Below are 144179 nucleotides of genomic sequence, written 5' to 3' on the forward strand. Positions count from 1 at the left end.
TTTTAGCTTTGGTTTGAGCTCTTAGACATTCAATTAATCTCTTATGTCACTAAAATATATATGATGATAAGAGTGTCAGGATATAATCTGTTAAAATGGATATACTGGGCTACAGCATCTCCTATTAAAAGTGCTCAGATTTGAAAATTGGGCCCACTATCTCTGTGCCAATACAAAGAAATTAGCAAACTTGATGAATGAATTGGCATTGGTTTAAAAAGAAAAAAAATAGCATAAATGTTAGTAATATCCTTAAAAGCTTTTAGTAAGGACAGTTTTAATATTATCTGAGAGTAAAATCCAACATTTTTATAAGAACTTGAAGTAGGAAAAAATTAAGAAATACTGATAATATTTCCCAGTGTGTTAGGGCAAGAATCTGATTCCCATTGAAATCAAAGAAAACACTTTTGAGTAGTTTTGCAGATATTTGATAATGTTTGCAATGAAGGTGGATTAAAGTTACCTGTATGTCACTGTCAGTCCAGTGATGCCTGAAAGAAACTTGAATAATTGTGAGGAACACGTTCCTGAGCAAAGCTAGCCACAGTGAGACAATGTGAACAATCCATTCCAGATAGCTAGTGCTGCTACATACACATAAATCCAAGTTTTGGATCATAATTTACTCTATGTACCCAAACTAGAATTGAGTTTCCTAACGATGAATTGGGGAAATATTGCTCAAGATCATTCCTTTTGGAATCCACAAAGAGTATACCGCTCATACAAAAGCACTTTCAGGCTAGGAAGAACCCAAACTCAGATCCTTTTAATGGTACCAAAATTAATGGCCTTGTTCTGGTAAATAGGTTGGCTAATAAGACTGGAAGAAATCCCCTGCCTTGCTGAAATCAACAGGAATTGTATGTGAGTAAGGACTGAAGAATTGTATCTGAAATGGTTAACCTTAAATTACATTTTCATTCTCGAAAACTCTGCATGCAGTAATAAAAATGGGTTAACTTCTATTGTGCCTTGTCACTATTATCCTGCTTTTCCACTTTTAATACAATGTAATCACCATTTAATAGCTACTCCATAGGAAATGGATGAGTGTTTGCAATTCTTTTTAAAGTAATATCATTAAATACCAATATTCATCTACTGCCAAACCAAGAGAGAATCTAGTCTTTATTGTTTAATGTACTAGTACAGTAACTAATTAGTATTTTTATGGAGGGAAAAATCCTTTGAAATGTACCCGCCAATTAGCTGAATTAGTTTTGGAAAGTCACATATCACTAGGTTCTGTCCTCTGTCATTCAGTCAGTTAGATTTCAGCTCTCTTATATGAACAGTGCTTTATTTTCCAACCTTTCTAGTGCATTGACTTCATGCTGCTCACATCAGCTGACATTGCACCAGTGCAATACATTGTTACCTTCTGTCACATCTGCTTAAATGTGACATGACATGTATGTACTGAGACACAACCTGATGAAACACAGAGCATCAGAAATTTAAAGCCAAGCCCTTTCTTAGCACTAGGGACAAGAGTATAAGCTCCAACTCTGCTAACACAAAAAGTACTGTAGGCAGCAATAAATACATTTGTTTACTAGCTACCTGAGTTAAACTGGAACATCTCCATCTTTTAATGTAAAAATATTTGCAGTGTCTAAATTCAGAAATAAATCATTGACATTTCATGATTTCAACACATATTTTCCTGCCACTGCTGATCCTGCATTCATCTCTGTGCAGAGGGCCAGCAGAACAGAGAAGCACTATTAGATACCAATTAAGTACTCCAAATAGTTCGTAAGTGGTGCCTGGGTCTTGTGCTGGTCCTGTGCACCAGGGGCATTTTACATTGTAAGAACTGCAAAAAGATCCTCTGTGGAGAATTAGATGGTGAAGTAAATCAATGACAGATTGACCAATTGACTCATCCAATGTCAAATAAAAACTAAAATGCTTGCACTTGAGAAATTCTCTGTGCCAGATCCTTGCTGTAAATCTCCACTGAAATTAATGCTGATTTACACCAGCTGAGGAAGCAGTCTTTTTACTCCAATTTGGGACCAAATCTAGAGTCCTTACTCAGTCAGAACTCCAAGGACTCAGCTCTTTGGGATTTAACGTGAGATCTGAAGGATCATGGCTTACCAGAATATGCCATTAGGGGAATATGCTTTCTTTTTCTAATCAATGTATTGCTGGTGAAAGGTGCCAGACTGGTAGTTTTAATGAATTAAATCACTTACCTGAATACCAGTTACAACAGAGCGATACTGACTCCTTCTCTGCAGCTCTCTTTCCAGCAGTGTGAATGCTGCATGTTTATTTATAAGTTAATATTTAATTATGCTAATATATATGATACTTTCAAAAGTGCACACACCAAACCCCGGCATATATCTGTGTGTGCATGTGCAAGCCAGGGGCTGCACAAAGAGAGATTGGGGATCTGAAAGTGTGCATGTGTGTCTTGAAAAATGAGGCAGATAATGCCAGTGATTGCTTAGCCAGTTGGTTAGCACATTTGAGGCAAGTCAAGCTCAGAAAGAACTCAGCCAGGAAGGTGAGAACAAAGATATTGAACTTTTACATAGGTTTGGTTCCTCAAGTCTTAGGTTGGAGAAGACAAAAGAAAGAGGATAACTTGGGTTGAGCCACAAACCACCTTACTGAGATTTCAGGGTTTTTCTTCCTTTCTGCCGGAGTACTGTTGGATCTTTTCTTGACTATGGCAGTCATTAAGTGAAGAACAAAATCAGCAGTTTATCACTTTTAGTTCCGGATGCTTGGTAGTTTTTTTTCCTGTGTTGAAGAAATTACAGGTCTCAGGTGAAAAGACAAAAGAAAAATCAATACTTATGTTGAAAAGGAAGCTTGAATATTTAACTTAACAAAAAAAGTTCTTGCTTAAGCTCCAAGAACAGAAACAGTAATAGAAAAGATATGAATGCCTAGACTTAATTACCGGAGTACACACAAAAGCAATATTGCCTTGCCAAGTGCTGGAAGACAGAGCAAAAAATATGGTTTTCATTTATTTCAGAAGAAAATATTTCTAAGGAAAATAAAAATGGACTGATAATATTTTTACATTAGCATTTCAACTATTTTTGTACCTTTTCCAAGAAGAAAAATAGTTACCTTTCATTTAACACTGATATCTGTCTACAGTGATTTGTTGATCCAGTGGAAAATTAAAAAAGAAAAATGAATTCCCCATAGTTAAAATGTAAAGGGGGAAAAAAAGGTATGATTGTCTGTCACTTGTTGGCAAGAATGATTGCATCAACTGTGTAATCTTTTTGTTTCTGTTCTCTGAATATTTCAATGTGTTCAGCTGGACATTCTAAGGATGAAGAAACTTAAGATAATTTATGATCCTATCAGGAAAAAAAGTGATAAATTTGAAATCCTGCGGTTTATATTTTTTTCTTGAATGTTGGAAACAAGCTCTATAAGAGATGTCAAAGAAAGCATTTTCTCTGGCTGCTACCCAAATAAGATACTGATGAAAAAAAAAAAAAGTGGAACTCCTAAGCTGTCTTCTGAGTCATACTAGATTGGCCGGCCCTAGTAAAATAATTAAGTGCAGGATTCTCTACAATATTAATATACATATCATTGCATTTCCTACTGAATTGCTTCCTAATTTCATATTAATTATAAGAACTTGTCACACATTAACTCATCCAACAGAGTGAGAGGCTAAAATTATCTATAGATTTATTCTGTTAACAACCAGAGCATGTCATTTACCTAATAAAACCCATCTATTAAGACTAGAATTAGTAATGTATATTGCTAAGCTTCTCTGGGATTCCTGTTCTATTGGTACTTGTACATTGGTAAGTTGCCTGTCAAGACAAAGATGCCCAGCAAAATTAGATTTTCATATAAAAATGGGGGAGGGGAAGAAGACACTACCAGCAAAAGGGAAAGCAACTGAACCATATTATGAAATGTATATCTGTAGGGCTGGGGAATGACAATAGTTGACAGTTGTTAATTGTTGCTCCTTTAATTGCTTGCCCTTTATCTAACTCTGGGTAATCCCTGTAAACATCTATGGATTTTGGGGGCTTAAACAAGACAATAACTTAATATTAGGGAGTCCTTTGAGGTCTGGATTAGCTATCAATAAAGGCCATCGAATCATAGAAATGTAGCACTGGAAGAGACCTCAATAGGCTATCTATTCCAGTCCCCTGACTCAAGATAGGATGATATAATAACTAGACCATGCCATTACCTGTTCTTAAAAACCCCTAATGACTGAGATTGCACAACCTTCCTAGGAAATTTGTTCCAGTACTTAACTACCATGGTAGTTGGGAAGTTTTTCCTAATGTCCAAAATAAATCTCTCTTGCTGCAACTTAAGACCATTGCTTTTTGTCCTATTCTCAGAGGTTAAAGAGAACAAATTTTCCTCCTCCTCCTTGTATGTACTTGAAAATTGTTATTATGTCCCCTATCATTCTTCCCTCCAGAATAAACAAACCCATTTTTTTCAAACTTCCCTCGTAGGTCATGTTCTCTAGACCTTTAATTCTTTTTGTTGCTTTTCTCTGGACTTTCTCCAATTTGTTCACATTTTTCCTGAAATGTGGAGCCCAGAACTGGGCATAATATTCCAGCTGAAGACTTATCAGCATGAAGTAGAGCAGAAGAATTACTTCTCTTGTCTTGCTTACAACACTCCCGCTAATACATTCCAGAATGATGTTTGCTTTGTTTGCAACAGTGTTACACTGTTGTCTCATATTTAGTTTGTGATCCACTATGACCCCCAGACCCTATTTTGCAGTACTCCTCCCTAGGCAGTCATTTCCCATTTTGTTTGTGTGCAGTTGATTTTTCCTTCCTAAATGGAGTACTTTGCATTGGTCCTTATTGAATTTCATCCTATTTACTTCAGACCATTTCTCTAGCTTGTCTAGATCATTTTGAAGTTTAATCCTATCCCCCAAAGCATTTGCAACCCCTCCCAACTTGTTATTATCTACAAACTTTAGAAGTATAATATCTATGCCAGTGTTTCCCAAACTTGGGATGCCACTTGTGTAGGGAAAGCCCCTGGTGGGCCGGGCCAGTTTGTATACCTGCTGCGTCTGCAGATCTGGCCAATTGCGGCTCCCACTGGCCGTGGTTTGCTGATCCAGGCCAATGGGAGCTGCTGGAAGCGGCACAGGCTGAGGGACGTGCTGGCCGCCGCTTCCAGCAGCTCCCATTGGCCTGGATCAGCAAACCGCGGCCAGTGGGAGATGCGATCGGCCGGACCTGCAGATGTGGAAGGTAAACAAACCGGCCCGGCCCACCAGGGGCTTTCCCTACACAAGCAGCTTCCCAAGTTTGGGAGACACTGATCTATGCCATTATCTAAATCATTGATGAAGATATGCAATAGAACCAGACCCGGGACCAATCCTTTCCAGCTTGACTGTGCACCACTGATAACTACTCTCTAGGAATGGTTTTCCAGGCTCTTATGCACCCACATTACCATAGTTCTAGATTGTATTTCCCTAGTTTGTTTATGAGAAGGTCATGCGAGACAGTATCAAAAACCTTCCTAAAGTCAAGATCTATGCTTCCATTTTCTTTTTGTTTGTCTTTCCTGACAGTCTCTTTCCCCCATCTGACAAATATATATATATATATATATATTTTTTTTTAAAGAATTTATTTATGGTAGGGTAGGAGTATGGAGGGAATCAAAAGCTAACATAGCTATATTTGTTCTGAACATTTTCACAAGGAAGTACTGATGACAGGAACTAATCAGAGCAGAGTGATTTATACTAGCCAATCAATGTAGGAAGATTTGCATCACCTGTGTAGTCAAACAGATAATTCTAAAGCCATCTGCAAATCCATGTACTCTTATTGGTCAATAGCAGCCTTGAGCTCAGAGACTGTTTATTCAATAAGTGTAGATTTCCCAGGTTTGACCTTTAAAAGCAGTGGGCACTAGTGGAGTGTTTGTTCTTTTAGTCTCAGAGACACACTAAGATCTTAGATTTGTCATCACAAAAGAGTGCAAAACCAAGTCTCTGCTTTACAACGTTGTCAAGGTGACCAGACAGCAAGTGTGAAAAATCGGGACGGGGGTGGGGGGTAATAGGATCCTATATAAGAAAAAGACCCAAAAATCAGGACTGTCCCTATAAAATTGGGACATCTGGTCATCCTAAACGTTGTTAATCTGTAAGAATACGTTAAATCATTTCAGGCATCTGCAAACATAAGGGACACCCACTGGTGACAACTAGCTCGAAAGGGAGTACAGCAGGAGTGATTTGATGGTAGGTTAAAACTAACAAAGAAAACCAAACCTCTTAGTGAAGGTTAGAACTTTACAAGTCTTACATTCAAAATGATTACCCCTGAGTACTCTTATCCTGCTACTTTCCTACTCTTTGAAATATATTCTTTACCAGAGATTTTAAGTGTACTTACCCACTTAGACATAATTGGTCTAAATTTTCAAAAAGGTGTGAGCAAAAGATGGTGCAACTTCAGGTTGTGCTCAGCTGGGATACAATCTCACTGTGGTGTTCTGCAGAGTACATCAAGAAATTATGTAGCTGGGTCAGTGCACAGACACGGATGGTCATATGAAAATTTGGTCCAAAATAACTGAACATGTTAAATGACCAACTGTAACTAGGAATTCATCTATTATTGATGCCTGCCAAATTACACACACAGACACACACATAAATACAGCTGATGAAGGCCTTTCGGGCACTGTTAAATGAGTATTTTTCTAATACACAATACCGAATTAGTGTGTTTAATCTGTTCTACTAGGCAACCAGTGCAACTCCTAACAAATGAATACATTAATTTGCATTTAAAAGTAAATGCAGGAAAGTCCTGGTGGCTGGTTTTATATGAATAGAAGAACCATTTGGGTATTAGAGAGAGGAGTCTCAATCCAAATTAGTACATAACTAAACTACCACTCTTGCAATTCTCATTCATCCCTTACTTAAACAACTCACGTAGGAGTCGTGGTTCTTGAGAAAGGACTAGGGATGGTCAGATTTGTCATCAACATAGATGTATCTCACAGTTCAGATTCAGTTGGGTAATCATTAAAAAGCACAGGTGTTTATCCAGACTTTTTGGTTCTGTAAAACTTGGTTCTGTTTCTTTATCTTTATTCTAGATTTTGAAAAAGAAACATGCTTCAAATTGGTCTCCAATTATATTTCCTGTGTATCTTTGATGCTCTAATGTTGCCCACACTTGAGAGGTGAAAAGAATCATTTAGCAAGATCTGATGGTGTTTCTAAGTCCAGAAATAATTTCTGATTCAATTTAAAAAAGGTGCATAATTCTGGGCCAGTCACCACTTCTATTTTTCTTTCATCTGTTCAAATAGCCTATATGATTCTATGTTGTTCTTTCTAAAATAAACTCTTCAATACTGTGATTATTTTAAAAAGGAAAATAAAATCATTGACATCTCAGCACTGATGAGTAGCTCTCAACAACAGAACAGAGAAGAGCAAGGAATAGACGATCGTTAATTAAACTAGTTTCAGTTGCAAGCTGATAAAAGGATTATTAGAAACAACTGAGTTTAAAAAAAAAATCAAAACCCCCTCCCAAAAAAACCCCAACAACCTTGACAGAGGCACCCTTAGGTATGTGAAACAAAGTATTTTTTGTCCCAGTAATGCAAGTAAGGATCACATCTAAAAGATGATGGCTAAAGGAACTTCACCCTGGGGTGGACAGGGCTAGCAAAATGCAGGCTCCAGAAATGTGATGTCTGCTTTTTTTGGAGCTATCACCATGTCAACATTTTGTCAGGATTTTTCATAATGGTCTTTGCATAACTACCCATTGACATCTTATCACATTTGCTAAGATCTTGTGTAGTTAGCATACTGTGTACCATGCAGTATTCTTAGTATGCAAAATACCAGCAAAAAGTTTGACATAATGATTCATTACAATTTAAATCTTATTATACAAAGCCTCATTCAAGTCAAGATCCATAATACAGAACTGCAGGGGTACATTTTTTGCCTGGTGGGAGGAATGAGTCATGCGATTCTCATTATGGTTAATGGAAGGAATACATCTAATGACTCTGGAAGTGTACCTCACAATTCATATTCAAATCATATTGGAAAGTGGCTACTCCACATCTGCATTTCAAACTTAAAAACATGTCTGTTTCCAATTAGTGGGGGACAGTATTGCATCTGGAAGACAGCACTCTTGCCCCATGTCATTAATCCTCTTAGCCACAAGAACAAGTAAGTCCTTCTACAGACTGAGGTGAGGAACAGTAGCTGAGTTAACATGGCTCTCATTGCTACCATGCTCTGCCTACTTCTGCCATCAGCCCGACATCCTTCCCCTCCTATCCACCTCTGTTGGGAATAAATAGGGTGACCAGATAAAATGAAAAAACGGGACGAGGGTAGCGGGTTATAGGCTCCTATATAAGAAAAAATCCCCCAAAACGGGCCTGTCCCTTTCAAAATGGGACATCTGGTCACCCTAGGGATAAAGCTCAATATCGATGCAAACATGGTTATTAATACATTATAATTTAGGCCATTAGAAATCTTCTCTTGCCTTAACTGAATTATAGAAAGTATATAGTTATTTTCATATACATGATAGTTGGAGAATAGCAGCTTATGTTTTATTTGCTTGTTTTATTAAATAAGGGTTTTCAGACTAAAGAAATTTCTAGAAAGTCTCGGTTTTCTTCCACTAAGTGAGAGGGAGGAAAATCTTCAAGGAGCATACCTCCTCCATGCCCATAAATCTGTGCTTATCACCTGTATGTCCAGTTGCAGACTCAGAAAGTTATAAAACTGCTTTCCAATTTTGTTGTAATAGTCTATAGAGTTTATTTTAGATAATGTTAAAAGGAGATATTGGAATATTACTGTGATTTCTGCTTTTGTAGAGTGTGTTTGGTAGAATCCCAGCTATACATAAAAAATTATGGGGTCTAAATTAGCTGTTACCACTCAAGAAAGAGATCTTGGAGTCCTCGTGGATAGTTCTCTGCAAACATCCAGTCAATGTCCAGCGGCAGTCAAAAAAGCAATCAGAATGCTGGGAATAATTAAGAAAGGGATAGATAATAGGACAGAAAATATCATGTTGCCTCTATATAAATCCATGGTATGCTCACATCTTGAATACTGTGTGCAGATATGGTCGCCCCATTTCAAAAAAGATATTGGAATTGGAAAATTTTCAGAAAAGGGCAACAAAAATTATTAGGGGTATGGAACATGAGGAGAGATTAATAAGACTGGGACTTTTCAGCTTGGAAAAGAGACGGCTAAAAATCATGACTAGTGTAGAGAAAGTAGATAAGGAAGTGTTGTTTACTGCTTCTCATAACACAAGAACTAGTGGTCACCAAATGAACTTAATAGGCAGCAGGGTTAAAACAAATAAAAGGAAGTATTTCTTCACACAATACAAAGTCAACTTGTGTAACTCCTTGCCAGAGGATGTTGTGAAGGCCAAGACCATAACAGGGTTCAAAAAAGAACTAGATAAATTCATAGAGGATAGGTCCATCAATGGCTATTAGCCAGGATGGGCAGGAATGGTGTCCCTAGCCTCTGTTTGCCAGAATCTGGTAATGAGTGACAAGGGATTGATCACTTGATGATTACCTGTTCTGTACATTCCCTCTGGGGCACCTGGTACTGGCCACTGTCAGAAGACAGGATAGTGGGCTAGATGGATCCTTGGTCTGCCCCAGTAGGGCCATTCTTATTTTCTTATGAAGTTTTAATTGTGAATTGTGTATGAAGCTGTCATAACTATAAAGGGAAGGGTAACAGCTCTCCTGTGTACAGTACTATAAAATCCCTCCTGGCCAGAGACTCCAAAATCATTTTATCTGTAAAGGGTTAAGAAGCTCAGGTAACCTGGCTGACATCTGACCCAAAGGACCAATAAGGGGACAAGATACTTTCAAATTTTGGGGGGGGGAAGGTTTTTGTTTGTGCTCTTTGTTTGGGAGTTTGTTCGCTCTTGGGACTGAGAGGGACCAGACATCAATCCAGGTTCTCCACATCTTTCTAAACAAGTCTCTCCTATTTCAAACTTGTAAGTAAATAGCCAGGCAAGGCGTCTTAGTTTTAATTTGTTTTCTCAAGTTGTAAATGTACCTTTTACTAAAGTGTTTATCTTTGTTTGCTATGCTTTGAACCTGAGGCTAGAGGGAGATCCTCCGAGTTCTTTAAGTTTGATTACCCTGTAAAGTTATTTTCCATATTGATTTTACAGAGATGATTTTTACCTTTTTCTTTAATTAAAAACCTTCTTTTTAAGAACCTAATTGATTTGTCCTTGTTTTTAGATCCAAGGGGGTTGGATCTGTATTCACCAGGAGTTGGTGGGAGGAAGGAGGGGAATGGTTAATTTCTCCTTGTTTTAAGATCCAAGGGGTTTGGATCTGTATTCACCAGATCCAAATTGGTGAATACCCAGGGAAGGAAATTAGTTTTTGAGAATGGTGGCAGCGGACCAGAACTAAGCTGGTAGTTAAGCTTAGAAGTCTTCATGCAGGCCCCCACATTTGTACCCTAAAGTTCAAAGTGGGGAAGCAGTCTTGACAGAAGCTATTGAAAATTGTAATCTTGGAACCTGTTTGGTTAAAAGATGGACAACCAATGGGAGCACCTTCTCAAACAATAAGACACCTCCCTTCTTCCTACAGGATATAAAGATATTCTTCATCTAGGATTACAAAGAAAGGTGGTGTGTAGGCAGCACCTGGTTTATCAAAACTAGGCCAAGAACCTCTTATTTCTCCTTCCCTCCCCCTCCTTTCTTCAATAGAGGAAAATACTTAGTTTAAACCCACACAAAAACATTCTAGAAATATTCTTATTGATGTGATTTATATTAACAGAACTCTAAAGTCTTCATTCATTTAATTCTAAGGAAAACATAGCTAGTTGGGAAGAGTTTTGGTTATTTCTGCCACGTTTTCACTTAAAGATGAAAATCTTTGCATATTTACTGAACGCTTAAGATGGTACAAATGTCTTTTGTGATGTTTATTGAAAACCTTTTGTATCTCAGTGTAAGTGATTAATGCAATAGCTTCTTGATGCCACTGCTGTGTGAATAGTGAGAAGGTTTATGGACCGATATGGAATCAAATGATCTTGCTATAGCTGGTTATTGGTATAAGAAGCTATTTGAGTACCAAATGTTTATATTAATTGGGCAATTAATTAGGGATCTGGCAATGCTTAGACAACTTTCTTGATAAACTCATTAAAGACCAAAAACCACCTCTTCAAGAATTGTTAAGAACAGAACATGCCTTTTTTGATAATTATTTAAGTGAAAGACTCTCTATAAGAATCACATAAGTTTTGAAAGACTATTTTAAAGCTGAAAGTCTTTTATATAGAAAGTAGACGTGTTTGGAATCATTTGAAACAAACAGAAATTCATACTGATGGGTCGAAAGGGATGTTTCCAAAAATTGAACTGAATAAATGAGAGTTAAAACTGTCTACATTAATGACACTCTGAGAATTTCCAACCACAAGGAAAGAGGCAGTTATCACCCTGCTGTGTATGTGTTATCACATTCCTTACTCATTAGCAGAAAATGCTACCAAGACCATCCCATAAAGGTGTTGAGTCAGTGAAAGGGTGAGAGCAGCTGATATTTAGATATTCAGCCAAGCCCCTGAAAAAGGTGCATCTTCTACCTTCAGTAAGACTGGGAAAATAAATGTGTAAAATCTCTCTGATTTGAAATACTGACTTGTTTGCTTGCTGGAAAGAGATGAGATGAACAACAGAAGCCACAATACAGCATCAAGAAGGAGTAATCTTCCATTTCAGCACTGCTTCTGCAACATGATGACACCATCTTGTATGCCTGAGTAACAACCAAGATTGCTGCTTCCCCAATTATTACATAGATCATATAAGCAACATAGATTCCAAAGCCTTTGAAGGCTTGGTGTAGTGGGTGTGAGCCTGTCAACTTAAAGGCTGACCAGTTTCCCATAATATGACGATGCTCCTTACATAAGGACAAGGAACCTGAGGACTGGAGGCTGATGGCGGGGGCAGGAGGGGAGGGAAATTAGGACTGGCTGATCAAGTGGATTGGGAGACATGGGCAGAGACTGGGACTGGCTGGGGAAGGAGATTAGGGTAAAGAAGTTGGGAGGGGAAAACTGGGATTGGGAGGGATTCTGGAGAAGTAGGATTAGGACTTGTTGAAAAAGGAGCCTGGGATGAGTAGTCAGGGTGGGGAAGAGACAGGACTGGGAGAGGAATATGGGCAAGTTAGAAGGGACAGGGCAGAATGCTGTGCTCACCAGAGCTGACTCCTCCCCTCCAGAGCCTGAAATGGACCCCAAGATTCCTGACTCCTACCATTCATCTTCTGTCAGAAAATATCATTAAAAACTGAGTGGAAAATAGAGCTAGTGCTGGTCCGCAGAGGATGACAAATTACTACTGTTATCAGTTACTCCATTGGCTCTAGTGACAGAGGTCCACGTGGGACATCTAAAGGTTTCATAGATGATCCATGTGGGTGCCAATATCATACCACATCATGGAATTCGTTTTTTTCATTTGGCTATTTAGAAACCTAGGAAATTATACACAAACCTATACGAGAAGAGCATTACGGTTGCTAAGTCAAGCACTCAAAATTAGGAAATGCCAGATTCAAGGTTGCTTATACAATCTTAATTCAGACCCCTTCTGTGTATACATTATGTGGGTATTGTAATTAAAGAATATATCACAGTACGTATGCACACGTGGGCCGAATTAAAGTTGCATAGAGATCGTTCCACATTCTTCTTGTGTGTCATATGCTATATATTGAGTGGGCAATAGGAATCAAAGTTCATTTAATGATTAACTGATTGATCAATTTATGATTAATTTATCCCAAAGTGAAAATTACTTGTACAAAGGCCCAATTTCTGCCCTGACAAGGCAAAAATCACTCCGGTTGGAGCTGAGGGAAATAATTGAGCCCCAGTAGGGTAAAATATTTATCCTTTCCAACCATCTAGGGTTGTCACTGTCCCTGTTAAAATCCTTATGTCCTATTCTGCTGGGATACACTGGCTCTGTTGAGTTTTATTGCATATTATACATTTCTGATCTTCACTTCAGAAACCACAAGACTACCTACTGCGATCAAAGAAAAATCATCGTCATACCAAGTTCACCTTCAAATTACGCTGTATTGCTTTTTTGCTTTCCTTCTGTTTGTAAATCATAGCATTTTGATTTCCCCTTCACGTTGCACTGGAGGGGCTGAATTCCCCTTAATAGTCCATAATAATCATTATTTTCCTGTCTCCAAATCATATCAAGTGGATTTTTCCTTTACTGGAATTGTGCTCTGTTATTTACAATAGGTCATTGCCCAGTACTGTTGCAGGGTGTCAGTTCAGGTTAATATTGTTAAAAATTTATAATAGGTAAAAAAAAAAAGTCATCTGCTATTGTGTCCAACTATTCATTCCATTGTTGTAAGCACTTTTCAATTATATGCTCTTCAACTTATATTCTACTTCCCAATAAGATGAACAGTGCAGTGTACTCATCTGAAAATTGCTGAGATGATTATATCACACAATGTTTTATCTCTTTCACATCATTCAGCATTGGCTTCTAATCCCTACTGCACATTGTGCTGTGCTGATTCATCCCTCGACTTTTGTAGTACTGGCTGTTGCCCCGAATTACACAACACATTATATTCACTCCCCAGTTATCTAGGTGCTGTAAAGGAGCACCCAGCCCTACATGGCACAGCCTCCCCATCAAAAGTTCTTTTTCCTCAATAATCTTTGTGTCCTCAGCTCGCTCAGTGGAGGTTCAAGTTGTCGATCCAGGATCTGGAACCATACTTCTATCTATATTTCACACAACTGATAAGAGATCAAGGTAGGCCTTATTTCTTAGAATCGGTATGTCACCCACATCCCCTCCAACTCATGCCGCCTCCTTGGGTTGTTCGGCTTTCTCTCCTTGAGTGCATCAGCTGTAGACCTTTGCCATACTCCTCCTTGTGATGGAACACCTTTGTCCAGGCTCTTTTTATTGAGGCAATGAAAGGGCAGTTTAAGTTTCTGCCATCTTCCCTCCTCTCCCACAATCCTCTTATCTACCTTTCCTTAGAGATGGCAAGACTTCACTTTCTTTCAACAAATGCAACACCCACACAACTGTCACTTCCTTAAAAACAAGATGCATTAGAAACAGAGAATAAGATTAAACTAAGAAACTACTTAGCCTCTCTCTGCCTCAGTGATGCAGATAAAAGGAAAAACTGAAGTCTCTAGAAAGCAATTCCCTGTGGATCTCCACACTGCTGTGACCAGAGAGACACTCCTCCCCCTAACCCAATCTGCTTATCAAGTCTTCAGTGTTAAAATTCATTATCATAAAAGGTGAGATCACCTCCACAGTCCAAAAAAAGTGTTTGATCAGATGGCTGGAGGAAAAGTCACAGTGTATGTCCCTTATACCAGGATTAATGTCTCTTAATCACTTCTGTAGCTTCCCCGGGTTTCATTTCTCCATGTCCAGCAATTCTAAATCCCTCTTGATCTCCACTTCTTTAGACACTCCACATTGATCAGGGTGAGTGTTTTTGATTTGCATATCCATGAGTCTTCCCTAGAAGAATTAGTTTTCACCCTATTGCAGAAGAAACCCTGTTTCTCTCTATTTTGACCCAGATGTCATCACCTTAAGTCTTCTTACTCTTTGTATAAATATATATTGCTAATGTCGCTTTAGCAATAGCTAGCATCTACAAGGGGAGAGAAGATGGCAGTGTGATTAAGACTCGGGATTGAGTGGCTCTCAGAAGACAATTTTTCTAGCTGCATGGAGTGAAGGAAAGAAGGCCTTGGAGAGGTGTTAGTGTTGGGAAGAGATACAATAGGTAACCAGAGCATAGACAAGATGTTCACCACTGAAGAGAGAGGAAGGTCAGATCTTTCTCAAAGTATGTCAAACGTTGAACAAATTCTGGAGACCTTTTATTATCCTTTATTTACTTAAAATGGTGCAACTTGTAATTAATCACCATGGTTTTTAATATATATTGCCTGCCCTCTGTAGTGTGTTATCTTTCTTTAACACTATGATGCAACTGAAATTGTACTTAAGACTCATTACTTTGGGTGATGTCTCATTATCTGTTTAAAATGAAACATTGTGAAATGATTAACACACTTCTATAAAATCTGCCCCAATGAAGGGAAGAATAATTAACTATCACATGAGTGGGAAGTAATTGCTACATTAGCGTGGCTGAACAGAAGAGCCCATTGTTCCTACCTGTAAGGTAGGAATTAAAAAAAACAACAACAAGAACCTAATTTCTGTCATTTGATCAAAGAATATACTAAGAGATACTACCAGCTCCATTCCTTCCAATCCCATACATCAAATCCCAAGAAGATATATGGGTGCCCATTCTGAGCAATAGTTGAAAAAGCAGTAATCTTAGCAAATCACATTATTATTACTTTCAATCAGTATAACCAGTCATTTGGTGAGAGGGGGACAAGAAGGAGTAGACAATTGACAAAACGCTACTGTCCCCATCTGGAATGCCCAAGTAAACATACATTGCAGAGAGAGCAGAATAGCTTGAGGCTGAGTTGCTGATCTGCTACCACTGCTGCAGCTCATCAGTTGGTTTAGTACGAATGGCTGCTGCACATGCCCTGGAGTAGGCACATTTCCACATAGTGGTCGATGCCCTAGTAGTTCTCTGCTGATCTCCTGAGCAGTCTCTTCATGCTGCTACAGGACAGCAGAGCTACATACTAGTGCCAGTGATGCAGAATCTACCAAAGCTGTCTGTCTGTGACCTGCCCACACTACACAGCAAAGAGACAGAGCTGTTTAGAGTCTGCCTCCCCCCTCTTCCACCCATCTAGAAGGATGAGTCATCAAGGAAAGCTGTGAGTGTAGTCAACAGGTGTACATGCTGTACCTATTAGTTGGCAGCTGTTTCATACTAATCCCAAACACTCACTCGCATATCCATTTGCTAATTGAGATAAATTCAATTAGCCCTATCCACAGCAGCTTCTGTGGGGTGGGAAAGATGTAATTAAAGGTGACAGGAGGAGAGCGCAGTTGCATTTTTATATAGCAGGCTGCTGAACATTGGCTGAATAGAGCTTTCAGGCTTTTTAATCTGTTCTGTGATCATCTCTGGACTAGATCAAGGAGAAGCCATTCCTGTCTGACAAAAATGTACTCAGTGCCCTTTCTGCACTAACTGTAGCATTTCATTCTATAGAAGTACTGGATATGGGGCTCAGGTGTGTCAGCCACCTGTTTCCAGTCATCTTGCTTAATTTTTAGACATCATGTTGTAACAAAGGTCTGATTGTAGGAATCATTGAGACTGCTCTGGAGCTCAGTTCCTCATAGCATTAGGTCTTAAGGCTGCAGTTGTTTAATACCAGGAATAATGGGCTTTGGACACCTCAGATGTGAAGGGAATGATACAATGTTGTTATGCTTCTGTTGTGATTCCAGTGGAAAAAGCAGATGGGATCATTTTGTACCAGAAAGGCAGTGTTGTGAATCCCACATCTCATTGTATTAAGATCCTCATGCCTATTAAGTATATAATACAACTCTGAGTGTGATAAATGCTTTGCCACCAGCCTAAAGAAAAGATATCTACTGCCATTTTTTAGTCTAAATAGACAATGTAGAGATGGAGGTGATGTGATGTAATGAAATGTGTGGGATGTTTGATTGAAGGGTGATGCTTGGAGCATGTGGTGTTGGTTAACTGACTAATGTGGAAATTTCATTAGTCTAGTCTATTCTTGGAGAGAAGTAGCAGCTTCCAGAGCACAAGAAAGGAAAAAGTTTGCAGAAGCAAGAAGCATATTATAGCCTAAAGGCTTAAGTTACACTGAATGAGTCAGGCAAAGGCATTCCATACATTGTTTTAAATCTCTCTTCTTCCACACACAGTCATAGATTTGTTGTTAGACTGTTATGAATAAAGGATTTAGGGTTATGAAAAGAATAGGAGATAGTGTGTAGGGAGAAACATTACCATAGCAATCTTCCCACCATTTTACATCAAATAATGGATCAGTCCTGGAGGTCCCTCAATCACTCTACTCTCCTAACCCTAAATCATTGTGAATAGTCACACTGATTCTCAGTATAAAACAACCCTGTGCAACCTGTGGAGGCCCTCCAGTTCTGTATCTGAGCAGCTTTTCTTACACACCGCTGACTTTGTGACACTAAACTTGAAACTAGAAATCTCTTGTCATTTACCAAGTTAACCATAGTAATGCTGGAATACTACATACATCTGTATTTTGACATGTTGAAGACAGTGTTATCATTTCTGTTATTTTATTAAATTGTAGCAGACTTACATTGCATATAGTACAACCTGTTGATAAATGCTTGCTTCGGCTAGAATCTCCTATTTATTTTCACACTGTCAGACCTAATCTATAACTGCTGTTCAGCAGCAGATGAGGGAGCAGCTCCACTCTACTGCTAGCTGACTAGTAGGAGCCAAAAAGGTACTATATTTCATCATTTTAGATTGAAACCTGGCTTAATTTAGTTTAAGTTTCAATTCAGTTGTTTAAGACAAAACTGTTTTATAATCACATTATTTAATTTGTTTTTATTTTGTGTCAATTTTCTTAATAAGCTTACAGGCAAAAAAGTCAATGATTTTTTGATAAAGAGCTTTGTATGTTTTAAGTTAGTAAAGAAAATAGTCTCGACATTATCAGAATTAGTATAAATACAAAATTAGAGCCATATTCTTGGGTCCAACTGAGCTGCTACTTAGTACAGAACCTGAGAATCTAGTGGGGCAAATGGGCAAAGCTATCTTTGCATTCTTCCTCGTTTAGGGGCCAATCTAATGTCCAGTACAAGTTAGAGCAGCCTCAGAGTCTATGGCCTAGCAGCCATGATATAGGTGAAGATTGCCAGAGCTCTGCACGTTTCCATCTGTGCCACAGTAGGGAGAGGTGCAGCCAGCATGTGTCAAGTCCCCTGTGCCACAGTAGGGAGAGGTGCAGCCAGCATGTGTCAATTCCCCTATCCAAGAAGAATCCACAGCTGTTCTAAGTACAGCATCTTTTCATTATACACTTTCCAAAGGGGCTGGGATGGAGGTCAAAGATTTGGCCCTGCATGTGTATTAAAAAAATAGAAAAGTTGTAGGTTTTACATAATCAAAATGAGCCGCTTTCAAAATGAGGGGTCAAAAGAGCATTTTTATTGCCTGACATGTGAGACGGTACAAGTAGCACTGGGGATTGTATTTTTTAATATCCCTCTCAGCAACCAAGAAGGGGTACACACACTCACCAGCAGCTGAGTGCTGGGGGGAGTGGGTCAGGTGGACCAACCTCCCCCCTATATTTTTATTTTTACTGTACCTCGGGGGGGGGGGGCAGAAGAGGGATTTTACATCAACTGGAATAGCAAAGAGAAACAAAATCATGGCAATGTTCTTGTTGCTTTGCAATTTTATGTTCATATCTGGTGCTATTTCACAATAAGGCAGTGCTCAGATGCATTAGGGTGCAGGAATATCAGAACATCACAATACTGTTATTCCGTGACTACCTGCAGCTGCTTTCCATTGCAAACTGGCATTCTAGCTCAGAGTATAACTGATCTAGTGGTCCTGTTAGTGCCGCAATAGTTCATTTTATATTAATACTTCCATTTCAAACCTCTGCATCAGGACTTTATAACTAGGTAATAAAATCTGACTCCAGGATGATACTTGGCAAGTAAACTCAATGCCTAAGAGAAGATTTTTTTTAAAACTGAATTTATATTTTCATGAAGTTTGCACTTGCAGCTGTCATCCAAGCTTCATTTTGTTTGGCTACCTGACAGCATTTATAGTCCTAGTGGTTCTAAAGTTTTTTTTTTCTCCAGAGGTTGGGAGAAAGAGCTGATAAGGTTGTTTTTCACAGTTTTACACTGAGCCCTGCATGGGCTGGGATAGCTCGGCAGTTCGTCAGCTTTGACACCTGTATTCACTCCTTTTAGGTAACAGAAGATCAATGGCACCATAAAAGCAATTTATCTTATTCTTACTTTTAGCTTGTCTAGGAGCAAAAACGTTCTGTGGGGGGAAAACGATGTCACTGTAGTTGTATCATAATTTTCCAGCTACTGTACTGCAGTGGTAGGAAGGCACTTTGTGGCATACAGTATATTTCACTTTCTCCAGCTGTATTTATTCAAAGAGCATATTTATTATAAAGACACATTAAAAGTGAAAATAAAACAAAATAAGTGTTCCTGGATGTTCCCATTCATCATTAGCAGCTATCTGAATTGCAGCGATGCCATTGTATCATGCAGCCGCTTTTCTCTATCCCCACGGCTTTCAAGCCAATCTTGTTACTGCATATGAATTGTTCCCTTGATTTGGGCTAAAATGAACTGTTCAATTTTTCAATTCCTTTGCAATTTAAATTAATCAACTGAACTGAAATGTGCATGCTTCCCCCTCCAAATGGCTTTTCCCCCAGCAAATCACTAAAAAGGTGTCCCATAATAGGCTATTATGCAAATATTATTGTTTAACCACTTCTAATACAATGAGAGTGTTGTGTTGCTGGCCTATTTCCACAAGTTACCAAAGAGTGAAGAATAATGCACATTAACTGTCATAAGTCTCTGGTAGACTGATACCACGTGCATTTCACTGCTACTGCTTGACTGATGGCCATCACCTGCAAAGCAAAGGCCCCAACTCACTTTAAGGCCAATTAAAACAGATACACTCCACTATGTTCATGCCAGAATTATGTTGGCTCTCTTTGGAGTAACCCCAAGCACTGGGCCACCAGGGACAAAGTGTAATAGGGGTATGTGTAGTATTGCTGCACATCTCTGCTGGCAGCCAATGCAAATGGAGGCACTGTCAGGCCAGATGGGTATAGCTATGGCAGCCAGTGGCTACGCTAACCACACATTTCTGATCAGAATGCACTAGCACATCTCCTATACACTGCTTAAGATGTCCTTATTTGATTGGTCACCCCATGAGTTGGTCATCCCATTAGGCCAGGCTGCTACCAGAACTTTGCGTTAATAAGAGTGACTCTGGTTGGCTTACATTGTTACATTTCAAAGTGATTAATAGCTATTAATAGCTATAGTTAAGTATCTGATCACCCTTTTCTGAGGAAAAAAAATGTTAGGGGAGAGAACAAAAAGAAACAAACAAATAAATGTTTCCAGTGCAGAATTTCTGCTAAATTCTTGTGTGTGCATTGGTGAGTGACCTCTGAATGCACTTCCCAATCAGAAAAAACAAAGTATCTGGTCACCTCTATGGATACATGTGGTGACGACGCAGGAAAGGAAACAGAACGCCAGGTCTGTGGTAGCTAGAGAGCTTTACAAGCCTCTTGCAAAAAGCCTCCCAGGAAAACTTTTCCTGGGGTTTTTATTTCTCTCCTTACTTTGTTTACAACTCTTCTTAGTGGTTACATTCTTGCGCATAGAAGAGCCAGGCAGTATACATGCACATAAGATAACGAACCCATCTCTTGAGCGCGTGAACACCAGCTGCGAGGGTACAATCAAATCAGCCAAATAAGTTTCCCAAACACAAACGCTGGATTGAAGGTCACTCCTGCCTCGTAGCCATGGGAGCAGTTTGCCGCGCCTGTGGACTGGCGATTCGGGAGCTATGCATCTCTACATCTCCCCCTGTTTTATTTTATAAATGCGGTGTTTAAACAAAACACTCTCGCAGGGTAGCATACACAATGCCACTAGATTGGGTATACATTAAACAAAGCAGCAAAGTAAAACGTCAAACATCAAAACTAGGACCCCATACTATAAAAGGGTCTTCATCCACTCTAAGGGTGGCTATAACTAAATATAATCCTACCAAGGAAGAAAAACGTCTTGGCGGATGACTTAAGCATAGCATTTCAGCATATCAATTTGCTATTGCATACAAAACTATTATCAGCAAGCTTAAAACAGCACATTTCTTTCACTGTCTCACACCCCAGATGTTGCTGGGTGGTTTACAGACAGGAACAAGGCAGGTACTTAACAGACCTTGCATTTCCGGGGCAACGGCCAGGCAGAAATCAGATTGATTTAATACTTCTGCCAGGTGGACCCAGGTGTTAAACTGCAGCCGCTGCTCCATCTGGGGTTCGCCTTGGCAGCTAGGGGCCAACAGGAAACTCCCCAATACACACAAAATAAGGAGTGAATTAGCATTAAGGCAAGCTAACAATGTCACAAGGTAATTTTCTGCGGTAGGTTCTAGCTGCTGCTGCACTCGCAGCTGCTCGGCCTGCAATGAAAGGGCTTTAACCTGTCCCCAGGTTATGCGCTGCGGGGGCCCCCGCGGGGGGCGCTGGCGAGGACGCTCGGGATCCTGCAGATGTAGGTTGAACTGTGGAATGGGGTTCGATAGTCCCTGGTGCCAGGCCATCGCCGTGCCACGGGCGGACGTTACGCGCCGGGACCCACAACGGACCTGTAGGAAGAGAAACGGCAGCATGCCCTCGTCCCCACGTTATAAGGGGCACTGGGCCATGCCACTGAGGGTCTGGGGCCTTGCGATATTTAACAAAGGGGCGGGGCAAGGCCTGGTAGCTGCGAAAATGACATTCTGCTGCAGAGTAGTTGTCAGTCAAATTCAAATGATTCAGGGTAAAAAGCACTGCAGCCAGCCATTCCTGGCGGGGAGGAAGGCCTACGGGAATCCCCCCTTTCTGTTTTTGGCGGACCAGGGCTTGTTTGAGCGCACGATTGGCTCGTTCCACAATGGCCTGGCCTGTGGGGTTATACGGGATACCAAACGTGTGGACAATGTCCCACGTGGTACAGAAGGAGGCAAAGGCCGAGCTACAGTAGGCGGGGCCGTTGTCGGTCTTAAGATGGGATGGGTGACCCATGATTGCCATAGCGCGAATCATGTGATTAATAACATGACGAGAGGCCTCACCCTTCTGGGGGGTGACCCACACATAATGGGAAAAGGTATCTACACACACGTGAAGATACTGCCAGGGGGCAAAGGGAGGGAAATGTGTAACATCCGTTTGCCAGAGCTGGTTGGCCGAGGTTCCACGAGGGTTAACCCCTACCTCCGGGCTATTGGAGAGAGAAGCGCAAAGGTCACACTGGCGAACAATGGCCTGCGCCTGATACAATGGGAGAGTGAACTGCTTGGCAAGGGCCTTGGCGGATTGATGAAAAAAGGCGTGGCTTTCGATTGGGGAGGAAAAAATTGAGGCCACCGATTTGACCGCCTGGTCGGCCACCGTGTTGCCTTCTGTTAATAGGCCCGGTAGTGTGGTGTGACTGCGAATGTGTGCCACAAACAGTGGGCTAGAGCGGGAGGAAAGGAGCTGTTGCAGGGTAAGAAAAAGGGCCAACAAATTGTCATCACAGGAGGGCGACACATAGGAACCTGGAAGAGACTTAAGAACATTAGTAACATAAAGACTGTCAGTAATCAAATTAAAAGGGTCATCCTGGAAGCATCGGCAGGCCAGGATGACAGCAGCCAACTCTGCGCGCTGTGGGGAGCGCTGAGGCAGGGTAAAGCGGACTTGCCAAGTGCCTTGCACCTGCCAGCTGACCGCACCTCGTGTTGGGCCGCCGTCCGTAAAAAGGGTAAGTGCATCCTTAATGGGGACGGTTGACAAGGACGGCCGGAGGTGAGGCAACGTTGTTGTAGGAATGAAAGACGGGGGTCAGGGGGAATGTGATATTTAACTTCCCCAACATAGTCAGCAAGAGACAATTGGAGGGTGGCACTGCAAGAGACAGTGCGTTCCCAGTCTTTAGCCGGGATGAGGACAATAATGGCAACGGGGTCCCAACCCAAGAGGGTACGGGACCGTTCTCGCACTTTAAAAATCAGCTCTGCGGCCTGTTGAGGGAGTGTCTGAATAGTATGCGGAGGGGAGTGGGTCAAATAAATCCATTCAATTAAACGAAGACGCGCTGCCGCCCCCTCCTGGGCGAGGACAGCTGTCGGTTGTGAGAGTGTGGGAAGCAAAATGGCAAAAAGGGGCTGTTCCCTTTCTCGGCGGTCGACCCACACCTGGGCCAGGGTCTGGTTAATGAGGGTGACCGCTTGGCGCTGTTCCTGGGAAACGGGAATGATATCTCCGGGGAGACGGCCCTGCCGAAGGCCAGAAAAAAGAGGGGACAGCATGGAGGTAGTCAGAGGGCAAAAAGGACGAATCCAATTAAGGGACCCCAATAACTGTTGAAGCTGTACAAACGTAAGAGGGTTGGGCAATACCAACTCGGGACAAACTGGATGGGCATATGACTGGAGCATGCGGTGACCAAGATACAAAAAGGGTGGCTGACGCTGGATCTTGTCCGGTGCCACAACCAGGCCACACGCCGCAAGCTGGTGGCGCAGTTCGTCCAGCCAGTCATCAGGGAGGACGGGGTGAGCCACCAGGATGTCATCCATGTAGTGGTAAATTAAGGCATCTGGGTGTGCTGCGCGGAAGGGCCGTAGGGCCTGCGCAACAAAATGCTGACACAAGGTGGGGCTATTCAACATGCCTTGAGGGAGCACATTCCACTGATAGCGTGGAGTGGGCTGGGAGTGATTCAAAACCGGAACAGTGAAGGCAAAGTGCACCCGGTCCTCAGGGTGCAAGGGGATGGTAAAAAAACAATCCTTTAAATCTATTACAAATAACCGGTAATCACAGGGAATAAGGTTGGGATTAGGGGTACCACACTGCAGGGGACCCATAGGCTGTATAATTTTGTTAATGGCGCGAAGGTCCTGCAGGAGGCGCCACTTGCCAGATTTCTTTTTAATCACAAACACGGGGGTATTAAAGGGGCTAGTGGACTCCTCCAAACGTCCTGCCTTCAGCTGGTCATTAACCAAGTGCTGGAGGGCCTCCAGCTTTTCTAAAGGAAGCGGCCACTGCGCAACCCATACGGGTTCGTCAGTGAGCCAACGGAGGGGGAGGGCCGTATGCCTAATCATTGATATGGATGGTGGCAGTGAACTGTGTCAATAAATCACGGCCCCACAGGTTGAGGTGGACGGGGAGAATGATAGGCCGGATACGGGCGCGGCGGATGCCTTGGGGCGCCCTAACCTCCAACCATCGGGCACTTCGTTGTGAGTCCTGTGCCCCGCCCACACCCCAAACTGCCGGAGCCTGCTCTGTGGGCCAATGGGCGGGCCACTGCGCAGCGGCAATGACGGTAATGTCTGCCCCAGAGTCGATAACACCCTCGAACGGCTGATCGTTGAGGCAGTAAATGCGTTTGGGTTGGGGTGCTCCAATGTCTTTAACAACTGCTGCCACTTGTGGGTGAATAGTGCGCTGGTCGGTGGACCCGAAGCCTCCGGTTCGGGGAACGTTTCTTCCCCCTGCCGGAAGGGAGTAGGGCACAAGTATGAGTTGCGCCCAGGCATCTCCCTGAAACAGCCGTTTCGGGAGATGACTCCACAGTTGAACATGGATAATTCCACCATAGTCCGAATCCACCACCCCAGGCACCACAAACAGGCCCTGCTTGCTGGCGGATGAGCGGGGTAGGACAAGGCCCACCATGCCCTCCGGCAGCGGGCCCTGAATCTGGGACGGCATGAGGAGGACCTCCCCGGGGAGAGTGATATCCATATTTTCCTGATTAACAAGGTCAATCCCCGCACTGCCCCTTGTGGCGGCGGGGGCGTCGTGCACGGAGAGGGGCGCGGCCTTGGGTCTCGGGCTGGTCGCAGGCCCGCCTACTAGTTTCCCGGGGGGTTGTCTCGGTTAGCAGCCAAGACCCGGCTGTCACCCCCGGCCAAGCGACACTGCGCAGCCCAATGGTAGCCCTTTTTGCATTTCGGACACAGCGTGCGGGGCCTCTGGTCTGTCCGGGGCTTGGGTTTGTTTTTACACATGCCCCCCGCAGGGGCCCGACACTCCCGCCAAAAATGTCCGGGCTTCTGGCAGTTAAAGCAGTTCCCCTGAGGCTTCTGCCCCTTGTGCAGGGCAGCTGCCAGCAGGGCCATCTGATGGGTCTGAGTGCCTACGTCAGCACACGCCTGCAGCAATTCTGCCAGGGTATACCCGGGGCGCCCGACCACTGCCTGCATGGCACGGCGGCAGTCTGCATTGGCATTTTCGTAAGCCAATTTTATCATTAGTTCAGTCTGGGCTTGCAGGTTATCAATCTGCCTCTGGACTGCCTCTTGGAGGCGGTCAATAAACTGGTGGAATGGTTCGGTGGCACCCTGCCGAGTAACCGCAAAGGACTTAGAGGACTCGCCTGCAGCGGGGACCCTGCGGAACGCGCGACGGACACACTGGCCAATGATGGGAAAAGCTACCCGGGGCGTGCCCGCCGCCTGCTCGGGGATGCTCGAAAACTGCCCTGTGCCATATAACTGCTCAGCAAGATAAGCCCCCCCACCTTGCGCTGCTGCTGCAAGCGCCTCTCGCTGGTACTCGCTATCCCACACAACGTATTGCGCGGGAGACAGCACCATGCGACACATGTCTTTCCAATCTTGGGGGAGCAAGAAGTAACCGTTTGACACACCTTCCAAGATCCCCAGGGTGAAAGTGGACCGCACCCCGGTCTCACGAACTGCCTTGCGGAGCTCGCGCAGAACTGAGTAGGGGAGAGCCTCCCAGTCCACTATCTGCCCCCCATTTCCATTATCCCGCCAAGAGACGGGAAACGCCTCGAACCCACACTTGGATTCCTCATCGGTCAAGAGACCGGCCTCACGCGCTTGCCGCACCGCCGCGGCGACAGCGCCCCCCTGCCCGACCGGTAGGCAGGGGGGCGCCGCCACGGGCGGCGGCGCAGGGAGGGTCAGCTGTGGGCAGGAGGGGGGTGGCCCATCACCTGGGGGCAAAAGGGGGACCGGCTTGGGGCTGTTGGGGCCGATCCCCTCCAGTGCCTCCTTACAACGCTGCCAGAGCAGCAGGCACTGAACTGGGGCACGGGGTTTACTATACAAGGTGATCCCAATCTGTATCCAATCAAAAAGCTGCAATGACCCGCAGTCTGGATACCAGGGGCACTGGCGATCTATTTCCCTTAGGAGGTCCTCAATATGAGCGACCGGGACAGCGACACATGATCGCTGTCGTATAATCTCTTGTAACTCTCTTGCGTGCTCCTTCTGGGCACTGGAAAGTTTCCCCCCCATACTCACGAATAAGGGGCGGCAAACAGCCGCGGGCGCGCTCGGCGTATCCAGCCGGTGAGTAGAGGGGTATCACGTCGGGGTCACCAGCTGTGGTGACGACGCAGGAAAGGAAACAGAACGCCAGGTCTGTGGTAGCTAGAGAGCTTTACAAGCCTCTTGCAAAAAGCCTCCCAGGAAAACTTTTCCTGGGGTTTTTATTTCTCTCCTTACTTTGTTTACAACTCTTCTTAGTGGTTACATTCTTGCGCATAGAAGAGCCAGGCAGTATACATGCACATAAGATAACGAACCCATCTCTTGAGCGCGTGAACACCAGCTGCGAGGGTACAATCAAATCAGCCAAATAAGTTTCCCAAACACAAACGCTGGATTGAAGGTCACTCCTGCCTCGTAGCCATGGGAGCAGTTTGCCGCGCCTGTGGACTGGCGATTCGGGAGCTATGCATCTCTACAGATACACAAAAGTGAGGCAGAACTTGACCCTGGAGCCCCATTTAAAAAAGTGTGGAAGTTGTGGATAGGGATAGACATAGTAAAGGGGATACAGCACCAAACTCTGCTAGCTTTTCTTTGGATTCCCCACAGCACTAGGGTGGGGTATGGGACAATTTGTATACCAGTGAACCCCACACTTGCTGACTCAGCCATACAGCACAGAAAATGTCATGACACTTTCCTGCAACATCACACTTGGTGAACCCAGTGAACTACCTCCTCATTCATGGATATTTAGACCACAAATGGACTTTCAATGGGACCCAGAGGTGGAGTTCCAGAGGTAGCTGCCAACATCCTGGAGATGAACGCATGGCTGCACAATTGGTGTTGATGGGCAAGCTTTGGCTTCTTCAACCATGGGATGCTGCCCCAGGAAGGAGGACTGCTAGGAAGACATGGGGTCCACCTCACCAAGAAGAGTAAGAATATCTTTGTGAACTGACTTACCAACTAGGAGGGCGTTAAGCTAGGTTTAAAGGGGGCAGGTGACAAGAGCCCATGGGTAAGCATAAAAAACGTGACCGTAACTAGATTTGTGTGTGTGGGAGGGAGGGGGGGTGGACATGGAAAGTTGCAATAGGGTCACAGGAGCAAAAGAGGGAAATCAGTGAGGGAATCCGCTCAACATATTAAATGTCTCTAATAAATAAGAACATAAGAATGGCCATACTGGGTCAGACCAAAGGTCCATCTAGCCCAGTGTCCTGTCTTCCAACAGTGGCCAGTGCCAGGTGCCCCAGAGGAAATGAACAGAAGAGGTAATCATCAAGTGATCCATCCCTGTCACTCATTCCCAGATTCTGGCAAACAGAGGCTAGGGACACCACTCCTTCCCACTCTGGCTAATAACCATTGATGGACCTATCCTCCATGAATTTATCTAGTTCTTTTTTGAACCCTGTTATGGTCTTGGCCTTCACAGCATCCTCTGGCAAGGAGTTCCACAGGTTGACTGTGTGTTGTGTGAAGAAATACTTCCTTTTGTTTGTTTTAAACTTAAACCTACTTCCTATTTATTTCATATGGTGGCCCCTAGTTCTTGTGTTATGAGAAGGAGTAAATAACACTTCCTTATTTACTTTCTCCACACCAGTCATGATTTTATAGACCTCTATTATATCCCTCCTTAGTCATCTCTTTTCTAAGCTGAAAAGTCCCAGTCTTATTAATCTCTCCTCAAAGAGCAGCCGTTCCATACCCCTAATCATTTCTGTTGCCCTTTACTGAATCGTTTCCAATTCCAAATGCAAAGTCTTCCTAATTATACTGGAAACATTAGTACATAAGATAGATTATGACTCTGGCATCACAGAGACTTGGTGACACAAATCTTAAAACAAGAATATTGATATAGAAATTGATAAGTTGTTCAGGAAGGACAGGCAGGGAAACAGGGAGCAGGTGCTGCATTATACATTAAGAACAAATACACTTGTTCTGAGGTCCAGAAGGAAGTGAGAGGCAAGCCAGTTGAAAGTCTCAGGGTAAAGATAAAAAAGAAAAAAATGGGATGATGTCATAGTAGGGGGTCAATTATAGAACAGCATATAAGGAAGATGATGTAGATAAGGCATTACTAGAGCAAACAACAGAAATATCCAAAACACAACACATGGTAGTAATGAGGGACTTTAACTACCCAAACATCTGTTGGATATTTTGTGTTTTGCCATATTACTTTTCCAATAAGTTCTTGGAATGTACAGGGGACAACTTTTTTTTCAGAAAATAGAATCAAAGTCACCAGGAGGACAGCTATGTAAGATGTGATTCTGGACAACAGGGAAGAATTGTTTGCAATTCTAAGGGTGAAGGCAATTTGAGTGAAAATGATCATGAAATATGTCAGTTCATGACTGTAAGGAAAAGAATGAGTGAGAGCAGCAGAATAAGGACAATGAACTTAAAAAAAAGCAAACTAAGAAACTCAGAGAAATGAAAGGTAAGGTCCCATGAAGAAAATCTAAGGGAGAAAAAAAGGAGTTCTGGAGAACTGGCAGTTTCTTAAGGTCAAAATATTCAAGGCATAACTGCTAGCTGTCCCAATGTGAAGGAAAAATAGGAAGAACAACAAGAGGCCAATATGACTCCATTGAGAGCTATTTAATGACCTGATAATTCTACAGTGGGAACATGGATGAATTGCTAAGGAGGAGAACAAAAGCAGAGCACAAGCATTTAGGGATAAAATCAGAAAGGCTAAGGCACAAAGGATCTGATCACCTTCTTCCCCACCACAACTGTAGGAAATGCACCAACTGGAGGAGGAGTTAAAAGGCAGGGGAGCAGCTTATTTGATTGCAGCCTAGCGAAGAGTTCAGACCTGTGCAGCCCCAGGAGAGAAGACCTGAGGAAAAGGTATAATCTCTCCCTAAGTCAACTGTCAAAGGGTCTGTCCTAGAGGGACGGGAGGGCCTGCTACAGAGACAACCTGAGAGGGAAACATCCCCCTCTCCCTCTCATACAAACTCTGGATTGGTTTAATCCCTTTATTTTTGTTTGGATTACCCCAGCGGGGGAAAGCCCTAGGACTGATGTGGCCCAGGACGCTGGGCCATACTGCAGGAGGAGGCAGTTGCTGCCCAAGAGAGTGACCCTGCTACATGCAGCCACCAGGAATTTCCTTGAGGTGAGCAGCTAGCCCTCCTGCTACCTTAATTGAGATGGCAACCTTGCGACAATCACAGGGACGGGGACTAGAAGTGGGAGTTAAGTAGACCTGGTTATCAGACCACAGATAGACCTCAAAGGGCCCCAGGTCAGAACCTGGGCTCCCGTATGAACAACCACCTGCACATCATGGGCTTAAGCCTTAACCACTGGGTGACACTCCCCTACCAACCACCCTGAATGAGGACTGTCATATGACCTATGAGGCACAGTTAAAAAGAATGGGTCTATTTAGACTTGAGAAAAGACGACTGTGTGTGTGAGGGGTGGAGGGGGGCTGATAACAGACTTCAAATATGTTAAGGCCTGTTATAAAGAGGACTGAGATCAATTGTTCTCCATGTTCACTGAAGGAAGGACAAGCAGCAATGAAGAAAGGTAGATTGAGGGTATGGCTATACTTGTGAGTCAGAACACATTAAAGCAGCCCGTGCGCTCTAACTCACAATGTGTCCACACTGGCAAGGCACGTAGTGCACCCGGACTCCACGGCTAGAGTGCTTCTGGTACTCCACCTCGGCGAGTGGAATAACATTTGATGTGCCCCCGCTGGAGCGCCGCATCGCCAGTGTGGACGCCCGGATCTGTTAATACTCTCTGATCGGCCTCCAGAAGTGGCCCACAATACCTATTCTAGCCACTCTGGTCATCACTTTGAAATCTACTGCCCTGCCCTCAGGTGACCAACTGTCAGACCTGCCTTTTAAATTCTCTGGGAATTTTGAAAATCCCCTTCCTGTTTGCTCAGCCAGGCGTGGAGTGCTCTCAGCGAATCTTTCCAGGTGACCATGCCGCCACGTGCCAGGCGAGCCCCAGTATGCAGCAATGGCGAGGTGCTGGACCTCATCAGTGTTGGGGGGGGAGGAAGCTGTCCAGTCCCAGCTGCGCTCCAGCCGTAGGAATTACGAAACCTTTGGGCAGATATCAAGGGACATGATGGAAAGGAGCCAGGACTGGGACGTACTGCAGTGCGGGGTTAAAGTGAAGGAGCTGCGGAATGCCTAACACAAAGCTCGTGAGGCAAACCACCGCTCCAGTGGTGCCCCTGCGACCTGCCACTTCTACAAAGAGCTGGACGTGATGCTTGGGGGCGACCCCATATCCACTCTGAGGACCACCATGGACACTTCAGAGCCCAGTTCAATGAGGCAGGAGGAGGAGGAGGAAAGTGGGAGCGAGGGTGCTGAGGAGAAGGAAGACAGCCCAGAATCCCTAGATGCATGCAGCCAGGAGCTGTTCTCAAGCCAGGAGGAAGGTAGCCAGTCACGGCGGCAGGTGCTTGGGGAAGGACAAACACCAGAGGAGGTTCCTGACTTTTATTTTGGGAAGGAAGTTATTCGGTGCGTGTTCTTGGTGCGTGGAGGATTAGGGCTGCATGCATGCCTAGTTGCAGAATAGGGCATTGATGTGCTCTCTCACATCGCGGTAATGGGCCTCAGTGATCTCTTCAAAGGTCTCATGCAGGAGTTGGGCAATGCGCTTGTGTAGGTTTATTCGGAGAGCCACTTTGGTCTTTGTCCCAGTCAGGCTAACATGTCCGCACCACTGTGCCGCAAGGGGCGGGGGGACCATTGCTGCACACAGACAAGCTGCATATGGGCGAGGGTGGAGGCTTCTTTGCAGGAGAAGACCCTCCCTTGCTTCTCAGGTCACCCTCAGCAGCGAGATATCTTCCAGGATGAACTTCTGTGGAAAATGTGGGAGCCCCCTGAAGCCGTTGGCTCTCCCCAAGGCACAGAAACCTAGAGGACAGTACAGCCATGAAACAACCAGTCCCGCTTGACCCTGAGCTTACTCACCATTTTGGGGCTCCCATTGCTTATGTGCGCTCACTTTGGGATGGACAAATTATGCTATTGTGTAGACTGTGATTGCCCTTAACTACGGGGGAATCATTGCTCTGTCTGGTGTGAACAATGCTGCCTCTGTTAAGTGTTGCATTTTGCCTTTACAGATGCAATCTTGAGATCAGCCGTCCGTGTTATCACCATCCGAAAGACTCCAAAGAATTAGGAAGAGGCCACGTAGAAGCAAAGAAGACAAGCTGCCTGAAGTAATGCAGCAGTCCCTTAATGAGAATATAAAAGTGCAGAAGTGGAGGGAAAGTGAAAGGAGGATACACCAGCAGAATGAGGACCACCAGCTTTTGTGCCGGTGGTCCTCATTCTTCTGGTGGATCCTCCTTGCATCAGCTTGTCTGTGTGCAGCAATGGTCCCCCCGCCCCTTGTGGCACAGTGGCGTGGACATGTTAGCCTGACTGGGACAAGGACCACAGTGGCTCTCCCAATAAACCTACGCAAGCGCATTGCCCAGCTCCTGGATGAGACCTGGCAGCAAAGCACGGATCGGCTGATAAGCATCATGGAGCGCCAAGTGGTCTCGATCCAGGTGCTCGTAGCCATGCAGGCGGAGCAATACCGCCCCCAACCCGCCTTGCAGCCCTTGTCCCAAAACTCTTTCCCTTGTGCCCCCATGTCACCTTCAACCCACTTTCCCCAACATCTGGGTTCTTATCGCCACCAGCTGCCTCTAATACCTGTAACTTCACCACCCAGCCCTGAAAACTACAACCTTTACCCACTGCACTCAACCCCCATCACCATGCAGTATAGCCATCCTGAAGTGCAGCACTCATTGCACAGCACTCCAGACAGGAAGGCTTAGTATGATGACAGGACATACGCAAATCTGTGATTGTCCAGTTTCCCACCCCACCCCCTTGCCTTTTCTGTTTCCCAAGCTGTTGTGTTTCTTTTGAATAAAGGAATTTTTTTTTCAATAAATGGATTTTTTGGATTTGAAAACATTCTTTATTATTGCATAAAGTAAAAGATACCTTAGCCCAGGAAAGCAACAGGCACTGCGAGTCAGCGTAGCAAACACAGATTCCTACTAACGTTGGAACCACCGCACTTCACTCCAATGCAGGGCTCCAGACGTTACTGGTGGCTTTCAGCCTCAAATTGCTCCATCAAGGCATCCGTAATCCTTGCCACGCTGAGCTCCTCTAATAGTCCTGTTCTCTGGCTGTTCAAATTCAGTCTCCAGGTGTTGAACGTCCGAGTTCCATGCCTGAGTGAATCTTTCACCCTTCCCTTCACAAATGTTATGGAGGGTACAGCACGCAGATATAACTGTGGGGTTGTTGTCATAGGCCAGGTCCAGCTTCCCATGCAGAGAGTGCCAGCGGCCCTTTAAACAGCCAAAAGCACACTCCACAGTCATTCTGCACTGGCTCAGCCTGTTGTTGAACCGCTCCTTGCTGCTGTCAAGGCTCCCTGTTTAGGGTTTCATGAGCCACGGTGTTAAAGGTTAAGCAGGGTCTCCAAGGATCACAATGGGCATTTAAACTTCCAATACGGTGATCTTCTTGTCTGGGAAAAAAGTCCCGGCTTGCAGCTTCCTGAACAGGCCAGTGTTTTGAAAGATGCGTTTGTCGTGCACCTTTCCGGGCCAGCCTGCGTTAATGTCAATGAAATGCCCATGGTGATCCACAAGATTCTGGAGAACCATAGAGAAATACCCCTTCTGATTAACATACTCGGAGGCTAGGTGGGCTGGTGCCAGAATTGAAATATGCATCCCATCTATTGCCCCTCTGCAGTTATGGAAACCCATTTGTGCAAAGCCAGCCACAACATCATGCACATTACCTAGAGTCACGGTTCTTCTGAGCAGGATGCAATTAATGGCCCTGCAAACTTGCATCAACACGATTCCAATGGTCGACTTTCCCACTCCAAACTGGTTAGCAACAGATTGGTAGCTGTCTGGAGTTGCCAACTTCCAGATTGCAATAGTCACCCGCTTCTCCATCATCAGGGCAGCTTTCAATCTTGTGTCCTTGCGCCGCAGGATGGGGGTGAGCTCTTCACACAATCTCATGAAAGTGGCTTTTCTCATCCAAAAGTTCTGCAGCCACTAATCGTCATCCCAGACTTGCAGGACGATGTAGCAGTTGAGGTGTGAACACCAAGGGAGGAGAAACTGTTTCTGTAGTTGGATAGCCATTCACAGTCTTTGTTTAATCCTGATCTGATGGTATCAAATTTGCAAATGAACTGAAACTCAGTAGTTTCTCTTTGGAGTCTGGTCCTGAAGTTTTTTTGCTGTAAGATGGCTACCTTTACATCTGCTATTGTGTGACCAGGGAGGTTAAGTGTTCTCCTACAGGTTTTTGTATATTGCCATTCCTGATATCTGACTTGTGTCCATTTATTCTTTTACGTAGTGACTGTGCAGTTTGGCCAATGTACATAACAGAGGGGCATTGCTGGCACATGATGGCATATATAACATTGGTGGACATGCAGGTGAATGAACCGGTGATGTTGTAGCTGATCTGGTCCTGTGATGGTGTTACTGGTGTAGATATGTGCAGTGGCAGATTAATAATTTTGCCACCCCTAGGCCGGGAAATAATTGCCGCCCTGGCCCCACCCCGACTCCGTCCTTTTCCCACCCCCATTCCAACCCCCTCCTCAAAGTCCTCACCCCAACTCCGCCCCCTCCTTCCCCTATTGGATCCCTTCCCCAAATCCCCGCCCCTGGCTCCGCCTCCTCCCCCAGCGCGTGGTGTTTCCCCTCCTCCCCCCTCCCTCCCTGCCCCGCGAAACACCTGTTTCGCAGTGCAAGCGCTGGGAGAGGAGAGAAACAGGATGCGGCAGCGTGCTTGCAGAGGAGGCAGAGGTGAGCTGGAGCAGGGGGGGCAGGGCGCGGAGGGGAGCTTCTGCCCCTGCAAGTTTGCCGCCCTAGGCCTAGGCCTTGTCGGCCTAGGCAATAATACGGCTCTGGATATGTGGGCAGAGTTGGCATTGAGGTTTGTTGCATGGATTGGTTCCTGAGTTAGAGTTGTTATGGTGTGGTGTGTGGTTGCTGGCGAGAATATGCTTAAGGTTGGCGGGTTGTCTGTGGGTGAGGACTGGCCTGCTTCCCAAGGTCTGTGAAAGCAAGGGATCATTGTCCAGGATGGGTTGCAGATCACTGATAATGCGTTGGAGAGGTTTAAGCTGAGGACTGTAGGTGATGGCCAGTGGAGTTCTGTTGGTTTCTTTCTTGGGCTTGTCTTGTAGCAGAAGGCTTCTGGGTACACGTCTGGCTCTGTTGATTTGTTTCGTTATTTCCTTGTGCGGATATGGTAGTTTTGAGAATGCTTGGTGAAGATCTTGTAGGTGTTGGTCTCTGTCTGAGGGGTTGGAGCAGATGTGGTTGTACCTCAGCGCTTGGCTGTAGACGATGGATCATGTGGTGTGTCCGGGGTGGAAGCTGGAGGCATGAAGATAGGCATAGCGATCGGTGGGTTTTCGGTATAGGGTGGTGTTAAAGTGACCATCACTTATTTGCACTGTGGTGTCTAGGAAGTGGACTTCCCATGTAGATTGGTCCAGGCTGAGGTTGATGGTGGGGTGGAAGCTGTTGAAATCGTGGTGAAATCGTTCACATCTCAACTGCTAGTAAAGGACCTCACCCTCCCTGATTGAACTAACCTCGTTATCTCCAGACTGATTCTTGAGTGCATATTTATACCTGCCTCTGGAAATTTCCATTATATGCGTCTGACGAAGTGAGTATTCAGCCACAAAAGCTTATGCTCCAATACTTCTGTTAGTCTTAAAGGTGCCACAGGACTCTTTGTTGCTTGGCAAAATATGTGTATCAACATTGTATGTAAAGTTATCAGATTTTACTGTTTAACATTGCTGTAACATGTTCCAAGTTTAAGAAAAGCACACCCAAACCTGTTTTTCAGAGACAAAGACACCCCGGCACTCCAGCCAGGTTTCAGCATAATCATATGAACTATTATAGACTATCACCTAGTTAAAAAGCCATTGTTTGGCAGACAGACCAAGGGAGGAGAAACTGCTTTTGTAGTTGGCTAGCCATTCACAGTCTTTGTTTAATCCTGATCTGATGGTATCAAATTTGCAAATGAACTGAAACTCAGTAGTTTCTCTTTGGAGTCTGGTCCTGAAGTTTTTTTGCTGTAAGATGGCTACCTTTACATCTGCTATTGTGTGACCAGGGAGGTTAAGTGTTCTCCTACAGGTTTTGTATATTGCCATTCCTGATATCTGACTTGTGTCCATTTATCCTTTTACGTAGTGACTATGCAGTTTGGCCAATGGACATAGCAGAGGGGCATTGCTGGCATATGATGGCATATATAACATTGGTGGATGTGCAGGTGAATGAGCCGGTGATGTTGTAGCTGATCTGGTTAGGTCCTGTGATGGTGTTGCTGGTGTAGATATGTGGGCAGAGTTGGCATCGAGGTTTGTTGCATGGTGTGTTCTCACACAGCAAAGCAATGTAAAAGACACCCTGGGTTGGAGGTTTAAGGGGACACAGCTGTTCAGCAGTCTGGATTGTACCCTGGAGAATGTCAAATATGGTTGATTATTTCAGGTTTTAAAACTGAAGAACATGAAAATCTCAGAATTTGCTGTCAGACCAATTCAATCATGGAATAGAATTCTTGATAAAAGGATAACTCTGCACTGAGAAAGAGAGGAAATAAAAAAAGAACCCAACCCCAAACAAACAAAAACCCCTAGAATGTCTTGTGAAAATCAAATATTGATAGGGTTTGATAATGTATATTTTACCATGAGAGCACAATGGTTTCAATTATCCATTCATGGGTATGCCACTAGTGAATCTTCACACCTTCTTCCTTCAGTTGGAAGAGAAAAATCTCACTCAGAACAACATATACCCTTGCTCCTTCACTTTGAGCCTTCCCAAACACAAGTATTATCAAAGCAAGCACATCAAGTATCTATAGAAGGATCAGTTGTGCAGGAAGGGAACATCTACACTTGAAGTAACAATCATGAATGAACAGGGGAACTAACATGATTGAAAAGTCTAGCACAGACAAGGGCATAATTATGTTAATTAGCACATACTACAAATGTAACACCGACAGACCCCAGTCATCTGCAGGTCGGATTGAACCTAGGGCCTCTGGAGCTTAGTGTATGAGCCTCTATAGCAGCAGCTAAAAGCCAACTGGCTGTTAGCTAAGGCTGTAGAGCTAGAGTGACCAGATGTCCTGATTTTATAGGGACAGTCCTGATTTCTGGGTCTTTTTCTTATATAGGCTTCTATTACCCCCCACCCCCATCCCAATTTTTCACACTTGATGTCTGGTCATCTATGTAGAGCAGACTCATTAATCTCTCTCTCTAAGTAGTCTCGGTGCCATTAAATGGGACAGAACACCACACCCAGAAACTGTGTGGGTTACAAAAACACTATTTATATACGTATAATCAAGCCCAAGCTGGGACGGAAGTGTTTTGTACAATACATTGTCCCTGCATTACAGCCAGGCTGTTGTATAATGTCAGCAGGGGAGACTCCAGGCACCAACGCAGCAAGCGCGTGCCTGGGGTGGCAACCTGGGTGGGGCAGCCTGCCGGTCGCTGTGAGGGTGGCAGTCAGGCAGCCTTCGGCGGCATGCCTGCAGGAGGTCCACCGGTCCTGCGGCTTCGGCGGCAGGCACGGGACCGGCAGATCACCCGCAGAAACGCTGCCGAATCCACGTGACCATGCTTGGGGCGGCAAAAAACATAGAGCCGGCCCTGACTGTCAGACTGGTTCAGCATCTCTCTTTTATCCAGAGGACATACCATTTTGTGTATCCTTACATTGTAGTATCAAAGTTGTTCTCAAGTTCAATTTCCATTTTGGGATCACCGACTCCATTTGTTATTAGGAATGTACGTGTGGGTGTGGTTTTGGTGTTGTTTTGTTTTTTTCCTTTGGCAGCGGTAAGGTTATTTTCTGTGAAAAGATAGCAAATCATCTTCTGTTTGTTTCTGGCAAGGAGAGAACAGGTATAATAATGGGGCAGCGAAGGGGAACATCTGATGATATGGTTTCCAAACACTATGTTGAGAGAAATCGTAGAATAGCATGGATATTGTACCAAAGACAGAAATTCATTAATAGCTGATCATATTTTGAGGAGAAACCACTAAAAAAAATTCATTTTTGCAAAAATGCACTTGACTAATATACTTGGCTTTTTGCCAATACCACCTGCCGCCCCGCCCCAAATTTAACCAGATGAAAACCCCAAAAAATATTCACAGGAAATATTGACAAAATGGAAAAAAGTTTAAATATTTGTTTAGGAAAAGAGATTTCCCAACTAGCGCTAGTCATTGATGCACATAGAATGGTATCATAGCTGTGGGAAACGTCTTGGAAATGACTCCTCCAAATAATGGATTTATGCTATTGCAATTTGGCATGGACTGTACACTGCAGAGGGAGACAGAAAAACTTGTTCATGGAGTAGGATTTTCTTTTTTTATAAAACATTTTTTTGTATGAAATGTGAAAAAAAGAAGAAAAGGGGTATGGCTGTTGGTAAGTGAATTACTTAATTTAAGCCTCTTGGTTTAAAATTAATCTAACTGTAAGGTCACTGCTGGTAACACTAATTTACAAGCCCAGTGGTAATCAAAATTTCAGGAAGAATCTTGTGTAACATGCATTTGGGTAAAGCAGTCATTCAGTGATGCTGCCTATCCCGCTCCCTAAAATCAGGCATCAAAGTCTAGAGAAAATAAAACTTGTGTAAGTTTGAAGGAGAGAACAATATCAAATGCCCCTTTTATTAGGCTGTGGCCATCTATTCTGCTCTAGTCATAAGGGCAATCTATAATGCGTAGGCCTTCATTCTGATCTCTGTCACCACTGCAAATCAGGAGCAACTCCCTTGAGGTCCAAAGAATTACAGTCAGCATAAATGACACCTGACTCAGGCCCATAGACTTCTGCATTGTTGGCTGCTAAAATGAGTGCAGCATTGCCAATACTCAAAATTATACAGTGTATTTTAAAGGTCAATAGATAAAAATATTTGGAACCTTTACTCATGAATATATTTAATTTGCTATTGCAAATTATTTCGATTATATTTCACATAATACATAGCTGCTTCTCTTTTTGCAATTAAAGATTCCTAATAATATAGTCAAACCTTCTTAATCATGTTCATTCTAGCATAAAGTAAATCTTGCTGTGTTTGAAGAGAATGAAGTCAATTCAACAGCATCCATTTTTTTCTGTTCCTTTTTATTTCATAAGATTAGAATAGTTAATAGACTTCACCATATTTGGCTGGCAGTGGATGTGTGAAGCAGAATAAAATTTGCTCAGTGGATTATATGTGTGGGACAAAACTCGGTAGTGTAATTATGTTTGGTTCTCTTGCTTAGGTTCACATGAAAAGGCAAAATTAACAATTCCTTTACTGAAGGTTCCCCTGGAGAACAGTATACAATAAAACATGGTTAGAACCAGGATGATTATCTGAATGATTGCCCAAATCACTGATTTCCCTTATTGAAGGCACTTTAGGAGGTAGGAGAATTCAGTGAACAACAGTTATCTTTCAGATGACAAATGATAAAGGCACTGAAGTCCTGGCTAAAATGCGTAAATAAATACAAATCCATGAGTACATGGCTTAAACCAAATCATTCACTACCTTCATTTTCTTGCAAGCCATAAGGTGACTATAAAAATAAGCGAGATCTATTATTTCTGACAAAGGTGACACCAAGGTCAAATTAAAATAAAACAGCTTAAGGAAACAAAACTTTGAAAACATAACATTTATGGCAACACAATATACATTATATTTATAGCATTCACAAAAAAGAAGTTAGGATGACAGGTACAATATCAGCTTGTGTATCTTTGTCTATTGGGGGGGATATAGAGGGGATTAAAAAGGATAATATTCTGGATAGTTCCCATCTCCAAGCAAAGATACCATATAAAGGATGCAAACTTTCAAAGCATTAATAGCAGGAGCTGGGACTCAGTAACCTGATCTAGAAAGCAAGTGCAAAAGACAAGATAACAATCTGCAAAAGGAAGAGATTGACAAATAACATGGCAGTACAGGGACTCTCTCAACCCTCAATAACTGAGATGAAAAGTGTGTATAAAACAAGCTCCATTTTCATAAAACTAATTCTGGAATATGTGGTTATTTGGTGTAGAAATAGGTAAATACAAATTGGTTATAATATTTTGCTCTGCTGTAGTGTTCTTCAGATTTTCTCCAATTGCTTGTACATGGATTAATTAATCTTCCCATAGATAGGAAGCAAGTAGCCTCACTTTTCAGATAGGAAACTGAGACAGAGAGACATAGGCCAAAAATTAAGAGCTTCTCCTAAGTTGGGGTGTCTGACAGAGAACTAGGGACTGAGCTCTAGAAGTGCTGAGCAGCTGCAGTTGTTGCTGACTTCAGGGAACACAAAATAATTGAAGTCAATGGGAAATGGGAGTGCTTGGAATTCTCAAAGTCTGAACCTAGATCTGAAGTCAGGACTTGATTCTGCACTGAGCAACGTGTGGGTGAGAATGGACATACGTAGAAGCCCCTTGACTTCAATCTCCTGACTCTCATTACAGATCAGGAATTTAATGACTGCTTTAGAAAATCCTGGCCCAGTGTTTAGCCCAAGATCCACACAAGTAGTGGCAGAGCCAAGACTAGGACTTCTCACTTGCAATCTCTTGTGAAAAATTAAATCATACTTGCTGTCTTCAAAAGAGCAAGCATGCCAATTTGTACAAGAGACCACAACACTTACTAGAATTACCTGTTTATATTTTAAACTTTAGTTTTGATATTAGGCACTTTCATAAAATAAAAGAATGATTCAGCTGCATTACGGATTTATGACTCCTCCATTGAAGAGACATTCTCAAGTCAAATTTGATCAGAAGTTTATGTTTTAAAAAACCTTTTACAAAGCCCCAACGAAACATTTCCACGACATTCAAAAATCCCTATGGAAAAATGTTGGTACAAATATTCCTCTGCAAAGTCTGCAACCCAAATAGTCTGGAAAAGATGCTAGTGAACAGGCAGTTAAAAGACTACAATGATTAGAAACTCAATACTCTGTAAATAGGAAAACTGACTAGTCATTTTCCCAGCTGAGAAAACTGCAACAAGAAAAGAGTAGTACAGAAATTTAACTTAAATTCACTTTTGATAATCTAAGGGGTAACTTGTAACAGTTACAGTGCTGTTAAAATTATTAACAATATCTATCCATACACTAATTGAACGGAGCAGATGTTATGTACATCTTTCCCTCACCCATTGGCATATAATGGTCAATTTAGCTCCAGTTCTAAGCCTGACTCAGATGATCTCTCAGAAAGTCAGTGCTAATGATGCAAGTTTAAACCTGGGGCTGCTACCTGTTATTTATGTTCTTCTGATCTCCTTGGAAATAATATTAAACATTAAAAGCTGTGATGGCACCACTGCTACAGGTCTGGTTGTTATGTTTTTAAAACGCTGCCTCAAAGTTCTTCCACCAGGAATACAACTCTGGTGGAAAAATACCTCCAGCCTCTGTTTTAATGAGACAATGCAAGATGTCTTATAACTTGTTTGACCATTGTTGCAATCAGAGAGCCCTCCATTCAAAATGGGTAAGCCTTCTGGTGCCATGCAGTTACAGGGTGAGCTCAGTTAAGACAATAAAGGAATAGAAAGGGTGATCAGATAAGGGCTGAGGATGGGTAAACAGATTACAAAAATCATTAAAATCAGATTAAAAAATTACATTAGGTACTTTAAAAAAATAAACCTATTTAAAATTAAATTTGAAATTATGACAACCTTACGAGAATCTATTAAAATAATTTAAATTAAAGAAATCATATTCAAGCAGTACATGTTTGCTACCAAAGTTTTAAACAACTTCAGGCACTGAACTGCTGGAAGACACCGGCTGAGCACCTGGAACCAGAATTTGTTCAAGTGCTAAACTAGGTTTTGACAGCAGTAGTCGCTTCTGCAGGTACAGAGAGAATATTTTCTTCCTACAACTTATTCAGTTAGTTCAGTTCAATTACTAGTTCATTCGAAGTTGAGAACCTGATTAGGAGTGGAAAAAGCAGGAAAGGTAGTTTCCTCTTCCAAACTATGAATACAAATAAAGTGTGAGAGGCTATTTACTAGTTCTAAAATCCACCACTGTCAACAAGCCTTTAAGCACTTCCCTTCCAGACCAGGGACAATAATTGATCATTAAGGACTATCAGCACCTAGATAGGTCTTACCAGGTGAGAACAAAGTAGTAACTGCAGCCTAATGGAAACCAGTTCTCTCAAACTTCTCAAAAGAGACTGGCATTTGGAGATTTGTAAATTTCCAAAAGCAGGACAAATGCACCAAGGTGCTGATGCTAGCTTTTAAAAAAACACAGGTTTATGGAAGACTCATAGGCCTGGTCTACACTACGGGTTTAGGTCGACTTTAGCAGCGTTAATTTGAATTAAGCCTGGACACGTCCACACGACGAAGCCCTTTCTTTCGACTTAAAGGGTCCTTTAAACCGGTTTCTTTACACCACCTCCGACGAGGGGATTAGCGATAACACCGGCCTTTGCGGGTCGGAATTGGGGTAGTGTGGACGGAATTCGACATTATTGGCCTCCGGGAGCTATCCCACAGTGCTTCATTGTGACCGCTCTGGACAGCACTCTCAACTCAGATGCACTGACCAGGTAGACAGGAAAAGACCCGCGAAGGTTTGAATTTCATTTCCTGTTTGCTCAGCGTGGAGAGCACAGGTGACCACTCAGAGCTCATCAGCACAGGTAACCGTGATGGAGTCCCAGGATCACAAAAGAGCTCCAGCATGGACCGAACGGGAGGTACGGGATCTGCTCGCCATATGGGGAGATGAAGCAGTGATAGCTGAACTCCGTAGCAGTAAAAGAAATGGAAAAGTATTAGAAAAGATCTCCAAGGCCATGAAGGACCGAGGCCATAACAGGGACACACAGCAGTGCCGCGTGAAAATTAAGGAGCTACGGCAAGCTTACCACAAAACCAGAGAAGCAAACGGAAGGTCCGGGGCAAAGCCGCAAACTTGCCGCTACTACGCGGAGCTGCATGCGATCCTAGGGGGTGCAGCCACCACTACCCCAACCGTGTGCTATGACTCTCTCACTGGAGAAACACACAGGGAAGACGGTTCGGGGAACGAGGAAGATGACGATGGAGGTACTGTAGGTAGCTCACAGCAGCAAGGAAGCGGAGAAACCGGTTTCCCCAGCAGCCAGGATATGTTTGTGACCCTGGACCTGGAACCAGTAACCCCCGAACTCACCCAAGACCCTCAGGGCACACAGGAGACCTCTGGTGAGTGTACCTTTGTAAATATTTGTAAACATTACACAAAAAAAAGCAAGCGTGTTTAATGATTAATTTGCCCTGGCAATCGCGGCCAGTACATCTACTGGAAAAGTCTGTTAACGTGTATGGGGATGGAGCGGAAATCCTCCAGGGACATCTCCAGAAAGCTCTCCTTCATGTACTCCCAAAGCGTTTGCAAAAGGTTTCTGGGGAGGGCTGCCTTATCCCGTCCGCCATCGTAGGACACTTTACCACGCCAGGCCAGTAGCACGTAGTCTGGAATCATTGCATAACAAAGCATGGCAGCGTATGGTCCCGGTGTCTGCTGGCATGCAGACAATATCCATTCCTTATCTCTCTTTGTTATCCTCAGGAGAGTGATATCATTCACGGTCACCTGGTTGAAATGGGGTGATTTTATTAAGGGGACATTGAGAGGCGCCCGTTCCTGCTCTTCTGAACAGAAATGTTCCCCGCTGTTAACCACGCGGTGGAGGGGAGGGGTGAAGTGATCATCCCAGAGAATCGTGTGTGTGTGTGGGGGGGGTGGTTTACTTGTGTTTGTGCCGCATGTTAACCGGGAAACCGCAGCCCCTCCTTTTACATTGAAAACCCATTTTAAATGGACAACCCAATTCATCTTTGATATGGGAAATGCGCTGCTGTTTGCAACCTTTCCCGCATGTTAAGAAGGTTAAAAAAGCCAAAACACTGTGGCCTACCATGGCTGCCTGCAAGCCGAAATATGCGACCTTATAATGAAAGAGTGTACCCATTGTTCTCTAAAATGTGTCTTTTTTAACCACCTCTCCCTTCTCCTCCACCAGCTGCAAATGTTTCTCCTTCGCAGAGGCTAGTGAACATTAGACAGAGAAAACGTAGGACGAGAGACGATATGTTCACGGAGCTGCAGATGTCCTCCCACGCTGATAGAGCACAGCAGAATGCGTGGAGGCAGTCAATGTCGGAGATGAGAAAAGCACAATATGAACGAGAGGAGAGGTGGCGTGCTGAATCACGGGATGAACAGAGCAAGTGGCGGGCTGAAGACGATAGGTGGTGTCAGCTTGCACACAGAAGGCAAGAGGCAATGCTCCGTCTGCTGGAGCATCAAACTGATATGCTCGAGCGTATGGTTGAGCTGCAGGAAAGGCAGCAGGAGCAGAGACCGCCGCTACAGCCCCTGTGTAACCAACAGCCCTCGTCCCCAAGTTCCATAGCCTCCTCACCCAGACGCCCAAGAACACGGTGGGGGGCCTCCGTCCACCCAGTCACTCCACCCCAGATGATCGCCCAAGCATCAAAAGGCTGGCCTTCAATAAGAGTTAAAGTTTTAAAATGCAGTGTGTCCTTTTCCATCCCTCCTCCCCCACCCATCCCAGGCTACCTTGGCAATTATCCCCCTACTTCTGTGAGGAACTAATAAAGAATGCATGAATGTGAAAAAACAATGACTTTATTGCCTCTGCAAGCGGTGCTCGAATTGGGGAGGGGAGGGTGGGGTGGGGTGGTTGGTTTACAGGGAAGTAGAATGAACCGGGTCGGGGGGGGGGGAGTTGGAGGGTTCATCAAGGAGAAACAAACAGAAGTTTCACACAGTAGCCTGGCTAGTCACAAAACTCGTTTTCAAAGCTTCTCTGATGCACACCGCGCCCTGCTGTGCTCCTCTAACCGCCCTGGTGCCTGGCTGTGCGTAATCAGCGGCCAGGCGAGTTGCCTCAACCTCCCACCCCGCCATAAATGTCTCCCCCTTACTCTCACAGATATTGTGGAGCACAGAGCAAGCAGCAATAACAATGGGGATATTCTTTTCGCTGAGGTCTGAGTGAGTCAGTAAGCTGCGCCAGCGTGCTTTTAAACGTCCAAATGCACATTCCACCACCATTCGGCACTTGCTCAGCCTGTAGTTGAACAGGTCCTGACTCCTGTCCAGGCTGCCTGTGTACGGCTTCATGAGCCATGGCATTAAGGGGTAGGCTGGGTCCCCAAGGATCACGATAGGCATTTCAACATCCCCAACGGTTACTTTCTGGTCCGGGAAGAAAGTCCCTTCCTCCAGCTTTCGAAACAGAGCAGAGTTCCTGAAGACACGAGCATCATGTACCTTTCCCGGCCATCCCACGTTGATGTTGGTGAAACGTCCCTTGTGATCCACCAGGACTTGCAGCAGCATTGAAAAGTACCCCTGCGGTTTACGTAGTCGGTGGCTTGGTGCTCCGGTGACAAGATAGGGATATGGGTTCCGTCTACGGCCCCGCCACAGTTTGGGAATCCCATTTCAGCAAAACCATCCACTATTGACTGCACGTTGCCCAGAGTCACTACCCTTGATATCACCAGGTCTTTCATTGCCCTGGCAACTTGGATCACAGCAGCCCCCACTGTAGATTTGCCCACTCCAAATTGATTCCCGACTGACCGGTAGCTGTCTGGCGTTGCAAGCTTCCACAGGGCTATCGCCACTCGCTTCTCAACTGTGAGGGCTGCTCTCATCTTGGTATCCTGGCGTTTCAGGGCAGGGGAAAGCAAGTCACAAAGTTCCATGAAAGTGCCCTTATGCATGCGAAAGTTTCGCAGCCACTGGGAATCGTCCCATACCTGCAGCACGATGCGGTCCCACCAGTCTGTGCTTGTTTCCCGGGCCCAGAATCGGCGTTCCACGGCATGAACCTGCCCCAGTGACACCATGATTTCCACATTGCTGGGGCCTGTGCCTTGTGAGAGGTCTATGTCCATGTCAATTTCCTCATCACTCTCTTCGCCGCGCTGCAATCGCCTCCTCGGGTGGTCCAGGTTTCGCCTTGGCATGTCCTGGCTCTGCATATACTCCAGGACAATGCGCGTGGTGTTCATAGTGCTCATAATTGCCGCGGTGATCTGAGCGGGCTCCATGATCCCAGTGCTAGCTATGGCGCCTGGTCAGAAAAAAGGCGCGAAACTAGTATCTGATGGACCAGGAGAAGGAGGGAGGGAGGGAGGGAGGGAGGGCCGAGTGACGACATGGCGTACAGGTACAGGAACAGGGAATTAAAATCAAGAAAGGTGGCTGTGCATCAGGGAGAAACACAAACAACTGTCACACAGAATGGTCCCCCCAAAGATTAAACTGAAAACCCTGGGCTTAGCAGGCCGTTGATTTCACGGAGGAAGGGGAAGCAAATGAATACAGAACAAGTCTATTTTTTACATCTTAAGCTGGCAGCCGACGGTGCAGCATGAGTGATAGCCTCTCCAGTATGATGACGATGGTTACCAGTCATAATATACCATCGTCTGCCAAAAGGCAAGGGGCTGCTGCTGTGTAGGAATGCAGCCCCACGTCTGCCAGCCCCACGTCCGCCAGCACCCAGCATCGCCCTCGGCCTCTTCTGGGTGCTTAGCAGACAATACTGGGCAATTGGCAGAAAATAGTGTATTACGACTGGTAGCCATCATCATCGAAACAGTAGCATGTCTGCCCAGGTGGCCATGATTGACAGCCACTCCAGTATGACGATGATGGATACCAGTCATAATATACCATCTCCTGGCAAGGGGCTGGTGCAATGCAGCCCTACGGCTGCCAGCCCCATGGCTATTACTCATGCTACACCGTCTACCGCCAAAAGGCAGTTAGCAGCTGCTGCTGTGTAGCAATGCAGTCCCACGTCTGCCGGCACCCAGAGGACATATGGTGACGGTGAGCTCAGCTGAGCTGAGCGGGCTCCATGTTTGCCGTGGTATGTTGTCTGCACAGGTAACCCAGGTAAAAAGGCGCGAATCTATTGTCTGCCATTGCTGTGACGAGGGGGGAGGGGCCTGACGACGTGTACCCAGAACCGCCCGCGACACTGTTTTGCATCATCCGGGCATTGGGATCTCAACCCAGAATTCAAAGAAAAGGCGCGAAAGTAGTATCTGACGGACTAGGGGAAGTAGGGAGGGCGGGCTGAGTGACGACATGGCGTACAGGTACAGGGAATTAAAATCAAGAACGGTGGCTGTGCATCAGGGAGAAACACAAACAACTGTCACACAGAATGGTCCCCCCAAAGATTAAACTAAAAACCCTGGGTTTAGCAGGCCGTTGATTTGACAGAGGGAGGGGGGAGCAAATGAATACAGAACAAATCTATTTTTTACATCTTAAGACGACGGTGCAGCGTGACTGATAGCCCTCGGCATCTTTCTGGGTCTTGGCAGCAAATACTGGGTGCTTGGCAGTTAGTGTATGATGATGGTCTTCAGGCCTATTGCACGATCTGCTGCTCGGGGAAGACTCTGCTAATGTGCGATGACCCAACTTGTAACAGGACGGTTAACAGTCGTAATACACCATCTGCTGCCAAAAGGCAAGGGGCTGGTGCAATGCAGCCCCACGGCTGCCAGCACCCAGATCGCCGATGAAGGCTACCAGTCTACTGCACCGTCTACCGCCAAAAGGCAGTTAGCAGCTGCTGCTGTGTAGCAATGCAGTCCCACGTCTGCCGGCACCCAGAGGACATATGGTGATGGTGAGCTGAGCGGGCTCCATGCTTGCCGTGGTATGTTGTCTGCACAGGTAACCCAGGTAAAAAGGCGCGAATCTATTGTCTGCCGTTGCTGTGACGGGGGGGGAGGGGCCTGACGACATGTACCCAGAACCTCCCGCGACACTGTTTTGCATTACCCGGGCATTGGGATCTCAACCCAGAATTCCAAGGGGCGGCGGAGACTGCGGGAACTGTGGGATAGCTGTGGGATAGCTACCCATAGTGCAATGCTCCGGAAGTCGACGCTAGCCTCGTACTGTGGACGCGGTCCGCCGACTAGAGCACCTAGAGCATTTTATGTGGACACACACACACAATCGGCTGTATACAACCGGTTTCAATAAAACCGGCTTCTATAAATTCGAACTAATTTCGTAGTGTAGACATACCCATAGACTCACATAGGAAGCTTTGGCCAGGAGAGGTGAAGGGATGAACCAGCCAAAGTCAGAAAAGGCCAGATGAAGGGGGAAGGCTCTGAATTTCAGAAGACAAGCCACATGCTGCACCAGAAGGATGCCCCAAGATTACTCTGACCCCAGCCCAAAGTATACTTGAGTGGTGAAAAAAAACAAGGCAGGGAAATGCATGTACAGCTTATCATTTTGTGTAGATTTGTGTATTTCTTATGTGACTGAGTAAAGAAAAATGGTGTTAGAATTCTGTGGAAAGTGTCTGAGCATTTTATCTGTTACACCTACCACATGCCCCTGCGGGCCCAGAACACTTACAAAGCTGGAGTTCTAGAAGAATGATGTGTTTAAAGATACAGGCAGAGTCTGAGGGCTCCGCATGGCTTATAGGGGCTGGATGGTGGACTGTGTGATTGCAGCTCTCAGCAGGGGGTGCTAGTTAGAGTATCTGCACCCCGAGAGCATGCCTATATGTCCCAAGAAAGGCACAATGCCTAGGCATGTTCAGACTCTGGAGGCTTAAACACATGGGATCCAGCATCTGGATCCCCTCACAGCAGTCTGGTGAGTGGTCAAGAGGAGACCAGAGCTGTGACACACAGTGACACAAAGTCAGTTTGACTCACTAACTACAGATATTTCCTTTGTTTAATAAATCAGTTTTGAATGTAAAACATGTTTTGATAAATTTACTTTTCATCCTAATGAACTGAGCATGATTGAAGAGTTTCATTTAACTAATAAACACCATTAGAAAATGTGGATTTTGTGTATTTTTAATTGAATGGCAATTTCTATCCCAACACAGCTTGACACAAGCAATGACTAAAAAAATAAATCATCTAGTAAATAAGGACTTATTTCTAACATAATTAATGTAAAAATTAAGAATCTGAATACATGTATGCTGAGCTATATAACTTTTTAAACAAACTTACAGAGACATAGTGTATCCTCCTGATTAGCGAAAAGCACTACGGAATTACACTAACCTTTCTCTAGGAAAGAATTAAAAAGAACAAGTGCAAACAAACAAAACAGATTATTTTAAATCAAGATTTTCCTGCATGATGATTCAAAGTAGGATTAAAATCTGTTTACCCTGCAAGGACTTAAATACAAAGATATTGAGAGGGTGCCTTACTGTGAGAGAATAGACTGCAAAGTCACAATGGGCCAGACTGGGAGGGAGGGAAGGAGGGAGCTGAAGGGACTGGGCCTTTTTAAACTATATACAGGGAATGTTCCATCCAAGTGCCTTGGATGGAATTCCAAGGCCATGTCCTTTCCCTCATTTCACACTGCTCAATATATCTGGCTAGCCATGGGGAGGGAAACAAGTCACAAGCCTGGTATATTATGGCCACATTCCCGTCCCAGATTTCTGCTGATCAGGGTAGGGAAACTTCATAATTTTGCAGGTAGGTGTTAAAAGTAGAAAAAGAGACACAGAGAGGGCGAGGAGCTTTCCCCAAACTGTTTGGTGTTTTAAGTAAAAGAGGGTGGAATAGAGTAATGGCTCATCCAGCTGGGAACAGAGTAATGGCTCATCCAGACAGTACCTTGTCTTCCAGAGTGCCCAATGCTGGTTTTATTTGTTTTGACTTAAATTATTCATGGAGCCCAACTGCTTTGGAGGAAGCCCCATCTTTGCCCCTGGTAAATCTACTGGAGATTGATCCATCTAGGAGAAGGAGGATCTAGCATTCATGGAATCATAGGAGGCCAGATCGAGTTCAAATGTATGGTAAGAACAACAGAATTTTTTGCGCTCGAGAGAATCTTGGCAGGGGAAGAAAAAGAAATCTTGCCCTCTTGATTAGATTTTCCAGGCATGCCACATATTTCAGTTACTGACATGCTTTAAGAGCTGTGAAATGTTTTCTGCATAACAATACATTGGAAATATGTGTCTCCTGCTCCAAGATCACAGGAATGATGTCCTAAATACAGTACAACTGACAATTTCGCTCTTACTCCTTCCACTATTTTCTTTCAATAGGCAAAGAACCTTAAATGAGATGCTCCACAATCTTCTCTGAATGCAAAAATGGAGGAATAGCATCCACTACAGAGACACTCACTGCAGCAACCTTAAATCTTTATGGTCAGGTTGGCACTATTCCTCTTTTTGGTATGCTTTTGATACAAGCTTAGCACCAAGCTGGAGCTGTCAAGGCTTCTATGACACTAAAAGTGTATTTGATGAAAATCATTCAGTTCAGAGAAGGACCCTTTAAAGTATTGAGCAGTATAACACGGGGAGTTGGATTTGACAAACTGGCTGTTTTTCCCCCTAGATTAGTTTCCTAGCATGTACTAAGCAGCTAAGCAAGACATTTTGCACTGCAAACAGCAATGTCCAATCCTAGAAGGTGCAAAGTTTATCCTGACCAGCTGCTGAATGTCTCATTTCCCAGCAGAATTAGGGTCTCTTGCCAAACCTCTTCTTTCCAAACCAATAGAGAGGGACTCAGGTCCGGGTGGGAGGAATACACTTTTCTTTATGGTCAACCTAGAGCAATATTAACAGTGGCTGGATGGAATGGTTTTTAGCTTTCATACGTGGGAGGGATGCCATGATACAGGGCCAGAAAAATAAAAGGAAGGAATTGCAGCTTTGGACAATAGCTCCGAGTTCTGCCATTCCATTGCATAACTTATCTGGAGAACTTTTCACATTTGCTATTTGGAGGGAGAGATTATAAAAGACTGGACATTTTATGTACACTCTACATAATCTATCTATAGGAATTACTTTAAAATGAATTTATAAAACTTATGAGGACTTTCCATCTCCCCCTGAAATATGTAACAAATATCCTGCTTGCTGATACTCTGTGAAATTAATTGTACTTCTCCAAGTGATGACACTGCCCTGTGAGCGAATCACAAATGTTTGCAAATGGTACCTGTACCTGGAACATGTGTGCTAGCTTCCTCAATCAACCCCTTACCAGAGAATAGCATCCAGAGGCTTAACACAAAGAAAGCTATAGTCTTTTTTCTACCAAGTTATTTTATTGGTATGAAAAGTGGCTTAATTTTTAAAGCTGTCAACACAACCGGGAACAGATTAGGGGGAAAAAACAAACAAACAAACAAACAAACAAACAAACAAACAAACCAAAAGTCTCTTTATCTTCAAGCAGCAAGAGGAAATAATTTAAGATGATATGACAAAATATTTTAATATTTAATATCTATTCATTATAGTTGCTTTCCAAAACCTTAATTCGGGTGATGCAAGCAGTCGGTGCAAGAGAGCGGTGAATATCATACCTTATGTTCCACTGACTCAAAAAAGTGGATAATCACTATATTGAAGACTGAACTAGTTTTTGAGCAGCTATATGGTTGGTTACCTCAAAAATAATTTGTACATTTTTATTTTAGAAGAACTGTAGATAAGTAAATGTTAATCGTTTGTTCAGGTTCAGTCAGCTTATTACCTGCACCTGAATGTTTTCTGATCTGATATATATTGAAGAAATACATGACTTAAAACTGTCTTTGCCCCTTGCTGTAGCTGTAACTGGTGCTGCTCCAACCTAGAGCCATCCCACAGAATTTGATGAGAAAGATAGATGAAAGTGTAACCCACTGTTGTTGTGTATTACTTGTCCACCTCTCTGCCCAATCCAGAGGATGAGTCTACTACAGCTCCCAACTGAGGGACTTTGTCCTTTAACTCAAGTTGCAAAGACTCATGATTTCAACTGGGTTTAATCCTTGCCAACAACCAAGGTAACTCATTGTGACACTATAACTGCTGTCAGTGTTGCCAGTGGAGTCTATCCTCAAAGATCTTAGTGTGCATGTGGCTGGCAGTTGGGATTGGCCAACACATGTCTTGAAAGGAAACACAATCTACCTAGAAAAATTAGAGGCTCTTACAGAGCCAGGATCAGACCCTACCCTGGTATCCATGTTAACCCAAAGCTGAGGTTGAGTGTCTGGACCACTACACTTTCATTACACCACAACTATATCACTTCTGTTTGGAGGTGAATCCATCCAAATCCATCTCTCCACATGACAATAATCTCACAAGGCTTTTCTAATGATTGCTGTTGATTTCCTATTTTATCCCCCCACTGATAGAATTTTAAGAAGGTGCTTTTATTGTATGCCATTGATGCAGAGATTCGTGTGCAGTGTGATGGTGGGAAGCTACTTTATAAAGAAATGAATATAAAATGTAATTTCCTATAGATCTTCTATACAAGAACAATCCCAAATTAATGCTCACACTGAAGTGCTGATTGCAACCCTATTTTTCACAAGTATTGTAAGACTTAATGCTAGATTGCACAACCCTTACTCACGTTAGTGAGCTCTTGTACACATGAGCAGAAGTAAGGGTTGCACTGTCTGGATCTATATCAGCAAACTGCCCCCTGCCCCTTGCTCTTGCATGATTACATTATCGGCTTTTCCCCCAATTAATGATTACACCTTGTTGAAAGAAATGCAGCTTGCTGCGTGTAAGTGAATGTAAATATAATTCTTGGAGCTTAACCTGCTCTCACTGAGTCAATATTGCTTGTAACTTCAAGGCAGGTGGTGGTGGGGGCTATTGTAATAATAACTGGTGATTTCTGTCAGGAGTATCATTTTTAAAAAATTGTTAGGGGAAAGAAAAAAACAGTTGACAAGATTTCTAAAAGGTCAATTTAAAGTTACTCAGGAATTAAGGTTTTTTTTTCAACATCTTTTTTATTGACATAGTCCTGAAAGTTTCTCCCAAACACTTTACCAGACAAATGGATAGGACATTTGTTCTAGCTATAGATGGCCAGATTAGACTGGTGTTCAAGAAATTTAATTGATGCTTGAGGATATGATTGTGCTGCAGTTTTATCAAAACCCTGCTATTGATTCTGGAAATAATTCATTTCTTTGAGGATATCTTTGAATAATTCTTTTATTGTTTTTGTACTCTGAAAAGCTTAGACATAATCTTCTTGATAAAGATGTAAAGGAGAAAAGCCACTGTAGCCTCATCTCCTGCAGAGCAGATCCAGTGACTCAGGTTTGCCTCATGTAGCTTGGCTCTTTATTATTATCTTCTCCAATAAATATTATCTCTCATAATTCTGGATTCTAACATAGATTAATCCTGATATCATGAAGACTTTTACATCTCTCTCCTTGATAAAGGTTCATGTCTTTGCCGTTAGTTAAGGTATTGGTTTTTTAGACAGTGCTGTCCCGAAGGTTTCATGGGAGTCTGTATTAATGAAAGGCTTACTGAAATCCAATGCTTTTACATTTTCATTTCATCTGTGCATTGTCATCTTAAGTGTTATCAAGACAATTTTCAGCTGTTTAGATCTTTCAGTGTTGAATTGTCTTTGTTACCCTAAATCAGAGGTTATATTTTTAATTATCTTCCTTTTTAATTTAAAATATTAATCTCTGCAATTTCATGATTAGCACTAACACCCCTATTTTATGAGCTGCATTATGTAAAATAAAATTGCACTTTCATGGATTCATTTAACTGCAGTTATTAAAACAATCAGAATGTTTTGAGGTTATTTATCTCCAGCTGCAGATGTTATTGGCTTCAACCACTGTTGCATATTTTTGTTTAGCTTGCAAAGTTTTATTAATATGATTAGCGTGGTTTTTTTGCACGCTTAAGACAAGGATAAACAGATAGATAAAGTTAATATCCTCTTGCCAAGTGCTTCAGTTCACCCTGGCAGTTAAATGATATTCTACTAAAAGACCTGTAGGGATATTATTATGAACAAAACAGCATGCTCCCAGCCTGTAGTAGTGTACGTAAAGTGTAGGCCAATTCAACCTAACAGAGGGTTGGTGGAATAGGGGGGCTTACAGAAAGCTTGAAGTTTAGATGAAGCCTTTTCTTTCCCATCACACTGACAAGAGACCAATTGCTGGTTTTCATGAATGTGCAAGCAAATTAATACATATAGTTGTATTTTTTTCAGTAAATTGAATGCCTCAGTTTCCTGGTAAGCTGGCAGTACAATTAGGATTCTCCGTTTCAGTATCTAAATTTGTTCCTATTGAAGTCAATATCAAAACACCCATTGACATCAATGCGAATAAGATTGCTGAAAAAGCACTAATGATCATTTTCTACACTGGCTATGGAAGTCTCAAATTTGTTAGCCTATATGCAATGTGTGTTTGTTTTACCCTGTAATAAGGATTTAGTGTTCTTTCAGAAAGTGCAGTATGGGCACATTTGAAATTGTCACTAAGTAGTCATGGCAGAGATCTGTATAGTCTCCTCAGTCTATGTGAGCATTTCATAGACATTAGAGAGTTGTGCATAAAAGTCAAGGGCAGTAGGTGGCCCCAAGAGTGTCCCCTCTCCCCACCAAAACTTTGCACAGAATTGGCAACAATGATCGTGCTGGCAGGGCTGATAGCAAAGAGTCACACATCCCGTGCCGAATTTCATGCCCATGCTCCAAAGCACAGGGACCTGGAGCATTTCAAAGAAAAGTTCTCAAGATATGTTAAATGTGGACCCAACAATATTCTTCAGTCTCATTTTTGGAAATGACTGGACCATTTTGGTAGAAATCCACCTAGAAAACTGCAGCCCCAAAAATTAAGATCTGGCAAAGTTATAAGCAGATGAAAATAGAATCTTATAATGGGACATGCACCCATCATACTGTCATTTCCTAATTTTAATTGCTTGACTTTTGTAACGTCAACACTGTTCTTTTAACAGAGTCTAATGTGTGCAATTGTGCACAGAAGGGCCACAAGGCTGCACAGTGCTGAATATCCTAATCTTCCAATGAAGTCAACGGAAGCTGGGGATGCTTTGTACCTTACACGAGACACTCAGCACTTGATTGGATCAACTCCCCAGGACCAGAAAACCATTCTTCTGTGCAAAAACTTGGGGGTGATGATCTAGCACAGAGAATGGATACATGAAGAACTATTGCTGAACAAGATCATGAATACTATTCAGTTTGCACTATGTTCACATTTTTCTGATGGCAAAGAATCAGTGAATATGCGTTTGTTGCAAATTATTCCCTTTACTCTGTTAATTAGCAACCTTCTAAATTTAAGTAAAAATAATTTGGGACTGTTTCTTTCTTTGTTCTTTTTTTTTTTTAAAGAAAGATTCCTACACTAGCTGAACACAAGAACAGTTTGTGCATTAGTGGAAACAGGATTGTTCTTATTAAGATTTGGAGGAATGGATGTTTGAACTAATACTCATTTGCTTGTGAAAAAGATTTGTGTGAACAAAAGAACATTCATTATTCACTAGTGATTGTATTTCATTTGAATTGTTTGTAGTGAGAATCACATTATATTTTTGGTTTCCAGTTGGACAACCAATAGTGAAAAGCTGAAGTAAACTGTTTTATCTGCTAAAGTCCACCATTTTCAGGAGTTCATGTGGACCTTCTAATTTCCACAGAAGTCAAAGGAGAGATTGTTTTATCTGCCAGACTCGCATACAATTTTCAGTGCTGCCATTTATCATGGACAGTCAATCATTCATTCTGTCATGTAGAAAACTTTCCCCAGCAGTCAGTAATGATGGAGATCATTGGTATATTTTGACTGATGAAAACAGCTTAACTGTCAACCGGATGCTGTATTTCATGCCAACTCACCAAAATGCAGCATCCACAGCTAATTTGTTCACTTCTTTCTATTTCTTCTGACTCAACCCTCCCGCCCTTCCCAAAGCACCATCTAGGGTTTATTGACTCCAGTGCTGTTACATCAGCATTATGTAATGAATCTATTGGTCACAACAAAAGGAATAACAACTACCAAACTCATTGCATTCTAGCCACTACCACTGCATTTGGAAACCTGGTTGTTCAATTACAAAAAAACACAGGCCTCTGGTTTGAGTGAAGAGAAAGATTCTATAAGGCATGTCCCCATGTATTGGCAACAGAATCAGAGCCATACACATTATATTTGCTCTCCTTACAGCTTTACCCAGTTGCAAGTGTTCAAATACCAGACTTGGGTGCTATTTTGCAACGAAGCCATTGCTATGAGTGACCAGACAATTACTAAATCAATAGCCTAGATTATAACCTTAATCCTTCTGCTTAAGTGAAAATATAATCTTCATTAATTAGGAATAGTTCAAGAAATTTACGTTCTGTTGAACCTGCAAGTAGAAGACAAGAAGCACATATGTACATGTCCCTCACCCACACCAACCACTATAATTAGATGCATAACTTTGCTATTACTACTTATGGTCTTAAAATATAGCCTACATATTGGTTTTCAAATAAATTAAGTATATGGACAACAAAGAAACAATGCATTTTTTGAACTAAAAGACACAAAGAAATCTCAGACAGTAATACAAACATCATATCACATTAATTTTTTAAAAGAACAGGAGTACTTGTGGCACCTTAGAGACTTGTGGCATATGCATCCGAAGAAGTGGGCTGTAGTCCACGAAAGCTTATGCTCTAATAAATTTGTTAGTCTCTAAGGTGCCACAAGTACTCCTGTTCTTTTTGCAGATACAGACTAACACGGCTGCTACTCTGAAACCTGTCATTAATTTTTTAGCAACCTGTAACTCTAAAGCAGTTTGACCAGTGTTTCTGACATTAAATTTGGTAAATTTCAGTCTACACTTTTTCTCCTAAACAAAGTTGTAGGAAAGCTATAAACAGCACTTGTAATAGAACCTGGTAACATAGCTTCCAATGTTAAGTAACTCCAAGGAGACAAACAAAATTTAGGAAAACACTTCACATCCATTGGAAAACTAGTCAAGGAAGAACATTCAGAGTTTTATTTCTTCCAGTGAGACGAGGGTGGAAAACTGGCCTTATGAAGTTATTCTTAAAATCCAGTTCTGTACTGCATTTTGGGGATGTCCCAGTTTGCCCATTCTGGATCCTAAATGTTAGTGTTTATTAATTTACTTATTTCTATGATCTGCAACAACAGAAGAAGCACCATGTTTTTGATGATCCTTTACGGGTTAGGCTAACATAGGCAGTGCCGATAGTGCCACGTATAGTTAAGGCTTTGTAACACTTTCCATTTTAAGATGGCTTTCAATTGCTGATAACTTTGCCAAGCCTTAACCTTTTAGCTGAACTTTTTCCATGTCAGATATCTGCCCTAGGGTAAATCTTTTTTGAAAAGTTTTAGCAAAAACAGTTCAGCTATTTCCTAATACAGAGTTAAAAAAACTCCTGCAACTGTTTATTGACAAGCCCTAGCCCTCTCCATGTTTTGGAGGAAGGACTTGAAATTTGACCGGGGCTTGCCAGGCTGTCAGGGATGAACTTTTTGCCATTTTGATGAAAATCTGCCCAAATATAGCCAAGGAACATATCTCTCGGGTGCCACAAGGGGGCAGGGAGAAAACCTCACACATTCTCAGAGGCTTGTTAGGGGTGGCAGCATTACTATTTGAAGATTGTCTGAACTGAGCATGCTTCATTTATATACTGACCAGACTTTGCACATGCCATCTCCATAGTGCAACTGAGCATGCTCCATCTCAAACCTGCAAGGGCTGGGCAGGACTTTTCCAGCATTACTCCTCTCAACTACTGGGGCAGTAAAGACTGGAACTGAGAACAGGGAGACAATCCTTGCGTTCTCAATACCAGGCAGCACAGAGAATGAGTTGACAGTCTGACTTGCAAAGGAGTGAGGAGCAGGGGTTGGGAGCAAGAGGAGTAGGCTGGTAGCAATAGGAACAGAGGGAGACAGAAGCAGGTGCAGATTGTTCTACAGCCACTAAAGTATACTTCCCACCTCCTGAACCCAGAACTGAATCAAGGATAACATTTCTGTGCTGTTTAGCAAGTAGCTGTGAATCCCTCAGGCAAAATGAGTCTCTTATCACTCTAGCAGTTGGTTCCCAGAATAACAACCCACTATTGCAACCAGTTATTCCATTAGGTCCAGTGTTAGGTTTGTGCTGTGGCTGTAAATCCACTGATGACCCATGTGGAGGTCTATATGATTCTACATGGGATTTGTTTTTGTTTGCTTTTTGAAAATATAGAAAATTATATGAAACTGCATTAATATGTTAAGATTGTAAAGTGAAGCACTCAATAGGGAATACATAATAATGCATGGCTTCCCATGCAGCCACAAAATGGCCCCTTTTGTTATGTATTATGATATACATTAATTACATAATGACTTACTATTTTTTCCTATGCATCCTCTGCCTCATTCACTGCACAGAATGGAATACAGGAATTGCTACACTGGGCTCATTGGGCTTCAAACCGTCACCTTTATTAGTTAAGTTCTCGGAGCTAAATCCTGCAGCTGTTACTCAGGCTAAATTCTCACTAAGTTTTCAAAGTACTGAAAAAATTGTTCCTGGGACTCAGGGAAAGCAGAATTAAAACAGCACAAGCTATAATATATTTTTTTTCTGGCAAAGAATCTGTATTCATCCCTTGGTATTATTCCTCCTCCCAAGTGTTAGGTTTGGTAAGTCCTATAGAGGTTCTAAACAAAGCTAACCTTCAGAAAGACAATCCAGAGGTGACCAGAATTTTTAGCTGACAAGGACAAACTCTTATAGTAAAAGTATGTTATTGATTTGTATGCAGCTACAGTGCAGAGATCAGGAGGAGTTCAAGGCTATAAGTTGTTGTTAAATTCCTTTCAGATTAAAAAAAAACCTAATTACTATACTTCCATTGAGGTACACAAAAAGCAAGTCTATTCTAGTATTTAATTTTAAAATGGATCCAGTCTTTTGAACTGGTTATAGTTTTTGATGTATAATGCAAAGAACAATTACGTTATAGAATAAACTAAGCAAACATATTGTAAATAAATAGAACTGAGCCACCAATGCTTTGATTGCTCTTTTATTGTGGGTGTTTTAAAATAACAGTAGAGACCATGGCTTAAGATGATGCATTTTACTTTAACTGCAGTAAGAGTTATTTAAGTAATCATATTTTTTTAAAAACATCTGATCCAAAAAGAGATTCATCCCTCAGGCCAATCATTTCTGATTCTCCTCTTAGCTATTCTCAGGATGATTCCAAGGTCTTTTTGAAGCTCCATGAAGGGTTTGATGCTTCATTTTGCTATTTTCATTGGCATTAGTATTTTATCCATCACTGCCATTATCAATGATTAAAAGATAACCAACCAACCAACCAAATATGCAGAGAATGAATGAATTGCACATAATTTTCAGTCTTACGCCTATTTAAAATAATTGCATCTGCTGGATACAAATAGGATGTGTATTTTTGATTTTAGGGTCTTTTTTTGCTAGCCTGATTTGTCTTTTTCCTCATTGTTGTGGCAGACATTTCAAAAGGTGTTTGATCAGACATTCTCTCTGGTTGATATTCTGTGCTGGTGACTGACAACAGTCCACTGTGAGCAGGCATTTAAGGAATGATGTACTGATGTGTTTGGAAACTGCTGTGTCAAGGAGAGAAATGAACAATAAATCAGAATAAAATGGAAACACGCTTGAAACTTGGCTTGAGGATTTTTGCATTTGTGAGGACAAAGGACGTTTGACAATATGAGTCATCTTTGCAGCTTTGCCTGTAGCTACTGTCAAATTAGTTCTTAATACTATGGGGGAAAAGAGTCAGCCTCAGCAAAGCTTAAAAGTTAAGACGCTCATCAGAAAATCACTGGAAACATTAGCAATTATGAATTCCATATTTATACAACAAAAGCACTCAAAATATTATGTTTGCACAAAAAACAAGACACGGACAAAATTCTGCTATCATAAACATTCACCCAACTCCAGAGGAAACTACATGCATATACCTGTGGTCCTAAGAGTGGAAAATCAAAAATGAATATGGCATGTGCTTTATCCCTGACACCTAGGCTCTATGGAGTACATCAAGGCCTGCCTGGACTTTATACCAGTGCATAAGGGAGGTGGGAAAGATGCCTTTTCCCATCCTTTTATAACCCCATACACAGGAGCCAGGCATAATTATAATCCTGTGCTCTCTCTAGCACAGATATTTTTCTGTGCTAGCTGCCTTGTTCTACTAGCTCCATCTTCCAACACCAACTTTGGGTCTTATGACACAGCCCCTCACCGCAACAGCATGTAAGGCTGGTCATCCATGGACGGGGGTGATTGCTGCTCCCTCCTGATACATGGCGCAGATTGTGCACGTCCCTGCATGTCTCCTGGCGCTATTCAATAGGTGCTCTGCATCAACCCCAATGTGGCTTTGTAGTATAAATGCACAATGCAGCCCATCCTTCTATGTGCCTCATCTTTAGCATCAAAATGAACATAAGAATATCAGAATGGCCATGTGAGGTTAGACCAAAGGGCCATCTATCCAGTATCCTGTCTTCTGACAATGGCCACTGGCAGGTGCCCCAGAGGGAATGAAAAGAACAGGTAATCATCAAGTGATCCTTGTCGCCTATTCCCAGCTTCTGGCAAACAGAGGCTAGGGCAGGGGTCGGCAACGTTCGGCATGCGGCTCACCACGGTAAGCACCCTAGCGGGCCGGGCCAGTTTATTTACCTGCTGACGTGACAGGTTCAGCCAATCGTGGCCCCCACTCACCACGGTTCGCCGTCCCGGGCCAATGGGGCGGGAAGCCATGGCCAGCACATCCCTCAGCCTGCGCCGCTTCCCGCCGCCCCCATTGGCCTGGGACGGCAAACCGCGGCGAGTGTGGGCTGTGATTGGCTGAACCTGCTGCATCAGCAGGTAAATAAACTGGCCCGGCCCGCGAGGGTGCTTACCCTGGCGAGCCGCGCGCCGAACATTGCCGACCCCTGGGCTAGGGGCATTATTGCTGTCCACTCTGGCTAATAGCCATTGATGGACCTATCCTCCATGAATTTATCTGGTTCTTTTTTGAACCCTGTTGTAGTCTTGGCCTTCACAACATCCTCTGGCAAAGAGTTTCACAGGTTGACTGTGTGTTGTGTGAAGAAATACTAGGTGACCCCTAGTTCTTGTGTTAAGGAAGTGTTGTTTACTCCTTCTCATATTTACTTTCTCCACACCAGTAATGATTTTATAGACCTCTATAATATCCCCCCTTAGTCCTCCCTCTTCCAAGCTAAAAAGTCCCAGTCTTATTAATCTCTCCTCATACAGCAGCTGTTCCATACCCCTAATCATTTTTGTTGCCCTTTTCTGAACCTTTTCCTATTCCAATATATTTTTTTTGAGATGGGGTGACCACATCTGCACGCAGTATTCAAGATGTAGGTGTATCATGGATTTATATAGAGGGAATATGATATTTTCTGTCTTATTATCTATCCCTTTCTTAATGATTCCCATCAATCTGTTCACTTTTCTGAGTGCTACTGCCCATTGAGTGGATGTTTTCAGAGAACTAACTACAATGACTCCAAGATCTCTTTCTTGAGTGGTAACAGCTAATTTACACCTACTCATTTTATATGTATAGTTGGGATTATGTTTTCCAATGTGCATTACTTTGCCTTTATCAACATTGAATTTCATCTGCCATTTTGTTGCCCAGTTATCCAGTTTTGAGAGATCCTTTTGTAGTTCTTCGCAGTCTGCCTGGGACTTAACTATCCTGAGTAGTTTTGTATCATCTGCAAATTTTGCCACCTCACTGTTTATTCCTTTTTTCAGATAAGTTATGAATATGTTGAATAGGACAGGGCCCAATACAGACCTCTGGGGGGCACCACTATTTACCTCTCTCCATTATGATAACTGATCATTTATTCCTACCCTTTGTTTTCTATCTTTTAACCAGTTACCAATCCATGAGAAGCCCTTCCCTCTTATCCCATGACAGCTAACTTTGCTTGAGAGCCTTTGGTGAGGGACCTTGTCAAAGGCTCTCTGGAAATCTAAATACACCATATCCACTGGATCCCCTTTGTCCACATGTTTGTTGACCCCCTCAAAGAATTCTAGTAAATTGGTGAGGCATGATTTCCCTTTACAAAAAGCATGTTGACTCTTCCCCAACGAATTATGTTCATCTATGTGTCCAACAATTTTGTTCTTTACTATAGTTTCAACTGAAGTCAGGCTGGGATTGTTGGGGTCACCTCTGGAGCCCTTTCTAAAAATTGGCATCACATTAGCCAATGAAACATTGAACAAATGAAACGTGCCTTCAAAAGTTGGTTGCAGAACATTGGGACAGACATTTTGGGCTGTTTTGGAAGAATGCATTTTCTACAGGGACTTCAGTCAGTGTGTAACTCAGCAGAAGAACGGTTCACTAAAAAAAAAAAAAAAGTTAATTCTATCTCTTCGTTGTTAAAGCATGGTGTGTACTTTAGACCAGGACATACTGGCCATCATGGAAGTATCATAAATGAAAGAAACTGAGCTCATGAACTGAAGACTCAGTGACACTGTAGGTTACCTTACTCCTTCTTCACACCTTGGGAATGAGCCTCTCAAGCACTTACATGCTGTAATAAAGTCCCCTATCATCCTTTCTTTGTCAGAGCTGAGTATATTCTCCTCATCTAGAATACAGGGCTGGCTCCAGCCACCAGCCGACCAAGCACGTGCTTGGGGCGGCCAATCTTGGGGTGGCGGGGGGCGCTCGGGGTTTTTTGTTTGTTTGTTTGTTTTTGTTTCAGCGGCGTCGCACGGGGGGGCGGGGGCAGGCACGGTGCTCGGGGGGGCGGGGGATTCGGCGGTGCGGCACGGCGTGGGGGGGTGGAGGGTGGCGCAGCGCTCGGCGGGGGGCGGGGGGTTGGACGGCGCAGCGCTCAGCGGGGGCGGGGGTTTGGACGGCGCAGCGCTCGGGGGGGAGTGGGGGTTTGGACGGCGCGGCCTGGCCCGGCGCTCGGGGGCAGGGATTTGAGCGGCCTGGCCCGGCCCAGCCTGGTGTGGTGCGGTGTGGCACTCAGCAGGGGTTTGGATGGCCCGGCCCGGCCCGGCCCGGCGCTCAGTGGGAGCGGGGGTTTGGGCGGCCTGGTGCCGCGCTGGGGGGAGGGCGGGGGTTTCAGTGGCGCGGCGCTGGGAGGGGGGTGTTACGGCGGGGTGGCGCTCTTTTTTTTTTGCCTGGGGTGGCAAAGAAGTTAGAGCCGGCCCTGCTAGAATACCTCATAAAACAGACCAGAGAGATAATATAATAAAATATAATAATATATGGAGATATACCTATCTCATAGAACTGGAAGGGACCCCAAAAGGTCATTGAGTCCAGCCCCCTGCCTTCACTAGCAGGACCAAGTGTAGATCAACGTTCTATCTACACAATAAATCTTGGGATGGGATTGCTTGGTTACAATTTATTAAAAAAAAAGAAACTTCAGACAGTAAATGCACAGCTCCTCTAATGAGAGAATAAGAGATATGTAGGTCTGGGAAGAACCCGAAGAGGTTATCTAGTCCATCCCCACACACTGAGGATTAAATGCACCTAGACCATTCATGCCAGGTGTTTGTCTAACCATTTATTTAAAACCTCTAATGACTTGGGTTTGTCTACACAGGGACTTAATCCAAATTACCAAAAAGGTGTGAATTTAAAATGGATTAACTAAACCCCATTAAACCTCAGTGTAGCCACTCTAATTCAGAATTAAAGTGGCTTTAATTTAATTTATCTTAATTCACTTCCAAAGTGAATTAAACTAAACCTAATTAAGACCAAATTAAGGTCACTGTAATACTGAATAAGAGTATCCACATGGAGATTAATGTGGTTTAAACTAATCCAGTTTAAAAAATAATTCAGATTAATTTTCCTGTCTCCATGTAGACAAGCCCTGGACAACCTCTTTAGGTAATTTGTTCCATTGCTTAGCTATCTTTATAGTTAGAATTTTTTTCCTAATGTCCACCCTAAATCTTTAATGCAAACTAGATGCTTACTTCCTGTTCTCCCATTAGTAGACATGGACATGGACATCCAATTGATCACCATCCTCTTTATAACATTTTAGGTATTTGAAAGCAGTTATGTCCATTCCCTCACCCTTCTCTTCTGCAGACTAAACCAACCCAATTTTTTCAGCCTTTCCTCATAGATCATATTTTCCAAGCTTCCTATCTTTGTTACTCTCCTCTGGACTCTAAGCAAAATGTGGATAAATTGTAAAGTGTGGTGCCCCTTCAGAGAACACTGGGAGACATCCAATTTAGAGCTGGGTAAAATTTTTCATTAAACTTTTTTCAGCCCAAAAATACAGATTCAGGTCAACCAAAACATTTAGCGCATTTCTGTCAATTGTGGCCAAATTTTTTGGTAAAAAAATAAATAAAAATAAAATAAAAATCTGAAATTGAAATGTTTTGACATTTTCAAAAGGAAATGGTTTGATTCAAAGCTACTTTTCATTTAAAAATTTCCTTCAATTTCATTTTAAAAAGTATTAGAAACTTTAAATCTAAACATTTAGTTTTGGGTTGAAACTTTTTTTTGAACTTTTTGATTAGATGAAAATGTTGGAAATGTTTTATTTGGATCAATCCAAAAGGATTTTCCCTGAATTTTTTTTAGAACTTCCTGAACCTCCCCCCCCCCCAAATTAGTTATTCACTCACTCTGCGTTAATCCCACTTTCACAATAAGCTTCATGGTCCAGAAGGTGTCTCTCCACTCATCACTTGGAAAATGGGTGACTTTTTGATAGAGGTAGTTGAAAGCAGGTAAAACAAGTTCTCAACCAACTTCTACTTTGTTTCCATTTCACAGGGTTCAAAATTTACCTTTTTGAGGGGCTGAAGGGGGCTGAATTTTATGTGGGTTTTTTAAGGAAAATTTATTTACCAAAACCTCGTCAAGCGAAAAGACAATAAACTGGACTTCATTCTAGCTCATCCAGTCAACGGAAATGAATTGGACTGCAGAATTTTTCTAGCTCATTCACAGTAATGACTAATAAAGACCCTGGATTGGCACTCTGTTCCCAAGGTGAGTTTGTAGGGTTGGCAGTTAAAAGAAAATATTTTACTTGTAAACTGAACACTCTGATTTGAGCTTACTGAGACACTGACAAACCCCACAATGGCACATTGAGTTCTGCACACAAGAGAATAAACTAGAACCAGTTTCCATTCCACCAAATATCTGATGGGGGGGAGGGGGAAGTTTCCAAAAGGGGTCAAAACCCCATTTTTTCCCACAAATTAAATTCTGAGAGAAAGGTTGGTTTTGGATTAATAAAAATGTTTCCAATCAATACATTTAAAATGTTTTGTTTTGCTTCTGACCATTTTTAAAAATTGTTTTCATAGCAAATAAATTTTAATTAAGTCATTTTGAAATGAAAAATCAAAACTTTGTTCCAAAACAGTTGCAATATATAGTATAGTGACTTTTTTTCTGAATGAAACTTAATTGAAAACCATATGATTTTGCATACAGAATCCAGTTTTTCTATTGATAGATGGACAATTTTCACTGAAACAATTTTCTAACCAGATCTTCTATAAACATGCTTTACCAGAGTGTCTTTGGACATTAGACTGGAAATCAGGTTGCAAATCTCACGAACGCATGCTTTCATGTGGTTAACAGCAGCATGTGAGGTGTTTTTCTAGCAGACGTATGTTTTTTCTACTTCTAGTCATTTCCAAAATGAGGAAATAAGAGGAATATGAAAATTATGGGGAAAACATTTCCTGGATATTCAACCATTTCCAGGGCTGCAGCATCTCACTGATAGAAACATATAACTTGTGGGTACAACACCACACTTGTTAATCACAAGAGAGGTGAAGTGAATGTGGCAACACAACAATTCACAAGTGTCTTCTTGTTTCTGATCTTAACTGGGGGAAAGAGCACAAGCTGTATGAACTTAGAAAATATTTGTCTACCCCTCCTCTCAAAAATCAGACTAATGTTTACAATAAAACCTGAAACCACAAACTCACTTGGCTTTATTAAACTCTTAACGCAGGGTGGCCAAAGGGTTTGAGAGTCTTCAACCTGGGCTGAGTTGTAGTTAGTACTTTCCCATGGTTTTGGGGAAAAGCAAGGTGAAACTCAGTGATATTGCTCAATGTTAGCTTGGAGTTTGGGGCTAGTTATAACCCAAAATATAGTCATGCATGAAATAAGAAAGATTGAAACCAGCAAATATCATTGCATGAACTCCAGGGAAGAGAAAACCAACAGGTCTAGGTTTCAGTATAAGCTCCTATCTTTCTCCTTTTTACTTGTTTGCAAGTAGTTCGACACTGTCATGCTTTGTGAATTTTAAAATTAAAAAAAGCTTTTAAATAGGAGAGTTCTTCTGCATATGGAAGCAGGTTAAACACCAAGGAGAAGCTCAATAAAAAAAAGACTAGTTAAAAATAATTTGTTCCTTTTGTAGTAAAATGCCCTGAGGAAAGGAATCAAACTTTAGACACAGCTTGATGTGGGGGCCTGCTTCTCTTTCTAAGGAAAATATCAATGAAAGGCACCCTGAGGGACAGAAGAATGGAAGATCTGAACTTAATGAAGGTTGACAATGACTATTATTGATGTCCTTATCATAGATGACAAGAGGTTTAGGGGACTGTTCTACCATATTGACACTGTACCAGTTCAAATGCTTATATTTTTTTAAGTGGTACACTGTCTGCTTTGATGCAGCATCTGAAAAACTCGATGTGGAGAATGACATTTTTCACCATTTCTTCTCCAGATAAATGTTATCTTCCTGTTCTTCATCTTTCAAACTGAACAATAAGTTGCATTAGCACAAGCGAGATTAAAAACAAAGTCAAAATTCCCTAAACTGGATCAATGTTTCAGGGTTCCTTTCCCCTCCCCCAAAACACCCACCCGCCCACCCACACTTTTACAAGACTCAGGGTTTGCAATGCTGGGATCTTACAATGCTTGAAGCTTTATTAATGCCAGCTAATTTGGAGGGGGTTGTTTAAATTCAAAATGATAATGTATATAATTTTTTTAAAAATCCCACTGATTAACAAGCCACAAATGTACAGAATGACTAATACAGAAATTTAGAAGCTAGAAAGGTTTCAGAGTAACAGCCGTGTTAGTCTGTATCCGCAAAAAGAAGAACAGGAGTACTTGTGGCACCTTAGAGACTAACAAATTTATTAGAGCATAAGCTTTCGTGGACTACAGCCCACTTCTTCGGATGCATCGAAGTCCACGAAAGCTTATGCTCTAATAAATTTGTTAGTCTCTAAGGTGCCACAAGTACTCCTGTTCTTCTTTTTGCAGAAGCTAGAAAGATCATCTTCCTTTTTACCCACACAAGGATTGATAGCATGTGGAATAGTGCCATCTTGTGGACCTTGCAGGTATATAACAGGAAGTAGGCTAGAGAGAGGGAAACAAACTTATCTCCTATAGGGATCTGCCACACATCCATTAGATGGAAACAAGCCCTACTGACCCATGCGAGATTCAAAAGGTCAGCATTGCCAACCCCAAGCATTCACATATTTGTGAATCTGCTCCCGAAAACAATGAGGATTTTTTTTATATATATATTGATTAGGCCATTTTGGGTTATTCTGTTTGCCTTCTGGTTTCTCAGCATTTAAGGGTATCAGGCTATCTTTTCAAACTTTTCTCAAAAAAAATATAATTGTAGGGATTCTCACGTAATCATGAGATTCCTGTGGTTTTAAGAAAATCAAACAGCACAAGACCTGTGCTAATGTTGTGAAAATTGTAACAATGAATTGGTGAAAGATTCTACAGCAAATTAGTAATGCTCCAAGGTATCTAGTCCACAGCAGCACTAGTGTTATACATTTGAGAATGAGGCTTGATGAAATAAAATAATCTATCCAGAAAGTAAGTTCAATTTCTAACCCTTTTGGACAGGTAAGTTCTTCCATTCTCTAGTTACACAGGCAAAATCTCATCCACACTGTTTTCCCTCTTAAACACACACAGCACAATACCATACTCTTCAAAAGGACAGGTCTCTTTAACCAAAAGAAAAAATAAAATACACCAGTAAAACAATATTAGCACAACATACACCTCTGCATTTAACTAAAAATTTTGTAATACTGGGACAGGGACGGAGATTGGAGGCATAGGTGCAGGAACTAGGAGTACGGGGGGTGGAGGGGAGGGCAATGCTGCAGCATCCCCTGGCTTGAAGTGGTTTCCATTATAGACAGGGTTTACAGTTTGGTTCAATGGCTGTCAGCACCCCCACTATAAAAATTGTCCCAGCACCGCTGATTGGAGGAGAACTGAGGCTTGCTGGACAAGGAGCCTGGGATTGGGATGAGAAGCCTGTGGAGTAGAGACTGGTATTGGCTAGGTGAGTGGAATGGGATTAGAATGAGAAATCAAGATTGGGGGAGAGAGGATTAGGCAGAAAGGGTCATACATGGGGGGAAACGGGCAGACGAATCTGTGCCCAGTAGAGAACACTCCCCTCCACAGATAGGAAGAGAACCCAAGATTCCTGAGTCTCATGATTTCTCTGCTGTAAGCAAATATTTGTGAAACCCTCTGGCAAAGTCTCCCATCCCCTCTACCACTGGTCCACATAGAGGATGACAACCTACTACAGTTATCAGTTACTCTATTAGCTCAAGTGTTGGGAGAGGTCTATACAGTGGATCTTAAGGTTCCAACCCTGCTGATGACCCATGTGGATGTCAATGATGCCACATTTTGTTTTTTTCATGTTTAAAAAACTAGGAAATTACACAAACTACTTATAAAGAACATTATTACAATTGCAAAATGAAACACTCAAAAATTAGGAAATTCCAGAATTAAGCTTCCATAACTGTAGGATCACATACTATTTTTCCCCACGGGATTCCTGCCTCGTTCAGTGCACAGGGTGGCCTGTTCTGGGGATAAATCAGGGTGTTGTAGTCTGGGAGTTGTTATGTGTAGGACCCCCTTCCTCATTTGTTGAGCAATCTGGAAGGTGTGTAATGAATGGGGCAGGGGATTGCAGGAAGAGAAAGAAGAGTCTTGTGTCTAAGGCAGTTAAATGTTGCAGTGGAAAACTGGATGCTATCCTTGGCTCGACCACAGAATTCCTTTGTGATGCTGGTGAATCCACATAAATTAAACTTTTCAGAGATGGTCACTAACTGTGTGTTCCTCACGTTACTGGACGCCTGACTTAACATGCTGGGGTCTAATTTGCAAGTACACTCTCAACTGTAACTAATGCCAATGGGAGCTATGCTTTGAACATATGAAGTGCTATTTAATGGTAAGTACTCTGAAAAAATCAGGTCTTAGGCATCTCAAAATGCACATCAAAATTAGTAGAAACTTTTTACCTTAATCTTTCTCTGCCTCGGTTTTCAATCTATAAAAAAAGGAGACGAAACTCCTAATATCATAGGGCTATTGTGAAAATAAGTGCATTCATGTTTGTGAAGCACTCACATGCTTATAATTATGAGCAACTTGGAAAAGCCCATGAGGAAATTCATAATTTCTCTTCAGAGCAAGGTTTGAATAGTGTGCAATAAATAAGAAATGGGGTGTCACACTGATCAGCGATAAAACAAAATACTGACTGCTCATCGAGTGAGCACTATCCATTCTGTGCACGGAATGAGGGAGGGGTCCTGTGGAAAACAAAACTATGCATTCATGTAATTAAAGCACATGCATAGGGGCCAAAGGCTTTAAACTTTAATAATGTTCTTTTAACATACACACGTAAATTATTACATATTAATTTAATATGATCATCAGAGTGTGAACTCACAACCTTTAGATCCACAACTCAGACCTCTTCCACTTCAGCTATAGCAGTAATTTTTTGTGGGGTGGGGCAAGTAAGGAGGTACAAAAGAACATCCTGTTATCCTCTGTGGACCAGCCCACATAGAGAGACACTACACATGGTCAGAGGTTTACACGTATATGAGACAGCAGTGGAATGCTGAGCACAAGGATTCCTGGCTTCTGTTCCTGGTTTTGGGAGCAGATTGTGTCCTAGTGAGTACAGACAGCATGTGTAATGCACCCACATCCCCCATTTGGGTTCCTCTGTGTAATGCACCCCCATCCCTCATTTGGGTTCCTCTGTGTAAACAGAACTTCCGTATAAAGCATGTCTGTACTGCTTGAGCTGAAGAACCAGATCACAGCATGGCAACAGTAGCAGAGTCATAAATCTCTGTATGTGGTTCAGTGGTTAGGCTGGACAGAGTCACTGAAGGCAGAGCTGGGAATTAAATCCATGACATATAACAGATCTAAATCTCTCCTACTTTCCCACACTGCCTTTCAGAAAAAATAAACTAAATTATATGCTGTCATAATCCACACTAATATAGTGTGGATCCTTGTCCCTGATTAGTGAGTAGACAGTGAGTCTCTTACTGCCTCCATGATACTTACATTTCTAGAAGTCTGCTGAGGTCAATGGGATTTTGTGGGGCAGAAATGATGCCGTATGTTAAAGGAGAGATGCACCATACTCTTAAAAGGAGACCATACTTATATTTAATTTCTTTTAGAAGTCATCTTTTAGACCAAAAGTAGGTATGTATATGATGATTATATAAATTGCATTGGATATATAGAAGCACAACAGATTTTCTCTATTACTTGTTCTTTAATTTATCTTCATCTACTGTATTTTTAAGATCAGTTAAAAACTCTGCACCTTGAAGACATCACCTATTTGCACTATTTATTGTTTAATTTAAACCATGTTTGACTCAATTAATCCAATATCCAAGCAAGAAGTTTGGAAGATCAATTAGTCTGCGGCATGTCTAGTGAAGCATTTCAGCAGTGATTGCTGTCTGAAGCTGTTCTTTATTTCTACTAGGGCTTTATGAAATCACAGCTGCTGGGGAAGTAGCCAACAGTTACAAAATGTCAACATACCAACGGGGCAGTAAACAACGTAAAAGTGAAGCCAGCAGTGCATCTCACAGCATGAGATACTGTTGTAATGGTTTAAATCATAAGCCAAATGATTGTTATTACAGAGATAGTGAATGTCATGCTTGCAAAAAAAATTGTGCATGTTAAATATGACTGCCATTAAAAAGGTAAGTCTCACAGGAGGAAGGGACCTCAAGTCTGTAAATAGACAAAATGCATTGCAGCAGAAAGCAAGATACAGTAGACAATGTTTCCTTTGTCTAATAACCAGACTCAACTATCATTTATAGTATCCTTTACACTACCTAGGAGAAAGATGGAGATAGATTCAAGGGCAGTAGGCCCAATTATTTATGAAAAATGTAATGAGAAAATCTTCTCAAACACTGGGGCCTTGTGGGCCACTTTCTGGTATTGGTAAAGCATAAGGAACAAGGGCATTGCTGATTATTATTTTTTCAGTACAGACAATGAGCCTGTACAAGTCAGAAAGGGAGAGACAGGATCTGCTCAGAGGAACATAAAGAGTCAATTTTTCCCAGTACTAACTCACGGGAGTAAACTTTAACCATTCAAGACACCACGGTATTACACAAGTGAGCCTTTGCATGGGCAAGGTCTATGGTTAGCCTGGTGGGTAAAAACACACAAGATTGCAAATCTAAAGTTCTGGACTCTATTCTTCCTCTGCCACATACAGAGGTAATGATACCTCCCTCTCAGGCATTTTGTAAGGTTTAATGCATTCACATCTCTGAAGAACCAGGGTTTCTGCATGGAAGGTAATATCCAGATGGAAGGAGTAGATCTTTATTATTTGTAGGGCGAAATCCTGAGCTTCTTAATCAGTTTTATTTATTTTTATTCAAAAACTCCTACTGATTTCAGTGTTAGGCAGTTCCTTCCTGTGTATGTACACCACATTCTGATAGATGATCAGCTAACAGGGTAAGGTCTTACACTCTTGGCCCACTATTTTTTTCTAGAAGACAATGGATTTTTGTTAAGGGCAGGATGGCCAAAAGAACCAAACACAGAAGAACAATGATATTTGGAACTCCAGTTCACTCTCGATCTTTGAAGTTGTATGTATGGCAGTACTTACAGATAAAATTTAAGTTTATTGGGGGCAAATCTGCAGGAAGCTCCATTATGTTCAGACCTGTATATGTTCAGACTTCATTATGTTCTTGATTCCTGTGATGGAGTTTCCCGTGGCTTTAAAGTATTGAAAAGGATAAAAAGTTCTTCTGCTTCCGTTCCATTATTGTTCTCATAATTGCATAACTGGACAATGCCTGAACTGGCATGTTAGCATAAGGCTAAATTGCATGAAACCAAGTAAATCAGTATGCCAGACAATACTTACACTGGTCTACAATTTTTGAGAAGTCGTCTGCTTCAGAAATAAAATGTGCTATTTATTATGTATTTTGATGAGCTGAATTCAAATATGACAATTAAAACAACTGATTGGCTACTGTTTCTAAGATATTTAAGTTTTTACATTTTATGTCTATGTATATTGTGTAGATAGTAGAGTTTTAATCATAAATTGTAAACCTAGGTCTTTTCATGTGTTTATGGTTGATTTACATGATAATGTTTCACCTGTCCTGTTTATGTAACACTTTAAAAATCAGCAAAAGGGTTATATAAATAAAATTTAGTATGAAACAAAAGGCAAAAAACTATTATGTACATAGTTTAGTCCTATTCAGTGTCTACTCGGCGCTTCTTGGCTTGTCTCTTGTATTCATTAAATGGAGCATCTCTTGTCACTGTCCAGCAATAGTCTGCAAGCATTGATGGGCTCCATTTGCCCTGATAGCGTTTCTCCATTGTTGCAATGTCCTGGTGAAATCGCTCGCCGTGCTCGTCGCTCACTGCTCCGCAGTCCGGTGGAAAAAAATCTAGATGAGAGTGCAAAAAATGTATCTTTAGTGACATGTTGCAACCAAGGCTTTTGTATGCCTTGAGGAGGTTTTCCACCAACAACTTGTAGTTGTCTGCCTTGTTGTTTCCGAGAAAATTTATTCCCACTAACTGGAAGGCTTTCCATGCTGTCTTTTCCTTGCCACGCAGTGCATGGTCAAATGCATCATCTCGAAGAAGTTCACGAATCTGAGGACCAACAAAGACACCTTCCTTTAACTTAGCTTCACTTAACCTTGGAAATTTTCCATGGAGGTACATGAAAGCTGCTTGTGTTTTGTCAACGGCCTTGACAAAGTTCTTCATCAGACCCAGCTTGATGTGTAAGGGTGGTAACAAAATCTTCTTTGATTCAACAAGTGGGGGATGCTGAACACTTTTCCTCCCAGGCTCCAATGACTGTAGGAGTGGCCAATCTTTCTTGATGTATGGGAATCTCTTGCACGACTATCCCATTCACAGAGAAAACAGCAGTACTTTGTGTATCCAGTCTGCAGACCAAGCAAGAGAGCAACAACCTTCAAATTGCCACAAAGCTGCCACTGATGTTGGTCATAGTTTATGCACCTCAAAAGTTGTTTCATGTTGTCATAGATTTCCTTCATATGGACTGCATGACCAACTGGAATTGATGGCAAAACATTGCCATTATGCAGTAAAATAGCTTTAAGACTCGTCTTCGATGAATCAATGAACAGTCTCCAATCATCTGGATCATGAACGATGTTGAGGGCTGCCATCACACCATCGATGTTGTTGCAAGCTACAAGATCACCTTCCATGAAGAAGAATGGGACAAGATCCTTTTGACGGTCGCGGAACATGGAAACCCTAACATCATCTGCCAGGAGATTCCTCTGCTGTAGTCTGGAGCCCAACAGCTCTGCCTTACTCTTGGGTAGTTCCAAATCCCTGACAAGGTCATTCAGTTCACCTTGTGTTATGAGGTGTGGTTCAGAGGAGGAGGATGGGAGAACATGTGGGTCCTGTGATATTGATGGTTCAAGACCAGAAGTTTCATCCTCTTCCTCTTCCTCATCTGACTCAAGTGAGAATGATTCTGGTGCATCAGGAACCGGCAGTCCTTCTCCGTGGGATACTGGGAGTATAGCTGATGGAATGTTTGGATAATGCACAGTCCACTTTTTCTTCTTTGACACACCTTTCCCAACTGGAGGCATCATGCAGAAGTAACAATTGCTGGTATGATCTGTTGGCTCTCTCCAAATCATTGGCACTGCAAAAGGCATAGATTTCCTTTTCCTGTTCAACCACGGGCGAAGATTTGTTGCACAAGTGTTGCAGCATATATGTGGGGCCCACGTCTTGTCCTGATCTCCAATTTTGCAGCCAAAATAAAGGTGATAGGCTTTCTTAACCATAGTGGTTATACTGCACTTTTGTGATGCAAAAGTCACTTCACCACAAACATAGCAGAAGTTATCTGCTCTGTTCACACAAGTACGAGGCATCTCTGCTCACTTTGGCTAAACAGAAATGTGTCCCTTTGCAAAATCAAACACTGACAAATAAGAGAGCACAACACTCTATGATTTCTAGAGCTGATATAAGGCAATTTGTTCAGCAGAGTGATGTAAGCTTCGTTATGATTGCATCATCCATGACTTCTAGGAATAACATGATGCAATTCATATCATGTATGACGCAATACCAGCTTCAGATTGCATCCTTCATTGTTTTGCCTAAAAAGCAAGTACTGTCCAAACCCAGTCATAGATTTATTCATAGTTCCAGTCAAAGATGTATTTTAGTCATTTCTGGTTTAAATTGAAATCCCTTTCCTTTATAACTCACTTATCCTCCGCCATTCCCAAGTCAAGGGTCGTATATACTGACACAATAGCATATCTTGAAAACTAGAGCCAATCAACAATTTTAAGCATCATTTTCGTTCTCAGTGACCCAGAATTAGTAAAGTTTGACTACATTTATTTCAGAAGCATTTTGGCTGTAGAGCAGTGTTATTAAAGGTCAGCATGTTCATCCTACATTTGAATGCATCAGCGGGTGTGCAGCTGCCTACTATGGTGATACGCTTCCTATCAATTAACAGAACAGTGGAAGACAGAAGGAAATCATCTAAAGTGGATAACAAGAAAAATTGTCCTATACTTTGCAGAGTTAAGGTATAAGACACAGGGGTTGTCATTCCGACAGATGGTGATCAGTAAAAGAACAAATTCAAAGTGACCTCTTTCCTTGATCCAGGAGTATGGATGTTATTCTTAGACACAGTGGCATGAGGAATTTCAGCCAGAGCTGGAAGAGATCCACAGAAAACATTAATTTCTATTGATTTTATCCCAACAAAATAAAATACATTTTAATTTCAATAAAACTGTTTGGGAGTTTGGAAAACCAAGAGGTTCTGAGTTGCCCCTTTCTCCCTCCCCCTTTTCCAAAGGAAGAAAAAGGAGCAAAAAAGTGAGATGGTGAAAGGGAGGGGAAGGAAATAAGAACCAAAAGCCAAAATGAAGCAAGGTGTTTCAATCTGAAACAAATCTGTTTCATGTCTTTGTTTAACAAACAATAGGTTAGTGAAATTTCAAATAAAATGGTTCTGCTGATTTTTTTAAAAAGGAAAAACACTTGCCATTTTCCAAAAAGCCCTAATTTCAGCTGTTAGTGATCAGGGATTCCCCAGCGCAGGACTGAGGAAGATGGAAAACTTGCTCATGTTCAAAGACCCTCTTGCAAACACTAAAAGAGGCCAGAACAGGAGCAGATTACAGCATGAAGTGTTGAGGCCCACAGGCCGGCCTCAAAACATGGCCATAACTTGTTTATATTGTATGAAGGGGCTATGGAGCAGCCAAGGATTTGGACTGTTGTGACAATTGGGCCAATAAATGTACCCTAATTGAAAGCACAACTATAAAAAGTGAGGGAAAGTTCATAAATGGTCACAATGAGCAGCAATATAAAATTGTTTAAGAAAAGATGTACGGGTGATACTGAATTAATTTAACCAGAAAAGCTTTTACTGATACCATTCAAGGACTGTGTTATGATTATGTCTGGTAAACAAGCAGAGTCGAGGACTGGAAGTCAATGAACCAAAATTGGTGTGTCTGAAATTAGGCCTATTGGTGGACAAAATAATGTGAGGATGGCTATTCCATTCAACCCTCCTTTTTTTGGTTTCTACATTTGGGAAAAACGTTTGTAGAAGCAGCAGTTCTCTGCCAACAACTGCTGCAGCAAGCTTTATCATCACAGCTGCCACCCATCTCCTGGAATCCTGGACCTTCTTCATCCTAATCTCAAGAGATGCCCTGACCAGACCGAGCCAGAGAAAGGGAGCCATATGGCACCACCACCAGAGGCTCCACTGGATCTGGCTAAAACCCAAACACCAGATGGGATGGGAGACTTTGTTTGCCCCTCCTCAATTATGTATCCTTTTCCATCCCTACCTTATTTCCTCTCTTTCCTATCTCTCTCCTTTGACCATCTGTATAATAAGAGTCTGGCTTAATCAGCCAAGGTGCTATATTTTGTAAAACTGCCATAAGCCTGTGACTAGAAAGTGGTAGCTAAAAAAACAAAAAAACAAAAAACCCTAAGCAGCCCAATGCTGGCACACATCTGTCAGGTCTCAGAGTGGCTGATAAGACTGGGGTGCTATGCCTGTGTTTTTCCAGCAGTGAAACTACAAGTGAAAGTCAACACCATCAACAGAAGCTGCATTTTCTATCTTTGCTGTTCCTTTCTCTCCCCTTCTGTGTGTGTGTCTTGTTTTGTCTTCTCAGGAAATGGGGTTGGACATTAATAACTGCAGCAATAACAATAAGTTGCGATGGCCTGGACCAACAACTTCTCTTTTCCCAAAAATTAAAGTTACCACCATCTTGGGCTATGTCTGCACTACCACTTATGTCGTTATCATTTACGTCACTCGGGGGTGTGAAAAAGCCACTCCCTGAGCAGCATAAGTTACACCAACCTAAGCACCAGTGTGGTCAATGCTATGTCGGAGGGAGACCTTCTCCTGCCAACATAGCTACTGTCACTGGTGGAGACTGGAGTAATCAAGCTGATGGGAGAGCTCTCTCTTGTCAGCTTAGAGTGGCTACATTAGAGAGCTTGCAGCTGTGCCACTGTAAGCTCTCTAGTGTAGTCATAGCCCAAGACTATTAAACAAGGGTTTTTTCCTTCTAAAAATTCCCTCCAGCTAAAAGGGAAGGAACAAATCCTTACTTCAAACTGTTTAACATTGGATCGTTGCAGGGTCACAACTCCACCTTTGATTCTTTGGCCCCTTTATTCTGCATCCTCCTGTTGTATTGATTTAGACAAAGTTGGTTTGAAGCCACTATAGCCCTCATTTGCCTGGGCTGCACCTTTGCTTGGGGTGGCACGTAACTTACTTTCTCAGTTTTCAAAGGGCGAAGTTAATCCATTTTCTACATTCTGAAGGGTATGAGTCAGCACTGGACAATTTAATCCTTTTTTAACAAAGTTTTGTGGCAGTTAATAGTGTAGACAGGTAAAGCTGCTATGAGCCACTAGTTGCACTAATGCAGTTTATCCCTGCTTGAAACTAGAGCAATCTGCAGTAGTGCAACGAGCAACTTCCCTTACTTCAGGAATTTACACCGGAGGTGGATGGGGTTTGCTCTGATAATGGCAATCTGCACATATAGACAAAGCCTAAATGAGACTTGTCCTGATAGTCTGAAATGTGGCTGCCCTAGGGCCACCACCTATTCTCCAAAGAACCATAATGATAAGAAAGCCACTTTTAAAAACATTTTCCTAATAAAGATGAAGAAAATATATGTGCACAAAAGAAGAGAGGTGAATTTTTATAAAATGGATGCAGTTTTATTACACAGCAATAACAATTTGAGGACTACCAGCTATAAAAAAGTGAGGGGTGGTGGTGTGGCTGGCTTCATGTTTTATTTGGAGCAAGCAGAGAAGTGGGGGCAGTAATGATATAGAATGTTATAATTTATAATACACACACACATGGGCCCTGAGCAGTACTCCTCCAAACAAAAATCCCATTTAAGTCAATGAAAATATTCAGAGATATCAAAGCCAAAGGGGCCATAATGAGCAACTGGTCTGACCTCCTGGCTTGCACAGACCACCAGAACCCCACCCAGTAATTTCTACATCAAACTCATAACTTCTGTTTGAGATCTAGCATATCTATTAGAAAGACATCCAGTCTTGACTTAAAGACTTCAAGTGATGGAGAATCCACCTTGTCCTTCAGTATGTTGTTCCCATGGTTAACTACCCTCATGGTTGATTGGTGCCTGAGAGAAAAGAGTGAATGAGTGCCAAATATGGCACTAATGTTGGTGTTGGTAAACATGACTATTGAGTTCACCACAAACACACACAAATGAAAAAATATTTTCATTGCTAATCATCGAAGTATATACATATGCAAAGTAAGAAAAATGTTGCATGAGAAATGGTTAGAGTGTGATTTGCAGATGTGTTTTACTTGTAATATTGACAGTTTGTCTTTTAATGGTTATAAAGCTTGGATTTTTTTGAATATCAATGCCTGTCATTAAATAGTTATTGTTTTACCCCCCCCCCCACACACACACCCTGCCCCCCTCCCACAATTTCCTGCAGCTGTGAAAATTTAAATTGATAAAAATGGAAAAGAGCTTACACACATTCAGGGCCGGCTCTGGCTTTTTGGCCGCCCCAAGCAAAAATAAAAAAAAAAAACGGGGTGGCCAAAGCAAAAATAAAAAAACCCTGCGGCGCGGCCTGAGCGCGGGTGCAGGGGGACCAGCTGGGGTGGGGGGGAGCGGGCGGGAGAGAGAGCGAGAGAAGGGAGCAGCCAGGGCTACAGCAGGGCTTTGCTCCGGCTGGCGAGGAGGGAAGGAAGAGGACTGCGCTCTGGTTCTCCGCGCCGCCACCCTCTACAGGGCGGCCAAAGCAGAACAAAAAAATAAAAAGCGGCCGTGCTGCCCTGGGATTGGGCAGAATGCCGCCTCGAACAATCTGCTGCCGCAAGCACTAGCTTGCTCAGCTGGTGCCTGGAGCCAGCCCTGCACACATTCATTGGCTCTAACTGCCTTTAAAAATTTTATAAATAGAAAAAAAATGCCTAAAAATAAACAGATACTTATCAAAATTATAAAAAAAAAAAATTGCAAGTGGCTGTGTTCCATGGTAATCTCTCAGCAAGCTAGTATTTGCCTACAGAGAGTTGCCTGGGTGCTTTCTATGATTAAAAGCCCTGTGATGTTTGGATTCGTTATTGCTAAATTCAGTTAGCAGCTATCCCTAGCCCCAACTCTCCCAGCTGCATCTGTATTTTTAGAATGAAACTCTTAAATAGTTCATAAGTCTAATATTCCACCTACTGTCTCGAGCTTCCCAGGTGAATCGCTGCATACTTATGATGTGAGCTGCCATAGCACATAATCAATAAGGTACATGGGCACTAAATACACAAAGGACAATTTGTACTGCATGTACCTTCAGTTTCTGTACTCTGGTATTTCATAGTAACTCATGAGCACAAAAACTTTTAAAAACTTCAGCTTCATTGACCACAAATATATTTATTTTAAAAATACCTTTTAAAAGGCACATTGAGGCAATTTTGTGTTACTTTTTTATTTTTGTTTTTTTCAATTTAGGCTTGACATAGTTGGATTTTTTGTTTAATAATTTTAATGCATTTATTTTTTGCATTTTTCCTCTTATCAATTTAAATTTTCACAGCTACAGGAAATTACAGAGGTCAGACAATTATTTAATTATAGTAGTTGTTCAAATTCAAAAAGTTCAAGCTTCATAACCATTAAAAAAACCCCACACCCCACAAATGGTCACCATCACATGTACAATGCACACAGTAAATATCCTTAAATCAAACTTTAACAAGCTCTAAAGCAGCAATTTTCTTACTTTGCCTAGCTGTAAATTTCAATTATCAAAGACATTTTCAACTCTTTTGGTGTGTATGGTGGAAGTCAATGTTTACTGAAATTTACCAATAAAAATCTAATCCTTCCAAGCCTATGTTGCACATGACAGGAAATCAGGTAGCTGGTGTGCCCTCTCCTGACTGTGGCACTGAATCATTGTGTAACCTCGCACAAATCACAACCAAGCTGTGAGCAGGTTCCTCCAGCTGCAAAGAGAGCTAATACTCACCTTTCTGTAGGGCTCCAAGAGCCTCAAATCAAATGAGCTACTGTATACACAGTAGGCAGAAGCATCATTAGTATTCAGGGACGACTGCCCTGAAACTTGAATACTTATTACTTGAGCCTGCAGATGTTTAAATGAAGAGCTCACATAACTAAAGTGTCTTGAAAGATTGTACCTGGTGAGTTTGAAAATACAGGAAGAACATGTTCTCTCTCACTGTATGGCATTATGATGGAAGTTTATCTAGGACAGAGGTTCACAGCCATAAGGGAAAAAAAAGCAACTCAATTGTCCTGATTTTTCAAGAGTTTGGCTTGGGGGGGTGGTGCGTTCAATTCTATGACTTATTAGCAGGGGAACTGGTAAACTGTTTCTTATTTTTGCAGGCAGTTTCACCCATCTCTAATTACAACCAGATAAAACTTCCAGAAAAGGAAGTCTCTCTCCCTACAACAATTTCCATGGAATTGTTTCACCCCATTGCCTGTTAAAAATCAGAGGTCAGAACTACTTTGATGGTTGCCATTCTCCTGCTATTTACCTGAATAAACAATATCTGTTCATGTTACATAGCACCGAGCACAGTGAAAGTACTAGAGGAAGAAGCAGTCTGTCCCATGCAGCTTAGGGTATGCCTACAGTGCAACATAAACTCAGGGGTGGGGGACTCAAATCAGCTGACCCTGGATTAGCGAACGTCTACTTGAACATCTACACTGATTGTTAATCCTATATTAAGAATTTTCTGACCTGGGGTTCTGGCATTCACACTGCAGCATGAAGATCCAAGTCAAACCAACCATACCCTACACTCCCTAGTGCGCTCTTGGAATGTGGCTGCTCTAGCCATTTAACCATAGTACATGGGAAACCTGACTATCCAGTCTGCTTGTTACAGGAAATTTGAACAGCCTATCAATACATCCTGCCAAGCAGTCATTTTGGTCTGTGTGCTCTCAGTTACCAGAGTCAGCACCACGGATGCAGCACCTTTTGCCAATCTTATTTTGCTTGGACTTCACTCCTGTGTCAGGAGTGCAGGCAGAACTTCCAGGAGATGCTGGAGGACACTTGGGTGGTGTTTCCTGACCCAACAAAGGCACCTGACAAGGTTTATGATGGAGCAGGAGTACTGACTCAAGACATACTCAAACTGGCTGATACTTCTCAGTACAATCAGTATAGCAACTGATGCTCCTTACATAGATCGGTGCTTCTGGAGCAGGGCCACAAATACAGACTGGTAGGATCAGAGCATCATGCACATCTGGGATAACTAGTAGTGGGTCCAGAACTTTTTCATTACGAAAGCTACATTTCTGGAGCTTTGTGAATTGCTGCCCCACCCCTCCAGTATAAAGACACACGCATGAGGGCAGCCTTGCCTGTCCAGAAGTGGGTTGCCATAGCTGCCTGGAAGCTGGCTACCACAGTCTGCTATAGGCCCATTGTCAACCAGTTTGGTGTTGGAAAGTTGACAGTGGTAAAGTGGTGGCAGAAGTCTCTGAAGCAGTCAGGCACTTGGTTTCCCCCAACACAATGGGCATAATCCCCCCATAATGCAGCTGCTTTCTGGCCCTACGGCCAGGGTGTTTTACTGCTCGCCCTGCACATTACAGGAAATTTGAAGCCACTCACTTTGCAAAAGACTTGATCAGTTCTCTCTCCACTGCAAACCCAGGAATCCCTCTAATCAGGGCCGGCTTTAGGAAGTGCGGGGCCCAATTCGAACAGTTTCGACGGGGCCCCAGCAGGGATGACTAAAAAAAAATAAGCCACTTAAAAAGAACCCTTTCATTTCTTCCATGTATTATTTACTTTCCATGACTATATAAATAATAACAAAATTATATATTAATTAGCTGATTTTCACTTTCATATTAGGAAAATAATTCATGTTTTGATAGTTGTACAACTGATTTTCTTCAATAATGTTTATTTTATTAAAATTTATAAAATATTTCCTTATTGATATAAAATTGTGCCCTCCTCCTCCCCCCCCCCCCCCCAGCGCCTCCCGGCCCACGGAAACAAACTCTGCTTCCCCAGGGCCGCCCCGCCGAAACAGCTGTGGGCCGAAAAGGAAGGTTTGGGGGTGGGGGGTGACATAGGGTGACCAGATCACAGCAGTAAAATAGGACCCGACCCCTTCCCTCTCGGCCCCACCATCACACCCCTCTTCACCCCCTAGCCCCCCGCTGGCTTGCTGTGTCCCTCCTAGTCAGTCCCCCACCCACCACTCTCCTCCTTTCACCTTCTCCCTCCCCCACCAGAAACCCCCATGCCCCCATCCCCTAGAACCCCTGCTGGCTCACTGCTTGCCTCTTTGCCCACCCGCTGCTTGCCCACCCGCTCGCCGCCCCCAAGTATAAAGCCTTATTCAAAGACCCAGGGGTCACTATATTATTGCACACAGCAGTCAATCAGTGCAGTTGAAGATAAATCTCTGCATTATGCATTTTTGTATAACTTCTATATGACTTTGTATTGAACCTTGGTAATGTTATAGCTGGCCCCTAAGGTAGTATAATTAAGGTAAAAGAAAAATGTCTTTTTGCTAGAAGTAGAATAAGTTCTTCCCCCACTTTGTAATCACTTGACCTGTTGAATGAATGAGGTGTGAATGAGGAAGGTGTGGAAGGCAGGCACTTCCAGACAGCTGCAACCCTTGGAGAGGGGCTGGGAGCCAGCCAAGGAGAGCTTTGCCCAGGGCTGAGTGGGACAGAGTTTGGGTGCAGGCTCTGGGCTGGGGCACGGTGTGGGGTGCAGGATGGGTGGAGGGGTGCAGGCTCTGGGAGGGAGTGTGGAGGGGTGGGTGCAGGCTCTGGGACAGAGTTTGGGGGCCGGAGAAGGGGTGGTGGGTGCTGGGGGGGAGGGGACAGCCATCACATGTGGCTTCCTTCCTCCCCTGCTGCCCCTCACCATAGCCTCAGTGGGGGATGGGGCTGCCCCTTGCCCAGTGTTTGCAGGAGTGGTGGCTGGGGGGAAACCCAGTCAAACTCTGGTTTTACTCTTTCGTTGATGGGTCACTTTAACCCCTTATAAACCCCTTCCCACCTCTCTCACCCCCCTTTTCTACTGGGCTTGTTTGATCTTTTCGGTGGAGCCAGATGAAAACCACAAACCCCAGCGAGAGCAACAGGCTGGAAGACTAGACTGAACCCACCACCCACCCAGTCTAGTCCATCCCAGAGCCCAGGACGGAGGGCAAATGTCCCCCCACCCCCGGGCCACGTGCTTCCACTCCTGGCCTCTCCTAGCGCGGCCAGAGATTCTGTGTGGCTGCATCAGGTGGGATTTCAACCGGACCCCCCCCCCTGCTAAATTCACCCCTGTTTTGTGACCACTCTGCACCAAGAGCCCCTTCCTTCCCTACCCTAGAGCTGCTGGATGGCTAGAAAGCTGAACTGGGCATTTGATCGATCTGGAATGTTATCGTGCCCCCCCTCCAAAAAACCTTAATGTCCACACAGCTTGGGGGGGGGATATTCCTCCCCCCCAAGCCAGTCTATTTTATTGTTGTAGGGCAAATGAAGGAGCCAGAGTTTAATGGAAATATTCAGCCCCTACAGCAGTCTTGCAGCAGGGGAAGCAGAGTTGATGGGAAGGGAACTGGTTTGGATAGGAGCCCCCCGTCCCCCTCCTTTGCAAAATAATTTGGGGAGGGGAATCAGATCACTCCGTGCCTCAGTTTCCCCTCTCTCGGGGGAGAAGGGAGAGATAAAAGTCTCAGCCTGCCGTGTTGCAGACCTTTCGCATTCTCCCCTCCTGATGTATTTGATTTCCTCCTCCAAACCTCCCTGTCTCTCTCTCACCTGGAATTCACAGCACTAAGTACTGGCTCGGGGCTTTCTTCCTGGGTTACATGATCCCGAGTTTAGTTTTGAAACAGACGCAGGCAGGCACAACTCACCCTCAAACAGCAACACCACCGAAAACCACAAAACCAACCCAATATTACACACCTAGGGGGAATCACGGGGTCAAACTCTCACCGACCGAAGCCCCAGCAGCTGCTAAGGTGAGTGAGGTCCACTGCCGAGATTCCTGTCTCCCACCGGACCGGAAGCCCCCTCAGTGTCTCCTCCAGGTGAGTGCTGGGGGGAGGGGAGGGGAAGGCTGCAAAGCACATGTGCCTTCTCCTCCCCTCCCCCCTCCTGACCTGCAACAGCCGCTGCTGCCTCTGCCTCCGGCCCCTGCCGGCCAGCGTCTCTCGCTGCCTAGCAGCAACAGCTGCTGCTTCCGGGAGAGCCACAGAGCTTTGCTTCAGGCAGGGACACTGCCCGATCTGCAAGGGGCCCTCTTAGGGGCGGGGCCCAATTCAGGGGAATCGGTGGAATCGGCCTAAAGCCGGCCCTGCCTCTAATAGTGTACTTGCAGATGAGTGATCAGAAGAGAAGGGATTAACACTGACCTGAGCTGCTGCAATTCACAAAGGGTGATGGTTTCTGCATTCACTAGAGTAGATTGCAGATTGTTGGAAGAGAGAGGACTAGGGAAGTTGTCTCATTGACTTGTGGGATATTTCCGGCTCACTCCTGGGATCTGAGTCAAGAGGGGCTGCACCTACACTGCAAAACAGAGTTTGGACCCTGGGTCCTGGCTTAACTCGAGTTTGGACCCTCCATCTCTGCAGGATCCTGGGACTCCAGGTCCGAGCCCTGGGTTAGTGAAACTGCAGTGTAGTTAAAGTAGAGGATAGGCTTGAGCCTGGGCTTATGGGGCAGTGTAGACCTATTCTTGAAGTCTAAATTTGACAGCAGTTGCCATTCAAGGGTGATATGTTCAGAAGTATTTAAGAAGTTGGCATTTCTCTTCCACTGAAAGTCAGTGGGATCTGGGCACCTTACTCACTTGGGCACTATTGAACCCACCCTCCCCCCCGATGAAATCTTACATGCTAATTATCTATAGGACCAAATTCTAGAATGGTATTTGCTACTGCAGTATTGCATCGAACACTAGTTTCTTGGAACAGAAAACATTTAAAGGTACCCTCTGCCTCTTTTTATACATTACACTTGTTGAAAAATAAAAAAAAATCCCAAACCCAGCAAACATTCTTCTTAATATATTCTGTAAATTGCACACCACTGTATTGAAATGATTCTTTGCTCCTGTACAGTAGCTTGTCATTTCTCCTGTTCTGCTACTTACGATCCCAGACCAAAAAAAAAATCAGATTATTGCCCTCCAAGCAACATTAGGAAAGTCAAATTAACTTGAGAATTCAGGTTCCTGGAAGGAAACTACCAGTGCAAAGTATCTACATCTTATGAATTAGTTTAGCATCGACTTTGCAACTAAATTATCTTATTATCTCTTCCTTAATGCTACTGAAGCAAAATGAAGAATGTCACAGGTAAATGAAGTAGTAATGCAGAGGTATGCGTCCCTTTGGATATGCTTCATTCGTATGCATCACATTTTACTGCTGAGCCGATTAGTCATATGTCTTGAGAGTGTTATCAATTTACTGCACAATTGTGACAGAGCCTAATAGACAGTGTGGCTGGGATCTTAATACTTAAAGGAAATAAGAGGCAACTGGAAGAGAAGCTGAGGAAAGCAAGGCACAGTAGGAGGTACAGTGATCACCATTTACATGCCAAGTTACCTAGCTGTGCCTAGTTATCGCACAGCTCCCATACATTAGTTATTGTTCTACAGGCAGGGAACAAACAGAAGATGCTGGCATCTCTGATGGTGCCATTAGGTAAATTTTGGAAATGTTAACTTTTTAATACAGTTCAACTTGTACTGGTAACTCAGTGCTTAAGTGTCCTTAAAATCAGTTTAATAAGCTGTTGGCAGAGACAGTATGGAGACATTTCTTTCATTAAAAAAAAATGGAAACAAACATGTTAAACAATCCTAAGGTGTATTCAATGCAGAATTCTAGTGAGCTAAAAGGTATTTCTTTGACATCTTCATTAGTTTGGAGGCAATGCTCTCCCATACTAAAAAAAAGCAGGAAAAAAAAACCAGGAAATTCTGTAAATTTCAACTCACTTAGCGTTCTGCTAATTATTCCATCATTGGAGTGGGCTTAACATCTTCCAGTGAATGGGGTGGCAGTTTGGGCTTTAAACTATTGGATGAATCCTTCAGCTAAGGTAACCTAGTGCTTCCACACAACCAACCCTTCTACCTTGGCCCCATGGTTCCCTGAAGAGCTCTAATGTTATTTATTCTTTCCCCCCATGTAGTAGCTACTATAGAGAGGACTAAAAAGAAGTTAATGCAGATGGGAGCAGCATGAACTCTTTGTTGGATATCCATGGGATCTGCAGGGGAGCATACCAGGGCAAAGCTAAGAATGGAAATTTGAGTAGGCCCCAACCTATGGTAGATGGACAATGACCAGGCCCAGCCCCATTCAGGCTTGGATTCTGCATAGAAGGGAGCTAGCACTGCGCCTGATCTAGCCCTGGAAAGTGACAGGAGCTGGATCAGGCCCAGGGATGAGTCTCTGCCTCTCAAAACCCATCCTTGTCTTGCCTGTGTGGAGACACCATGAGGTCTACCATGTTACTGAGGGGGCTGCTGTCCCCCAGCTTCTGTGGGCAACAAGCAGCCAATGTTGCTGAAGTGTCCTCGGCATTTTCTCCTGAAAACCCTAGGTGAGTGTGGCTGCACCTCAGGTATGCAGCTGAGGACCTGACTCTCTCTCTCTCTCTAAAATTACCCATTCCAAGCTGCAGTATAGCTGGTGTAGTGAAGGATCCAGGGGATTCTGATAGCAAGATGCCCTTGGGTTTGCTGGCTTTGGAGTTGATGGAAAAGGACAAGATAACCTACTTAAATTACTGAACCAGAAGAGTCTTTGCAAAGAAGTGGCCCTAATACCCTGTGAAGAAGTCACTCTGGGAAAAGCAAAAGCACTCTAGAAAGTTGCCGAAAATCAGTACCATCTACCTCTATCTCAGATTGACTGACCTCTCTCTGAGACACTCATTTTGTCACTGGGCCACAATAGGAAGTCTAAGATGTCATCAAGAGGTAGTCAGTGCTTCTCAACACTGATAAAGGAGAAGCAACCATCCTGGTCTGGCACCAGTTCCATCTCTTCCATCTGGCAGCTTAGTCTCACCAGCACCACTGAAGACCACAGCTGAGAGGAGAAAAGGAAAACAGCCACTGGAAGGAGTTCCGAGTATCACTGATGTTCAGGAGGAAAGGGAAGAGACTTTGGCCTGAGTCCTCACCTACCATTAGATTGATGGATCCCAAATGGAGACTAATGATCTATTGGATGCAAACCATGAAAAACCATTGCTTTTCTGAATGCCATGTAAACTGTTCAGACCTCATATGTCATATATTGACAAGGAGAGAGAGAGCACAGCAGGACTTACCAAAGGCTGCTGTGACCATGGAAAACCTCTGACTGATACAGAGCAAAGTATGGTAGATTTATACTACATGACAACTCCATTTTGTTGGACAGCTTGTTATATCTCCCCGTCCTTCATCAGAAATCTGTTTAGAGGGATGTCATGGTATATGTAGGGTTGTGTGTTAAATCACTGCACAGTAAATCCGTTATTTTAGCAGGCATCATCTTTTATTATGCAGCCTTTTGAGTGGCTTCTGTTGTATTGCACTCTATTTGTGCTGATAGTTTATCTGGTAGATTTTCAAGCTCCCAGAGCAGCACTCTTCCTAGATGGCATTCATAAAACAGTAAGGGAGATGGGTAATTATAAATGATTACTATTTATATCTATCCCAGTATGGCACTAAAATTGATAGGGAAACATTTCTTTGGGCTTTTATCAAAACAATATATGTGAAACCGATTGGGGAAAAGGATCATCCTGCATTTGAAGGTCAAGAACAAAAGTGATTTTCATTCTCTATTAACCAACACTACAGAGAGGATAGGGATTTTACATTGGCACTGGGTACTTAGTTATTTCTTTATTAACTTTGGCTTGTACTACATGTCACAGGGCTGCATTGTACCATAGATTGTTAAGTAGAACTCACCCTTTGAAATCAGCAGGGAGTTCTTTTGTGTTTTAAAGCAGAACAATGGCACAATGTGGCTCACAGTTTTATTGGGAAGATATAATCAGACTGACAAACTGATGCTTACACAGTCATTGAGACCATGAAAGCCAGCTGGGCACGCTGGATTGCCTGGCTACTGTTTATCAAATTGGTGACTTGGTTTATTTTTTCCAAACAGACAGTTGCAAGTTCTATTATTCAGTCAAGGAATTTAGAGGCAGGATGCAGGGATTGATCAATACACCACAGTGACTTTGTTTTTATTTTTTAGAAACCTAGGACCCACCTTCCATATCCTTGTCCTTCCCACTGAAAAAAAGAGAAGGACATTTAAAGTGACTGAAGAAATTTCAAGAGCAGCAGTGTAACACTACAGATTTATCTTATCTCTCTTTGCTAATTGACCCTCTGATATTGCAGTTAAACGTTGCCTCATTTCACCAGTTTCTGGGACCTGAAATTTAGCCTAATTTTATTTCTGTGCTTTCCCACTTAAAAATATTTAGCTGTGTTCTGTAAGATTTTATAACAAAAAAACCCCAAAACAAATGAATAAGTAATTTTCGTTGTTTATTATTTTGTCTCCCAAACTCTTTTGTGTTGTTAGTTTCCCTTTTATGTAGCTACAATCTTCTCCTGTGGAACTGGTTTCTAAAAAGTTTTATTAATCAAGACACACAACTATTACAGTATTTCAAGATGAGGTTGATAATGTACACCTGGTTCAATTTATGGAATTAAGATGTATGAGTTAGGTGCAAGGCACATGATTAACCAAACTCTATGCTCAGTAGCCTGTTTAATAAAACATTATAGCACTAACTCAACTGCGTGGAATAGAATATTTATTTTGCCATATACATAACATTTTCCCCTGGATAGTCCAACTGCTTATCCAGAATATGAGCTACAAAGCATAAAGACTGTGACAAATACATTTTAAAAGGCAAAAGATCAGAGATTAGTGTTCCCCTGAAAAGTGGCAAAATGAAACCATATTTATTGCTTCTCATATCATAATTGCTTAGTTTACACATACAAATATAGTTATCAAGAACCAGCCATGCAACCTTCCATGGGGTGAAAGACAATCTTTGTCATTTCTGGTTTATGCATCTTCATCAGTAATAAGGACTTGGACAAATTCTATATTCCCTTTACATCTCTGCAACCCAGTTTAGAACTAACTGGAATTTTGTTATTGCTGTCTGTGGTTACTTGAGCCACAGTAGACTCCAGTTTACTCTCCTGTATGTGCAGCGCTAGGAAGGGTTAATAGGAAAAAAAACCCTTATCAATAAAACAATCAGATATTACTCTGAACATCCATACATCTAGTCTGTTGATTAAGAAGGTGATATTTTAGAGTCACTTCTCAGATAGTTACAGTTTAAGAATAGTGAATATTTTGGGGGGAAAGGGGAGGAAGAGATTCATAATTGAAAAGTTATAAAATGTTTCAAAAACAGTGTGCACACTGGGACTTTGTTTGCTAATTTCAGTAAAAGGCAACATTTCTGCCAAGGTCAGAAACTCCAGAAACTAAGGTTTCTCAATTTCTTCCTTTTTTCCCCCTTTTTGTAGTCCCTTTCCACTTTCCCCAGTGGAAGTACAGTGCATTGATAAAGAGCTATTTCATTGATATGGGCAGAATTGGTGACAGCCGCTAATGAAGTCAACAAATACAAGTATTTAAAATTGTACATCACAGGTTATGAAATAAAGGCATTACTGTAATGGTTACCACTAGTATTATATCTGTCTTCCTGAACAAAATAACCAGTTCAGTGAAGGGTATCTTCCTTTCTTTGGAAATTAAAGTTTCAATTTCCACATCAGTCAGGTTATCCTATATAATTAATTGTTACACTAGCCCAAATATGAAATTTTGATTGTATTAGTTTTTAAGCCAGTGCCTTTTATTTTTCTTACCAATTAACGACTTGTTTGAACTTCATATCATGCATGATACTTGATTAGCTCTCTTAAATATACTGGAGGTTATGCTGTCTCTATTTATGTCATTCATTAATCACAGCTCAGTAAGTGCTGTCAGAAAGTTGTTGTCTTTGATGTCTCATTATTCGCTGCATTCTTTATTTTTGGTAGTTAATCAAACACCCTCCTGCTGTGGTCAAAGAAGTTTGATAATAGCTTAAGAGGTGATCTGGCCTAAATAAAACCAAGTTTAGTTATTTATTTGTAGCAAGGTAACTATAAGCTTCCATTTTGGAGCCCCTGGCAAGACACATCCTTATTCTTTATCATGAACTTATGCCTAAGTAGCTGGGAAAATGTCCCTGTAAAATCTGCTGTTTAAGTGAAACACATTGTAATGATCGACTAATTACTTGCAGGTCTGCAAAGAGTTGTGAATTCTTCTGCTGTCAATCATGGTGAAAATAATGTTTCTTTGCAACAGATTGGAGCTAGAACAATTGTCAAAATGTGTTACAACTTCAGGGGGCAGTAAGTCAAATGAGAGTATCCAGCTGAGAGAAATTTCTACCCTAGGATAAAAATGAACTTTTTATTTTCATTTCAAGAGCTTGACTGAGACAGATTTACTTTTAAAACATATAGAAATAAAAATTCTCAATAGCAAGATTTAGTGGGCACACAGAACCACAAATGAAGTGCCAGCTCAGAAGGGAAAAAAGGTAAGAAAATGATATGGGAGTAAGATTTGTCATGTAGGACAAAACTAAATCCAGAAATGGACTGTCTGACTAAGACAGTGATTTTATTACTGTACTAGCGTAATGTCATAGGGGCCATACTTCACTGTTGATTTTTAAGCAGAACTCCTTATTGATGTCAATGGGGAGTTCTGCTTAAGAACTGATGATAGGATATGGTCTACTGCTTTTTAAACTGGAATGTTGGGGAACGTAAATAGCACTTTTCCATTTGTACAAGAAACAGTCCTTGAGAACATTCCAGCTGTGACATGAAGTGTGTTGCAAACAAAAATTAAAGGACTGTGTTTTGGGATGGGAATATTTTCATTATTGCATTTTTTCAAAGACCCTAATCATAAGAACTGTAGAGGGCCCTGAACCAGAGCCCTAGACTCATCCCAAGCAGAAAAAATGTCCAGACTCAGATTCAAAATCCACTGCTGGCTCCTATTTCTATATAATTCTACAAGTCTGAACCAGACCCTTCTATTTGTAAACACTGGAACTCTGGGATTATTTGCACATGGTACTAAATTCAGTAGCTCAGGCCTAGACATAAGGAGAAGAAAAAAAGTATCCTGTGTTCACTTATCCAAGACAATCAAAGGATTTTGATTGCTATGTTTATTATTCTGCTATGTTACTTAACTATTTATTTTACATGCTGTTTATTTCTGGTGCAATTACACATGTAACTGAAGTGTTTGATAGGGTCATTCCTACTTATCATCAGACTGATTTCGGAGTGTGTGTCCTCCACAGTTGCTGAGATGTCCCCTGACTTTATTAATAACACAAAAATGGATACCTCCCCACCCAAAAAGTATTTTATTGAATTTGTTTTCCAAAAAATAAGGGGAGGTTAAAGAAAGAGACAAAAAGAACAAAAATAAATAAAGTAATAGGAAGGAAGGGGGACAGGGAGGGAAAAATAAGAGCAACATTTTGGTTTCCATTTGCTAGGAATTAATCAAAGATTTCTAAAAGAGTTAGACAAAGTCTTTTCAAATTTGTCTAATCTCCATCTTCTACCTGCTCTTTAGCTGCCAGATCAGCTAAGTCTCTGTGGTGCTTTTTTTTTTCTTTTTACAATTGTAGGGTACAGCTGCTAGCCCAACAGGACTCCAATCTTGTTTGGGCCTTTTGGTGCTTCCACAATGTTATGGCTCTAGCAGCTGTTGAGAATAAGAAACACAAGTGATAGAACCGTTAACAGATTAACACATGAAAAGGCACTTGGTTGCATAAAAAACTCCTGACAAGAAAGACAGGACACCCCAGCTGCAAGGTGCACACTGCAAAGTTGGATTTCTTTCTTCCATTATTACAAGAGGTAGAAAATTGAGCATTCTTAGCTTGGGGAAATAATCTTTTTGCCTAGTCAGCATTTTCTCTGGAACCAGAAGTCAGTAGTGCTTATCGACTCCATTTTAGGTATCCTCAGGTAACGTCTAAGGGTATGTCTACACTACAAAATTAGGTCGAATTTATAGAAGCCGGTTTTATAGATATCGGTTTTATACAGTCGATTGTGTGTGTCCCCACATAAAATGCTCTAAGTGCATGAAGCCAGCGGACCGTGTCCACAGTACCGAGGCTAGCATTGACTTCCAGAGCATTGCACTGTGGGTAGCTATCCCACAGTTCCCGCAGTCTCCGCCGCCCATTGGAATTCTGGGTTGAGATCCCAATGCCTGATGATGCAAAACAGTGTCACGGGGGGTTCTGGGTACATGCCATCAGGACCTCCCCCTCCGTCAGAGCAACAGCAGACAATCGATTCGCGCCTTTTTACCTGGGTTACCTGTGCAAACAACATACCACGGCAAGCATGGAGCCCGCTCAGCACAGCTCAGCTCACCGTCACCATATGTCATCTGGGTGCCGGCAGACGTGGTACTGCATTGCTACACAGCAGCAGCTAATTGCCTTTTGGCAGTAGATGGTGCAGTATGACTGGTAGCCTTCATTAGCTATCTGGGTGCTGGCAGACGTGGGGCTGCATTGTTACACAGCAGCAGCCCCTTGCCTTTTGGCAGTAGATGGTGTATTAGGACTGGTATCAGTCGTTGTTGTACTCCAGTTCAATCATAGGCACCTGGGCAGACATGCTTTGTTTCCTGGAGACTCAGTCCTGCCGGCAGTCTTATTGAACCGTCTTGACGATGATGGCTAGCAGTCATAGTACAGTATCTTCTGCCAAGCACCCAGAAGATGCCGAGGGCTATCAGTCATGCTGCACTGTCTGCTGCCAGCTTAAGATGTAAAAAATAGATTTGTTCTGTATTCATTTGCTTCCCACTCCCTCCATGAAATCAATGGCCTGCTAAACCCAGAGTTTTGAGTTCAATCTTTGGGGGGGGCCATTCTGTGTGACAGTTGTTTGTGTTTTTCCCTGATGCACAGCCACCTTTGTTGATTTTAATTCCCTGTACCTGTACGCTATGTCGTGAGTCGCCCCTCCCTCCCTCCGTCAGTTTCCCGCCTTTTTTCAGACTAAACGCCATAGCACTGGGATCATGGAGCCTGCTCAGATCACCGCAGCAATTATGAGCACTATGAACACCATGCGCATTGTCCTGGAGTATATGCAGAGCCAGGACATGCCAAAGTAAAACCAGGACCAGCCGATGAGGCAATGGGAGAGCGGCAACGAGAGTGATGAGGAAATTGTCATGGACACAGCCCTCACACAAGGTACGGGCCCCAGCAATGTGCAAATCATGGTGTTACTGGGGCAGGTTCATGCCGTGGAATGCCGATTCTGGACCCGGGAAACAAGCACAGACTGGTGGGACCGCATCGTGTTGCAGGTCTGGGACGATTCCCAGTGGCTGCGAAACTTTTGCATGCATAAGGGCACTTTCATGGAACTTTGTGACTTGCTTTTCCCTGCCCTGAAGCACCAGAATACCAGGATGAGAGCAGCCCTCACACTTGAGAAGCGAGTGGCGATAGCCCTGTGGAAGCTTGCAACGCCAGACAGCTACTGGTCAGTCGGGAATCAATTTGGAGTGGGCAAATCTACTGTGGGGGCTGCTGTGATCCAAGTTGCCAGGGCAATCGAAGACCTGCTGATATCAAGGGTAGTGACTCTGGGAAACGTGCAGGCCATAGTGGATGGCTTTGCTGCAATGGGATTCCCAAACTGTGGTGGGGCGATAGACGGAACCCATATCCCTATCTTGGCACCAGAGCATCAAGCCACCGAGTACATAAACCGCAAGGGGTACTTTTCAATGCTGCTGCAAGCCCTGGGGGATCACAAGGGACGTTTCACCAACATCAACGTGGGATAGCCAGGAAAGGTACATGATGCTCGCGTCTTCAGGCACTCTGGTCTGTTTCGAAAGCTGAAGGAAGGGACTTTCTTCCCAGACCAGAAAATAACCGTTGGGGATGTTGAAATGCGTATCGTGATCCTTGGGGACCCAGCCTACCCCTTAATGCCATGGCTCATGAAGCCGTACACAGGCAGCCTGGATAGGAGTCAGGACCTGTTCAACTACAGGCTGAGCAAGTGCCGAATGGTGGTGGAATGTGCATTTGGACGTTTAAAAGCGCGCTGGCGCAGCTTACTGACTCGCTCAGACCTCAGCGAAAAGAATATCCCCATTGTTATTGCTGCTTGCTGTGCGCTCCACAATATCTGTGAGAGTAAGGGGGAGACATTTATGGCAGGGTGGGAGGTTGAGGCAAATCGCCTGGCTGCTGATTACTCACAGACAGACACCAGGGCAGTTAGAAGAGTACAGCAGGGCGTGGTGCGCATCACAGAAGCTTTGAAAACGAGTTTTGTGACTGGCCAGGCTATGGTGTGAAACTTCTGTTTGTTTCTCCTTGATGAACCCTCCACCCGCCCACTCGGTTCACTCTACTTCCCTGTAAACCAACCACCACACCCCTCTTCGAGCACTGCTTGCAGAGGCAATAACGTTATTGTTACTTCACATTCATGCATTCTTTATTAATTCATCACATAACTAGGGGGATAATTGCCAAGGTAGCCAGAGAGAGGTGGGGGAGGAGGGAAGGAAAAGGACACACTACAGTTTAAAACTTTAAAACTTTAAAACTTATTGAAGGCCAGCCTTCCAATGCTCGGGCAATCATCTGGGGTGGAGTGACTGGGTTGCCGGAGGCCCCCCCAACATGTTCTTGGGCGTCTGGGTGAGGAGGCAATGGGACTTGGGGAGGAGGGCTGTTGGTTACACAGGGGCTGTAGCGGCGGTCTCTGCTCCTGCTGCCTTTCCTGCAGCTCAAACATACGCTGGAGCATATCAGTTTGATGCTCTAGCATCCGGAGCATCGACTCTTGCCTTCTGTCTGCAAGCTGACACCACCTATCATCTTCAGCCCGCCATTTGCTCTGTTCATCCCGTGATTCAGCACGCCACCTCTCCTCTCGTTCATATTGTGCTTTTCTGTAGTCTGACATTGACTGCCTCCACGCATTCTGCTGTGCTCTTTCAGCGTGGCAGGACATCTGGAGCTCCGTGAACATATCATCCTGAGTCCACCGTTTTCTCCTTCTAATCTTCGCTAACCTCTGTGAAGGAGAAACATTTGCAGCTGGTGGAGGACATGGGAGAAGTGGTTAAAAAAGACACATTTTAGAGAACAATGGGTACACTCTTTCACGTTAAATTTTGCTGTTCACATTACACAGCACATGCGCTTTCGTTACAAGGTCGCATTTTTCCTCTTATTTTGAGGGCCTGCTGGTTTGGTGTGAGAGATCACTCACGCGGTTCCAGGCAACAGAATTCGGCTTGCAGGCAGCCATGGTAAGCCACAGTCTTTTGGCTTTTTTAACCATCATAACACGTGGGAATGGTTTCAAACAGTAGCACCCTCATTTCCCATACCAAGGACCTATTGGGTTGGCCATTTAAAATGGGTTTGCAATGTAAAAGGAGGGGCTGGGGTTTCCGGGTTAACATGCAACACAAACCCAACTACCCCCCCTCACACACACCCATTCTCTGGGATGATCCCTTCATCCCTCCCCCCCACGACCGCGTGGTTAACACCGGGGAACATTTCTGTTCAGCCGAGCAGGAACGGGCACCTCTGAATGCCTCCTTAATAAAATCACCCCATTTCAACCAGGTGACCGTGAACGATATCACTTTCCTGAGGATAACAAAGAGAGATAAGGAATGGATGTTGTCTGCATGCCAGCAAACACCAGGACCATACGCTGCCATGCTTTGTTATGCAATGATTCCAGACTACGTGCTACTGGCCTGGCGTGGTAAAGTGTCCTACGATGGCGGACGGGATAAGGCAGCCCTCCCCAAAGCCTTTTGCAAAGGCTTTGGGAGTACATGAAGGAGACTATACTTCTGTTAGCCTTAAAGGTGCCACAGGACCCTCTGTTACTTTTTAAAGATTCAGACTAACACGGCTACCCCTCTGATACATGAAGGAGAGCTTTCTGGAGATGTCCCTGGAGGATTTCCGCTCCATCCCCATACACGTTAACAGACTTTTCCAGTAGCTGTACTGGCCACGATTGCCAGGGCAAATGAATCATTAATCATTAAACAAGCTTGCTTTTAAACCATGTGTGATATTTACAAAGGTACACTCACCAGAGGTCCCTTGTGTGCCCTCAGGGTCTGAGAGCATGCCTTGGGTGAGTTGGGGGTTACTGGTTCCAGGTCCAGGATGATAAACATATCCTGGCTGTTGGGGAAACCGGTTTCTCCGCTTCCTTGCTGTGAGCTATCTTCATTGTCTTCATCATCATCATCATCATCTTCCGCGTACCCCGAACCCGCTTTCCTGTTGTGTGTTTCTCCATTGACGGAGTCAAAGCACACGGTTGGGGTACTGGTGGCTGCACCCCCTAGAATGGCATGCAGCTCCGTGTAGAAGCGGCATGTTTGCGGCTCTGCCCCAGACCTTCCATTTGCCTCTCTGGCTTTGTGGTAGGCTTGCCTTAGCTCCTTAATTTTCACCCGGCACTGCTATGCATTCTTGTTATGGCCTCTGTCCTTCATGGCCTCTGAGATCTTTTCTAATATTTTGCCATTTCGTTTACTGCTATGGAGTTCAGCTAGCACTGATTCGCCTCCCCATATGGCGAGCAGATCCCGTACCTCCCGTTCTGTCCATGCTGGAGCTCTTTTGCGATCCTGGGACTCCATCATGGTTACCTGTGCTCTCCACGCTGGGCAAACAGGAAATGAAATTCAAAAGTTCGCGGAACTTTTCCTGTCTACCTGGTCAGTGCATCTGAGTTGAGAGTGCTGTCCAGAGCGGTCACAACGAAGCACTGTGGGATAGCTCCCGGAGGCCAATGACGTCAAATTCCGTCCACACTACCCCAAATCTGACCCGCAAAGGCCTATTTTAGTAGATTTTACTCATCGGAGGTGGAGTAAAGAAACCGGTTTAAAGGGCCCTTTAAGTTGAAAGAAAGGGCTTCGTCGTGTGGACATGTCCAGGCTTAATTCGATTTAACCCTGCTAAAGTCAACCTAAACTCATAGTGTAGACCAGGCCTAAGTGATGTTATTTATACCTTCACACAGTGCCATCTGGTGCTAGTAATGTGGTACTTTAGCTTTCCTAAAAGTAGAGAAGTGGCTCAATGCTAGGATTTTTGTGTTTTTATTTTTTTATTTTTGTTCAAATTCTGGTTTACGCAGGTGGCAGTACCCGACTTCCATTTCTGGATTTAATTTTGTCTTGTGTGACGATTCTTGCTCTTGTCTAACTTTCTTACTTTAAATTTCCAACTTGATTAACTTCCTTCTTTTCATTTTCTCATGACAGTGAAGAGTGGAAGAGGCAAAATACTGAGAGGTAAGTTTGTAGCTCAATTCTGCAGACCTCACAGGTGGGGATAAGCTGCCAAACTTTGGAGAGCTTATTTGAACTGAATCGCTGAACTTTATGAAGTTCACAGGGAGTAATGAGAGAAAGGGAGCATTATTTAATTGCTAGAGAAAAGGACTAGGAGTCTGTGTGTTTATTGCTTTCTGGAACTAACTTGCTTTGTTACCTTGGAAAGTCACTTAAGGACAGATTCTCAACACTGAGCTATGACAATTTACACTAGCTGATGATCTGTCCTTCCATCTCTTTCTTCCTCTGTTTTTTACCTACAAAATCACTAATAATGGCCATTTGTTAAAAGTAGGGGAGGTGTACATACAGAAGGATACAAAATCTTTTGGAGGATGAGGAGAGGGAGGAAAAAAAGGTTGAAAATTTTGGAAAAATATTCAGAAATATCCATACTATTAATTGCTTAGGTGAACTAGATCTTTTATGACCTACTTATCTCACTAATAATTTCAAAACATATCGCTGACCATCATTTTATATAACTTGTATTATTATTGCCATACCTCTTTTTGTTGTTTTAACTAGATTCATCATGATGAACTTCCAGTCCTAATTATAACATAGCTTAAATAGACCACTTATAGTTTAACTTTGTTCTATTTTCCCCTTTTTCTTTCAAGATTGAGCAGAAAAAGAAAATGATGTTTCAGCCCCTGGGAGCTTTCTTCAGACTTTCTCAGATGGCTCAGGGACCAAAACAGTTTTCTTTCTCTTCATTCCTGTAAGTACTTAAGTTCCACCTGACTCATATCCCTGTGGCCTCAAACATTTTCCTTTCTGCTTGATTCAAAGAAATAAAAGGAATATGTTAAAATGTAAGCAGTCTGTTCAGACTCTTGTCATAATACACCTCTCAGTGTGCATTATGATTGAAGAAGAGCTTTATAAAAGTTGAACAGACAGCTAAAGGGAGTAAACTATCATTGTCCTAATAGCACCCACTGATCTTATTCAAAATCTAAAGACTAATTTGATAAGGTTAAAGTGCAAAGACAAAATTCATAGTGATACCTGCAGGCCTCCAAACAATCTTGAGCTGAGGGTATCCAAAGTTCACTGAACAGATTAGCCCAGCTCTATTCCCTGTATTATTTGGCTTCTCTGCAGCTAATTTAGGACATTTCTGATTCAGAGGCATGCAAAATTGTAACAAAGCTTCAGGGAAAAAAAGAAACAATATCAAGGCTGAGATCCAGTGAGGTGTTGAACTTCTCCTGCTGAGTGCTAAAGTCAATAGAAAACAGGGGCACTCAGCATCTTGCAGAATCTTTTAAAAACATGCATTTTTGTAAAGGTGTAGCCCGATCTATAGTTTATGTATTAATTATATTAATTACTTAAGAATTCTCAGTTATCACTTTGAGGATTGACAGGTTTTGTCCCAAGATCAGGCCCAGTATTATTAAAATTACTATATAGTTGGTAGCCCGATGTGCCTGATTTTAACACTCACACTGTAGGAACCCTTCTATATTTACAATCATTTATTAATACATTTAGCAAAGTCACACTCTAACTCAGTAAGGCAGATAATAAAGAATGTACATCTGGACAACCACACTCATGTTATTCCTTGCAGAACAACCTAAAATGTTAGCCATTATCTTCCTCATCACCACCACCTTCTCCTCATCACTAGTGGCCATCATTCTGGCTACATCTCTCTCGCCTTCTGCCCACAAGCTGGGATACAACTTTTATAATATGTTATGCTGATGCCACTATATCCAATGCATATTCAATAGATGTTTCTCCCCTCTTCCTTATTTGCATTTTCTTACCCTTCTAATGTTGGTATGACTTCCTCCTATAGGTTAGTATATGAATGACCTCAACTTGTTGCCATGGCACTCTTGTGGTCAGACATCTGCGGATGTTAGCTCATGTTCCTATAGTTGGCTGCTGGCGGTGTAGTATATTCCAGCAAAAGTTCCCCTTACACACTCTATTCTTAGTTCTCCAAAACTTGGGGGTTACTGTTGGGTTGTTTATCTGTGCCAAAGTTCAGAGGCCTCAAGCCTTATGCTAACTACTGAAGCTAATGTCTAACAGGGTACAGGCTTGTAGGTTCCTTGCATTACTGCTGAATATAATTTAGGCAAGTCAGTGAATATAATAAGGGCAAGCTAGCGCTAGGGGCTACAAAGGATATATTTTTTATTAATTCAAGGGCCTGATTCTTCTTGCATGGATACCAGTTTTCTACCACTGACTTCACTGCAGTTGTTCTGTACTGATTTACAGAGGTGCAGTGAGAGGAGAATCAGGCTCAATAAATCGATATTGTTAAGTATAAATTTCACAGAAGCCAATTAATTTACACCAGCATGAATTAGGACCCTGATTCCTTTATTCAGTTAACAGAATGTAGTGATAAAGTGCTGCAGTTGTTCGAGGAGGCGATGATAGATCCGCTGGTCCTTTTGCATATATCTCATACAAAACTCAGTTATACAGGGTGAAGTAAGTGATCTGTAGCTTCTTTGTTAGAATGACTACAGAACTCTCATGGGAGCATGGGGCATGTCATATGACAAACTAACTAAAAGAGTTTGTTTCACCTAGATAATGAGAGAGACTTGTTTTACTTCTTTAAATAGGACCATGTGTTTGCCTGGGAAAGGCAATATGCAATACGCAGGGGAGTTCTGAGGATAACTTTTATGTAGAGTTCAGCCAGGAAACTCAAATTTTAAGTCTTTGTATATTAAGAACCAAATTCAGTAAAGCCTGATCATCATCTGAGTCACAGAAGCCCCACAAAAGTAATAGATGGTCTTTTTATTGAATCTGGAATGATTAGGGGATAAAATTGTATTGATTTAAGATGTATTTTGACATGTTGGCCAAAGCTTAAAATTAAGTGTGATTGATTGATTTATTTTTGTTTGCTTGCAGTAAACATAGAAGGGCAGAAGCCTGTAGTCCCTCAAGTTATAGCATTTGGTATATTGCTATGCATTTGCATTACACTTTTAAATGCAACAAGGTGTATATTATTTAGGCATTCTACTAGAGAGGTGGCAAATATCCACCATGGTCAGAAGTTTGTCTTGATGAAGCTTTTTTATTTTTTAAAGTGTGTGTCAAGGGCATTTGACTCTGTCGCTCTCATTTGTTATTGGGCTCACAGTTTGTCAACTCTTTGGTGTGTTAAAAGGCAAGTTGACCCCTGTTACACCCTTGACATGGAGGGAACCAAAGTCTGAGAAATACTGGGTAAATAGTGGGATTGGATGGAATAATGAGAATGGCAGCTAAGTAGCCCACTAGACGTAGTAAAATTAGTCACCTGTCACAGAAAGGATGGAGATTGGCAGCACTCACATTTTTGTTTACACAGCAAACACCCACAACGTACTGGTAAATGGCTGCATTACTTAATATACTCCTTGGAGTAGCAAATCCTGCTACACAGCTCCCACCCTTTGGACCCACAGCTTAGGTTGGTTCACAGCTTAGGGCAACTTGTTAATGGCAAAAGGGACAATAACACTAGCTGCTCTGCTAGGGAAGCATGGGTTGAAGGGAGAAGAAAGTGGGCAAAACCATGCACAAGACGGATGCTGGGGGCACTGTGTTTGAATATCCTGACATCTAAATGGTTGGGGCCAAGATTTGTGACATGTTTCTAAGGTCAAGGCCCACCCCCCATCCATCCTGCCTCCCTTTGAAAGGAAAGAATACAGCATGCTTCTCAAGTTGTCATTCTAACACATATTAAACTAAATGTTTCCTATTATGTGAAGGTATTCCCCCTAGTTTCCTCACCCCTCCACACAACACTCCACCAAAGGGCAGAAATGTAACTCTCTATTTTGAACAGAAAGCTTGTCAGTTTTGGTTTATGTAGTTTTGTAGTTTTATGTTGACCTATGATGTTGGTTAAAATCCATTATAATAGTTCCTGCTATATCCCGTGAAGATCTAGCACTGTGGGATAAGATGTCAGTTTGAGGCATTAGGGGATTTTGGTGCTAAATTTTGTTTAGTTTTACTGCACAACAAAGGGCATGCATCAGCCTCATATTCTACGGGTGTGCAAAATTAGAGTGACATACACAGAAGGGCCAAAAATAGGGTGCAGCTGGAACAGAGGGCGTAGTTGGCTGAATAGAAGGTGTTGAAGAGGCAAGTTGTGAGCTGGTGCATGCAGCCCCAAACTAGAAGCTAAACTGAACCCCACAATAAGTAGATATAACTCCCATCAACTTCCATGGGACTTGCACTCACTCCCATTCTGCTTGAACTCAGGAGAGATGGACATAGGGAAGGAATAAGTTTAATTACATCCCTGAATGAAGAATTCCATTGGGTAACATAACTCTTGTAAAAAACACAAACATACATAAATCCCTCCAACTTTTCCTTCTGCAGGACAGAAAGAATTGTAAAGGGCTTTCCTTTGGCTGAGCAAATCCACTTTTCCTGATGCAACTTGCTTTCTAACCCATCAGCATCAATGTTACCCTAACTTTGTAAGCCTCTTCTCTTCTTACAACTCCCTCCTTTTCCTCCCCCATCACAGATGCAGAGGTTTCTTGTCTGCTGTACTTCTCTAACCCCTCCACTTGTCTCCGTGACCCAATACTATCTTTTGATCTCCCTTGTGGCCACTCATATTTTCCCTTGCTCTCCTTCTCAAATTCTGTCTCATTTGAATTTTTCTCCTCACAATACAAGTATGTTTTTGTCACTCCCACCCTTACTTCTCCCATCTCCCTTCCCCCTTTCATCTTTCAGCTCACTCAATCGCTGTCTACAATTGCTGTCTGGAGTTTCTTTCCTCTAACTTCATTTCAGAGCATCTCCAATCTGGCTTCTGCTCCTTGCCACTTCACTAAAACCCTTCTCATCAAAGTCTTAATGACTTCTTCATGGCAAAAAGCTCAGAACCAGTACTCCATCCTCATCCTCCTTCATCTGTCAGCCAACTTTGATCATGTTCTTCTTTTCTGAAATCTTGTTCTCCCTTGGTGTCTGTGATTCGATTCTCTTCTGATTTGCCTCTTACCTTAATCATACCTTCAAAGTGTCCATCAGAGGATTCTCCTCTTCTTTCCCCCGTCCAATTTTCTGTGTGGGTTCCACAGGGTTCTGTCCTTAGTTCCCATTTTTGGGTAATCTCACAGTACTACCCATTCAGAATGCTGCAGCAAAGATCATGCTCCTACTCTGTTGCTTTGACTATCTTGCTCCTCTCTTGCATCCCTCCACTGGCTCTCCCTTCTCGATCACATCAAATATAAGTTGCTTGTCTTCACTTTCAGGCCCTTTCATGGCCTATTCATCAACTTATCATTTCTCATTGACTATTGAGATGTTGAGTTCCAATCTGCCAAGGTGGTCAGGCTCCACACTGCTCCTCCTGTTTGGCAGGAGCTCCCCATAAGCATCCACAAAGCTACCTCATTCTCCTCCTTCAAAACCCTCCTTTTCCCTGACATCTACAGCAAACTTGACTATGGTTAGGGTGCTGGTGTACTGAGACCACTGCCTATCATGCTCTCTCGTTGTATCCCTCCCATCTGTCTGTCTGTAGCCATCTACTTTCTCTTGTTTTATATAAAGATTGCAAGATCTTTGGGTCAGGGATTGTCTTTTTGATACTGTGTGTGTACAGCACTTAGCTCAAAGGAGTCCTCATCCAGAACTAGGACTCCTCAGCATTAGGCTAATACAAATAAAAACTAACAATAAAATAAATAATAATGATGATACTTTGTTACTTACACTAGTTTCCTTCTTTATTTACAGCTGAGAACTACAATAACTCAAACTACCACTGGATTTTGCCCACTTTCGAAGTAAAATGTAAGACCCATCACTTTGCAAAAACTCCCCCCATCCTCAGACCTCTCGTGCTTTCAAATTACAGCCTTAAAGACGGGCTTGGCCTTAAGATGCTAAAGGAAGAAACAAAATGCATAAGAAAAACTACACATACGTTCTCATATAGTCATAAGAGGAAATGATGGAAAATAGAATCTTTCTATTTGGACATTTAAATTGGCCACATCTTCATAGAATATAGAATTATAGAATATCAGGGCTGGAAGGGACCTCAGGAGGTCATCTAGTCCAACCCCCTGCTCAAAGCAGGACCAATTCCCAACTAAATCATCCCAGCCAGGGCTTTGTCAAGCATGACCTTAAAAACCTCCAAGGAAGGAGATTCCACCACCTCCCAAGGCAACCATTTCCAATGCTTCACCACACCCCTAGTGAAAAAGTTTTTCCCAATATCCAACCTAAACCTCCTCCACTGCAACTTGAGACCATTACTCCTTGTTCTGTCATCTGGTACCACTGAGAACAGTCTAGATCCATCCTCTTTGGAACCCCCTTTAAGGTAGCTGAAAGCAGCTATCAAATCCCCCTCGTTCTTCTCTTCCGAAGACTAAACAATCCCAGTTCCCTCAGCCTCTCCTCCTAAGTCATGTGCTCCAGCCCCCTAATCATTTTTGTTGCCCTCTGCTGCACTCTTTCCAATTTCTCCACATCCTTCTTGTAGTGTGGGGCCCAAAACTGGACACAGTACTCTAGATGAGGCCTCACCAAGGGGAATGATCACGTCCCTCGATCTGCTGGCAATGCCCCTACTTATACAGCCAAAAATGCCGTTAGCCTTCTTGGCAACAAGGGCACACTGTTGACTCATATCTAGCTTCTCATCCACTGTAACCCCTAGGTCTTTTTCAGCAGAACGGCTTCCTAGCCATTCGGTCCCTAGTCTGTAACAGTGAATGGGATTCTTCCATCCTAAGTGCAGGACTCTGCACTTGTCCTTGTTGAACCTCATCAGGTTTCTTTTGGCCCAATCCTCTAATTTGTCTAGGTCCCTCTGTATCCTATCCCTGCCCTCTAGCATATCTACCACTCCTCCCAGTTTAGTGTCATCTGCAAACTTGCTGAGAGTGCAGTCCACGCCATCCTCCAGATCATTAATGAAGATATTGAACAAAACCGGCCCCAGGACCGACACTTGGGGCACTCCGCTTGAAACCGGCTGCCAACTAGACACAGAGCCTTTGATCACTACCCGTTGAGCCCGACGATCTAGCCAGCTTTCTGTCCACCTTATAGTCCATTCATCCAGCCCATCCTTCTTTAACTTGCCGGCAAGAATACTGTGGGAGACCGTATCAAAAGCTTTGCTAAAGTCAAGGAATGACACATCCACTGCTTTCCCCTCATCCACATACCCAGTTATCTCCTCGTAGAAGGCAATTAGGTTAGTCAGGCATGACTTGCCCTTGGTGAATCCATGCTGACTGTTCCTGATCACTTTCCTCTCCTCCAAGTGCTTCAGAATTGATTCCTTGAGGACCTGCTCCATGATTTTTCCAGGGACTGAGGTTAGACTGACTGGCCTGTAGTTCCCTGGATCCTCCTTCTTCCCTTTTTTAAAGATGGGCACTACATTAGCCTTTTTCCAGTCATCCGGGACCTTCCCCGATTGCCATGAGTTTTCAAATATAATGGCCAATGGCTCTACAATCACATCCACCAACTCCTTTAGCACCCTTGGATGCAATGCATCCAGCCCCATGGACTTGTGCATGTCCAGTTTTTCTAAATAGTCCCGAACCACTTCTTTCTCCACAGAGGGCTGGTCACTTCCTCCCCATACTGTGTTGCCCAGTGCAGCAGTCTGGGAGCTGACCTTGTTTGTGAAGACAGAGGCAAAAAAAGCATTGAGTACGTTAGCTTTTTCCACATCCTCTGTCACTAGGTTGCCTCCCTCATTCAGTAAGGGGCCCACACTTTCCTTGACTTTCTTCTTGTTGCTAACATACCTGAAGAAACCCTTCTTGTTACTCTTAACATCTCTTGCTAGCTGCAACTCCAAGTGTGATTTGGCCTTCCTGATTTCACTCCTTCACCACGGGCGAAGATTTGTTGCACAAGTGTTGCAGCATATATGTGGGGCCCACCTCTTGTCCTGCTCTCCAATTTTGCAGCCAAAATAAAGGTGATAGGCTTTCTTTACCATAGTGGTTATACTGCGCTTTTGTAATGCAAAAGTCACTTCACCACAAACATAGCAGAAGTTATCTGCACTGTTCACACAAGTACGAGGCATCTCTGCTCACTTTGGCTAAACAGAAATGTGTCCCTTTGCAAAATCAAACACTGACAAATAAGAGAGCACGACACTGTATGATTTCTAGAGCTGATATAGGGCAATTTGTTCAGCAGAGTGATGTAAGCTTCGTTATGATTGCATCATCCATGACTTCTAGGAATAACATGATGCAATTCATATCATGTATGACACAATACCAGCTTCAGATTGCATCATTCATTGTTTTGCCTAAAAAGCAAATTCTGTCCAAACCCAGTCATAGATTTATTCATAGATCCAGTCAAAGATGTATTTTAGTCATTTCTAGTTTAAATTGAGATCCTTTCCCTTTATAACTCACTTATCCTCCGCCATTCCCAAGTCAAGGGTCGTATATACTGACTCAATAGCATATCTTGAAAACTAGAGCCAATCAACAATTTTAAGCATCATTTTCGTTCTCAGTGACCCAGAATTAATAAAGTTTGACTACATTTATTTCAGAAGCATTTTGCCTGTAGAGCAGTGTAATTGGATGCTGTTTTTCATGGGAAATTATCTGTGGAAGGACTTATGTCCCTCACCCACACAACATTCATAAAGTAGGGAGGTATTATTCCCATTTTGCAGATGGGGAACTGAGGCCCAGAATATATTAAGCAACTTTCCCAAGGACACATAAAAAGTTTGTGGTTGAGCCAAGAATTAAACCCAAGTATCAGACCATTCTTCCTAGCACTAGCTGTGGGTGTTAGGAATGCACGGCATGAACAAGATATTTTTTGTGTGCTATACAAGGCTGACGTCTATGTTATCCTTATACTTGGGAAGCTATTTAGAAGCTTGGCATAAAAATGCTTCTCTTTAATTTCAGGCTCACCAGTATCTCTGTTGTTAAAATTTACGCTGGGCAGAAGCTTGGCACACAAAGTCTCGGCTCAGGATGGAAACTGAAAGAAAAGGAAAAAGAAATGAATCACTTTGACTTAAAAATGGAATTTATAATGAAAACACTGATAGAATCTTTGTACAGAAGTGTTTTCAGGTGTCACTGTGGTAATACATACAGCCTGGATATTTCACCATAATCCTAATATTTGCATATAATTTAAATTTAATTTATATTAACAAAAAGCCAAAGGATTGTGAAAGTGGTATTAATAAATGATGGATCAATTTAATCCAAGATAATTCTGATATGGGGAGCTAGGAAACTGAAATAGCATTAAGTGGCTCCTCTCCTGCCCTCCTCTGCCTGTGATCATATCTCATTGGAGTCACTGCAATTGGGATTTTTAGATGAATTGTTCACCCACTCTTTATGCTTCCTTCAGCATGCTTGCTTCCTTTCTAAAAGAGAAGAACAACTGCTCTGAAAGAAGAAAATGATCTTCTGATACCTAATCTGAGCTTCTAAATGGAGGAAATTATTTCAGTAACACTTTATATGAAGGGTATATACCACCCACAGTAATTAAATTATATTGAAGTTTTGCAGATTTAATTAATTTAATGTCCTCTATTCAAAAGCTCCCGTTTGTATTCATACAGGATTATGAAATATATTTGTGATATGTCTTTATACCAATATTCAGAATTAGTTAGGATTTTGGAGCTGTCACATTCATGACCATTTAGATTTGAGAGTCTGTGCCATTGCTGCCATGTCCATCTTTATGGAGGTCTTTTTTGTATGCACTTCTCCCGTGTGATAAGGGAGTGTTGTTGGTAGAGCTGATGGTACTAATTTTACCATGAATAGTGTATATGCCAGGAGTTTTTAAGCATATTTATACGTGTTTGAACGCCAAGGAAGTTGTTAAGGCACTGGAACAGGATCAGTCAGAGACCTCCATTCAGTTCCTGGCTCTGCCACAGACTTCCTTTGGGCAAGTCACTTAATCTCTCCATTACTCAGTTCCTTGTCTTCTGCTTGTACATCATATCTCTTGTTTATTGAACATGGAAGTTAATTGAGCAGGAGCTGTCTTATTGTGTTTGTACAGTGCCTACACCACGGTGGTGGGACAATGGTGCTAGTTGGGGCCTTTTGATGCTAATATGATACAAAAATATTATAATGAAAGACATACTTTCGACTCATAATACTGTTAATAAATGCACTATAAACACAGGTAATTTCTGGGTGCGTGCACATTTGACCAATATCCTTGAGTGCCATATCGTGTTCATATACAAGGTGAGACTCAGCGTATTGTTGGTTTGTTTAGTTCCATCAAATTGTTTTTAAGCATAAACGATGGTAGAAAGAAGATCAAAACCTATTTTCTTTTTACATTACCCAGAGCCACTGAACAATTAAGTAATTATGACTCTATAAACAGGCAGACATAAAGCAGGCTTGCAATTCCAAGCAAAGGGAGCTTGGAAAGAAAAAGCCTTATTGGAATACAATAGGGATTTTTCCATTTACAGTTTCACTATAATTGAATCATTAGACTACAGGGTGCAATTAATGGCAAAATTCAGCTAAAGGTATCTACTTAAAGTAGATTATTTTAAAAAAAAAGCCTTAATTTTTTTTTACCCATCCAGTTCAAGTCACCTGTCACAGAGTAGGAAAATAATATTTGAGGCAAGGAGACTGAACATGATACAGTTAGGGATTCCACAGCTGTAAGCTGGGATTCTGTTTTGGAGAAAGATCTGTTTCAAATCTTTGAATGGCACCATGGGACTATTTCACCCCATCTTGCTCATTGTCTCAGTAGGAGAGTCAGCAAAGCCTGTATAGAGATAATAGCCTAAAGCAGGGGTCTCAAACCCACGGTCTGGGGGCCGCATGCAGCCCGTGGGGTTGTTTTCTGCGGCCCATGAGGTCCTCGCGGCCCCTCCCAGCGTTTACCTAGAGCGGTTCCAGCCTGAAGTGCACCGGGGGAAGGGCAGGCTCCCTGCCTGCCCTGCCCCCTGCCGCTCTGGGAAGCGGCCGGAACGTGGGATAGGGGGAGCACAGGGCTCTGTGGGTTGCTCTTGCTTCAGGCAGCGCCCCCAGCAGCTCCCATTGGCCGCAGTTCCCCATTCCTGGCCAATGGGAGCTGCTGGGGGTGGTGCCTGAAGCAACAGCAAGACACAGACCCCTGTGCCCCTCCTCCCCCAGGTTCCGGCCACTTCCCGGAGCGGTGCGGGGACAGGCAGGCAGGTGGCCTGCCCTGCCCCCAGTGAGTATCGGGCCAGAGCCCGCCCCCCGAGCCCCTCCTGCAGCCCAACCCCTTGCTGTACCCCACACCCCTCCTGCACCCCACACCCCAACTCCATGCCCTGAGCCCCCACCACACTCCACACACCTCCTGCCCTCCCTGGGGGCAGGAAGGGGGCAGAGTTGGGGTGGGGATTTCAGGGAAGGGGTTGGAATGGGGGTAGGGCCTCATGGAAGGGGTGGAGTGGGGGCGGGGCCAAGGGTGGCAGGGGGAGGTGTCAGTAATGCAGCCCTTGGCCAATGTACTAGCCCTCATGTGGCCCTCGTGGTCATTTGCATTTGAGACCCCTGGCCTAAAGCATGGGGATAGGCTTTCCCTTGTTGAACAAGTGCATTCCTGAGGTCAGCCAAAATAAGACACTGTTGCCAGCCATTTAGTTTTAACCTAGTTAGAAGTAAATGGCTGATACTTGTATCCATCCATAGGTCAGGGCCCTCCCTTCATTCCTCTTGTCTCCTGTTCTTTGGTTTCTGGACAATTGGCGGGGGTGGGGAGAAATATCCATTGAGGAGGTTGCATTAATTGCTGTTTGCACACCATGGCCACTTAGCACTTGATGGTGAAAGCATGGCTGGAACTAAAATATACTTGCTTTAAAAGCACAGGCCTCTTTTTTCCCCTTGAGATAATTGAGACTCTGCATTAACTACCAGCCGCATAGAGTGTATGATGTATGATGTAAGTGAACAGTTCTGTGCAATAGATGTCATGGCTACAGAGGTGCACTGGCTATTGTCCTACTGTTCTTACAGCTAGGAAGTTTTTCCTGAGATTTAATTCTTGGTTCATCAGCTCACAAAGTGTAGCAAAAAGTGAATAGGGACTAGCCCATCCTTATCAAGAAAAATTGTTCTGTAATTAGATGGGACTGTTCGTTAGCCCAAGAAATTAGAGAGAACTCATATGGCGTAAACAATATAATGCAATCTTGTTTATTGTCTCTATGGTAATTTTTTTCCTTCACAGTCTCATGATTTGCAATAATGTTTTGATTTTCAGTGTAAATTGTTTTGATTTCTCCTGGTTCAGCTACTGTCTTTATGAACTGTAATGAATAATGGTAATGAATTAATTTTAATAGCTGAGCATCACACTAATATTGTGATTTTTAACTAAAAAAAATCGCCAAGGTTTTAGGTGTGTTAGAATGAGTTTTAATTGTCCTTTTGCTTTCCCATGTTTTTTCACAGTCCCCTTACATTCTGTTTGAAAAATTTAGGTTACAGCCCTCTCAGTGTGTATTGGGCTGCAGGATGAGCTACTGTTGTCACAATCAGGATGTGGGCTGTCTGACTTAGTGGTCAGAGCAGGAGTTGGGAGTCAGGCAGGGGATGCCAGGAAGTCAGAGTCCAAGACAGGCCATACCAAGAGTCAGATGCCAGGAGGCAGACAGGGTCAAGTTATGGAGAGAGTGGGTTTGGGTGGCAGGTTACATCCAGCAATCAGAGAGCAAGGCTGAGTATGAACCAGGGTCGGAAGCTGGAGTCTATCAGGGTCTGGAACTGAAGCAGGCAGACCGTCTGTGTTGCTCAGACAGTTCCCCATCATGGCTTCCTGGTTTATATACTGGTATCTGCCAACCAGTGGCCTGTGAGGGACTGGACAGTTAGAGCAGGGAAGACAGAGTCAGGAGCATTGCCACTAACACACTTTGGCTCCATTGGCACCTTGCAATCAAACTTCAGCAAGTTTCACTGCCCATGAACAGACAAGGACCAAATTATGACACCCCACCCTTTTTTTCAATGGGGGAAGGAAGCTGTACAAGCTTTTTCCTGGCACAGCTCACTTCTCTCAATGAGTTGGCTGGTTCATTACAGGGGGCAGAGCCAAAGTTCCAGCTACATGGAAGGAGCACTAACAACCAACAGTTACTATTCTTTCCCCTCTTAGATCCCCCCCCCACACACACACACACATTGTGACTTGCAGTGTATGAGATCCTTGCAGAATGTAATGCGGTCCTTGTGCCTCTCACTCCACTGGGCCGATACATAGGCTGATTCACAGCTGAGCCCTGTGTGACTCTGAGAAAATCTCAAGGAGCATACTGAGTAAGAGTAGTGAGAATATATCACTATTATATATGGCATGGGTGAGACCACTACCTTCCGGTATCCAGTTCTCCAGTGCTTCAGCAAGGATGTTAAAAAATTAGAGAGATATTAGAGAAGACCATAAAGAGTTCTACAGGTTGGAAGCTGAAGCTAAACAAGTCAAAAATGGAAAGAAGGTGCACAACTTTAATAGTGAAGTTAATTAATAGAACTGATCAGAAATTTTTTATTTCCTGCCATGGAAAATTGTGACTTTTCATCAAAAAACCTGAAAAGTGAAAATTTTGTCCCCAAACTGAAAAATTTTGTCCCCACACTGAACATTTTAAAGAAAGCAGATACTTTCTGGGGAAAAAAGTGTTTAATCAAAGCCCCAATTTTTACACACACACACACACAGAGTCAACACAATTTTCAAGTATTCTTAGTAATTTATCATTGGAACAACTTTACCAAGAGATTTGATGAATTCTCTATCATGTGAAATCTTTAAATCAGAGTTGCATGTCTGATTAAAAAATATATTCTTCAGTTCTCTCACATTATTGTGTTTGATTGAAGATTTACTGAGTGAAATTCTATGTCCTGTATTATGCAAGAAGACAGACTATAGGATCACAGTGATCCTTTCTGGCCTTAAAATCCAAGGAGCTATATCTGTGCTTTGGTTGCCAGTCTGCCAGAGAGGTATAATTAACGTTTGCCACTGGTTTAATTCATCACAGAAGTGAATAGGGGGCAGAGGATTTTGCAAAGAGCCAGAATCCACCCCTATGGTACACGCACATTTGTGTTTTACAGCCTGCATCTATCAGCCTAAATCAACAATTTTTTTGGACTTGGGCTGATGTTTTCACATAGTGGGTGTAGTGAGGCTGAGTGGCCTCCCTCCGAGCAGGAGACTGAGGCACTATTACACGCTCCTTGGAGGGTGGGGCCTAGATCGCCCCGCCCCCCTCGCCGGAAGGACCAGGACGGGGCTGGAGGTATAAAAGGCCAGCCCTGCAGCTCAGTTGGGCGAGAGCCTGCTCCGGAGAAGGACGCTCGGCCGGTTCTCCAGAGGCCTCGACAGGAACCTGAGCCTGGCTGTTCCCGATCCCCAGACGTGGATGACAACTGATCCAAAGTATCTGCTGTGGTTTACCCTGAAGAGCCAGAAGAGGCCTGGAGGTTGCAGGAAACAAACCCCGGGGAGGCAGGAAGTAGCCCAGGGGCAGCCACAGAGCAGCCGGCTGCAGAGCCCGGCGTGGCTCAGTCGGCGTGTTGTGGCTGGATCCCCGCCAACATAGGGGCAGCCAATCCTGCCCCTGCCAGGGCCCTGGGCTGGGATGCGGTGGAGTAGGGTTGGCCCACATCCCCCTGACACCCCACCCTTGGTGGCTGACCCCCTACACGGTGCAAGGAGGCTCTAGCCCAGGACAGGAGCTCCCTTATCACTTACCTTTAAAGACTGTTTGTTTGCTGGCTGCCTGAGCCCCGCCCAGGCCAAAGTCAGCCCTGATAGACTGTGTTTCAGGGCTGCCTACTGGAGCTACTTAAGCCCAGGCTAAAGCCTGGTAGGGACTGTTAATCGCACAGCCCTATTGGGAGGCTCTTGCCGGTCGGACAGACTCCGGCCCCGACCCGACAGGATGGGCCTGAGTGGCCTCCCTCCGACCAGGAGATTGAGGCACCATTACACGGGGATTCCTATAGGGAAGGAAAGCTATCTTACAATAGATGAGCTTATGAGACAGGTGGCTTTTCCTCTCCTAGTTCTTCCAAGAGTAGAGTGGTCCTCTCTGCTCCTCTTGAAGAATCTTTAGGAGGCATTAGATGGCAGCTTATCCTCCAACTGCTTGGTCCAGCAAGGTCTGCAGGAGGAAGAGTTATTTTCCCCATATATGAAGAACTGGTTTCCTGTGAATGTTATACACATGCCATAGTGTTAGTTATACATCACATATTGGTGCTGTTCGCATTTGACACATTGTATAATGGGAGCATTTTCACATAGTGCACAGGGAGTTGTTGGATGTTTCAAGTTCAATAAAGACATGCCATTTTAAACTAGTGGCATATCTAGCTCTTAATTCTTAGCACTGTTTTTTAAAAGTGTACCTTTTTCTTCTCTGTTGTCTTTGATTACACCAAATTATTCAACATTCTAAGAATACAACAAGAAGATAGTATAATTTCTATCTATCATTGATCCATGTAGGGCTGGCTTGGAAGAGGGATGAGAGATGGAGAGAAGAGAGAGTACCACCTCCCTCAGCATACAAAGCACATCGTCATCTAACCCTGCCCAGAACAGGACTAATCAACACAGAACCTCAGATGCAGGTGCCAGCCAGCAGCCCATCTTTAAACTAGGGGTTCCATCCATGTTAACACTGATGGAGTAGTACCAGTGTTAACAACAGTGGAAGTGGTGCTTGCAAGCTGCTAGTGTAAGAGAGAAGAAATTCCACAAGGTTTGCTAGTGGAGTTTTCCCTCTGAGTCTTACATTGGAAGCAGGGGCTGGGATGGAGTGCAACACCCACCCTCATGCAGAAAAGGTAGATTTGCCCTTGTGATGGGGCACTCAACTGTTAAGTGCCTTCTAGGGGTTGAGTGTGGTACTGTAACCTTTTCCCAGCTCCTGGAAGTTTGCTAACCTTGCAAGACATGTCTTAAACAGCTCAGCTCTCCGACCAAGTCACACAGTCAAAAATGATCCCCTTCAGGGACAGCAAAGAGTTCACCAAACTGTCTTCTCTCAACAGGGTCTTCAGCCCTGTCTCTGGGCTCTTTTAAATCCAGCCCTTCACTTGGGCTTCTAAAGGATCCTTGCCCCTGTGACTGGTTCGGTCACAGAGACCACCTTGGGACTGTCACTTGATGTGCTGAAACTACTTCTGAGCCCGTTTTCTCTGATGGCTTGGGACTCCAGAACCCTGTCTTGTTGAGCCAGACATGCTAGCCTGGTGCAACACAGACCCAGGGTCTGAACCACGTCCCCAAAACTGCAGACTTAACTGAAAACAGCTCAGCAAGTACTCCTGTCTCCAGCACCCAGACACTCAGCTCCCAATGGGATCCAAATTCCAAATAAATCCAGTTTACTCTGTATAAAGCTTATACAGGGTAAACTCATAAATGGTCCTCCCTCTATAACACTGATAGAGAGATATGCACAGCTGTTTGCTCCCCCAGGTATTAATCACTTACTCTGGGTTCAATAATAAAGTATAAAAAGTAGGATTTAAGTGGTTTCAAGTAGTAACATACAGAACAAAGTAAGTTACTAAGCAAAATAAAACAGAACACGCAAGTCTAAGCCTAATACATTTAAGAAACTGAATAGAGGTAAATCTCACCCTCAGAGATGTTCCAGTAAGCTTCTTTCACTAGACTCCTTCTTAGGGTCTGTCTATACTTACCTCCAGGTCCGGCGGTAGCAATCGATCTTCTGGGATCGATTTATTGTGTCTTGTCTAGACGCGATAAATTGATCCCGGATTGATCCCGGAAGTGTTCACCGTCAACGCCGGTACTCCTGCTCCGCAAGAGGAGTACGCGGAGTCGATGGGGGAGCCTGCCTGCCGCATGTGGACCCGCGGTAAGTTCGAACTAAGATAGTTCGACTTCAGCTACATGAATAACGTAGCTGAAGTTGCATATCTTAGTTCAAAGTGAGGGGTTAGTGTGGACCAGCCCTTAGTCTGGGCTCAAGCCTTTCCCTGGTACAGCCCTTGTTAGTTCCAGCTTGGGTGGTAACTAGGCGTTTTCTCATGACTGGTGGCCCCCTTTGTTCTGTTCCACCCCCTTTTATAGCTTTGGCAAAAGGTGGAAATCTTTAGTCTATCTGGGTCCCCACTCCTTCTAAATAGAAAAGCACCAGGTTTAAGATGGATTCCAGTTCAGGTGACATGATCACATGTCACTGTAAGACCTCCTTCTTCATTACCTACTAGCTGGAAGACAGGCACATAGCAAGGCTTACAGGTAAACAAGCTCATTCACAGTTCGTTGATTTTGAAGCACCCTTAATGGCTTCCACTTAACATATCTACATCAATAATACAAGTTTATATCTTATTCTCCCAACTCCAGACATAACAATAATACATGCAAACAAATAGGATAAGCACACTCAGTAGATCATAAGCTTTGTAATGATACCTTACAAGAGACCTTTTGTATGAAGCATATTCCAGTTACATCATATTCACACTCATTAGAATATTTTCATAAAACATATGGGTGCAATGTCAGGGCTTAGGCCACTTCACCAGTGGGGGAACCAGGATCTGCCCACTACTCTGGGGCCCAGTCTCAGCACTGCTTTTTTTAATTAGTTACTGTTCCATTCCCGGGCCTCTTCCCACCTGTTCCCTTTACCTTTACCCATTACTTTAGGGTTAAAATTCTCAGGTCCTCTCCCCCCACTGGGCCAGTAAATGCAGCCTGCTGAGCTTGTTAGGCCAGAGAGGAGTATCCCCCGCACCTCTCCGGCCCCAGCTGGGAACTGACCTCAAGCCCTTGCAGATCCTTTTTTCTGAGCCTGCTGGGCACTGACTGGTTGCTTCCATGCAGCCTTTTTAGGCGGGCCTAGAGGACCCACCTCTGCGGCTCTTTCCTGGGGTGGAGTGTAGCAGGACCACAGGTCCTCCAGCAGAGGGCCACAAGGGACCAGGTATAGCCCATCACAGTCTCCTAAAAATCAAATGAACATGCAAGAACCTTGGACACCCGGGCCATCTGAATTGGTTCCCTGATAACCTGAGTCCTACAGAAGTGATGCCATCCACTGCGCTTCACAGAGGTTCCACAATTTGAAGAGTAAGGCAGGTAAAGTTGACGTACTCACACAGATCCTGAATCTTGTGCAGGTTTCGATAGGCAGCTGGGCAATCGCTTGCATTGAACACCAGTTTCCTCATGGTTTATAGGGACCTGCACCCAGGGAACTGGGAGGATGCAGTTCTCCCAAGCAGCTAGAGACATGCTACTTTGCTTAGAATCTGCCACCACAAAAAATTCATTCAATAAGCAGAAAGACCACAATTCAACCACTGAAAGATAACCAAGTAAGCAATATTTATAAAAAGGAGCAATAACATGACCTGAAAAAAAAATTATTCATTCATTTAATTAATTATATTATATGATCCCAAACAGAGTTTTTTCAAAGATATATATATATATATATATATATATATATATATATATATATATATATATATATATATATATATATATATATATATATATAAAATCTTAGCTGAGATTTTATGTACCAAGAATTTAGCCTGAAGTGAACATTTATGGGAAACTTATAAAACTCTTGAAAAAGGTTTGTAACCGCTGCTAATATAAATCTATAACTGTAGCAATCACTAATCTGTAAACTATTTTACTGATTTAAATGGATGTACTTCTCTGTTTTATTAACACAGTTAAGATTTTTTCATATGCTCGAGGGTGAAAACAAGGAAATGATAATTGTTGTCCCTTAAACAAATGAGCTCCCTTTATTTTGCTTATATATCAACAATAAGATGTAATAAACATGTAATCAGAATGCTGAATAGCTGCGCTTAAAAAACAAACACATATTGGGGCTTCATCCTTTTCATTTGAAGCCAATGGTTGTAATTTTGTTACTCTATTGTTTTGTTGGTATGTAACTGAGCGTTAATATTGGTTCATTCATCATAAGTGTAAATGCCATGGTACTTGTGAATGCCACCATACAATATGAATGAACATACAAGACAAGAGTTGAACTGAAGAAATAAAGTGTTGACACTCATTAGCCACACATTTGTACTGGCCAGTGGAAAAGATTTAAAAACAAAAGAAAGTGGTTGTTCCGGTACAAAGGTACAACTCCAAAAAGTGTGTGGGGGGGGAGGGGAAATCACATAGCTGACTAGAAATCGGTAATCTAACAACTCCACAGTCTCAGCAGCCAATAAGATATGTCATAACCAACTAGCACCTAAGAGCAGATGGAATTCCCACATTGTTCTCTGAACAGAATCTAACCTTACCCCCTTCCTGAGGTTTTGCTTTAATAATTGCTCTAACAACCACCAACATGTAAGTGCCTCCCTAAGCATGGCAGTCCTTAATGTTTTCTTCTCTCTCTTTGACCCTACTTCCCTCTATCCAAGAAGCCCCTCCTACCTTCTTTATATTCAGGGTGGAGTTAATGAGTTGATGATGAGATGATTTTGCAGTTTTGACCTTTTTTTTAATGCACTTTTTGCCTGTCATTTGCTGATTGTCTCTTTGCTCCAACCTCCTCACAGTCTTCACCTAAGCCTCACTTCACATACCCACATCCATCTCCCAACCTTCTTTCAACCTACCCTATCACTTTATCCCTCTTCCTTCCTTTGTCCTCTCTGCTGTTACAGATGGACAACATCCTGGACAAACCTTAGGGAATTAAGATAAACTTAATTGAATTAGGTATAACACCTTTAGGGTCCATTGTACTAGAAATGAAATTGTGTACATGGTCTTTTAGATTTGTGTGTTACTCTTTTAGGAGGAGAGGGTTACTAATATAATTCCTCCAGTTTGAAGCCACCTCCTGGAGAGGTGTCCATATACCACTGGATTCTCGGGGACTAGCAGGCAAAGAAAGGATTTTTGGATAAACAGTCTGGTTTTAAACCTGATCCTACTGGTCCATAGAGGCCCCTATATTTAGAAGGAAGAACTGGGTCTACTGAGACCCTATAAGACTGTATGCTTATTCTGAGCTGAAGCTGTGATGAATTTGAAATCACAAGGAAACATCTTGGGTGGGATTTTGAAAGAATGCTCCTGCCAGAGCCCATATTAGGGTCTAGTAATCTTATTAGCAGCATGTAGGTTTTTATGTTTTCTCTGTAGTACTTTTACCTTAAAAATAAAATAGATTTGCATAGGAACTTTATGCCTATGGGTGATTACTCTGTTATTAGTCTCTGAATAGAAAGTAAGCAGGCCAGCTTACTAAGGCATTCTAAGGGATATTTACACCAGCTGCCAGCCCTAAACTAGATCTGTTGGGGAGCATGCACTACACCTGACAAAAGGTACACAAGTCAGTCCTGAGCGTGCTGCTCCCCCAGTGCCACAGGAGCATTCTGCCTCTCTGGCCTCGGCCACCAGCATGGTGTACTGCCGCACCACCCCTAAGTTCAGTGTGTGGCTATCAAAACAGAGCTCTATCCTTTTGATTTAAACAATATTCTTTTATCCTGGACAGGAAACACTGAACATACAAAGAGTGTTTAATAGGCCCCTAGATACAAAGAAAATGGACCTTGGAACCTAGAAACAAGTAATATAAAACATTTCGGACATTATACCTAATCATACCTGTACCTCTAGTCATTTTGAGTCCCAGTTGGAAAGCAAACTTGTCTTCTAAAGGCTCCAGATTAAAGCTGCAAGGGATATGGAAATTCATGCACTGTAGCAGGCAAGATCAGAAGTCTAGTGAGAGCCTAATTAAAGTCAATGAAAAAAATTAACAAATGAAAATGAGAGAGAGAGAAAAAAAGACAGGACATAAAAGAACAGGGAGAAGAAAAATTAGGTTTTTCTTAATGGCCTTGTGTACTTTCCTGTAATGAGTCACCCAATCCACCAGCAATAACACACCGCTCTGTACATAGCTGGCACACACATCTGGTTATTTTAAAATTAAATTCTGTGTTCACAAAAGGCACCAAACTGATATATGGAGCCAGAGCAGGTGCAGCAGAGACACAGACAGTCCAAGTTTCCTCAACATTGTTTTCCACAATCTGCCTTAATCCAATCCTGGAGGGACCACATCTAGACGGGAAAGGTTAGTCCAGCCTGTGTGTCCGTGCAAAACTTGACTTCTCTGAAGAGACCCCTGAGAAAGGGTCCCAGTTGCAATGGTGGCTTTGAAAGATCAACACCTGCTTGCTAGAAACGGGATGGAGACATCACAGCTAAATAATTTCACCCAGGCCACCAACACGCCATCAAATAGAAATAGCTTATTGTCACTACCCACTTTTCAGGTTTATTTTAGTTGCTCCTCTGTTCCTGAGCCTCAGACAATGCACACACACCAGGCTGCCCGCTTTCAGCTTCATTTTTTTTTTTGAACCACTGCCTCTCTTCTTCATACTTTGTCATTTGTTCAGCACATTGTCATACAGTGAATTAGACAAACGCAGGCACTAACAAGAAACCTTGGTCTGCCAGTTTGCCCTATGGACTTTGCACACATAGTGAATATTGCCAATGTAACTCCTATTAGTGTTAATGAGTTACATCTGCTCACTGAAGGGAGACAATATCCTATAGCTAGAGGGATGGTGCTGAAGTGATTATACTTATATTTGTGGGACCCTGATTTTCCCACTTCTAAATCCAGAGGTTTTGCTTTGTCTGCAGCTTTTATAATTTTCTTTCTAAAGTAAGTGAAAATTGCTCACAAAACAAAAATTGTGACCACTTCACACAATTTCGTTGCTTAAAGTGGGGCTGCAATCAGAAGAGTGACTGTGAAAATGGCACTATAAATATCTGTGCCCCATGGTACAACACTTCTGAGTCACATGTACTGAATTTACTGACAAAACTATATATTTTTCTTCCAGACCACACTTCATAGCCAATATAGTTACTTAAGTGCAAGCAGAGATGGTCATGAGCCACAGAGTTCAGATCTATATTTAAACACTCCCAAACTTCAGGGGCGTTTAGACATGGTGTTTCAGTTCAGCCCATAGTAGAAATGAGGCCCTATCCTACTTCTGTTCAGCCTATGGGCTTGGGCTACTCCATGTGGTTCTGTTCTGCTTCACGTGCCAGCCAACTGAACAGTTAGTGAAATCTGATTCCAGAAGTCTGGAGGTTCTGGCCTGGGAAATACAACACTGACAACATATACAAGCTCTACAGAAATGTGTGTGAACTTTATATCCAAAGTTTACATCATTATAATATGCCTTCCACCTACTTGACCCTTCCCCACAAAGAAAAACTCCGTATCTCACCTATTTCATATATTAAAAATAAATGCTTGTCTTGCCCATAATATACATCAGGCCCCTCCAGCATAGACTCCTGCACTCCATCATGGAGCATCCATATGGCACATGGGTCCATGCTAGCAGATCACAATGAAAGATTAGTACGAGTCTTATTAGAACAATAATGATGCAAGTTTTGAATAGCAAAGTGCTCATGCAAGAGTAACACTCCATACATTTAAAGAGTTTATTGGTTTCAAATGGGAGGAATAAGGGATGAAAGAGCAGAGATTTTTGTAGCTAGATCCTGCTATGTGCTTGCTGTTGGACTTCTGGGGAGTTACTAAATGCCTCTGTGCATCATCTGGTCTTTAAAATGGAAATACCCCATGTGTTAGCAAATGTCCAGAGCCTTGCTTGCAGGATAGCTTGCCAGTGGAGGAGAAATTGGTGATGTGGAGTCTGGGTATACTCTAAAAGTAACTTGCTTTATTCAGAGACACACACCAGCCCTAGAATGGCAATGGTCAAACAGCATGCACATCAATTCTTTTCTCCAGGAATCTCAGCCCAATACCAATGCCAAATACCCAGGGAGCAATTCTGCCTCAAGAACGTACTCTAAACAGAGGGCAAAGCAGACAGCAAATTTGCCTGCTGCTTGCACAGTTCCCTCTACTCAGAACCTTGCATAACAAAACTAAACATCAGCACAGGGCATGTCTTCCAAAGACAAAAAAATTTCTTGCATGCTAAGAGAGAGCTTGGAAGACTATAGGTATGTCTACAGTGCAATCAGAGATGTAGAGCTACACAACCTGCCTTTGATCTAGCTAGCTCAAATAATTTTAGCAGTGAATCTGCAGCAGCACAAGTGGAAGCAACGGCTATATAAGTTCACCCAGGACCTTGGATATGTATTTGAACAGGTTACCTGTGATGCTGTGGCTTCACTCCTATTGTTATTCCAGCTAGGTAGGGTATGTCTACACATGTTGCAGTCACACTTCCAATTACAGCATAGACATATCAGGTAGTACTATTACACACTGATAACTGACATAACAGTACTCATCGACCTCCACAGGAATCTTGGGAAGCTAACTTATCTCATGTAAAATGTTTTGACATCTTCAGGTGAAATGGTTCTCTGTACGAGTAAATATAGACTGCCCTTTACGCACATGTACAAGAGTGATGTGTGTAGATTTAGGGCATTGCATAGACCTTAGTCTGGATTCTGGAGTGACTTAAAAGAGATGCTTGCTATATTGGCAATTACCAGCCTATACATTCCCCCATCATCTTCTCTGAGCTATGTTTCTCTCTCTCGCTCAAGCACACACCAAAAAGAAAATAGACAACAAGCCTATTAAAATATTCTTCTCTGCTAAGTTAAAGCTTCCTACAAATTAATATTATGGGCACAATGAGCACACAAAAGGGAGTAATATACTTACAAAGACCGAGTCACTGGAAATTTGCAGATGCAGATTTTCCTTCTCACTCAGAGCAAATGTGATCATTTCTCTTGATGAATTAGAAGCAGAACACCGATTAGGTTTGCTATAAATCTCTGTGCACTCATTTAAATGGTTATATTATTGCATAACTGGGTGATTATTCATTTGACAATTTTAGAAGTCACATGAACATTTAGAGCCAACAGATTTTTACCAAACTCTTCTGATGTTGCCGTAACATAAATTTACATGTTTCCAAGCAGTCAGCATATTTTTTAAACTGTTCAGTTAATGATAAATGAGGCTGTTTGCTGCTACATGAAAAGATGATGGTAAAACCTTTGGTCAAATTAGTATCCGTATTCTAACAAAGAAAATTCTTATAGCTTAGTAGTACTAACTCAGTTTGTATTAGCTCTGCAATATGCCCGAGGCTTGATATCAAAGAAAATATAAACTGGTTGGCAAATTCAGATTTTCCCTCCCACTTCCAAACTGAATGGCTTTGCTTAACAAACAGGTCTGAACACTTTTGCCTTGTAAAAGTGATTAAAATGACTTGTAAAAGCATGTAATTCCATCTTTTTGCACAGAAATCGAGTCACAGATTAATTGTTTGCTTGGGTTTTAAATAGAGTACAAGTATTTTGTCTTTTCACTGGCTCATTTTCAGAGATGATTCCACATTTTTATCAATATGTTCTTTGCTGCCCTACGCAGTTTATCTACTGCATAGAAGTGTTAGTGCTCCAGGATCTATCATTAAACAAAAACAAAGAAACAAAACAAAAAACAAAAACAGCCTTTGGAAGCACAGCCCAAAGTGGAACAGAGAAAAAACCCATGACCACCATCACCAGACAGAATGCAATGCATATCGCATCCTAGCTGCTTCAGCTACTCATTCATCTTTGTGAGACATTATTGACAGAGTAGATTAACACTCCACATTTCATATAAAATACAGCCTGCAGAGAGAACCTCTGGGTTGGTTGAATCATGAATTCTATATCAGGTGATAAAGAAAAGAAATCTCCACTTGATATTGGGATCTGCATAAAGCTGCTGTGTCCCACTTTTAGTCAGTTTTTGGTTAAATAACGGGTAGGAATTAAACTACTAGACTATGAGCATTGTTTGAGTGTTCTACATTACTCAGGACCATGAGCAATCTGAATGAACCTCTGAAGCAGCAGAAGTTCAGGGATCTTGTCTCACAAAGATGAATGAGTAGCTGAAGCAGCTAGGATGCGATATGCATTGCATTCTGCATGCTTTGCGAACAGGGGCTGCTAACAGGGAGTTTCGCAAGGGAGTTCTCCAGGTGAAGGAGGAGCAATACAGCAACCTTTTGGGGACCGTGTGCTGTGGCTGGCAGTTGGAAGCTGTGAGCTTCAAAGGAAGGTTTGAAAGCTAGAAGCCTCTGCTGACAGGGGGCTGCAGACGGGAGTTTGACAGAGGGAGGCTTACGATGGTTAGGAAGACCCGCAACACCTGTGCCAGCACTGCTACTGTCTCCTCCACCTGTGCCTGTAGCCAGACAGAGTGCCTAAGCATGGATGCCTCTACCCAGATCCTGGTGTGGTTTTGCAAAGACTGTAACTTGCAATTTCCACTTACGGATATCCAGGCTGGGGGGACCATCCAATGTGAAAGGTGCCTGCTGGTGGAATCTCTCAGGCAGCAGGTGAGAGAGCTACAGGAGGAGGTGGCTAGGTTGAGGAGCATCCGTATCCACGAGCAATTCCTCGACAGTGTCCATGTGGAGACAGCTGAGGTAGCTGTCCCAGTACACAGGACTGCTGATACACCACTGGTGGAGGAGGAGATGGCTCAGGGTGGACGCTGGCAGCTGGTTACTTCTGGCAGCAGGCAGTGCTCCACCCTTGCTCCGAACCCTCCTGCCGTGGTTATAGGTAACCGTTATGCTCTTCTTGATACAGGAAAGAAGGAATCACTCCCTACAGTAAAGGAGGAGAAGCCTCGTACCCCTAAGGCTGGAGAGTCTGCTGCCACCACTGCGAATAGGAAACGTAGGGTAGTGGTGGTCGGAGACTCTCTGCTGAGGGGGACGGAGGCGCCCATCTGTCGCCCTGACATTTCATCTCGAGAGGTATGCTGCCTGCCGGGGGCCCGTATCCGAGACGTTACGGAGGCATTGTTGAGGATTATCCGGCCCTCTGACTACTACCCCATGCTACTCATCCATGTGGGCACAAATGATACTGCGCGGTGTGACACTGAGCGGATCAAGAGTGACTACAGGGCTCTGGGAGCACGGGTGAAGGAGTTTGGAGCACAGGTGGTATTCTCTTCAATTCTTCCTGTTAAAGGTAGGGGCCCGGGCAGAGACAGATGCATCATGGAGGTGAATGCCTGGCTGCGAAGATGGTGTCACCAGGAGGGCTTTGGCTTCCTAGACCACGGGATGCTATTCGAGGGAGGACTGCTAGGCAGAGATGGCGTTCACCTTTCGAGGAGAGGGAAGACCCTATTCGGACACAGACTGGCTAACCTAGTGAGGAGGGCTTTAAACTAGGTTCGACGGGGATAGGTGAGCAAAGCCCACAGGTAAGTGGGGAACATGGGGACCGGGGAAATGAGTCGGAAACAAGAGGGAGTGTGGGCTATATTGGCAGAGAGAAAGGAGAGTCAGGAAAAAACTGGGAGGAAAGATCAAACCAGTATTTTAGATGCCTATATACAAATGCGAGAAGTATGGGGAATAAGCAGGAAGAACTGGAAGTGCTAATAAATAAATACAACTATGACATTGTTGGCATCACTGAAACTTGGTGGGATAATACACATGATTGGAATGTTGGTGTGGATGGGTACAGCTTGCTCAGGAAGGATAGACAGGGGAAAAAGGGAGGAGGTGTTGCCTTATATATTAAAAATGTACACACTTGGACAGAGGTAGAGATGGACATAGGAGACGGAAGTGTTGAGAGTCTCTGGGTTAGGCTTAAAGGGGCAAAAAACAAGGGAGATGTCATGCTAGGCGTCTACTACAGGCCACCTAACCAGGTGGAAGAGGTGGATGAGGCTTTTTTCAAGCAACTAACAAAATCATCCAAAGCCCAAGACTTGGTGGTGATGGGGGACTTCAACTATCCGGATATATGTTGGGAAAATAACACAGCGGGGAACAGACTATCCAACAAATTCTTGGACTGCATTGGAGACAACTTTTTATTTCAGAAGGTTGAAAAAGCTACTAGGGGGGAAGCTGTTCTAGACTTGATTTTAACAAATAGGGAGGAACTCGTTGAGAATGTGAAAGTAGAAGGCAGCCTGGGTGAAAGTGATCATGAAATCATAGACTTTGCAATTCTAAGGAAGGGTAGAAGGGAGAACAGCAAAATAGAGACAATGGATTTCAGGAAGGCAGATTTTGGGAAGCTCAGAGAGCTGATAGGTAAGGTCCCATGGGAATCAAGACTGAGGGGAAAAACAACTGAGGAGAGTTGGCAGTTTTTCAAAGGGACACTATTAAGGGCCCAAAAGCAAGCTATTCCGCTGGTTAGGAAAGATAGAAAATGTGGCAAAAGACCACCTTGGCTTAACCACGAGATCTTGCACGATCTAAAAAATAAAAAGGAGTCATATAAAAAATGGAAACTAGGACAGATTACAAAGGATGAATATAGGCAAACAACACAGGAATGCAGGGGCAAGATTAGAAAGGCAAAGGCACAAAATGAGCTCAAACTAGCTACGGGAATAAAAGGAAACAAGAAGACTTTTTATCAATACATTAGAAGCAAGAGGAAGACCAAAGACAGGGTAGGCCCACTGCTTAGTGAAGAGGGAGAAACAGTAACAGGAAACTTGGAAATGGCAGAGATGCTTAATGACTTCTTTGTTTCGGTCTTCACCGAGAAGTCTGAAGGAATGCCTAACATAGTGAATGCTAATGGGAAGGGGGTAGGTTTAGCGGATAAAATAAAAAAAGAACAAGTTAAAAATCACTTAGAAAAGTTAGATGCCTGCAAGTCACCCGGGCCTGATGAAATGCATCCTAGAATACTCAAGGAGCTAATAGAGGAGGTATCTGAGCCTCTAGCTATTATCTTTGGAAAGTCATGGGAGACGGGAGAGATTCCAGAAGACTGGAAAAGGGCAAATATAGTGCCCATCTATAAAAAGGGAACTAAAAACAACCCAGGTAACTACAGACCAGTTAGTTTAACTTCTGTGCCAGGGAAGATAATGGAGCAAGTAATTAAGGAAATCATCTGCCAACACTTGGAAGGTGGTAAGGTGATAGGGAATAGCCAGCATGGATTTGTGAAGAACAAATCATGTCAAACCAATCTGATAGCTTTCTTTGATAGGATAACGAGCCTTGTGGATAAGGGTGAAGCGGTGGATGTGGTATACCTAGACTTTAGTAAGGCATTTGATACGGTCTCGCATGATATTCTTATCGATAAACTAGGCAAATACAAATTAGATGGGGCTACTATAAGGTGGGTGCATAACTGGCTGGATAATCGTACTCAGAGAGTTGTTATTAATGGTTCCCAATCCTGCTGGAAAGGCGTAACGAGTGGAGTACCGCAGGGGTCTGTTTTGGGACCGGCTCTGTTCAATATCTTCATCAACGACTTAGATATTGGCATAGAAAGTACGCTTATTAAGTTTGCGGATGATACCAAACTGGGAGGGATTGCAACTACTTTGGAGGACAGGGTCATAATTCAAAATGATCTGGACAAATTGGAGAAATGGTCTGAGTTAAACAGGATGAAGTTTAACAAAGACAAATGCAAAGTGCTCCACTTAGGAAGGAAAAATCAATTTCACACATACAGAATGGGAAAAGACTGTCTAGGAAGGAGTACGGCAGAAAGGGATCTAGGGGTTATAGTGGACCACAAGCTAAATATGAGTCAACAGTGTGATGCTGTTGCAAACAAAGCAAACATGATTCTGGGATGCATTAACAGGTGTGTTGTGAGCAAGACACGAGAAGTCATTCTTCCGCTCTACTCTGCTCTGGTTAGGCCTCAGCTGGAGTATTGTGTCCAGTTCTGGGCGCCGCATTTTAAAAAAGATGTGGAGAAACTGGAAAGGGTCCAAAGAAGAGCAACAAGAATGATTAAAGGTCTTGAGAACATGACCTATGAAGGAAGGCTGAAAGAATTGGGTTTGTTTAGTTTGGAAAAGAGAAGACTGAGAGGGGACATGATAGCAGTTTTCAGGTATATAAAAGGGTGTCATAAGGAGGAGGGAGAGAACTTGTTCACCTTAGCCTCTAAGGATAGAACCAGAAACAATGGGTTTAAACTGCAGCAAGGGAGGTCTAGATTGGACATTAGGAAAAAGTTCCTAACTGTCAGGGTGGTTAAACACTGGAACAAATTGCCTAGGGAGGTTGTGGAATCTCCGTCTCTGGAGATATTTAAGGGTAGGTTAGATAAATGTCTACTAGGGATGGTCTAGGCAGTATTTGGTCCTGCCATGCGGGCAGGGGACTGGACTCGATGACCTCTCGAGGTCCCTTCCAGTCCTAGAATCTATGAATCTATGAATCTATGAAATCTATGAATCTTTGAACTCTGATTATAAAGATATTAGTGGTAGCAAGTACAAGCTCACACAAGGAAAGAAATAGGGATAAAGATGAAGAAATTGCAGCAGGAAACCTTAGGTTTAAGACATCAGCATCTGAGCAGAGAGCATGAGAAGTCAGGTCAGAAAGAAATCACAAATATATCTGTGTCATGTGTTACAGTTTCCACAGAAATCTGAAGTTAAAAGTGATGTACAAATATCAGAACAAGAGCACGTACAATGTATGAGAAACAAATCCCTAAGAAGACTGTCTATGCAGCATGATCTTTTTCACTCTGGGTCAAATTCTATTTGTTCCACCAGGTATACACCTTTTAAGAGGTTGGTGAATTGAGGTACAGATAGAAAGCACTGGCACTTGAACTTTAATTAATATGGCACCTATATAGAAGATCCATTTTAGTAGCCAAGTCTGGCTCACACATTGCGCAGGGCAGTCCAGAGACTAAAATTGTTATTTTTTCCTAGTGTGTGTGTGTGTGTGTGTGTGTGTGTGTGTGTGTGTGTGTGTGTGTGTGTGTGTGTGTGTGTGTGCATGCATACGCATGGGTGGCAGGGGGTTGTTTTTTTCTGTAGGACTATGTTTCTCTAGTCAACCTATATTAAAGGAAAATAAAGTTTTTTTTAGAATTCCAGCTCCTGTATTTCTTTGTCTAAGTATCTAGATTCTGCTGCTTGTGCTGCTACCTCTCCTCTGGAATAAAATAAGGCCCAACTCAGCTTTCTGTTACAGCTGTCCCTTCAAGATGGTTGACTATGCAAAAGGCATGGTACTTAATGTAATTTTAAAAATATCTGCAGTAATAGCATTCAACCTTTATCCTCTCTCTGCCTCTGGGTCATTTGGTTTTAAACAGCTAATGCATCTTGTAGTGTCTCGTTACCAAGTATCATCAAAAACTCATTTTTCCAGGAAAGCAATACAAGTTATATAAAAAAACTTGCATCGGGAATTGACTCATACCCTGAAGCTATAGTAGATTCCTAAAAATGAATTCACATAATCAAATACAAGTGGTTACCCTAAAAATTTCTTGACAGTGGCTGGATGGTCTGACACACACTAAGTCTCTGGATCAGTCTTATGCAGGATGCCCAGTCTATTTTTAATAAACTTTATGGTGCTATGAATGTTCTATTGAAGAGTCTTTTCAATCACCTTTAGTAGTATTTGGGAACTCAATGGGTGTATGCTTGTGAATACTACTCAACACGAAAAAGGGCAGCAGAGTTGGACCGTTTAGTGGCAAATCCAAAGCACTAGAATGTTGATGAAAAACAAACTGGACACAACATCCTGTCTAATAAGTGCATGGATCCAACAAATGCACAGAAAGATAATGGGAACTACTCTGGTGAGTATGTCTTGCAGAATCAGACTGGTGTAATAACTAGAGTTGGTCATAAAATGGGGGGAAAATCACCTAAAAGTTCAAAAAATTGAAAAAACAAAAACAACGTTCAGAGTTCCAAATGCAACAACATCTGGGGGGGTTGAAATTTTTCATTTTCCTCCTTTGCCTCCTTTTTGCCTTCTCTTTGCTACAGTGCAATAAAATGAATGAAATCCAGGGTTTCCGTCCTTCCCTCCTGACCCCTAAAATGTCTTTAGTTTTCCTTTTACTACTCTAACTTTATAAAACCTCTTGAAAAGTGGCAAAATTACAGAATTTGTTAGTTTTTTCATTTTGCCACTCTGTTCAAAGTAGAGGCTTTGGGAAAGCTTGAGTGCCTGTGTATGACAGAGGAAACCACAAGCCAAGACATCCATTCTATTGCATTCAGTGGCAAAAAGGGAAAAGAAGGGGACCCCAAAAATCTAAAAAGTAATGTTTTGAAAATGTTGTTTTTAACGAAACACAGAAAAAATCTAAAACCAAAAAGCTTTTTTGTGACCGTTTTCTGTTTCAGAAAAGTCCACTTTTAATTGAAAACAAGTTTTAAATGAAAAGTTTTGACCAGCTCTAGTCATAACCTAGAAAGAATCCCATCTGACTTTTAGACCCAGACTTCGGAAAAAGAAAAGAAAAACATTCTCAGAAGAAACCTGTTTCAGGTTTTTCACAAGACGTAGGATAGGACATTGAAAGTTTTATGAAATGCAGTCAGACAGTTAACAGTATTTTATGCAGAAATGCAGTCAGATAGTTAACAATATTCATTACAGCTGCCATTTGATTTACTGCTGAGTCTTGGTGAATATTAAAGTTCTTAAAAGGCCAAGATATGAGGGAGTAGAAAATGTTGGCTAGTATGATTCAAATTCATCCCAGTGACTCACTTACTGTGATATCAGTTGGACAAACATAGGGGATATCTTGGACAGTGACTTGCAATGCAGAAAAAGATGATGCCTCTAGAAATGCAGGGAAAGATTTTGAGGATGCTAGAATCTTAAATTTATGTTTTGCCTTCATGTTTTCAAATAAGATGGATGGGGCCATATGATGTAGTAAGCTAATGCACTAGCTAATCAACTGTGAAGCCTAAGGGCAAAATCCTGGTTCCATTGAAATCAATGGCAATACTCCAACTGACTTCAGTGGAGCCAGGATTTTACCATAAAAGTTCATTCACAATTTAGGACACAAAAGGAAATTCAGAGAATCTCACTGGAGATTTAATTGGCTTCTGTCCAAATAAATAAATCCAGAACATTTGTTAACATATGCTCAGTAGAGACCCAGGATTGAAATAGTAGTAAGGTTGCAGGTAAAGACTGAAGTGAATTGAGAGAGAGATGTCAGAAACCTTGGATTGTGTATGGCACCTCTCTAAGTACCTTTGATTCCAGGCAATTCCCTTGCTCACTTATTTTCATAAATGTCATGTGACCAAGAAATGTATGCTTAAATGGTATTTCCCATCTGGCAAGCAAGTTTGGATAAAATAGTCACTGACTTTTGTCTTCATTTAAAGCCCCCACCATATTTTTATTTTGAATTTGGGGAACAATAGCAGGCTGACATGGGGAAGCTGTTACTGAACCCCATTCTGTAATTTATTTATTCCCAGAATGAAGACTTCTATTTGCAGGAATCAAAAACTCACAAGATCTATTTTTTTCTCAGAGGCCTCCTTTCTCTCCTCTTTCTTTTTTGATATACATTCTTAGCTTTAAGTTCAATCTGCAATGTTGTTTCCTGCACAGCACTCAGAGGTGCTGACTTGGCATATCCCACAAGCCTGAAAGGTATGTCTTCCTTAGAGTGTGGCAGTTAATTACTATTACTATTCCCAGAACTATGCTGACACCACTGATAACTCCAGTGAACAAAGAGGCATGATACAATGCTATTCAGTTTGAATCCACTGTTGTTAAATAAAAATAGCCAGCTTTAATAGAATACTCATTCTGGACAAGTAACAAGGTGGCAGACTGAGGAGTTAAATAACAGACACAACTAAGAACTCAAAGTGACTTTATACCAATGTGAGAAGCTTAAAAACCAGGTTCTTTCCCTAAAGTATGGCCCAGAATTTAACCAGTAAAAAGTCTGAATGAGGAAAACAAAATAATCTGTATGGATACAAATCCTCAATCAACCATACCAGTATTTTTATACCAGAAAAAATGATATTACAGGAGATCAAAGAGGATAGCTAAAATCTAATAAAACAGGAATAACAGATGACTTTAGACACTTGTATATAAATTGGGCCCAAGTCAATTGTACATGAAACCAACTTTTAGCTCCCGAGTTTGAAAATTTTGGCCTTATTCTAAAGCTGACCCATATTTGAATGCTGACTCCTCTGCCCATATCTGCTTTTAGCAGGACCTTATTAAAGCTGATTGGGTTTTCACAATTTTGTAGCTAGCTGCATGGAATTTGGAGGGAAGATCACAGGCTGCAGAAGAGAAAAGTTTGGAGATGCAGTCAGGAAGTCAGTCTGTAGGTACATGGCTGGAATGCTAGCTGCAGTTGCAGCCCCTCTGTAAATAGTCCTCTTAATAAAGAGCCAGTTTAGTTTTTAGAAATAGGGAACCTCTCATGATATTATCCAGTGCACAGCATAGGAAACAAATGTGGATGGAAATCTTGCAAGAAAAGAATTCAGCAAGGTACTTCCTGCTTCTGGGTTCAATGCACAATTCCAATGCACAATTCACCACAACTTCCCTTCCATCATTTCAGCACCAGTCAGAATATGGAAGTGCAGTACTACACAGAATTTTTTATTCCTTCAGCTTTTCTTCTACATTCTAACCTGTTTCCCCAGAGTTCTGAACAGAAGTGAATCCTGATGTACACTGAAGGTCACTGCTTCTCATCTTTGGTGTATCAGCAGTACCCTTATTGCACCTGCACCTATTAGCAGCTGATTCCCACACCTGAAATGCTTTAAATTAGCCCCAGTTGTAGTCTATGCTTAATGGCAGTGTGACGCTCTGTACCTCAGAGGACCACCCAGCACCCCCATGTTCATCCTTATAATATGATTTTGTGGTATCCAATGCAAAGTTTGTCATGCCGGGTGTCTTCTGAAGGCTCATGATGCACTGAGCATTGTTGTTATAGTGATGTTATAGTAATGTTATAGGTTGTAATTTCATGTATATAGTTATGAGGCTGAAAATGTGTCTTCATGGCTTAAAACAGGCCTAGGCAAAACTCTCCAAGAACATAGGGGCAATTCACACCTCATCAGGTCATGTATGGGACAAACCCAGCCCAGCCTCACAGGAACAAAGGACACTGGCCTAGGCAGCAACAAAGGATATGTTAAACTTTTGAGTGAATCAACCCCCTTCCTTTGGTCAGTTTGGGACTGCAATGAGGTCATGCTCACCTGACTCTGGGCGGGGGGCAAAGACAAGAGGGAAAAAAAAAACATGATAAAAGGGAGAGATGTTTTCCATTCTCTTCCTCTCTCTTCCACCTATATCTACAGACACCACACCAAGTGACTGAAGTGCTGATCAGCAACCAGCTGGCCTGTGGTGAGAAGCATCAGAGGGTATGTCTACACTACGAAATTAGGTCGAATTTATAGAAGCCGGTTTTATAGAAATCGGTTGTATACAGCCGATTGTGTGTGTCCCCACATAAAATGCTCTAAGTGCTCTAGTCAGTGGACAGCGTCCACAGTACCGAGGCTAGCGTTGACTTACGGAGCATTGCACTATGGGTAGCTATCCCACAGTTCCTGCAGTCTCCACCGCCCATTGGAATTCTGGGTTGAGATCCCAATGCCTGAATGATGCAAAACAGTGTCGCGGGGAGTTCTGGGTACATGTCGTCAGGCCCCTCCCCCTCCGTCAGAGCACCGGCAGACAATAGATTCGCGCCTTTTTACCTGGGTTACCTGTGCAGACAACATACCACGGCAAGCATGGAGCCCGCTCAGATCAGCTCACCGTCACCATATGTCATCTGGGTGCTGGCAGACGTGGTACTGCATTGCTACACAGCAGTAGCAGCTAACTGCCTTTTGGCGGTAGACGGTTTAGCATGACTGGTAGCCGTGGGGCTGACAGCTGTAGGGCTGCATTGCACCAGCCCCTTGCCTTTTGGTAGAAGATGGTATATTACGACTGGTATCCGTTGTCATCATACTGCAGTGGCTGTCAATCATGGGCACCTGGGCAGACATGCAACTGTCTCGATGATGATGGCTATCAGTCGTAGTATGCTATTTTCTGCCAATCGCCGAGTATTGACTGCTAAGCATCCAGAAGAGGCCGAGGGCGATCTGGGTTCAGGCAGACATGGGGCTGGCAGACATGGGGCTGCATTGCTACACAGCAGCAGCCCCTTGCCTTTTGGTAGAAGATGGCATATTACGATTGATATCCATCATCGTCGTACTGCAGTGGCTATCAGTCATGCTGCACCGTCGGCTGCCAGCTTAAGAGGTAAAAAATAGTTTTGTTCTGTATTCATTTGCTTCCCCGCCCTCTGTGAAATCAACGGCCTGCTAAACCCAGGGTTTTCAGTTTAATCTTTGGGGGGACCATTCTGTGTGACAGTTGTTTGTGTTTCTCCCTGATGCACAGCCACCTTTCTTTATTTTAATTTCCTGTACCTGTACGCCATGTCGTCACTCGGCCCTCCCTCGCTCCCTCCTTCCCCTGGTCCGTCAGATACTAGTTTCGCGCCTTTTTTCAGAGCAGGTGCCATAGCTAGCACTGGGATCATGGAGCCCGCTCAGATGACCGCAGCAATTATGAGCACTATGAACACCACGCGCATTGTCCTGGAGTATATGCAGAGCCAGGACATGCCAAAGCGAAACCCGGACCAGCCGAGGAGGCGATTGCAGCGCAGCAATGAGAGTGATGAGGAAATTGACATGGACATAGACCTCTCACAAGGCACAGGCCCCAGCAATGTGGAAATCATGGTGTTACTGGGGCAGGTTCACGTCGTGGAACGCCGATTCTGGGCACGGGAAACAAGCACAGACTGGTGGGACCGCATCGTGCTGCAGGTGTGGAACAATTCCCAGTGGCTGCGAAACTTTCGCATGTGTAAGGGCACTTTCATGGAACTTTGTGACTTGCTTTCCCCTGCCCTGAAGCACCAGAATACCAGGATGAGAGCAGCCCTCACAGTTGAGAAGTGAGTGGCGATAGCCCTGTGGAAGCTTGCAACGCCAGACAGCTACCGGTCAGTCGGGAATCAATTTGGAGTGGGCAAATCTACTGTGGGGGCTGCTGTGATCCAAGTTACCAGGGCAATGAAAGACCTGGTGATATCAAGGGTAGTGACTCTGGGCAACGTGCAGGCAATAGTGGATGGTTTTGCTGAAATGGGATTCCCAAACTGTGGTGGGGCGATAGACGGAACTCATATCCCTATCTTGGCATCGGAGCACCAAGCCACCGACTACGTAAACCGCAAGGGGTACTTTTCAATGCTGCTGCAAGCCGTGGTGGATCACAAGGGATGTTTCACCAACATCAATGTGGGATGGCCGTGAAAGGCACATGATGCTCGCGTCTTCAGGCGCTCTGGTCTGTTTCGAAAGCTGGAGGAAGGGACTTTTTCCTGGACCAGAAAGTAACCGTTGGGGATGTTGAAATGCCTATCGTGATCCTTGGGGACACAGCCTACCCCTCAATGCCATGGCTCATGAAGGCATACACAGGCAGCCTGGATAGGAGTCAGGACCTGTTCAACTACAGGCTGAGCAAGTGCCGAATGGTGGTGGAATGCGCATTTGGACATTTAAAAGCGCGCTGGCGCAGCTTACTGACTCGCTCAGACCTCAGTGAAAAGAATATCCCCATTGTTATTGCTGCTTGCTGTGCACTCCACAATATCTGTGAGAGTAAGGGGGAGACATTTATGGTGGGGTGGGATGTTGAGGCAAATCGCCTGGCCGCTGATTACGCGCAGCCAGACACCAGGGCGGTTAGAGGTGCACAGCAGGGCGCGGTGCGCATCAGAGAAGCTTTGAAAATGAGTTTTATGACTGGCCAGGCTACGGTGTGAAACTTCTGTTTGTTTCTCCTTGATGAACCCACCACCCGGTTCACTCTACTTCCCTGTAAACCAACCACCCCACCCTTCCCTCCCCCCTTCGAGCACCGCTTGCAGAGGCAAAAAAGTCATTGTTATTTCACATTCATGCATTCTTTATTAATTCATCACACAAGTAGGGGGATAATTGCCAAAGTAGCCCGAGATGGGTGGGGGAGGAGGGAAGGAAAAGGACACACTGCAGTTTAAAACTTTAACTCTTATTGAAGGCCAGCCTTCTGATTCTCGGGCAATCATGTGGGGTAGAGTGACTGGGTAGCCGGAGGCCCCCCCACTGTGTTCTTGGGCATCTGGGTGAGGAGGCTATGGAACTTGGGGAGGAGGGCTGTTGGTTACACAAGGGCTGTAGCGGCGGTCTCTGCTCCTGCTGTCTTTCCTGCAGCTCAACCATACGCTGGAGCATATCAGTTTGATGCTCCAGCAGCCGGAGCATCGACTCTTGCCTTCTGTCTGCAAGCTGATGCCACCTATCATCTTCAGCCCACAACTTGCTCTGTTCATCCCGCGATTCAGCCCGCCACCTCTCCTCTCGTTCATATTGTGCTTTTCTGAAGTCTGACATTGACTGCCTCCACGTATTCTGCTGTGCTCTATCAGCGTGGGAGGACATCTGCAGGTCCGTGAACATATTGTCCTGCATCGTCCATTTTCTCTTTCTAATGTTCACTAGCCTCTGTGAAGGAGAAACATTTGCAGCTGGTGGAGGAGAAGAGAGAGGTGGTTAAAAAAGACACATTTTAGAGAACAATGGGTACACTCTTTCACGTTACATTTTGCTGTTCACATTACACAGCACATGTGCTTTGTTACAAGGTTGCATTTTTCCTCTTATAGTGAGGGCCTGCCGGTTTCGTGTGAGAGATCACTCACGCAGTGCCAGGCAACAGATTTCAGCTTGCAGGCAGCTATGATAAGCCACAGTCTTTTGGCTTTTTTAACCTTCTTAACAGGTGGGAATGGTTTCAAACAGCAGCGCCCTCATTTCCCATATCAAGGATGAATTGGTTGGCCATTTAAAATGGGTTTGCAATGTAAAAGGAGGGTCTGTGGTTTCCGGGTTAACATGCAGCACAAATCCAACTAACCTCCCTCCCCCCACACCCAATTCTCTGGGATGATCACTTCACCCCTCCCCCCACTGCATGGCTAACAGCGGGGAACATTTCTGTTCAGCAGAGTAGGACCGGGCACTTCTGAATGTGCCCTTAATAAAATCACCCCATTTCAACCAGGTGACCATGAATTATATCACTCTCCTGAGGATAACAAAGGGCGATAAGGAATGGATGTTGTCTGCATGCCAGCAAACACCGTGACCATATGCTACAATGCTTTGTTATGCAATGATTCCAGACTACGTGCTACTGGCCTGGCGTGCTAAAGTGTCCTACCATGGCGGACGGGATAAGGCAGCCCTCCCCAGAAACCTTTTGCAAAGGCTTTGGGAGTACATGAAGGAGAGCTTTCTGGAGATGTCCCTGCAGGATTTCCGCTCCATCCCCATACACGTTAACAGACTTTTCCAGTAGCTGTACTGGCCACGATTGCCAGGGCAAATTAATCATTAATCATTAAACACGCTTGCTTTTAAACCATGTGTAATATTTACAAAGGTACACTCACCAGAGGTCCCCTGTGTGCCCTCAGGGTCTTGGGTGAGTTCGAGGGTTACTGGTTCCAGGCCAGGGTTACAAACATATCCTGGCTGTTGGGGAAACCGGTTTCTCCGCTTCCTTGCTGCTGTGAGCTACCTACATTACCTCCATCCCCATCTTCCTCATTCCCCGAACCCTCTTCCCTGTGTGTTTCTCCAGTGAGGGAGTCATAGCACACGGTTGGGGTAGTGGTGGCTGCACCCCCTAGAATGGCATGCAGCTCCACGTAGAAGCGGCAAGTTTGCGGCTCTGCCCTGGACCTTCCGTTTGCTTCTCTGGCTTTGTGGTAGGCTTGCCGTAGCTCCTTAATTTTCACACGGCACTGCTGTGCGTCGCTGTTATGGCCTCTGTCCTTCATGGCCTTGGAGACCTTTTCTAATTCTTTGCCATTTCTTTTACTGCTACGGAGGTCAGCTAGCACTGATTCATCTCCCCGTATGGCGAGCAGATCCCATACCTCCTGTTCGGTCCATGCTGGAGCTCTTTTGCGATCCTGGGACTCCATCACGGTTACCTGTGCTGATGAGCTCTGCGTGGTCACCTGTGCTCTCCATGCTGGGCAAACAGGAAATGAAATTCAAACGTTCGCGGGGCTTTTCCTGTCTACCTGGTCAGTGCATCTGAGTTGAGAGTGCTGTCCAGAGCGGTCACAATGAAACACTGTGGGATACCTCCCGGAGGCCAATAACGTCGAATTCCGTCCACACTACCCCAATTTCGACCCTCAAAGGCCGATTTTATCGCTAATCCCCTCGTCGGAGGTGGTGTAAAGAAACAGGTTTAAAGGGCCCTTTAAGTCGAAAGAAAGGGCTTCATCGTGTGAACGTGTCCAGGCTTAATTCGATTTAACGCTGCTAAAGTCGACCTAAACTCGTAGTGTAGACCAGGCCTAAGTTAGTAAGGGCATTGAAAGGGTTAAGATCAGCTTAGAATGTGTTTTGCTTTTATTTCATTTGACAAAATCTGACTTGTTGTGCTTTGACTTATAATCACTGAAAAGCTATCTTTGTAGTTAATACATTTGTTTATTCTACCTGAAGCAGTGCATTTGGTTTGAAGCATGTCAGAGACTCCTCTTGGGATAACAAGCCTGGTGCACATCAATTTCTTTGTTAAATTGACAAATTCATAAGCTTGCAACATCCAGCGTGCATAAGTGGACACTGCAAGACGGAGGTTCCTAGGGTTGTGTCTGAGACTGGAAATATTAGCTAGTGTCATTTGGTTGCACAATCCAAGCAGTGGTAGCTGGGAGCATCTCACATGCCAGACACTGTGCGTGAACAGCCCAGGAGTGGGGGTTCTCACAGCAGAGCAGGGTAAGGCTGGCTCCCAGAGCCAAGTATTGGAGTGACCTAGCAGACACCGGTTCAGATAACACCAGAGGGGAATGTCACAGGCAGCAATTGCAAGGACAGACTGTTTCACAGATCAGGTCGTTCCTAAATCAAACTGGGGAGAAGAAATGCCTACCATCATCAGGTAAAAGTGCTCTTTATTAAGGCAAAGGGATCGAAACCAAAACCAGCTTCTCAGCTTTAGGGAAAAGTTAGGAGGACAGAATGCAGCAGTAAAGTAGAGAAGGAAGAAAAGCATAGTTCATACTCCTCTTATATCACATACCCACATAACAGAGAGAGGTTAATAGTGCATTGTATTAAATGGGCACAGCTTAAGGGTTTGGTGAATGGAAAGTTCTATCTAGATACTTATATGGTCCCCTGTTACTGTAGATTTTTTGCTCACATCAACATCTTTGATATATTTTTTCTCACAACACCCCTCTGAGGTAGGGGGGAAATGCTATATCCCTTCACAGATGAGGAATTGAGACACAGATACTAAGGGCTCATTTACATGAAGGTTTAGTTTGCAGCAAGCTAGGGTGTGAATTTACCCTGCACTAGCCTGCTGCAAATTAACTGTTCATGTGGACCCTGCTGACGTTCATTAACCATACAGTAATGGACTCTGATCTAGTCCTCTTTGAAATAGGACTAGATAAAAGTGCACTAATGAACTGTTAATGTGCATCAGCAGAGTCCACATGGACAGTCTGCAGCAGACTAGTGCAGGGTAGATTCACACCCCAGCTTACTGCATATACAAGCCCTAAGTGATCTTACGGAGTCTGTGGTGGAGCAGGGAATTGAATCTTGGTCTTCCAATTCTCAGCTTACTGTGCTAACCTCTGATCTGAGAGCCCTTCCTATTAAAATATGAGAGCACTTGAGACTTTATCTATACTACATTTCGTCCCTAAAATTTCCCATCCTTACTACCACTAGTTTAGCTCCACCAGTGGTAGCAGCTCTAATGTAGACAAAGCCCTCACAATTGCTAACATTTTAACACTGCATCATTTAGATGGGTTCTGAGCAGGTTTAGATGACCTGGTGGCTAAAACCCTAGCAGCCAATTAGAGGTCTGCCTGCACTAATGCTACATGGTGGGGAAAAAATTAAAACTGCTGTGTGCTTTTGAATGTCAGGCCACTTTCTTAGGTCTACATATTGTATTTGGAACCTAACTTTAAGCACACATTTTGGACAATCTTGGCCATAAAAAGTAAGGCAGCTATTGAAGGACTAAACATGTGCATTGAGGATATATCAAGAGGAAAACATTGAAACAAATTGCAAAAAATATAGAGAAATGATAAAGAATGTCTTAGATTGATTACAATATGAACACAATATGAAACTCAATGTAATTTGGGGAAATCATCCCAAGCACATATATTTAATAGGAGTGGGGATCCAGGAAAGTAGAGATCCTAGAAGTGGCTTAGAGGTAATTGTGGACAACAATTTAGATGAGATCTTTTTAATGTGCTACATCAACAAAAATCGCCAATGCAGTTTTTCAATATACATACAGTGACATCATATCCAGAACACAGACGTAATGGTATCTCTCTATACAGTTGTGGCAGTACCAAGCCTGGAACACTACACTTATTTTTGGCCATCTTTTTACCAATTTTCTTTTGTCAAAGTCAAGAGATTTTAGAGCAGAGTAACAAAAACATTTCATAGGAAGCTGCAGAGTTGTTTAATAAGGAAAGATGAAAACCTACATAAAAGTGTATACTGTATTTAGTGACACCAGGTCTAAACCACTGTTATTTATATCACAAAATAATATATTCCACTACAATAATATTCTAATATAAATCATGTCTCCCAAATGTATGGCCGTGATTTGTCCATAGATTATGTATGAATAATCTATGGACAAAGTAGAAAATTAACTTTAAAAAACTAGTCTGATGAAGCTAAAATTCTCAAAAAGGGAGATTGAAGTGCCATTATTTACATATTTTTTTAAAAAAACCTTTACAATAAGCCTCCTCATTAAGGCCCCAATCCAGCAAATTATCTAGACACACAAGTAATCCTATTCATTTGAATGGTACCAGTTGCAGTTAAAGCTAAGCACATGCTTTTCTGGATCAGGGCCTTATATTACATAAGATATAAATAAATACACTATTTAACCAAGAAAGAGCAGATGGCAGATGTTGCATGGCCTAGTTCTGAATTTTTTATAAATCTTGGTGTGTTTTAGGATGTAACTTTCACTAGAACCATTAGCTGTTAGCAGTAACCTTTGCTTTCCTGAAGCTATTAGTGCTCCATGAATTAAGCCTATACATCTATCTACATGCAAAAAACAAAGATAATTATTTATTTACTGTAACTATATAAAGAGGATAAACTGAGAAACATATGATTATCACAATGATTTTTAAAAATCTTTTAGCATTATCGTTTCAAAACCCTCTTCCACAATACTGTGCATAATATTCAACTCTGTTGAGGGGGAACTATCACATCATAAAATATTTAATTGGAACTATATGTTGAACATGCTACACATCACTTTATCCCACAGAAATAATCATACTTTTCTCCAGAACTACTAACTCAACTCTCTTTTACAAAGTGACAGAATCCCCTTGGCTTTATTAATAGTTAACAGATGTGTAAAACTAGAAGAGAAAGCTGGGGAAAAAAATGCCACACAGAAGCTACAAAGTCAGAGATGCACACTGGCCTCTCCATCTTTTTGTGTTTCAGTTTTGAGCCCTACAGATCAATTACATACATATGCTTCACCTGATCTAAGACCAAAGAACTGGGAAGAAAAAAAAAAAAGAGGCTAGTACTTTAAAGCAAGCTGTTGCTGCATCTTTTTTATTATTAACCAGTTTTACCTTGAATCAGACTACATTTTATAGTTCAGTTCTACAAAAAGCTATTCCTAGGGGGCACACAGAGCCAAATAACTTTCTTCTTCATGCTTAACAATCTCATATGTGAGGAGCCAATCTAATTTGTGGAAACGAATTGCTCCTCAGGGTTATGTTATTTCAACCAAAACTGAATATATTACTCATTTAAAAAGTAGTAATAAAGATTATATAAGATGTAATTCATTATTTTTCTAAATGTTCCATGATTCCATCGGGAGGTGAGACTTAAATAGCTTACAGGAAGCATACCTTAATTAGGTTGCTTTCAAATCAAATATAATATAATTTTAACATAAAAATGTCACTCAAGGGAAGCATTCCATTTGCAAGGATGATTAATGAAGTTTAAAGGGAAAAAAATGATGTAGATCTACAGGTTATATAGAGTGCGAGTGTGCGTATGTGCATGCATACACACCAACACTCCCTCCACACAGAATTATACAGGTAATTATGATTTTTACACACATGTCCATTTATACATGTGCAGACTTACACACACATATCCAGAAAAGGTAAGGACATCATGACAAGCAGAGCAGCCATGGTCAGGTGATTTATGTCTTCCATTACAAATCAGACCTTGTTCCTGTTTTTGTTTGTTTGGTTGGTTTTGTTGTACATACTAAGGATTAAGAAGAGTTTAGCATAAAAACAGCTTGAAATCACATCATATTCTTTGTGCTTTATATCTGTTTTTAAAACTATGAAAAAATAGAAGAAAACTTTTTAAAAGCTGTTTTTCAGAGATTTTGTTTGATTTTAAGACAAACAGCTCATTGTTGGAAGCTCAAATTGTGACAGAGGTACTATTACTCAGCCAATCCTCAAAAAAGGGAGTGCTATTAAAATTTCAACAGGTATAGCATAGATTTTGAGATTTAGTAGTTATTGCCTATTCTATAGATAATAGGCATAGAGAAATATTTCAATGGTGTAGGGAAACAAGGTGGGTGAGGTAATATCTTTTATTAGACCAACTTCTGGTGGTGAGAGAGACAAGCTTTCAATCTTACATGAAGCTCTTCTTCAAGTCCTGAGGAAGAGCTCTGAAGATCTGAAGAAGGGTTGTGTGTAAGCTCCATAGTTTGTCACTCTGACCAGCAGAAGTCGATCTTATAAAAGATATTACCTCAACCACCTCATCTCTCTAATACCCTGGGACAACATGGTTACAACATTACTACAACATACCATGGTATAGTAGTAACTTTCGGTAAATATTCACTTTTTCACAAGGACCACTGTAGTTGACTTAATTTGCAGACTATGGTCCTATTAGGTTTGAGAGGCAGTATCTTCTAGCAATTAAAGCTGCTGCCTGGGAGGGAGATTCTATTGCAGGCTTCATGACTGTCTTACTGTGCAAACTTGGTCAAGTCACTTAAGCCAATTTTTTCAGACTTGGATGCCTTAAGATAAGCAGCTAAATCCATCTTTAGCTATCTAAATAAAAGACCTGATTTCCAAAAGTGTTAAGCACTCTCAGCTTTCATGGGCACTTGACCCTTTTCAAAGCCTCTGTAGCTACCCAGTAGCTTTGGAAATCAATGTGGATTTAATTCCCTGAATTGCCTAAACCCATATATAAACATTTTATCATTAACTTTTGTGCATCTCCATTAACCAATTAGGGAAATGGATATGCTCAAATACCTGAAATTCTGACAAAAGTGTTTGAAGCTTAATGACTTAATATTTGTTAGGCATTTTGAGACCCAGGAATGGAAGATTCTATGTAACTGTGTATTACAGGGCTGAATCTTGCATCCATTATTCAAGCACAACTCCTGTTGAAATTAATGGCAATTTTGCCTGAGTAAAGGGTTTGGGATTCTCACAGCGAAGCAACACCTTGTTAAAGCTTTGCGGCAGCTTTTACCATAATGATTGCTGTTGAAGAGTGATTACCTGTGACTAAAATAGAATACGAATCTGCCCCCCCCCCGGGTTATGCAAACCTGACTTATGCAAATCCACACTGACGAAAAAAGTTCCGTAAGCTAGAAATAGGAGTCTTTTTGGTTTTTTGCGTGTCGGGTATACGTTTCCGACTTAGCCAAATTCGAGTTACTCAAGGCGTTCCGGAACAGAATGCTTGTGTAAGTCGGGGAGTGTCTGTACAGTATTCTGTGTCAGTGACCACTTAGCTCTCCCAGTGATGAAACAACCCACTCCAGTAATCCAAACTATTTTTGACCAGTCAGAAGTGATGATAATATTTTATGAATTGCAATCTCTTTATCGAAGACTTGTGTTTGGTAATATGCCAGAAATCAAATCAAGTAGAATCAAATCACATTTGTTCTAGTGAAATGCAATATAGTTTTCAGTATCATACTCGTGGTGAGAACCTATCACTTCCATTGTTGGCAATAAGATCTTTGCATTGTAGTTTCAGGTATGTACTCAAATGTAGCAAAGTATACTGTTAGGAAAGGCGTTACCTCATTGTCCATAGAAACTGAATATTGGGTGAACACTTTTCCTAAAACGATCACTATATCTGACCTCATTCTCAAAGAAAACCTGCACAACACATTCAAAAGATGAACTTGTGAGCTCAAATTCATAACTTTGCTAAAATCTAAAAATCATGGAGTGAATAGACACACTGGATTTATGGCTTATTACAACCATCTTTAAGCCACTAAAAACCCATACCCCCAGTTGCCACTTCACCTTGAATGGTCCCTTGAAAAACATATTTACTACTTTTGCTAAACAATCTGTTCCACCTTGTATTTAGCTGTGAAACTCTGTGTAATTTGCCAAAGCTGAAGAAGAGCTGTGTAAACTTGAAAGCCTATCTCTCTCACCCACAGAAAGATCAAATAAAAGATATTACCTCACCCATCTTGTCTTTCTAAAATCCTGGGACTGACACAGCTACAATGACACTGCATACAATCTTTTCATAATGGAGAAAAGAGAGATTAGAGGCTATTTTAAAACTGGAGACACCTTAGAAATAGGAGGGTCTGCTATTTAAAAAATGAAAAACAATTGATCAATTACAAGTGGCAATTTGTAAGGAAAGTAGTTATAGTGATGCCTTGTCACATACAATCACTGTGTACCCAAACATTTATTACCTGCTTTATAGTATTATGTTTTCCATATTAATTATTATGCATATTTTAAGTAATTTGCATCCATTGTTATGATTAATCTTTAATGACGTTTGACAGATGCCAGTCATTTCTCCTGCATCACCGACTCCCTATGTCTACGTTTGACCTTATCTTCCTCCTAGCCCGGATACATAGTGATTCTGGGAATAAAAGTTCCAGTTCTCACTGCAGAAAACAGTGCACAGTTAGTAGAGATTCTGTCATCAGGGGCCTTTCCAGATGACCCCACATTAATACCGGAGAACCCTCCTTGGTGATCCACCAGACCTTGAAGTACCATGGAGAAATATTCCTTTCTGCTGATGAACTCTGAGGTCTGGTGTTGGAGGCAAAGAATAGGCATATGGGTACCATCAATGACTCCAATACAAACTGGGAATGTCAAACCTGCAAATTCATCAATAACTTCCTGTGCATTGCCAAGCCTTAGGACCAGAAGACAGCAACTTCTAGATAGCAGTGCACACCTCCATGACAACAGCCCTGACAATTGATCTACTAACACCAAACTGGTTAGCTACTGATGGGTAGCAATCAGTGGAGGCAAGCTTCCAAATTACAAATTGCCACATGCTTCTTCACACTGAGCAGAGCTCTCACATAGGGTGATATCAGGCTGCAGCATACAGGTTTCTAGAAAAATGGCATTTAACATCCTGGAGTTCTGCTGCCACTGCTGTTCATCCCAGGGTTACAGCACTATCCTGTCCCACCAGTCAGCGCTAACCTGTCCCACCAGCTCAGCCCAGCAGTGTCAGCTCACCTGAAGCTGCTACAGGAAAAGCTCATGCAAAAATGACTGCTCAATTTCATCTTTCTCATCCTCCTCAGATGACAATATTGCCCTGCCTCTCAAGTTATTGCTCAAGTTGATACATGTGCATCAGCTTGTTCATATTAATGTCCATCAGAATCACAGTGCTCAGCAGAGTTTCTGCCATGCTACCTGACAGTACTTGGAAAATGGCACTGGGCTTGAAAAAGCCAGATGAATGATGTGATGAAAGAGAGGAATTGTGGGGGTTTTTTAAGCATTCCAGGGACTTCTTATAGGTGTCTCACAATGCACAGTAGAAAAAAAAATCCAAGAGTGCACAGATGCTAGCAGCAGAACATTGAACCATGACATGTCTGCCCAGAATGCTGTGCACTTATTTCTGAACACACTCCATACTTCATTATGACATTGATTGCTTCAGGAAATAAATAGACAAATGTTATACCAATAAAATAAAACCCAGCAGGATCTTATTAAGAGGGATAAGGCAAAGATGCCACATTTACTGTAAATATAATGATAAAGCAAAAGATAAAAGTAAACAATGTTGTTTGACTACTTATTCCTATCACTACTTATTCCTT

The 144179-nt window shown here is 42.9% G+C and overlaps 2 long non-coding RNA genes across 2 annotated transcripts; both read right to left on the reverse strand.

Moving 5' to 3' along the window:
• Positions 1 to 6468: 6468 nt before the first annotated feature.
• Positions 6469 to 83532, reverse strand: LOC128842999 (uncharacterized). Its single transcript, XR_008446159.1, has 3 exons — positions 83318 to 83532; positions 80991 to 81112; positions 6469 to 6522 (listed from the first exon to the last, which is right to left on the reverse strand). It is a non-coding gene; the product is annotated as an uncharacterized LOC128842999 (long non-coding RNA).
• A 27139-nt stretch (positions 83533 to 110671) lies between these two features.
• LOC128842794 (uncharacterized) lies at positions 110672 to 118385 on the reverse strand. Its single transcript, XR_008446117.1, has 3 exons — positions 118268 to 118385; positions 117604 to 117725; positions 110672 to 115241 (listed from the first exon to the last, which is right to left on the reverse strand). It is a non-coding gene; the product is annotated as an uncharacterized LOC128842794 (long non-coding RNA).
• Between the last annotated feature and the right edge of the window lie 25794 nt (positions 118386 to 144179).

The sequence above is a fragment of the Malaclemys terrapin genome, chromosome 9 (genome assembly GCF_027887155.1).
Source record: "Malaclemys terrapin pileata isolate rMalTer1 chromosome 9, rMalTer1.hap1, whole genome shotgun sequence".
Lineage (NCBI taxonomy): Eukaryota > Metazoa > Chordata > Testudines > Emydidae > Malaclemys > Malaclemys terrapin.